This window comes from Manis pentadactyla, chromosome 9 (assembly GCF_030020395.1).
Source record: "Manis pentadactyla isolate mManPen7 chromosome 9, mManPen7.hap1, whole genome shotgun sequence".
Lineage (NCBI taxonomy): Eukaryota > Metazoa > Chordata > Mammalia > Pholidota > Manidae > Manis > Manis pentadactyla.
The window spans coordinates 74163274-74307452 of record NC_080027.1 but is presented as its reverse complement, the minus strand read 5'-3'; the positions used below and the strand labels follow the sequence as shown (position 1 = coordinate 74307452).

Sequence of the window (144179 nt, the reverse complement as noted above, 5' to 3'; positions counted from 1 at the left end):
CTGCCTGAGAATAAAGCCATCCCAGAGGAAAGCAGAAAAAGAGGTAGAGAAAAAAAAGGTGAAACTTAGTTTTCCACTTAGGCTGACAAGCTAGTGGTTAAGGGCTCAAGATTTGGAGTTGTACCACCCTGAGTTCTAATCCTGGTTCTTTCGCTTATTAGCCATGTGACTTTGGAAAAGTATCTCCAAGCCTTAGATCCTTTGCCTGGAAAATGTGGATAATAGCACTACCTGCTGTGGATAAAATGAGAGTTCCTGTGGCCAGGATTGTCACCTGGCCCTGGTTGACTAGCTCACTGCACACCTGTGGGCAATTGGACTCTATATAAAGAGCTCTGCCCAGTGCTCTGGGTGTGACACAGTGGCAGGGCTGCAAGGCTGCAGGAGAGCAGAGCAGAGACTGGAGTGGTGGCAGCGCCAAGGATAGAGGCCGGCTATGTGGGAACACTGTGCGGGACAACTGTGCAGAAGGGCCCAGAGGACAGCTGTGTGGACAGAGGGGCCCAGAGGCAGAGACCGGCTTGCTGCAGGCAGACTCTAGTGACTCACCTGCCACCTGGAAACAAAGTTGGGTATAACCCTTTGTCTTGCCAATGGGTTTCAGCCCATTGGATGCAGTGTGACCAAAGGAATCAACAGCAAAACGTTCATGGGGTAAAGAGTTTATTACCCGGCTTGTTCTCCCAGCGGTAGGTCGAGCACTAGCGTCTCTGTCTCCGCCCAGAGCACTGGACTGAGCTGTCTATATAGCGCAATAATAGCTTATTGCCTACAGGTGTGGAAGCAGCAGCCTACCAATAGGCCAGTTACATCATCAGGTAGTTTAAGTTCAGTTAGGATCCTGGGCATAGGAACCCCAACTTCCCCACACCCTTTCACCCCAAGAATGTTTTGCTGTCAATTTCTTTGGTCACACTGAATCCATAGCTAACTTGCCCAGGGCTGAAACCCATTGGCAAGACACCTGCCTTCATAGGATTCTTGTGAGAATTAGCTATGGTAACTTTTGTGATGGACTTAGCAAGGTGCTGGGTGCAGCATAAACATAATGACTGTTGCATAGGTTGAGATGTACTTGGAACCTCTCCTCCACAGAGATTCTCCCTCCTGTGTTGGAAGCTTGAAGGTCCAAGTGAGGATCCAATCCAAGTGAGATTTAATATTTAGCAGAAGATCTTCTCTGTCAGAAGCTTTGTGATTTACACATTCATTTCCTCTTTAAGCATATGAAGCCAAAAGTAATGAATACCTGGCTTTAATTTTGGGAAAAAGAAAGAACACTTGGTAAGTCTTATGCTGTTCTTAGGACATATAAGTCCTACACCAGACAGTTGTGATGGACGAAGAATCGCACAACCATTACCACATTAAAAGAGCAGCTCCATTGGAACCTGTCACATTTCATTAATTCCCATAGGCTGAACTCAAATTGTACACAGTTGCTTCTTAGAGGGTGGAGAGGTCTGGGTTTCAGTTCAGTTTTGATAAACCAAAGGTCACTTATGTGATATGAAATACTTTTATCTGCTATGCATGATATTTATATCGGTTTCTTGCATCTCTGCCATTTCATAAAGTCCTTTACTAGACTCGTAGTCTGGTTTTGTGTCTGGTGGATTGGTCTGTGGATCTCAGGGGTTAACATCACATCATTCTCTCTCTGTGTGTGTCTCTCTCCCTCTCTTTATTGTGGTAAAATCCATATAACATAAATTTACCTCTAGTGACATTTAGTACATTCATAATGTTGTGCAACCACCATAACTAGTCCCAGAATAACATTTCCTTTTAGTTCTTTTTTTTTAGACCAACTTCCTCTGGTGGTTTATGGACCTGGCTGGAGCGGGAACTAGAAGAGGTTACTTGGAGCTATGTGCTCTGGTCAGACTGGTTTCACAGCCTGGAGAGTGTGTTGTGGCCACCATCAGCAGAGGACTGGGGCTCTGCGGCCTGGAAACATTGCAGCATGTGTTGTTTGCAAAGGGACTGGCCCCAGGAAACGTGGACTGCCCTTTGTTAATTGGGTAATTAGTAATTACCTCTCCTGATATTACTGTAGATTAAGAAAAAGGTTTACATCTGGTGAAATGCATTGTTGCTTTTAGATGCCTGACAGGATTTGTAGAACCATGATTTAATTACAACTTTTTTTTTTTAAGTATGTGGGGAAGTTGGGGTTCCTATGCCCAGGATTCTCACTGAACTTAAAACACCTGATGATGTAACTGGCCTGTTGTTAGGCTACCGCTTCCACACCTTTAGGCAATAAGCTATTATTGCGCTGTATAGAGAGCTCGGCCCAGTGCTCTGGGTGGAGGCAGAGACGCTAGTGCTCGACCTACCCCCGGGAGAACAAGCCGGGTAATAAACCTTTTCACTCCAAAGAACGTTTTTGCTGTCAGATTCTTTGGTCACATTGAATCCATAGTGAACTTGCCTGGGGCTGAAACCCATTGGGTAGACAACAGAAAATGGTTAATACTCATTAAAGATTTCACGTACCATGTACTGAAGGCTCAGAGAAGTTAAACAACTTTTCCAAGAGCACACATCTAGTTAGTTGTGGAGCCAGGATTCAAACTTTCTGTCCCCAGAGCTCATGTTCTTAACTAATGGTGAATACAACCATTTTTTACTCCACAGCACAAAGCCAAATGTAACTGGCAGGTGAGAGACTCAGCCTGAGTCTCAAGAACAAGCAGCGTCATCAAAGAAGCTGCCTGAACAAGTGAAGCCAGTCCTACAAAACTGCAAGCTAACTATCTAATAGAAATAGCTGCACTCCCCATCTGTTCCATTCTTGGCAAAGAGCTGACCTACCGACCAGGCCTGCTGTGGGTTTCGGCCTTCATCTCCAGAACTCGTTCGTGCCATTTCGTTCTGTGCCTGGCTACATTCTTGTGCCCTCATTTTCATCCTCTTGATACATTTTCCCTCCTATTGGTTCCCTTTCCTAGCTCCTGATTCTGGCTCTCCACACTTTGGACTATGTCTGTTTCAACATGCCATTTGAGCACTAGCCAGCATTCTCTCTTGGAAATCATCTCAACACTGACCTTGTAGGAGCTGCAGGTGAGAGAGACTCAGGCGTGGCTCCCCAGGCTCTGCCTCCGCTCAAGAGACATCTTCTGTTAGCGCAGCGGAAGAGGACGCCACGCACATTCTCATAAAGCATTGTTTTTTACAGAACATTTGAAAAATACCCTGTAATATTTATAGAAGACAGCAAGTACTATTTTCCCTATTTTTTAAATGTCACAAACCTTTCTAGCATAAGAAAGAAATACACAGAATAATACAGAGACATCTATAAACACACTGCCCAGATTTGACACACTGACATGTATTTTTCCTTAAAGAAACAGAATGTTACAGATATGATTGAATACCCATTTCCCCTTTGCTCCCCAGAGAACCAACTATATTTAAATTAATTTAAATCATCCCATCCAGGTTTTAAAATTACCTATGTCTAATTATTTATACATCTATTGGAATCCACAATGGACACTATTATTTTGTATGTTCTTAAAGCTTTTATGTTTCCTTCAGCAACTTGGTTTTACAAAATTATATTTTTAAGGCTTACCTTTGTTGAATAATTTATCTAAGTTCATTAATTTCACCTATAGATAGTGTCTCTATATATGTGTGTACATATATTACTGGTCTCTTAATGATAGAAACTTACATAATTTTCCATTTTTGCACCATTTCAAAAAATACTGCAATAACCAGTGTAGTGCATCTGTTCTTGTAGAAATGCACCAGACTTTTCCTAGAATAAATGCCTGGAAGTGGAATTGCTGGGTCATAGGATATGTGCAGATCTACAATTTTAGAAGACACTGCCAATTGCTCTCCTGAGTGGTTGAACCAATTTACATTCCCATCATCTGAGTTTGAGAATACCCATTTCCTTTCATCCTTGACAACCCCTGCCATTATCAGATGTTTTCATTTTTATCAATCTGTCTGCTAAAAAACAGTTTCTCACTGTTTTTTTTTATCATAGATAGATTTTTAAATTAATGATGCAATTTTTTTTTACTATAAAGCTCATTGAAGTTTCCTATTTCTTCTTGACTCAATTTTGGTAATTTATAGTTTTCAAAAAACCTGTTCATCTCCTCTAGATTTCAAATTTAGCAGCATAAAGTTGATGATGGTATTTTTTTATTATTTGTGAGTTTACTGACATTATAGACTCCTTTTGATTCCTGTATTGTTTACTGTATCTTCTTTCTCTTTACATTTTAACAGATTTTGCTAGAGGATTATCTATTATAATAATTACCTATTATATTAATCTTTTCAAAAAAGAAGATTTTGCTGATATTCTTGTTTCCTTATTTTCTGTTTTATTCATTTCTGTGCCAATCTTTAGCCTTTCTTTCCTCTCCCTTTTTTGGGCACACACTCTATGATTCTTTTTCTAATTGCTTTAGTTGCAAGATAAATTAATTTTTAATCTTTCTTTTCTCTAATACATGCATTTAAGGTTATATATTTCCCTTCAAAAACTGCTTTAGCTATTTGATAAGTAGGTTTTTTGTTGTAATTTTATCCTCAAAATTTAAGAATATTTATCATAATTTCTTAATTGATAATGTATTTATTTAGAAAAGTGTTTTAAATTTTCTACCTATATTAGAGTATGATAGGGCATTTGGTTATGTTTTTGTGAAAGGATTTTTAATTTCATTGCATTTTAGACAGCTAATGTAGTTTGAATGATTTAAGTTATTTTGTGTTTGTTGAGACTCCTCTGTGACCTAGTTTGGGGTCCGTTTTTGTAAATGTTCCATGTGTACTTGAAAAGAATGTATAATATTGAATTATTGAGCACAGAATCCTATATGAATCATTTGTTCACATGTTAAGCATTCTCACTACTTTAATAAGATACATATTTTAATAAATATAAAATGGTATGTTGAAATTTCCCACTCATGATTGGGAATTACCAATTTCTTTTCATAGTTCTGTCCATTTTTGCTATAATATTTTAAGGCCATGTTAGTAGGTATATACAAATCTGGAAGTGTTTATACCCATCTGGTAAATTACTCATTTTATTATTTCATAATGACCCTCTTTCTTGCTAGTGATGCTTTTAATTTTTAAAATCTATTTTGTGTGAGAATAATGTAGCAACATCATATGTCTTTTAGTTAGCTTCTGTCTGAGAGGCAGGTAGTTTCCGTCTATTTAGTTAGGTGGTTTTCATCCTTTTAAAATACTATCTCTTACTCCAAGAAGGAACTAGTGGTTACCAAAGGGGAGGAGTGGGGGAAAGTGGGTGGGGAGGGAGGGAGAAGGGGACTGAGGGGTATTATGATTAGTACACATGATGTGTGTGTGGGGGGGGAGCGGTCACAGGGAGGACAGTGTAGCACAGTAGTAGTGACTCTGTGGCATCTTACTACACTGATGAACAGTGACTTCAATGGGGTATGGGGGGGACTTGATAATATGAGTGAATGTAGTAACCACATTGTTTTTCATGTGAAACCTACATAAAAGTGTATATCAATGATACCTTAATAAATAAAATAAAATAAAAATACTATCTCTTATAAACATCAAATAAATTTTTTTCTTTAAAATCTAATAATCTCTGTCTTCCAAATGAAAAATGTAATCCTTTTCCATTTATTATTAATGATGCATATTGGGTTATTTCTACTATTTTATTTTGGCTTTTTACCAGGCTTTATTTCTTTTTACTCAGGTCCTATCTTCCACTGACTTGACTGAATTTTCAGTATTCCCCTACTTTTCTCTTCTACTCATTCATAAGTTACATATTCTATTTTCATTCTCATATTGGTTACTCAATAAAAGGTGTAACTATTGTAACAAAGTTATGTTAGTTGATAGCTTTATCTTCCTTCCAAATAATATAAGGATGTTAAAACATTTTAACTGAAATCACCTATCTTTTAAGTATTTATTGTTTAATATTATAGTTCTACTTTTTTTTGGTCAACTACCCTCTCCCTTTAATTATTATTTTTTCCTAATCTATAGATGAGAAAACTGAGGTTCAAAGAGGTTAAGCAACTCGAGGTCATGCATCTAGTATCAAAACCCCTCTAGAAACCACCATCATTTGGGAATGCCACATCTGTAGACTTGAATTCACTGGGATATGCTGACCACTTCACTGGATGGGTAGCTTTTCTATGACCAGCTTAAGGCACAAAGAGTGCTCTTGGGTATCTCCAAATACATCTTAATAGCAAAACAGATAAAAAGGGTATTGTGCCCTTCATTTTGGCCCTACATTGAAACTGACTCGTTATGCACCTTGTATTCCCAGTGTACTTACAGAATCTCATTATTACTTTAAAGGGATGACAAATGACAGGTGATGTACTGAGAATAGATTAATGATGTGACATAGAGGAAAGTACTCCCTCCTTTGCCCATGAGATGGTTAGCATACAAAGAGCACTGTCCTTGTGATTTCTTGTTTGAAATTTCTGTCTGTATGTCCACCCATTCATCCTTTGATAGGTGACAGTTTTATGGCCAAGGCTGGAATTGTAATTGCACAAATTTCCAGCCTCCTGTTTCAGTCCTCCAATCATGTTTCTTACAAATAAGGCTGAGATCCCAAGTGAAACAGTTTGTGGATAGCTCACAACCTATTGTTATTGTAAGAAAATGAACACAGCCCACTGAAGGTGAGAAGTGTGACAGTGTCATCTCTGTTAATGAAAGACAGCCCAATTTTCAGTTGGGGAACAAAGAGTATATTTGAGGGTAGAAGGCTGGTGAAATAGCTTGGCTGAGAAAATGCTCCTGTAGCAATGATTATTGCCTCATCACTCAAAGGTGGAAGAACTGGAAAAAAAAAAGGCACAGATTGTATCCACCAGGTAACAGATGAGAGAAAGAAGACGAATACAGTTCTAAAGCTAGCAAGGACCCACATGATATTCTGCAGACCCTGGAAGAGTACATCTGTACTAATTTTGGATTTTGTGATCATGTTAGGCACTCACACTCCATTTAAAAAATAAATCATGGTAAGATTTCATGCAGTTTAGGTGGATTTAGAGAAACATTTGAGAAACTATTTTTCTCTGTCTAACCTGTGCAGTCCTACAGGCCACCTCCTCCCTCCAGCACAAAGTCATCACCATTTAGAAATAGGACTTGAGTCCCCTCTCACCAAGTCTCAGTCTTGAACTTCTTGTCCTGACCTACTTCAAGAGCTGCACACTGATCTGAATTTCAGCTCCCCCTTCAGCATTCCATCCCTCCACCTCCCTTTGTGTTTCTATCCTTATTGCTTTTCTCCAGTTTCTTACCCTCTTCCCTCCTCTTGACAGCCTGCAAGCCAGGCACAACTTTCCTGGCTGAGGACATGATTTCCATCTCCTCTTTCCTGGCTCTCTTGCCAGTGCCCCTTGGGCCACTTTGGCTCAAGTCCCTTCCTGGGCTTCCACTCACTCCCACGTCTATCTAGTACAGTCTCCTACCCTCCGCCCTTAACCTTCTGACATTCATGAGTGGAAATGCACTGAGCAGCTCCTATGTGCTAGGCACCGATGCAAGCACCCGGGGTGCAAATATGCTCAAGGAGATCATGGTGTCGTGATAGAGACAAACTAATAAACAGAGACTTGAAACCATCCAATAAGTGTTCTAATACAGGTGTGCATGGGATGTCCGTGCCATGGTAATGCCATCTCTCTGAGGCTGAAGTAAGGATTGGAGGAGTCTTCACAGATAGAGGGAGACTTACCTGAATCTAGAAGAATGAGTAGGAGTTTCCATAATTTCCCACCAGTGGGGTTGCTATAGTTATAGCTCTAGTAGGCGACTGAACTTTAAAGAGTAAGGGTAGAAGGATAGGTAAGAGCAAAGGGAGGGCACTTCAGGACTTTCATAGCCTCTACTCAATCCTTTAAGGTTGTGGGAAAATTATATTCCCAACTAGAGCTTCATTCTTCCACTAGTAGGCAGAAATTCCTTCTCTTCTGTCCATTGTGTGAAAATAAAATCGTGGTGGTGACTGGGGAGATTAAGTAATTGCCTTTCCCATAATAAAAACTACCATTTAAAAGGTAGTTACTGTGTGTTAGAGGCTGGAGGGTTCCTCTTACTGGGGACAATGCTGTCCCTTCCTGGATCGCATTGCTTGAGGCCCCACCTGCTGGTAAGAACTGGAGATTCAGAAGTCCCATCAGTCTGTCCCCAGGTCTCCACCCCCATTTCCTTTAGGCATCCAGGTGTCCTGACTTGTGCCTAGCAGCAAGAAGTTCAGACAGGTTTGGTCCTATTCCAGGGGACTGGCTGCAGTGAATAACCCTGAGTGCTGCCAACGCTGATTTTGGTGGGCAGTGGCCACAGAGCGGGAGTTAGGTCCAGCTCTCTGCTCCTGTAGGAACCCCAGTTGCTAGAGTGGAATCTCTGCAGGGGGAGAGGAGGGGCCTCTATGAAAATGGGCTGTAAGTGTCCCCAGGCTACACTCCTTACCCTCTACCAGGGTCCTCACTTTCCTCAGCATCATCCTGGAGCCATGAGCAAGGCTACTCCGGGGTGGTGGAGATGTGACCCAGCTTCTCAACAGTTTCCCAAGATGGCAGCAGCTGAGCTGACACGTGAACCAATGCTTGCATGAGAGGCTGCAGAGGCAGGGCCTCAGCTCACCAACCCGGTTCCTCATTAGCAGTTTTTCAAGGGAACAGGGGATGCCTCTGGGTTAGGTCATTCCTAATGGGAGCTGAACCTCTAGGGCTATTGTTCTTAAAATATACTGGCCTTGAGGGATAAGCAGACCCAATCATACTATCAAGCACTTAAAGGACCAAAACCCCATTTTGCAATCTTTTCTGGGGTATTGATAGGCTGTCTCACATCTGGTGACTCAGTTGGGCCTATTGCCTTTTCCTATTTCTGGATCCTTTTCTGGGTTGCCCACATTCTTCTGTGTAGATCTCCCTAACTGCATCTCACAGGGAGAAGACTGGGAACAGAGAAAGGAACTAGTCTTTTCCCTCCCAGAAGACGCCTGCACTCACTCTACAAACTGGCCCCTTACTGTCCCCAGGTCCTGCATACAAGGAGGGGCGCCTTCTCTCAGTTAAAGATCAGGCTCACTAGAAGTTTCCTCAGGTAAGGAAGACTCTAAAGACCTCTTCAAAGCTAATCTGTACAGACTGTCGGCAGTTTCTTTTGCCGAATAAGAAAGAAAAAATCTGCTACACTTCGTTTACTTCATTTATGCTTTACAATAATCCTAGACATTATTGTTACTCTCATTTTATAGGAAAGAATGCTAAGACCCAGTGACACAAAGTAACTTGCCCAGTTCCCAGTTGCAGTAACAGAGCAGAGGTTCAAAACCAGCTCTGTTGGATTTGAAAGCCTCTCACACAGGCGGTCTCCCTGCCATGGAAATGCTCACTCACCCTCAATGGGTAATGAACATCTAAGAATAAAGGATATAATTGCAATGAATGTTGAAATCAGAAGGGGTTGCAGCTGGACCCACCAACACGTGCTATTTCTGTTTGCTTTTATCCCCTGCGTCTGTTATGGGCTGAATTATGTCCCCCCACTGCCAAATTCATATGTTGATATCTTAACCCTCAGTACTTCAGAATGTGACTATATTTGGAGATAAGGCCTATAAAGAGCTGATTAAAGTAAAATCAGGTCATATGGATGATTTTTAATCCAATCTGACTTGTGCCTTTATAAGAAGAAATTGGGACACACATTCACAGGAGGAAGGTGATGTGAAGAAAATGGCAGATGACGACCCTTTATGAGCCATGGAGAGAGGCCTCAGAAGAAACCAGTCCCACCGACACCTTGATCTTGGATTTTCTGCCCTCCAGAACAGTGAGAAAATAAATTTCTGTTGTTTAAGCCCCCCATTCTGGGGTACTATTTGCAACAGCCCTAATTAGCAAACCAATACAGTATTTATAGCTCTTGTTACCGATAGTATTTTCTCATGGTGTCAGCAAAGAAAATTCCCATAAAGAATAAGCAAGTCCAGTATTTCCTTAATAGAATTGCTTTCTCCAAGAGTGTTTTCCTCTCCAAGAGCTGGAAAGCGGGAAAGGTTATTAATATGAGGAAAGAGACATCCTGCATGTTTTGTTTCCATAGCGGTCTTATGCTCAGCCACAATCTGCTTCCTCATTCCCTGGGGATGCCAAAGGCAAATGTCCAGTCACATGATATACAGTAACTGTCTTAGTCTGACCAGAGGCCCATAGGTCTTGCACAACTATTGCCCACAAAGGGGCCAGTGACCAGCCAGCCAGCTGGCATGGTACCAAGGCGGTAGCCACTGGGTCAAGTCCCAATAGGCGGCCCAGCTGTCAGTGCAGACAGCTCTGTGGGAAGGCTCCTGGGTGATCATGAGCCATACCGTCCACAACTCAGCCCATTGACTGCTCCTCCCCTCTCCATCCTCCATCCATATTGTCTCAGTCTTAGACTGGAAAGTCACAGCCCTCCATTTCGGGGACTGCCCATGGCTGGAGCCATCTGTACACCAAGCATCTTTAGGTATAGGGGCTTTTCCCTCCTGATAAGGACTCTTGGCTACCAATGGAGCAAAAGCAAGTTCTTGCTACTTCCCACTGGTATAGGTCACTGGCCCCAATAAGCTTTGGAGTTCTCCATTAGGGGCTAGTAGAGAGGGTGCTACACTGCTGTAAATATGCACCCCATTTGGTCAGTGTAGGCGTCTGTGCCATGCCACTCCATGGCCTTTGGGTCCAGTCTCACACCTATCCCACGATGGGATAGGTGATTATTACCTTGGTCAGAACTGTTCTGGTGATGGACTCCTTAGCTAGCAAGGCATGGTACCCAGCAGCCAGTTGCTTCGCTATCAAGGTGTACCGGACCTCTACTCCTTTCCATAGTTGTGACCAGAATCCAGTAGGTTGGTGGGTCCGTTCAAGCCACTGCCAAACGCCCCATCCATAACTGTCTTCAGTTACATGAACATCTAGCTCACAGGAACTTGTTAAGTCCATTGCACTCAAGGCCTTTACTGTCTTGACTGCCCGCTTAGCAGCAGTAAAAGCAGCTGCACATGTTCCATCCCAGTCCAACCTGATGCCCTTTCATACCAACTGGTATAAGGGCTTCAGAATTTGTACAAAGTGCAGGATAAACACTCTCCAGTAGCCCCAAAGACACAAAAATCTTGTAATTCTGCCACAGTGGTAGGGGTAGGGAAAGCAGTCTATGACTGATTCTTGGATAACTTTAGTTCTACCTGACGAGACAACCCCCAAGAACTTTACAGACAAACCAGGTCCCTGAACCTTGGTGCTGTTCACAGCCCATCCTTTCTCCTGTAGATGTTGCAGCAGTCTAGGAACTGCCCTTTCTAAATCTGCAAAAGAATCATATGTGAGCATAATATCATCAATATAGTGATATAGCTGCACCGTTTGAGGTTTCTTCCATATGGCCAAGTCCTGGACTACAAGTCTGTGACAAATGGTGGGACTGTGGAGGTATCCCATGGATGGACAGTGAATGTCCACTGCTGGCCTTCCCACATGAAGGCAAACTGTTCCTGACTTCCCTGTGCTATGTCAATAGAGAAGAAAGCATTAGCAAGGTCTACTACATAATGATACATCCCTTGTTCATTACTGAGTGTGTCCATAAGAGCTGCTATAGAGGGGACAGCAGCCCTTCTATGGGGTGTGCTTTATTCAGTTTCCTGTAATCTATGGTCATACACCAGGAGCCATCTGGCTTTTTCACTGGCCGCATCAGGGAATTAAAAGGACTATGAGTGGGCTTTATCATGCCCACCTTCTCCAACTCCTGTAGAGTTTCTCCAATTTCCTTGTGTCCCCCAGGCAATTTATACTGCTTAATACTTGTCACCAGCTGAGGCATAGGCAGAGGTACAGGTGGGTGCTTAACATGTTTGCTCAGAACTGCCTTTACCACACATACCCTCAGTCTGAACTCACCTGCAGTGGTCTGCAACCATAGACCCTGCAGGATATCTACCCCCAAAATATATTCAGATATGTGAGAAAGTACACAGTATACTTCTTTGGGGGTAAACATCCTATCCCCAATGGGATTTGGGCTCTCTTCACTCTAATTGCCTTACCCCCATAGCCATCTATCACAGCAGGGGTCCCAGGAAAATGCTCAGGGTTGCCATAAATCAGAGAACATTCAGCTCCTGTGTCCACAAGCGCCAGGACACGTTGTACATTCATGGGGGACCCATAATTAATTGCTAATTATACCTGTGGCCTCCAATCTCCACCATGTCACTCAAGATGGAGGCCTTGACCCCCCCTCAGTCAGACCTCAATGCCAAATCATTGTCCTGTGCGGGGTGAGGGCCCAAGCAGAGCCTGAGTACTGTCCCTCAGGAAGTCTTGCTGGGACACAGGCCAGACATGGGGCTTTGCCTCTGGCTTCTGTGTCCTGGACCTCAGTGGCTGGAATTGCTGCTCTGGCTTTAATTGATGCCGCAATTCCAACATGATCCTACTGGGCTGTCCATCAAGTTTTTCTTTTACTACCCCAGCCTTCATCAAATCAACCAAGATCTGGGTCCTTGAGACCTTCACAGGGCCCTTTGCACTTCTCCTTTCAGTCATAGCCTGTACTTCCTTTCGTACTCTTATTATTTCAACCTCCCCCACATTTCCTGAAGTATGAGTAGCCTTACTCATGAGTTGCCCTATGTGGGGGACAAGAATAGTCATTAGGGACCCAAAAAGATATGGGGGAGCTGTAAGGAGCATGAGATTTCTCATTCCTACAGTGAACAACTCCTCATCGGGGCCCTGGGGGTCCATATTATAGATGATGTCTTTCATGCCCAACTCCTGTAACACCTGCTGGAGCTCTGCATACATTTTCCAGCTAGTGGGTAAGTATGATAAATCACCCTGATTAGACAAAACTGCTGTTATGGCTGTCAGCCAATCCAGAAGCATCTGATTCCCTGAGGTGTGACAGGCACTTTGCAACTGCTGCTGGAGGGAAGGGTGAATCATCAGGGAGATCAGTCTACCCATTTGGGAACTGAACATAACAATGTTTCCCACCCCCATATTCCAAAGACGCAAAAGCCATGTACGCAGAGGTTCCAAAGGCTTCTGCCAAAACTGGATGCCCATGTCCACCAGCTCATCCTGGGTATAGGGACAGACTATGGAGTGCTCCACAACCTGAGGAGGGAGCTGCTCCTCCTCCTGAGGACCCCACAGTTGTTGTATTTTAATTTTCTTAATTACACCTGGGCTGGCCTTTAATAGGAGAGAGGCTGGTGCCTCAGGTGGTGGCCTTGGCAACAGTTTGGCCCTCATTCCCACCCCCTCATCCCCTCCTATTTCCGGAGCTGAAGGCACTGCTCCTTCCCCCCTTCCCCCACAGACTCCTGCAACGCAGATTCTCTGGCTGCCTCCTCCCTCGCTGCTAACTTATCTTCCAGGAGCATGACCTGTCTTCTCAATAATGGTGTCTCTTTCTTAAGGGCATCCCAGAGGTCATCATCCAGGTCCTCCAAGTGATGCCAAAGTGTGTCTCTCTCTTCGATAACCCTTTCCACTATCTCAAGAAACAAACATCCCACAATCCCGGCTGCCACAAAACCATGCAGGGCCTCTTAGTAGACTTCTATCTCATGGAGGCTAGTTCCACAGCTTCCAGTGTCTCCACCCTTCCTCCATTCTGGGGAAGGGCCCACCCATCTAGGAGGTGCTTTACCCTAGGCCAATTCCCCATTAGGAGCTCCCCAGGTGGAAGTCCTATGGATGGGGGGTTACTAGGTGAAACTGCACCATCCACTGCTGCCTGAGGGAAAGGTGAGTCATCACCCCACCACCACCACAGCTGCCACTGGGGCCTCCCCTCTATCCATAGGGGAGATTCCTGGCATTTCCCCACCATCTCTAGGGGCAGCCTGCCCAAGTGTCCCACCCATGGAGATAGATTTCAGGTTCAGTGGTCCTGTCGACTACCTCCAGGTATAATTCCAGGGGGATAATATATTCCCAGCCTGGGGCAGATAACCTTTGAAGCCGAAATCATTCAAAGAAAGTAATAGAGTGGGAGAAACCCACTTATTGCTTATAAGCAATCATCAAATTCTGCTCGCCCCTGTCTCTTGCAACTTGGCTGTAAAAGGACCCCACCAAACCTCTTGGTCCAGATATGCGTTTTCTATCTGCCCACTTTGTAATCATATATTGATATGGAGATGGACTACTTCTCTCCATCCCTTGGAAACACCTATTAATATGGAGATGCACTAAGACCAGGTGCAAAATTCTGAGAATATTTCGATTTTACCCACAGCCACCATTTAAAGCCTTAAGACAGTTACCTTTATTGAATGAATGCTTTGAATGTGAGATGCTTCACACACATTTAATGATAACTGCCCTCTGAGGTGATTGTTATATATAATTTGCACTTTGCAGATGGGAAAACTGAGCCATAAGGAGGATAAGGAATTTGTGAAATTTTACAGAGTAAGTGGTAGTAAAGACCCATGTTTTTAACTACTATGATTTGCTGTCCTGTTTTCTACTGTGTCTTGATCTTAGTTAAGAACTACAAACTGTGGAATAGATTGAAATGTTTGGTCTTGCCACTCATAGCATGAACTTGGACCAACAGCAGGCTTTATCTGGGAGCTTGTCAGAATGGCAGAACCTCAGCCTTACCCCAGACATACTAAATCAGGATGTGTATTTTAACAAGATCCTCAGGCAGGACCAGTTAGATGATTTGCAGGGTCCAGTGCGTAATGCAAATACCAAGCCCCTAGTTTAAAAATTAGTAAGAATTTCAAGACGGTGGCAGCAGAGCATTAAACCAAGTATGGGTGGGACTACCTAGGTCCCACACTGATGAGCTGGCCCTGCCCATAGGTGATACACATGCACACTGAAGCATGAGAAGCACCACCCAAGAGGATTTAGTGATGCAGCCCTTCTCCGGAGAGATTTTATTTCATCTTTTTGCATTTTATGCAAAGAGTTTGCCTTACACTACTTAATATACTGATTGTCTTACCTAAAATCACATTTCCCCACCAAAACCCAGAAGGAATATTTATACTCTTGGATGACACACCATGTTTACCTATAGCATTGACAGCCTGTGGCACTCTGCCCATTCCAGGAGGTACACAAATCCCAGCATGAAAAGCCTGGGGTTAGCCCATCCCAGGTGCAAACTGCAGAACCCTTGATTAAATGTTTTCCACAGAATCACTCCAGAAAGGTTTCCTGCCCCTTTCTTGCAAGAAGCTGAGCATTCATGTAGTATCACTCTGGGCCAGTTATTTAAGCTCCCTGAACCTCAGTCTTCTCATTTATAAAATGGGGAGAAGAATAGTTCCTACTTCAGAGGAATGAGATAATACATAAAAATAAAACCCAGAAAACCTTTCCTGGCATATGTTACCTTGTCATTACATCCTGGAGATAAAGTTCTTGTTTCACTTTGAAGAAGGCGGAAAATGAGACAGAGAGGGTGTCACAAGGGGAATTTGCCCAGCTTCCAGACAAAACCCCATGGGATATTACTTACTCTGATGAGTTCATCTTGTCCTGGGGTCTGGTCTTCATTCTACTAGTGCAGAAACCTGATCTTGTCAGTACCCAGAGAATGTAGCTATAACTGGGGGGCTGTACTTAACAATACTGGACACTGATCGGGTGTTTGTGTGCTTGTGTGTGTGTAACTGCATGTGCACATGAAAAAAAAGAGAAAGAAAAGTGAGAGGTAAGGAGAAGAAGAGGGAGAAAGATGGGGAGATGGATTGAGAGAGGCAGAGCAAATTGAAGTTTAGCATCTGGTGAGGATGATCTTTATATTTTTCAGTGAGAGAAACTATTTCTACAGAGAGCTTGAAAGTTGCTGGGGCAGCACCAGCAGTGACAAGACGGTCTCAAGGAACTATCCAGGTTTCAGCTCTGACGCCAAGTCCCCTTTGTGAGTTGCATCTTCTGAAACAACCAGAGCTGGGTAGCACTGTAGAGTCTTTAAGCCTCAAGAGGGTGCTCTAACCTTCAGCCCCAGGAACTAGGCAAGAGCATCTATTCAGGTTTTGTCTTTTAGACCTAAGCAAACACATCGGAGTTTTGGAAAGAAAAAGGTGGGTAAGTGGTGGGCTTAGGAGTGACTGGATTCGTCTGGGCACATGAGAGCTTGAGAGGTGCATTTGGGGACAATGCTAGGGAACTGCTTTTTACTCTCACATTCTATAACTGAATATGATAATATGTGTGTGTATACATACATATATATGTATGCATATATATACATATATATTTCCTATTATAAATATTAAACATACCTATCACAAACATTTCAAATATTAGAGAAAGTAGAGCTTTGAAAGTGAAGTCCCCTCTTTCCCACTCCCACCCCTGAAAAAAAGCACTGTTAAGAATTTGGTATGTTTGCTATGACCATATTCACTAACTACGAGCAAAATAACTAACCCTATGTATACAGGAACACATGTATGCATATTTCTACATGAATATGAGCACTGACATTTAAATTCACAATGATAACTTAAGCTGTAAAGCTGACTGTAAAGTTGTGTCGTGTGGCCCACTGCATGTTCTTTCCACAAGCAAGTAGCATAGGAAGGCAAATTATCAGAAATCTATGAGCTGAGGATACAGCTTTGTGGAAACAAAACAAGAGGTGTGAGTTAATCTTCTGAAATGTCTGTCAACTAAGACAGTGCCACCCCTTCCCAATAACACATTAGGGAACTAATATCTCAGAGACAACATTTTGGAGAATGTTGACCTTCTCTGCTAATGTCATTTTGAGATCTCCATAAAGCAGAAATTATTACTGGGTTATATTGTTCCTTTTAAATTCTTTGCATTTGGGTGAAATTTAATTATTTCATTTAACCTACCCATGGGTTATTTGAAGATATTTTATGACCTATTTAAGATGATGAAAACCATCATATCAATTTTTTTACTCATATTTCAAAAGGGAGTGGGGGAAAGTTACATTTCTAGTAGTAGTTACTTAAAATAGATCAACAGGGCAAAGACCTATTAATGCTAATACATCTAAAAGTAAACTCTGACATCAGGAATGATTTACATATATATTGTGTTTCCTTAAAAATAATTATTATTTTTATATCCTTCATGTAAACCCAAAACTGTGAGTTATGATTAGTTTTAAGCATATAATACACAGATGACAAATGGCACCTCTGTCACCAAACTGTTTTTCATCTCATCCACTAGAGGGTACCTGAGGGTCATTCAGCAAAAGCACTCAGGAAATCAAATAAAAAATCTGAAGTAGACATCACAGACCTAAAGTACTATGTATATTTTTTTTAACTAAATTCAGTTTGCCAAAAGATAGCCACATGTTTTTTTCCTCTAAATTATAGAATTTTGACACTTTTATTTGTGGGCTGATACTCTCTTTTGAAAAAACTTTTGGTTCTTGCCTAGATAGGATATTGCATATTTCACAATATATTAAACACAAGTACTTTTCTAGTGCAAATTGTGGTATTGGGGTTTACTAGAAAAAACTGGTGATTTTATTATCATAATCCCAGAATTATTTCTCAATTTTGTGTAATTAGCATATTACTTAATTGGATTTGCCCTGAATAGTCTCATGAAAGATGCAGAATGTTATTTATCCTTTACTGAGTTAATCTTTCACTTCCCACTCCCATGCCATGTTCCAGTAAAAGCAAGTTACTGTACTGCACATTAAAATTAAAAATTGGAAATAGTCCAAATGGACAATAGTAGGGAACAGGAAAGCCAACAGTGGTGTGTTATGGCAGTGGATATTTATATTAATCTACTAATTATAGTACATATAAATTATAATCACTAATGCAATAGTATTAAGAATGCATTTACAAAAACATGCTGCCCACCCTCTAAGGCTCAGTTCCAGTCCCTGTGGGTGATGAACAAGATATAAACCCTAGCTAGCTCTTGAGGAGTATATAATTTGATGTGGGGTGGTGGTGGTGGTGGTGGTGGTGTGTGTGTGTGTGTGTGTCTGTCTGTCTGTCTTTCTGTCTGTGAAGAGACCCATAGTTGAATACTTAGAGGGTAAGGATTGTGAGCATGAGCTCTGGGGTCAGGAAATCAGGCTCTCCCACTCATTTGTTATATGACCTTGAGCAGATTATTTTACCTGTTTCTGAGCCTTGATTTTTCTCATCTGTTAAAAAGGGATAACCACCTTCCTTAATTTTATTGTGAAAATTCAGTGGGATCATGACAGAAAGTACCTGCCCCTTGAGATGATTGTGGAGTTCAGTAATGTTAGCAGCAGTAGGGGTTTTATTGCTGTTGCAGGGAACCGGTGTGTGATCCCATGTGTGATAGCCTGTCTCAGCTGGTCTCCACTAGGAGGAGATGGAAGCACTGCTCCAGGGCCAGAGAATTTCTCTGGTCAGGCAAGCTTCAGTCGCACCTGACACTCCAGTTTTCTGGAGAGCCCAGTGGTGTTTGGCATACAGAAAATTGCTAAGAAGAGATCTCCCTCGGACTGGTCTGTTTCTGGTTTTGGCTTTATCTGCTTCATGGTCCAGTGGTCAAGGTGGGCCTCTCCTCTCCCTGAAGGACTCCTTCAAGGTCCTGTAGTCCAGGTGAAGCCTTCCTGTAGTCCTGAGAGCAGGGTAGACTGTTGCTCCCACATGGGCTAGCAGACAGCACTCTCTTCACTAAGAAATGGGCTTGGGACCAAGGGAAGCTGAGGAAGTGTTTCTTAAGCAAAGCTCTGAGTGATGCTGAAATCCAAGGACTCTGCCAAACCACAAGTCAACTGGAGTCGAAAGAGTCAAATGAGCAGAGGTCAGAAAAACCAGACAATGACATCCAGATGCGTTGCCAAGCCACCGTGGGAAGAAGCTGGGCAGAAATCCTAGGTATAGGGCAGGGATTGGAAACCAGGGGATAATGGGCAGGATAGTGAGTGCCCACTGTTCACCAGTTACTGTTGCTGCTTCTGGAAGCTTACCTTCCAATAAGCTAATTTCCAGTGCTGGCAAATACTATACAGAAAGTCAGTATGGGAAGAGTGTACTAGAGGGTTCCAGGGGAGGCCAGTTTAGATAAGGTGGTGTTCTAGGCAGGTAGAACAGCAAGCGTAAATGCCCTGAGGCAGGAATGAGAAGGTGATTATACCTGGAATGCAGTGAATAGAGGGAGAGGTGGAAGAAACTGAATTCAGAGAGGTAGGCAGCAACGATATCATGCAGGGTTTTGTAAGCCATAATAGAGAGTTTGGATTTATCAGTGCAATGGGAAGCTGTTTGAAGTTTTAAATAGGGCAAGGGAATTGATATGATCTCATTTACACTTTAGAAAGACCACTCTGGCTGCTGTGTGAAGGATAAATTACAGTAAGACAAGAATCTTACACAGGAAAAGTCTTGGATAAGGAGAAAGTAGGGACTGTGGGGGTTGAATCAGACACAAATCCCCCTGAATAGGGCCAATGGGAAAATCTGTGTCAAACATCTATCTGTCCTCTCCAACCCTGAGGTTGTACCTGTACTTAAACCAGGTGGTAGGTGGGCCTCACCTCTTGACTTCTTTGCCAGGAGCACCTTGGGCCTGATGATTTGTTTATTCAGATTTCCAAATATGTACAGATTGATCTAAAATTTTGAGGGAACACAGCTTAAGGTTGCTAAGGTGGGCTTCTGCTACACATACATTGTGTTTTAATACAAATGGGGTGAAAAAACTGTAGTGGGGGGATGGAAAGACAGGTTGACTAAATTAGCATTTCAATGAGATGAATTGGGTTATTTAAAATTATAACTTAAAAGTACGTTTAATAAAAGAAATACAATAGCTACAACTTACTGAGTGCCTACCATGGGCTAGAGGATTTATCAGTGAAACAAAACTACAGTTATTGATAACGGACATGATTTCTGCTGTACATTTAAAAAGATTCTGGTTATGGGACTGGCCCATGTGGGTTTTTAGAATGCAATACGGTTACAAAAGTATTTCTTTACTTACATCTCTGCAAGTTAAGCATTAGTGTCCCCACATTTTGCAGATCAGAAAACTAAAGTTTTAAGAGGTTGTTTACCTGGTCCAATTGAAATAAAGTCAGAATTTGAGTCCAGGGCTATCCAACTGCAAACCTCATGCTGGAGCACTCTACATGAATCATACAGGTATGGTGTAGAGATTAAGGGTGTGAACCATGGTGTCAGGGGTTCTTGGATTTAAATCCTGCTCCCCCATTTGCTAGCTGTATCATCTTGGGCTGGTACTTAACGTCTAGGAGCCTGTCTGTTCTTCATGTGTACAATAGGAGTAACAATAATCCCCTCTTCAAAGGTTGCTGTGAAAGCTATGAGATATGTAGCATGGACTTGGCAAATGAAGGGGACCCAATAAATGTTAGTCATTATTATAGTATAGAATGCTGGCTTCTGAGAGGGGTACTTTGGCATCTGTCTGAGCTGGTTTCACTGCCAGTATCAGAAAACTGTATCCTGCCTTGGAAATGTCTCATATAATAGTGTTCGCATAACTCACTCTGCACTGTGCTTCAAACACCAGGCATCTAAGAAGTGGTCTGGATGATACTATTACTCAACTGCATGAGTGGGTTTGATAGCTTTCCTAAAGGGCGGGTATTCCAGTTGTACAACTGAAACTGCTTCACAGCAATAGAAAAGATTTTTTTTTTTTTTGGACCCCAATCAACCCTTAGTCCTATTTCTCCAACTCCAGCTACATCACAACATGTCCAAGTTATGCAGTATTAACAACGGGTCAGAGGTGCTAGTGGCATTTTGCAGAACCCATATTGTCCAAGATTGCTTTGTGAAGCCTTCCGCGCCAAGCCGTGCTTTCCCTTTAAGGCCCAGTTAAAAGGGAAAATTCATCTGCTAGCTCACCTGGAAGGCAATGGGAGGACAAAAACGGATCTGTTCAACTTTGCAGGCTGTGAGGGAACGGGTCTGGTTGCCATATCCCCCCAGATCCAAGTTGAACAAAGGAAAAGATCCCCCATAATCAAAACAATTACAACTTAATAGAGTAACTTTTGAATGAGGATGATTGCTTCTCAAAAAGAGGACCCAGGAGTGGGGTTGTGGAGCAAAGGAAAAGGAGGGGTTTTCTTTCAGAGGGCTACTGTTGTCAGTGAGGTAAGCAGTTGAATAAATAATTTCTAACTAGTTTGTAGGACCAGATTCTTGACCTGAATGTGAAGAACTGTGTGCTTGCTTTAATCTCTCATCAGTTTGTTCTCACTTGCGCTGAAGAAACCGAGTCAGCCTGACATATTTTTCATAGTGTAAGAGGTACAACTTCAGGGGAGTTTCTGCGTCCTGCAGCTCAGAGTGGGCCTGTTTTCCTCTAAATCTTGGTGACGCGTGTTGTTGGACAGGCCTGGTTCGCAGTGGTCCAACCTCATACCTGCATTGGTGTCTCAGGCAAGTTACCTGACCTCAGTTTCCTCACCTGGAAAATGGAATTAACAAAAGAACTTACTTCACTAGTTTATGTGTAATGAAAAATAAGACCAGTATTTTAAACCCAAACTGACTATAGACACTTTTGCCTTTTTAAAAAAATTTTTTTATTAAGGTATGATTGATATACACTCTTATGAAGGTTTCACATGAAAAAACAATGTGGTTACCACATTTACCCATATTATCAAGTTCCCACCCAAACCCCAATGCAGTCACTGTCCATCAGTGCAGCAAGTTGCTAGAGATCCACTATGTCCCTTCTCTGTGATACACTGTTCTCCCCATGATCCCCCACACCATGTGTACTAAACATAATACCCCTAGTCCCCTTCTCCCTCCCTCCCCACCTGCCCTCCCACACCCCTCCCCTTTGATAACCACTAGTTCATTCTTGGAGCCTGTGAGTCTGCTGCCATTTTGTTCCTTCAGTTTTGCTTCATTGTTATGCTCCACAAATGAGGGAAATCATTTGGCATTTGTCTTTCTCCGCCTGGCTTATTTCACTGAGCATAATGTCCTCCAGCTCCTTCCATGTTGTTGCAAATGGTAGGATTTGTTTCTTTCTTATGGCTGAATAGTATTCCATTGTATATATGTACCACATCTTCTTTATCCATCTACAGTTGGACACTTAGGTTGCTTCCATATCTTCGCTATTGTAAAAAGTGCTGTGATAAACATAGGGGTGCATATGTCTTTTTGAATCTGAGAAGTTGTATTCTTTGGGTATATTCCAAGGAGTGGGATTCTGGGGTCAAATGGTATTTCTATTTTTAGTTTTTTGAGGAACCTCCATACTGCTTTCCACAATGGCTGAACTAGCTTACATACCCACCAGCAGTGTAGGAGAATTCCCCTTTCTCCACATCCTCGCCAGCATTTGTTGTTTTTAGTTTTGTCATGCTGGACATCCTTATTGGTGTGAGGTGATATCTCATTGGGGTTTTAATTTGCATTTCCCTGATGATTAGAATGTGGAGCATCTTCTCATGTGTTTGTTGGCCATCTGAATTTCTTCTTTAGAGAACTGTCTCTTCATATCCTCTGCCCATTTGTTTATTGGGTTATTTGCTTTTTGGGTGTTGAGGTGTGTAAGTTGTTTATATATTTTGGATGTTAATCCCTTTTTGGATATGTCATTTACAAATATATTCTCCCATACTGTAGGATGCCTTTTTTGTTTTGTTGATGATGTCCTTTGCTGTACAAAAAATTTTAGTTTGATGTAGTCCCATGAGTTCATTTTTGCTTTTGTTTCCCTTTCTTGAGAAGATGGGTTCAGGGAGAAGTTGCTCATGTTAATATTCAGGAGATGTTTGCCTATGTTGTCTTCTAAGAGTTTTATGGTTTCATGACTTACATTCAAGTCTTTAATCCATTTCGAGTCTACTTTTGTGTGTGGGGTTAAACAATAATCCAGTTTCATTCTCTTGCATGTAACTTAAACACTTTTGCCTTTAAAGGGAGGCAGGCATGCTTCACATCAGTGAGGAAATACATTTTCCCCTTTGAGCCCTTCTCCAGAGAGGGAAGAGAGTGTGAGAGAGCAAGAGAGGAGATTGAGTGAGCACTAGCATGTGACTGGGCAGGAGTTCTGCTGTTTAACAGGGCACGTTGATGGTGTGCAGATATCCCACGGTGGAACTGGAGATGGCTATAGAGGCTGACGAGGCTGAATTAGTCTAGCCAAAAAAACAGTTTTACAGGGTTAAATAGTTTGCAGGATTTCTAGTGGCCAGTGAGAGAGGGAAAGGAGAGAGATGGCCCAGGCAATACTGCTGAGGCTAGGAGAGACCAGCTGCTATTCAGCTATGTTTATATATATCAAAGCACTTAGAATAATTCTTGGCACCAGTGAGCACTTAATAAATGGCAGCTAGTGGCCATGAAGCAAAGCTTCTCCCTTGTTGCCTTCTAATGGTGTTCTCTCTCCCTGGAGGAATAGCATCATCTCTCTCTTTCATGGTGTGTGTGTATGTGTATGGAGGGGGAGGGAGCAGACAGTAAAGAGGGATGTAATGGGTTCAAATTCTGATTCCACAGGGTTTCTTTCTCTGTTTAATTTTCCATCTTTAAATTAGGACCCCAAATGGTATTTCATCTCATATGATTTATGTTAGGTTTCAAAGAGATAATCTAGATAATTCGTGCACCAGGCACCACTTCACCTTCAGTAAATGTTAGTTCTTACTTGTATTCTGTAATAACTGTCTTATGAAGACGGTATACCATCTTAGAACATGTGCTTTCTGGTTTCTTATTCTAAAATTTACATGTAATTCATGCAAAAAAAAACCTTGAAAAACATATAAAAAACACAGGAAAACAACCACTCTGCCAAAAAGATCACCAGGGTTAACATTGTGGTTAATGTCTTTTTGTTTTTTTTCCTCCCAAGTGTATGTACATCTTTGTTCTCTCTTTTTCAACATGGGATACTGTTCTATAGTCTGCTTTTTCTTTTTCTTTTTTTTTTCAACCTAGCAATAGATAGTGAACTTTTCCTCCATGGATGAGCTTTTTCTTAAAATAGATGTTTCAGTGGAAGCAGCCATACCCTGGACCAACAGATGCATTACTATTCTTTCGTAAAAAAGAGGCAGGGGGATGCCTTATGGCCATCCAACTCTGGGAAGCACTGCACATTACATCTCCTTCTTAGAGAAACTAACAGCACATACTAGCCTCTTAGAGGCTCTCAGAAGCCTTTCCATACAGAAGCTGCTGGACTTGGATTCAATCTGTGTTTTCCAAACTGATTTAACACAGCAGAGACATTTATTCTCATAACTCCTTTTAATGTCTTAAGAATCATTTGGGGAAACACTGCTGCAGGCTGAAGATTCCTGAAGAGTAAGGAGCAGGCCTTGTTCATCATTGTTTCCACACTGTTTTACAATTGGTTTTTTAGGAAATTAAAAAAAATGGGATTGGATTGATGAATCCCTTTTCCAACCAACATCCATCCACACACGTGTGAACTGGGGGCCAAGTTTAGAGGTTGGGGCTGTGCTTGAGTGTCTCTCTACGTAAAGCTAATTGGCCCCTTTGGTGATGAACCTGTGAACTTGGCCTCATTAGCGCCAGTACAGAACAGCTGAGTGAGTTTATCGGGTGCCAAGAAATTGTTTTCTTACTCAGGTTCTCACGCTGTCCTCCAGGTGGCGATGCTGGTTTGTCAACCTCTGCGAGCCTGCCGCGAGGGCCAGCAAAGCTTGACACTGAGGGGAAGCCCAGAGGAGGAGGAAGTGAGTTGGGTGAGGAGTGGTTACTGAAAAACTAGAAGATAGTGGTGGGGTTTGCAGTTGATGAAGCTGAGGCGCAGCTCATATGTTGGGTGTGGGACACAAGGTTTTAAAGAATCTACTAATTGAAGACTCCTTCAGCAAATACTTAGGACATTTTTCTCTGTGTGAAGTCTTTGCTCAGCTGCAGAGCATGATTCAGTGCAAAGGATGACTTAGGCCAGTCATCAAGGGGGAATGTGTCATCCAGGTTGGGAAGACAAGGTGGAGCTAACCTCCCGGGGTCAAAACCCAACTCTGCCGATTACTTCACTTCTTTGTGCCTCAGTTTCCTTAGCTGCAAAATGAGGGTAAAGTAGGGATTATTTTGACAATTCAATGAATGGATAGTTGGCATATATTGACCACTCAAATGTTAATTATTGTCATGGTACATACACTGCAGCAGGGGTTGCAGATGAGTTAATTAGGTGATGGACATCCTGAAGGGTACGTCTGGACTGAAATATGTGAGCTCCTGGACAAGCTGATAATTGAAATCCCATCAAACAATGTGCTCTAAGTCTTTATTCAGCTTTCATTAGAAGAGAGGCTGAGCACTTTGTGAGGCCTGATTGCAGCTCACCATCAGGGGTCCTGGTGACGGTACCTGCCTTCCCACCTGGAGTTGTCTAGTACAGGAAGGCAGAGATGCTGGGACCCAGTCAGGAGAGAAGGGCAGAGAAAGGAGGCCTGCTGGTGTCAACACTCAGCCCTGTACCGGAAGTCCTGAGCACTTCCCCTCTGACCCCAAACCTGCCGGCCCTGCTAGACCAAACAGCCACTCTCATGTAAACAGACAGGCCACCCTTTAATGCTTATGTAGTGCTTCTCAGGCATGTCCCTTGGGGGATGTTACCCCCAACCTTAGGGACTTAATCAGAATATTCTTTCCAATCACATAGTGTACTACCTGAGGGGATTCTGGGAGAGTTTTTCAGATCTCATTACATTTTGTATGATGTTTATTCCCCTTTGTAGATTCCTGCTCCAGGTGGCTGATCAGCGGGTGCCCTCAGTCCCACTATGCTGATGTGGGCTGTGCAGAGTGCCATGAGGCTGCCTCTGAGGGAACCAAGCCACAACTTGGAGGGCTACAGAGGACTGAAGGATGTGTAGGAGTTAGCTGTATGCAAAGAAGTGGCAGGGATGGCTGTTCCAGACAGAAGGAACAGCACAGGAAAGGCCTGAGGTCAGCAAGAGCATGCTGCATTTAGGGGACTGAAAATAGGCTGGCACATAGGGGATAGGGTATGTGATGTGGGGAAGGGGAGTAGGGAAGAGACTGGAGAGGGACACAGAGTCAAGATAGTGAAAGGCCTTGAAGGTTATGCTATGGAGCTTAAACTTGAACCTGAGCCAAATGGGGAATCCCTGAAGGGTTTTAAGGAAAGTGATTAAATGAGCAGATTTGCATTTTAGAAAGAGCACCCTAGCTATGGAAAGGAATTAGAAGGGACAGGTGCATGTGCAAGTCTGTGCACACTCTCACACAAATTGCTGGGCCGGGATGGTGTGCTGGGTGGGACCAGATGCAGGGAGAGCAGTTAGGAGTGTGTTGAAATACCTCCAGCAATATATGAGGGGCACTGAACCAAGGAAGTGACAGCACGGTGAACTGAGAGAGTTGTGAGCCAATTTGAGAAGAATTAACATCCTCTGTCTGGGAGCTCAGGGTGATATTTCCTAGGTTCTATGGTTCTTAAAGACAAGATGTACAAGGTATTAGGCCCAAACCAGGTGGCAAAAATGCTCTATACAGAAGGCCTGACCCTTCCCTCTTCCCCCACCTCACATTACCCCCACAATTTCATTCTCTCCTTCTTTATTTATTTTATTTGGATTTCATTTTATTTTGGTATCATTAATGTGCAATTACATGACAACATTATGGTTACTAGGCTCCCCCCTTTATGAAGTCCCCACCACATACCCCATTACAGTCATGGCCCATCAGCATAGTAAGATGCTATAGAATCACCACTTGTCTTCTCTGTGTTGTACTGTCTTCCCCGTGGCCTCCCCCCTACATTATGTGTACTAATTGTAATGCCCCCTTTTCCCCCTTATCCCTCCCTTCCCACCCATCCTCCCCAGTCCCTTTCCCTTTGGTAACTATTAGTCCATTCTTGGTTTCTGTGAGTCTGCTGCTATTTTGTTCCTTCAGTTTTTGCTTTGTTCTTATACTCCACAGATGAGTGAAATCATTTGATGCTAGTCTTTCTGCACTGGGCTTACTTCACTGAGAATAATACCCTCTAGCTCCATCCATGTTGTTGCAAATGGTAGGATTTGTTTTCTTCTTATGGCTGAATAATATTCCATTGTGTATATGTACCACATCTTCTTTATCCATTCATCTACTGATGAACACTTAGATTGCTTCCATTTCTTGGCTATTGTAAATAGTGTTGCGATAAACATAGGGGTGCATATGTCTTTTTCAAACTGGGCTCCTGCATTCTTAGGGTGAATTCCTATGAGTGGAATTTGTGGGTCAAATGTATTTCTATTTTGAGTTTTTTGAAACCTCCATATTGCTTTCCACAGTGGTTTAACTAATTTACATTCCCACTGGCAATGTAGGAGGGTTCCCCTTTCTCCACATCCTCACCAGCATTTGTTGTTTGTCTTTTGGATGGTGCCATCCTAACTGGTGTGAGGTGATATCTCATTGTGGTTTTAATTTGCATTTCTCTGATGATTAGTGATGTGGAGCATCTTTTCATGTGCCTGTTGGCCATCTGAATTTCTTCTTTGGAGAAGTGTCTGTTCAGATCCTCTGCCTATTTTTTTACTTGGCTTATTTGCTTTTTGTTTGTTGAGGTGTGTGAGCTCTTTATATATTTTGGATGTCAACCCTTTATTGGATCTGTCATTTATGAATATATTCTCCCATACTATAGGATGCCTTTTTGTTCTATTGATGGTGTCCTTTGCCATACAGAAGCTTTTTAGTTTGATATAGTCCCACTTGTTCATTTTTGCTTTTGTTTCCCTTGCCTGGAGAGATATGTTCATGAAGAAGTTGCTTATGTTTGTGTCCAAGAGATTTTTGCCTATGTTTTTTTCTAAAAGTTTTATGGTTTCATGACTTACATTCAGGTCTTTGATCCATTTCGAGTTTACTTTTGTGTATGGGGTTAGACAATGGTCCAGTTTCATTCTCTTACATGTAGCTGTCCAGTTTTGCCAATACCAGCTGTTGAAGAGGCTATCATTTCCTCATTGTATATCCATGGCTCATTTATCATATATTAATTGATCATATATTTTGGGTTAATAATCTGGACTCTCTATTCTGTTCCACTGGTCTATGGTTCTGTTCTTGGGCCAGTACCAAATTGTCTTAGTTACTGTGGCTTTGTAGTAGAGCTTGAAGTTGGGAAGCAAGATCCCCCCTGCTTTATTCTTTCTTCTCAGGATTGCTTTGGCTATTTGGGGTCTTTTGTAGTTCATATGAATTTTGAACTATTTGTTCCAGTTTGTTGAAGAATGCTGTTGGTATTTTGATAGGGATTGCACAGAATCTGTAGATTGCTTTAGGCAGGGTGGCCATTTTGACAATATAATTCTTCCTACCCAAGTGCATGGGATGAATTTCCATTTGTTGGTGTCCTCTTTAATTTCTTTTGAGTGTCTTGTAGTTTTCAGGGTATAGGTCTTTCACTTCCTTGGTTAGGTTTATTCCTAGGTATTTCATTTTTTTTGATGCAATTGTGAATGTAATTGTTTTCCTGATTTCTCTTTCTGCTATTTCATTGTTAGTGTACAGGAATGCCACAGATTTCTGTGTATTTAATTTTGTATCCTGCAACTTTGCTGAATTCAGATATTAGTTCTAGTAGTTTTGGAGTGGGGTCTTTAGGGTTTTTTATGTACAATATCATGTCATCTGCAAATAGTGACAGTTTGACTTTTTCCTTACCAATCTGGATGCCTTTTACTTCTTTGTGTTGTCTGATTGCCATGGCTAGGACCTCCAGTACTATGTTTTGAATAATAGTCAGGAGAGTGGGCATCCCTGTCTTGTTCCTGGTCTCCCTCTTTATTTTTTAAAATCTTTCCTTAAGTAATGCAGTGAAGAGCATGGGTGTCAGAGTCAGGCTGATGTTAATCACAGCACTAATGATTATTAGGATATTTATTTTAACTTCTTTGAGCCTCATTTATTTAATTACAAATGGGGATAATTGTACCTACCGCACAGGGCTAGGATTATGATCCAGTGAAGGTTTTCCCTTTTGGACCCAAACCCAGTTCTCTCTCTCTGATGGAGGATGCTAAATGGCACCACCCTACAACCCCTTTACCCAACCAAAATCCACAGTTCCCCTTTCCTCTACCTCCGCCCCTATGGAACTCACTGTTGCCTGTTGCTTTGACGTCTACAATAGTGTCTTAATTGGTCACTCGGCTGGCTTTCACTCCCTGCCTTCAAGGATCCTTTCTCTCTTTCCTCCATAGAGCAGCTGGGCTGATCTTTATTTTTGTTGGTGGTTGTTTGTTTTTTATAAGTCATATGCCATAAAATTGACCCATTTCAAGTGTACAGTTCTGTGGGCTTCACTGTATCCACAGAGTTGTGCAACCATCATCACTCTCATTTTAGAGTATTTCAATCATCCCAAAAAGAAACCGGACACCCATTAGCAGTCACTTCCTATTCAATCGTTCAACCTCTGGCAACCACTTATCTACCTCTTATCTCTATATACATCCCTCTTCCAGGCTTTGTGTATTAATGGAATCAAACAACAGGTGATCTTTTGTTCCTGGCTTCTTTCACTTAGCATAGTTTTCAAGGTTCATCCATGTTATAGCCTGTGTCAATATTTTATTCCTTTTCATGGTAGAATATAGTACATTGTAAGGACATGTCACATTTTGTTTACCCATTCATTAGCTAATGAACATTTGAGTGATTTCTACTTTCTGGTTATCATGAATAATGGTTCTATGAACATTTGTGTATAAGTTTTTGTGTGGACTTTTGTTTTCAATACTTCTGGGAGTGTACCTAGGGCTGGAATTGCTGAGTCACTTGACATTTAACATTTTTGAGGAGCTGCCAAACTGTTTTCCAAAGTGGCTGCACCATTTTATAATCCCACCAGCAAATGTATGAGGGTGCCATTTCTCCACATCCTTGGCAACATTTGCTATTGTCTGTTTTTTTTTAAATACAGTCATCTTGATGGGTATGAACTGGCACTTCATTGCAGTTTTGATTTGAATTTCCCTAAGGACCAGTACTGTTGAGCATCTTTTCATGTTATCTATTGGCCATTTATATATCTTCTTTGGAGAAATATGTATTCAAATCCTTTGGCCATCTACCCTTCTAACTTTCTTTATTGTGATAAAATGTGTATAGCATAAAGGTACCATTTTAACTATTATAGTTCAGTGGCATTAAGTAATTCACATTATTGTGCAGCCATCACCACCATCCATCTCCAGAACTTTTTCATTAACCAAACTGAAACTTTACCCCCATTACCTCCTCCTCCCAGTCCCTGGTGACAACTATTCTTTCTGTTTGGGGGCTTTTTTTATTGTTGTTCTTGTTTTTGGTTTTGTTTTTAATAATAGCCATCCTAATGGGTATGAAGTGGCATGTCATTGTGGTTTTGATTTTCGTTTCCCTAATGATCAGTGATGTAGAGCTTGTTTTCATGTGCTTATTGGCCACTTGCATATCTTTTTTGGTGAAATGTCTAATCATGTCCTTTGCCCATTTTGTAATTGAACTGTCTTTTTATTATTGAATTATAAGAATTCTTTATATATTCTAGATACAAGTACCTTATCAAATATGTGATTTGAAAATATTATCTCCCATTCTGTGGGTTGTATTTTCACTTTCTTCATGTATCTTCACTTTTTAAAACACAAAAGTTTTTAAATTTGAGGACTCCAACTTATCTGTTTCTTCTTTTGTTGCCTGTGCTTGGGAGTCATAGCCAAGAAACCATTCACTGCCTAAAGCAAGGTCAGAAATATTCACTCCTATGCTTTCTTCTAAATGTTTTATCATTTTAGCTCTTACATTTAGGTGCATGATCCATTTTGAGTTAATTATTGTATATGGTGTGAACCATAGCCAAGAGGGTCCTTTAAAAACACAAACCAGATTCTGTGACTCCCCTGCTTAAAATTCTTCACTGGCTTCCCACTGCTTTTGGATCACAATCCAAGTTCCTCACCACAAGGCCTTCATTCTCATCTCATCTTCCCACCCCCTCCACCCCAAGCTGCAGCCCCGGCCACCTTCTAATACTTCTTAATCATGTAAACTCCTTCCTTTCTCATTGGTTTTGCACTGCTGTTTACTACATCTATAACACAGAATTTCTGGTGGCTACTCTTCTTCTTTAGGTCTCAGTTTAAAAATACCTTCGTCAGTAAGAACCTATGGTTCTCCCCACTGCCCCTTCATTTGTTTCCTTCACAGTAGTTAACAAAGGCTATATTTACTTTGTATATTTATTTGCTTACTTGTTTATTGTCCTTCCTTCACATTTAAGGTCCATGGGGACCAGGACCATGTCTGTCTTATACACCTTTGTCTCCAGCACCTAGTACAGTGCCTGGCACATAATAGGTGCTCAGTAAATATTTGTTTTAAGAAATAAAGGTGAGAGTATGAGCATTATAAATGTTTCTTCTGTTCCCAGAAAGCTTTCTCACTTTTGCCAACCTCCATCTTTCATCAACCTTTTACCTGGATTATCTTCCATTTCCTGTCTCATGGAAAATGGTATAATGGAACAGAATGTCCATTTTTGCTTTTTTTTTCTTTTCTTACTGCTCTTAGTATATAAGAATCAGTGTCAAGATTCAGCTTTCTATCCCATAACAAAAACAAAATGTTTTTTCTTGTCTGAAACTTTCTCAGTAGAAACTCAACATTGAGCTCTCTTGGTCTTGTGTTTTCATATGAATAAAACTTTTCTCCTCCATGGAGATGTACGCTCTGTAAGAACATAATTACTTTCCTGAGAGGGGTTAGCTGAGTTTGGGGGAAGTAAATCTCAATAAACACTAACAAGTTAATCAACAACACTTAAAAAAACCCAATAAGACTAGATTGTGCTATACTTAAAGTGTCAAAAAATTCCAAATTAGTGAGTTATGAAACTGTCACAACCCTACAACACACAAAATATAATTAACCAAGTACCTTTTGTGTGGCAATTCTGTTAGAAGTAATATCATAATATGCGTTGTCAAAAACCCTCCAAAATAATATTTTGGAGATGACTCCGTATTTAAATGGAGGAACTAGAGCCCTTTGGTGACACATCGCTTCACACATTGCTGCTTTATGTCAGTTCAGCAAGATTATAATCATAGGAAAAGAACACACCTTCATCTAATTGTTAAGCTCTGCTCTCCCTGCTGATAGAAATTCTTTTGATGAAGACTGTAGGCAGAAACATGGTTAAACACCATTTCACCTGAAAGCCTCACATTTCAGATTTTTTTCTTCTTAGTTTGTCACCTTGCTTATCAGTTACAGATATCCAAATACCTAAGAAGTAAGCTCTAAAGATGATTGAAATTTTTGATCCAATAAATAACTCATGTGTTTTGCTTTGCTCTCATCTTCAGAGCTGTGTATCATACTGACAAGTCCCAGATTTTTAAAAAACAGATTTTCCTTTGGACTTTCCCCCTCCCTTACATTGTGGTAATATTTTCTCCTATCTTTCATCTTCAAAAAAAAGTAGGTGTAACAGTCTAATCAGCCTTTACCAACTTTTCTGCAAGAACAAGGCAGAAAATATGAAGATATAAATCAAGAATTGTTATTATTGTTTATGTGGTAGTGATATATGGTTCCACTGGGGTTTGTGTTTTACATGGCCACTTTGAAAACACAGAATGCTGCTCAGGCACAAGAGATTTGTTTCTGAGCCCTGTGCTTAGATATTTCTAATAAATACTATTCTGCCTCTGATTTTATGATATCAACAAGATACCCAATAAAATATTTTCAGATTCTTGACATTAAGTCTGCATTGTCAAACAAAGATAATGTCACTAAAATTCAAGAAAGATAAGTAGAGAAAACATTAGGCATAAAATAACTAAATATTTGTAAATCATCATAATAAGAATGATAGTTTTATGCATGGGACGATGTCTGGAGGGATATATATCAACTTATTAAGCCATGCTATTTCTGGATAGAGAAATCAAAGGTGATTTTAATTTTGTTTTACTTTTTTGCCTATCTGTATAAATTTTTTCTGTAAACATGTATTACTTTTGTAATAAAAAAAGATTCCTTTCAAAGAATACTATATAGGAAGAGTTAATAAAACTAAGCAGAAAAATAGAATGAGTAACATTCATTAATGGAAAATAAGGAGCATAGTTTCTAAGAAAGTGAAAATCCGATTTACCTTCTATTAACTTCTGAGTTCATACTGTGCACATTTTCTTGAGCTTTGATGAAAACACTGGCTACCTGTTAGCCACCCTCATCCCTGTGTCAAGTCAGGCCATTATGTCTACTTGCCACATGTGAGGAGAAGCAAGTAGTAGACCCTTCTATTTTCCAGTGGGAAAATAGGCGTCTCATTTGATTCCCAGCTGGCTGTCACTCCCATCCTATTTCTGCCTGACTCCTTATTTCTGCCTTTTTCTTCCGTCTAAAGTCATGTTGATTCCCTCAGGATGCTCTATAAAGACTTGGCTGGAACTCAGCCTTCCAGCTCTGAAAACTGGTGTCTTCCTTCAGCCCACAAACCCATCTGATAGCCCTGACCCTCCAGCCCCACCTTAGCCCCTCCCCACACTCCCTGTCCCAAGATGGTCAAGGAAGACAAGATTGAAAGCCCTCTCTTTATTATAACAACCCCACCATCTCACCTCTTCAAGCCTCATCTTGCCATCCCACACAGGGATGAGGGTGGCTAACAGGTAGCCAGTGTTTTCATCAAAGCTCAAGAAAATGTGCACAGTATGAACTCAGAAGTTAATAGAAGGTAAATCGGATTTTCACTTTCTTAGAAACTATGCTCCTTATTTTCCATTAATGAATGTTACTCATTCTATTTTTCTGCTTAGTTTTATTAACTCTTCCTATATAGTATTCTTTGAAAGGAATCTTTTTTTATTACAAAAGTAATATATGTTTACAGAAAAAATTAATACAGATAGGCAAAAAAGTAAAACAAAATTAAAATCGCCTTTGATTTCTCTATCCAGAAATAGCATGGCTTAATATGCTGATATATATCCCTCCAGACATCGTCCCATACATAAAATTATCATTCTTATTATGATGATTTACAAATATTAAGTTATTTGGAAACAAAGAATTTATGTGGAATGGCAAAGAAGGCTGGGCCAAAACATATAATGTAGTGGTGCTTAGATTAGTGGCCTCAGGTCAAACATCTTGGAGATATTCAGCTGTGTGAACCAGAATGACCACATCCATCTACTGTTTATGGCTAGTGTCTGTCCTGACTGGTCAATACCCATATGCCTAATCAGTTGTTAACTATTTTGCTATCATTCTCAGAGTGAAGTTGTGGTGTTGTAACTGACAGTCCTGACAGGAAGCCTGAACTTGAGTATGATTTAGGGCCAGCGATTTACCCTAAGCCTTGGTTTACATATTGGGAAAATGGTGATACTAATACGGCCTTACCCACTTCAAAGTGTTACTGTGATGATCAAATTGTCATAGTGGATGCAGAAGCACTCTGTAAATCGTGAGAGACTGTGCACAGGCAAGGAATGATGATAAAAATCATTGGTAATGATGGTAACATTGGTGATGAAGGTCAAGGTGATGATAAAAAAGAATGAAAAGAAGACAAACTTGGGAACACCAAGGACTATTCTTTTCTAGTTTAGTGTGCTACAGACATTGCTCTCTGGCTCACAATTTGCAGTAGCAGTCAGACAAAAGCATATAAACTGGCAACATCAACCCTCTCTGGTTTATGCCATTGTAGCTCCCAGGTTGTTTCCTGGCCTAGTGCTGATAGGCACTTGCCTTTGTCTGTGGGCATTCATTCCATGATTTATTTCACATCCTAGCTGGGAAACCCTTTTATTGTGTAATTCCCAACACCAGGACAACTGTTGATATCCATTTAATGAATGATCTGCTAAGACCTGGAGCCAGCAAAATGGAAATGTGGAATTATCCCAGGGGATTTCTGCATCCCTATACAGCATAGTCTGAGCTGGATTCTTACGCGTCCCCTTCTGATACATGTCCGGAGATCCCCAAACCCAATTCTGTAGTGTCTTAGGTGAGCTGTTCGTTGTGGCCAGGTGGAGTTAGTGATCAGTGGCTTCCCCCCATCTGTTCCCTTCTTGTTCTTACCTGCTGCCCCGGCCCCCCTTTATGAAGACTCTGGGTCTGTACTGAGTCATATAAGATGCTTCTGGCTAACCTTGACAAGAGCCCCCACCCTGCCCTCGGGAAGGGTGCAGAAGAGCTCCACGGATTCAATTCCCTCAGGTAGCACATGCTCACAGAATAATTGGCTCTTGTAATTCACTCAGAGCAAGGCTGGGTGGGAGGGAGGTTTAAATACTGTGACACTGAGGAGAAAACATACTCTAGAAAGGTTTCTCTTTGCCTTTGTTAATTGTGAAATAAAGATATTCCCTGCAGAGGTGGCCCCCTTTGGTGAGGGCTTTACTGTCCCTTCACACAGTAAATGGCCTCTGGGACCCTCTCCTCATTTTCCCCTTTGGGATCAGGTACTTAACAGTTACTCAGTGTGTAAGGTAGTGGAGGGAGGATGAGGAGCCAAGCCATAAACACTCCTAAAGCCTCTCCTTTACAGAAAGAAAGCAGGGCCTGGGGGTGGGGTTGGGGGGCAGTAAAGGAGAAGAGGTCATTTTGCAATGGCCCTGGAGTGACAAAAAGCCTTTTCAATTCTACTTCATATGTTTAATCTAAATAAGATTTGGCATACAGTCACAAAAATACACTGATAGAAGTCAACCATTAAAACCGTAATTTCCACCTGACCCAGTTTGGCATTTCTTAATAAACAAAGAGCCTCTCTTGAGCTCTGAGAGACCCTGGTTATGACCAGGAAGCAACCACACGGACTGTCAGGAAGAGCTAGTTTGGGCTTCTCTCTGCTGAAGGAATTTTTCTACCTGATTGCTATATTTGACTATCCTGTGTAGCTGGTACTATTATCAGCCCCATTTCACAGATGGGGAAACTGGGGATTTTTTTAAAGGTCACAGCTAAAAAGTCATGGAGCTGGGGTACAAACCCAGGCTGGTCTAATCCTGAAGCATCTTTCCATCCTTCTATCACTCATGACAACACCACCCCTCATTTTACAGCTAATCCTGTACTTATTCACTGGCCTTAGGCACCTGACTGGGATCATCTCCCCAGTGGTGTCACTTCTTCCCTGGACCCTCCCAGGGACAGTCCCGCAGGAACTGTCGGGTGGGCTTAGGTTTATGCCAGGGCTAAAATCCTCCAAAATTCCCTTCTGAGAGAGTCAAAGGCATCTGATGCCTTGATTGCCCTGAGTGACATCATGTTTAAGTTAGTCTGACCTCCCCAAGCTCATTCCTTTGTCCCAGTCACCTCTGCTTCCATTAAAAATAACAGGTGGCAGATAAACTGGCTCTTAGCTCCCCATCTCAGATGGTGGACTCTGAATCTGTGTTCAGAGCAGGCCTCTCAAGTTCAAAAAAGCTCTCATGCTCTGTATTTTGACAGGCTGAGAAATCCAATCCATTTATTTTGAAAACCCATTAAGCCTGGCCAATATGGGATATTTAGAAAGGCCAGAATTTTGCTTCTGGTCAGAAGGTCAGTGCTGTCATAAAGTAACGGCTAAAGGAAGTGAAACAAAACATATTTTATTGTAAAGCCATAATTCTCAAACATTCTTTAAAATTGAACTTTCTGTTAAAATAAGACAAGCAAAAACAGCACATTGAATTGCCGGAAATGGCTACCGCTATAAACTGAGTTGTTGTTCAATTTTGCATGCCCAGTTCTCAGACCAGTGACAGACACATAGTAAATGCTCAATAACTGTTCAATGAATGAGCTTCAGAATGGTTTACTTTGCAATTTAACATTCTTTTCTAAGTATTAGTTTCTCTTGTCCCCATGGCTGTTAAATCACCTTCAAGAAAAGAACATCAAATTTTAATTCCCTGGCGAGTTTCAGAATAAGTAACTTTGACTCTTCTTGGCATCTTGAATGATATTATTGAAATGATATATGAAAAAGATAACAGGGTCCTATGGTCAGATTCTCCAGAGATAACTCATTTGATCTGTGAACGAGGTATGGGAGATTTTACTTTTGTGTTACCCCTAGGAAGGGTGTTTAAGTGCAGACCATTACTTGAAGAAAAATAACCTATTAGGTGATCCTGAACACAAATGATGTGCAGGAGATTGTGTAAAACATTCTTGTATTTCCCCACCGAATCACCTTCCCATCCATATGGGTCCTCCTCTGATGGGTATCTGGATGACCCTCTTCTCAATCTCCCCTCCCTCTTCTCTTACCTCCCACAACCCGCTTGATCTTCTCTACCCCATCTCTCAGACTGCTGTCCTGGACAATCACCAGAAGACCCTTAATGGTCTAAGCATGGCCCTTGCCTTTGCCCTGGGGGACTACTGCAGGCCCTAGTCCTACATCCAAAGATTTGGTTTGTAGAGGGGGGGAGCAAACGTGTGACCTGGGACCAGAGCTGACTCTGAGAGTCCTGCAGCAGACCCAACAAAGAGGACACTTTTTCTCTGCCTGAGCTAGAAACCTATTGAGCAATAAGACCAAGAGAAGCTGACAGAGGCACTGTATCACCTTAATAAGAAAGTCGGTATTGGAGAATATGACTTAATTGTGGTAGACAAAGAGGGTTGCTAGTACCAAATCCCAGAGTTGGAGACTTACCCGTGCTGGGCTGGGGTAGGGTGTCTTTCATCAGGGCAGAACCCTGTAGCTCCCAAGGGAAAGAAAGAGGAAGGTGCTGGGTTAGGAACACCCCGTTCCTTTTTCCAAACCATGGAACAGGTAAGCTACTTTTCAGCAGCAGGGGAGGAATGAGTGAGGTGTGGGCAGGGGCCAGGTGTAACTCTTGCAGCTGTCTCGACTCATGGGGAATCATTAAGATGGGAAGTATTTCCCCTTAACATAGCATGGCGTATTGACCCACACACTATTTTCAAAAGGTTGACATAGTAGGTAATGTTTAAAAATAAGGAGATTTTGCATGCAAATCAGAATTTGACTTTTCTTGAAAAGCAGAATGATTTATCAGCACTGAACCTGTGTTTGCACATGACAATAGCTCTGAGCTGCAGAGCACCTGCCTCTCTAGGCTGGTCTCTCCTTTGGCTCATTAAGGACCTGCAGCCCCTATGGTACAGATACTGCTCTCTCTGATTCTGGTTATTTGTATCACCTTCTTGGTCCTTCTGGGCATTTTAGTTTGTGGCTTCTGCTTTACCTGTGTCTGGAGCAGAGTATCGGCAGGACGAGAAAAGCTGTCTCTTGCTAATATTGCCCACCTGTAACTCCAAGGGGGAAATTTCGGGGCAAAATACCTTTGAAACCAAAATCAGTAAAAGAGAGAAATAAAGTGGGAGAAACCTGTTTATTTCTTACAAGCAGTCCACTTCTGCTCTCCCGTGTCTCTGGCGACCTGGCTGCAGAAGAAGGGCCCCACCCAACCTTTCCAGTCCAGATATGCCCTTGCTGGCCCTTGTAATTACCTATTGATATGGAGATGGCTACTCCTCTCCACCCCTTGGAAACACCTCTTGAGATGGAGATGCACTAAGGTTAGGCAAGAGATTCTGGAAATACTGCAATTTTACCCACACCACCTCTACTGGTCATTGTCTCATTTTGATAAGCTATTAGCTTAACAAAATCTCAGCCTCTTTATTCTTAATAGAGACCTCTCTTCTACCAGAGGCTTTGTGTTGGAGAAGATAAAGGAGGTGGGGGAAAAGGAAAAGCCTGTCCTCTTGAACAGAAGAGGCCAAGCCCTGGAGGTCAAGGTATTCGCCAAGGTGTACTGCAGAAGGAAGACACCCATGTGGTCCTTTGACATCCACTCTACTGCCCCACAGCTGCGGTCATTTCTGCTTTACTGGGCGCCACCAATCCAGATGAGCAACAGATTGCACACCTTAGTATGAGTTTCTGCAAATCCCCTGCCTGACTGGATTCACACCTGGTTTTCCTGGGCCAGTGATGGGTGAAGAGGAACAGAGACAAGGAGAAGGTAGTCAGAAGCCCGTTTTTATAGCTGCCTGAAACGTTACTGTCTCTTCCAGAGGAAAAAGGAGTTAATTCAAGGAAAAGCAGGGCAGTTCGAAGCAAGCAGATCTCATTCACACATTCCCTCTCTTACCCCACCTATCTGTAGGATATGCCTATTGCTTCCTTAAAGACTTGTCATAAACCAGGCAGAGAGATGGTTGCTATGAAAGATGGATGCATGGTTAGATGGATGGGTGGGTGGGCCAATGGATTTGTGATTCATTACAGGGAGTTTTGCAAGTCTCTTCCACGTGTTGGCAGCACAAAACATTTTGATTTGTTTTTAGACTCCTACCTTTAACACCTCAGGGTCAAATATCAGGGCTGAAAAAGCAGAGATACTCTGTCTCCAATAAGACCGATAGAGATTGAGAGCAGGGGTGTGGGTGTGTCACTTGCTCCTTATAAACATTTCTAACCCTTAGTTTCTTCTTGTATAAAATTATAATAACAGTACCATTCTCAAAGATGGTTGCTATTAGAATTAAATTTTGGAAAGTACCAATAACTCAGTGCCTGGCAGATAGGAAGCACTTGGCATATGATAACCTTAATTCACTTGAGAGAATTCTGTTTTGTACTGAGCATTTATTCCATGCATAGCTCTATCACAGGAATTAGGTGTGTGTCTGTGGGTACTAACAAAATTTGTGGAGGAGGAGCATCTTCAGAGTATGGTGGTGGGGTCAAGTAAAAGGACGTAGTGATATAACTGTAACTGGGCATCCTCAGCTGCATTCGGGTGGGTGTTTGGAAGGGGAGAATGCTCCTCTGGTGGGAGCTGTTGACAATGGGATGAGCAGGTAGAAGAAAAAGGAGTTGGGGAGGAATTCAGGGAAGGGAAGCCACACCCAGACAGAGCAAAGCAGTTGTGATTGTGCAGTTTGCTGGCCACAGTGAGGAAAGAGAGCCTAGAACTGTAGCTGCCAGTCCATTTCCTTTTAACCTAGATCCTGGGAGCTTTTCCTGAGAAGCAGATTATAGACTAAGTAATTTCAACTGAGTCCAGTCACTTACTGGTTATGTTACCTGGCCTTGATCCCTTCAACCATTCTGAGCCTTAGTTTTTCATCTATAAAACAGGAAGCATTCTGTTCATCTCTTTTAGTATTGGGATGCTAACGAGAGTGCCAAGGAGGGCCTTTGCAAATGGAAAAGCACTATACAAATGTAAGAGCTGAATATTGATGGCTTTTTTCACCACAGAGGACTGTTCAAAACACCAAGCAAATCATTTCCTTGCTGAAAACTCCCCCAGTATTTCCCTATTGCACTGAAAATCCAAGCCTCTTACCATGGCCCACTGGACTTGATACAGCCTGGCCCCGGGCATCCACTCTCCTTTGAGCCACCAAAGGCAAAGCCATTCCTACCTCAGTGCCTTTGCACTTTCTGTTATGTCTGCCAGAAACACTTAGCTGGCTCCCAGTTTTCATTCAGGTCTCATCTCAGAAGCTACCTGCTCAGGGGCCACCCTAGGCTGACCAAATCCAAGGTATTGTCTACCCCGCACCCCCTCCACTCTCCAGCCACTCTTCTTTTTCATCTCTCATGTTGTTTAATCACTGTTTACATATACTTGATCATTTACTGTTACTTGTTTGCTGGCTGTCCCCTCTCCACGCATGTTTCTTTTGAAAGGATTTGGCGCGTCTGTGCACAGCTCTGCCAGTGCCTTGAGTAGTGGCTGACACTGAGAGGTGTTCAATAAAAATTTATTGGCCAAATTTCACTACAGTCCTGCAAACCCCTCAATACTTTTTGACAAGAGCCAAACAAGTTCCATTCATGGGAAAATATTCATAATTCACCACAGACTTCTAAACTAGGAGAATTTTGAATCATATTCACTTAACTCCTACTAACTCCATGATTTAAGAAGCATGAATACTGAGTCAGAATATTACCGAGAAGAAGACAAAGCAGTAAGTTTGATCTGTTGTCTCTGACACCAGTCAAGGCAAAATACATCAAGCTCACAGCTTTGTGGTCAGACCCAGGACAGGAGCAATGGGCATTTAAGAGGAAGCTGGTGGGTGGCTAATGGGACTTTTAGAGCAGCAAAGCCAAAGGGGGCCAAAAAGGCCTTTGCTGAAATTGGCAGCAGTAGCCGGTTAGTGAGGTAATTTGTGCTTGGCTGGCCCTGCCCACGGAGATGTCTGTCGAAGGGAGGTGTTGGAAGATATGTAATGCCCCATAGTGTTCTGTGAACTGCTGCTGTTGCTTAATGAGCTGGTCAGCCATTAAATGCCTCCCACACAATGACAGCATTTGCAGTATGAGCAGCTGAAGGAACATACTGGAAAGCAGAGGAGTTGAGTCTTGACCAAGTCCTCCATATCCTGCACACTCTACCCTATCTCTTTGACCTTAGCTCCTAACACTCTGCCCTTGTTCGCTTGGCTGCAGACTCCTTGCCTTTCCTCCAACCCATCACATCCATGCCTACCCCAGGACCTTTGCACTGGCTGTTCCCGCTGCCTAGAACTCTCTTCCGTCAGACCTTTGCCTGGCTAACTCCCTGACTTAATGCATGTCTCTGCTTTCACGTGGCCTTCTCAGAGAGGCCTCCTCTAGCCACCCTATCTGAAAAGAGCACCTACCCTCCGGACACACTCAAGATCTTTGTCCTCGCTTATTTTTCTTCAAATGAAGCTGGAAGTTTGTTATTGTCTATGTGTTTGTTTGTTTACTGGCTGTCTGCACTCCACTGGCTACCCTTCTGCCCTCAACAGGCTAGTGTAAATTTCTGGAGAGCAAGGACCATATTTGTCTTGCTTAGTGCTGTATCCCCTTTAGAACCATGCCTAACTTAGAAAATTGGTGATAATTGATTTAATTGAATAAACATGACTCAGTTGAATTTGTTGAATGAATGAATGAAATAAGGTTTCAGGATGGACTGGGTAGGGAGGGCACTGAATACCAGAGGAGAGTAGAAAAGAGCAGGGGGTCCAGGGTGGGGAGGGCTGACTGTAGGTATTGATTGAAGCAGGAAAGTCTTGAGATAAAGAGGATCATTTTAAGAGCTTTATAGTGTCCAGGCATATCCATCCCACCTAAACATATTTTTGTTGTAGAAGCAGCAGACAAGATTTGGATAATTGTCACTTATGAAATTGTTTGGTTACAAATACATTTGTTAAATCAAACAAAGGGGCCATTCAACTGTGTTCTAATGCGTTAGCAGCCTAATAAACAAACCCAAACCCAAGCCTATAAATGCCTCAAGGTCACAGAATTGAAACTTAAGGACAGCCAATCAAGACAGCCAACTAGGCCTTCCCAAAAAAGGCAACTGCTTAAGCTATGGCCAATCAAATAATTTCCTTGCTTTACTTCTGTGTCCTCCCTATAAAAGCCTTTCCCCTAGCTCTTGGTGGTGGTGTGTTCCTAGCCACTTTTGGTGCTTTCTAAGTTGAATTGAGTTTTGCTCAAATAAACTAGAAATTTTTAATAAATCTCATTTTATCTTTTAACAACTTTATTTTACAATTGGCTGTGATGATTCAGCAATCACTACACATACTCAGAAACTGCTTGCAAAGTGATCAAAGAACTAACCTAAAATTTTTTTCATTTGAGGTGGAATGTTTATAGATACAAAGTTCAACAAATTAATTTTCTGAACATTTATTAACTTCCCTTCTTTTCATATTCTATTATCTCTTAAAACATATTTTTTAGGTTTAAAACATTATCCTGAGAACCCCAAAAAGCCTATAGGCCCTGGGCCTCAGGCTTAAAACCACTGATGACTAAAGGGATCTGGGAGGAAGGAGAGCTAAATTTTGCGGAAGATCTTGAGTGCATGAGATCAGGTGGCCCTGCAGCTATGGAAACCCCTCAGGCCATATCACCCTCACCCAGATGGAAGAGGTGGAGGATCTGGAAGTGGGTATCAGCAGCAGGAATGAAGAGAGGGAGGTGGATCTGGGCAGAGTTCAAAGACAGGGACTCTTCAGATCCAAGAGATAAAGGAGATCCAGGGAGGACAAAAGGATGCTTGCTTTCAGAATCCAGAGGTGTGGGATTAGGAGGAAAGATGATGGGCTGGGTTTGGGAAGTATGAATCCGAAGGGCTTGGGTATGACTTTTCTTATCTGTAAGGGATGTCTTAGTCAGGGGTCTACCTGGTACATTTCCTCCCTGTGATATAAACTGAGTTTTATCAGATCTCTCATCCATCAAATGGAGAATAATATACCCATTTTTTCCCACTGCTCAAGGGTGTTTGAGGATCAAAAAATTATGCATAGGAAAACATTATATAAATTCTAGATCAACTACACAATATAACTCCATTCAGTCTATTACTTTAATCAAAGGCAACATGGCCAGCTCATACATATATTCCTGCATCCACAAAATATTTATTAAGCACCTACTATGTGCTGAGCACTGTACTAAGTCCCTGGGAAACATTGGGTGTGGTGAGTAAACAAGGCACACACTGTCTCCTGGCGGACTTGCTCAGTAAGGCCTTGTCTGATTCACAGTCCCAGGTGAGATCCTTTGTGAATAAATCCTTCAGAACTTTGCTTCTTTTCTTTATACTATTTCAACTGGTTTGTTATTCTGTGAACATTTTAATAATTATATAATTAATATCTATCACTTAGATCTTAAACTCTGTCAGGGAGGAATCTGCCTGGTTTTGCTGTTGTGGCCTCATGCCTATCACAGGGCTGGCACACAACTGGAACTGAGAAACAAGCTGTCAGATGAATAGATGGGTGGGTGGATGATGAATGAACAAATGAATGAATGCTTTTTAAGTGTCCAGGATGCATGTGAAATAAGAGAAACTATATATCCTAGTCTCTGCCCCTAATTCCTGATACAGGGCTCCTAAAACCCTTGCAATTTCCTAAGTGATAAGAGCACTAGGAGCATTTTTTTGTTCTCATATTTGTTCTTTGATCTCAGTTCCTGACACAGAGCTCCTAAATCCCTAAGAATTTTCAGGGTGATAAGAATGTCTTTTGTTCTAATAAGGCAATTCTTGATGGGCTCCTGGATGGGGGCTAGTCACCAGAAAGACCAGGCCCTGGGGAGAAGCGTGGCACTTGCAGCCCCATCTATTGTCCTCCAGGAAGGGGAGAGGGGCTGGAGACTGAGCTGATAATCAAGTATGTCTATGTCATGAAGTCTCCATAATAATCCCAAAAGTACAGGGTTCAAAGAGCTTTCAGTGTGACGAACACATCCACGTGCAGGAGGGTGGTGCACCCCAACTCCATGGGGACAGGAGCCCCTGTGCTCAGGACCCTTCCAGACCTCACCCTATGTATCTCTGTATCTGGCTGTTCCTCTGTATCCTTATCATATTCTTTATTACATAATGAACCAGTAAACATGTTTCCCTAAGTTCTGTGATCTGTTCTCACAAATTCTCAAACCCAAGGAGGGAGTCTGGGAACCCCAAGTTATAGCACATCAGTTATAAGCACCAGAGACAACCTGAGACTTGAGATTGGCATCTGAAGTTGGGACAGTCTCCTAGAACTGAGTCTGAGTCCTCAATTTATGGGATTTGACACTGACTCCAGGCAGATGGTGTCAGAATAGAATTAAATTGTAGGATACCTGGCTGGTGTCTGAGAATTGGCTGGTGTGGGAATAAACCCTCACATATGGTGTCAGAGTGTTTTGAGTGTAGTACAAGCATGACAGTAAAGGAAAACAGTGAGTTTTTCCTAGACAATGCAACGTATTGCACAAAGTAACTTAAAGCTCAAATGTGTGTGATAGTAATGATTGCTCAGTATGCAGCTGGACCAAGGCATTTGGATTGAAATCCTCATTAGGTAATAATAGTAACTAAAAGTCAAAATCAGTCATCCCTTTTGACATAGGTGGTGACAGACTTGAGACGGAACATTATCTTCTAAAGCAGCTAACTGTTGTGTGCAGAGGAGGGGGTGGGAGGCACCCTGGGCTCAAATCAAGTGCATCAAAGCCTGTAGTGCCCCTTCCTCAGATCATAGATCGACACAACTGGTCCTAGAGATTAGTGTTTGCTTTCCTCTGGCTCCTTGCTGCCACTCTCCGGTTGTTATCTGGCCCAAACTGCTGCCTGGCCTTGGGGAGGCTGAGCCACAGCCCCACTTCTGAGAGGCCCTGTCACCTTTCCATTAAACCTACCTCCAGTAGTTCTGGTGAAGGAGATGCTCCACCGGCTGTAGGATGTTGGGGTGCACTTGGTATCTAGAACCACATCAATCAGCCACCTGATCTGGGCCCACAGGTGTGGAGATTCGCTTTCATAACAAAACATGTGGAACTTTCCTGCTAACTCAATGAGTCCTCTGGTGGCTTCAATCTCATCATTCCACTAGGGAGAAAGTGATATTCGAGGGGCAGGTTCTAACAGAGAGGCCAGCCTTGTGGAAGACACTCAAGCGTTCGTGGTGGAGACATCTCAAATGAGTTGTACCAACTCCCTTCAAATATTTGAAGAATTTCCACATAGAATAAAGATCAGACTTAAATTTCCTATGCTTCTGGAGAGTACAGCAAGAACCAAGTGCTGGCCCCAGAGAGACAGCCTCTGACTCAATGAAATGAAGAAATGCTCATCAACCAAAACTTTCTGAAGATGAAATGGGCTGCCCAGTCGGGTGGTCCTCTGTCACTGGAGATGTTCAGGACTGGCCTAGGTGTGGGTCATACAGTCCATTCTACCATGTAATGAAGGATGTTTCATAGGTCTACTGGTTTTGAGAAAGATCTGGATGCTGGGAGTAGGGGGGAGGGATAATCTAGTATGACCAGAAAAAAAATGAAAAGCCATTAGTAGCTGAATATGTGGACACTGACCACTTCCATGCACCAAGGACTGAGCTATTTGTGTGCATGGTCATTTAATCCACACAGCAATCTTGGACATTGAGTCCTCCGATTATTGCCCTGTTAGAGACAAGGACACTGAGACTGTGAAACTGTGAGTAACTTTCCCAAGGCTGTAGAGCTAGGAAGTGCAGAACTGGGACTCAAATCAACAGCCAAACTATTTTCCATTCTACTATCATACCATCTTCCTCTCTGCCTCCTTTCTACCTCTCCACTCCCTCCTGTCACAGCATAAAAACTATTAGAGCATAAAGAAGAAATTTCTCCCAAGAAAGTTAAGCAGAATGGGCCCGACACAGAAGAGCAACTCAAACAAAACAAAACACCCAAATCAGGGGAAATGACTATATTTGAGTACAATTTGCAAATCACCTTGGGAGGGAATCTTCCCATAAAGTGAGAGTCAGTTTTAAAATACCCACATCCTCTGGCTTAAGGGTCCACAGCAGTCAAATTAATTAGTCAGCTTTCTCCCCAGAGAATGTAGACACTTCCCAAGAAAATAAGCGGTGCCCCACCCACTGACAAGACGTGAGGGCACTGGTCTCCAAAAAGAAAACAGAACACTGGGCAGATCAGTGGGGTTTTTTTGTTTGTTTGTTTGTTTCTAAAAATTGAGATATAATTGACATATTGTACTCGTTTCAGAGTCAATATTTATGTGTATTGTGAAATGACCACAATGTCTATTTCACATCCATCACTATACACAGTTACAATTTTTTTCTTGTGGTAAGAACTTTTAAGATCTATTCTCTCAGTAACTTCCAAATATACAATACAGTATTATTAATTATATTCCCCATGCTGTACCTTACATCCCCAGGACTTATTTATTTTACAACTGGAAGTTTGTACTTTTTGACCCCCTTCACCCATTTCACCCACCCTCACCTTGCCCCAGCCAACCACCAATCTGTTTTCTGTATCAGTGAGTTCAGTTTTGTTTGTTTCTCAATTCCACATATAAGTGAGATCATCAAGTATTTGTCTTTCTCTGTCTGACTGATTTCACTTAACATAATGCCCATCATGTTGCAAATGGCAAGATTTCCTTCTTTTTTTTATGGTTGAATGATATCCCATTACGTGCGTGCGTGCGTGCGTGCGTGTGTGTGTGTGTGTGTGTGTGTGTAAAACCTCATTTTCTTTATCCATTCAGCTGTTGGTGAGCACTTAGGTTGCTTCCATGTCTTGGAATGAAGGGGGTGGGAAGGTTCATTTATCTTTTCAAGTTAGGGTTTTCGTGTGCTTCAGATGCATACCCAGAAGTGGAATTGCTCAATCATATGGTAGTTCTGTTTTTAATTTTTTGAACAACCTCCATACTGTTTTCCATAGTGGCTGCACCGTTTCACAGCCCCAGTGTTTTTATGTGCTTCCACCCCACTGGACTCAGAGCTCTGGGGGCAGAGTCAGGCCAGGCCTCAGGACTGCCGTCATTTGTCAAACCACTTTCGCCAGAGAGTCAGGGAAGCCGTGGGACTGTGAAATGTTGCCTCCCAACTGTATCCAGAGAACCACAAAGAATTTATGTAGGGCTAGGTCATTTTCTAAAGTGTTTCTCTATGCCCTGCAAAGCAGTTATATAAGGATCTGAGGCTCTTAAAACCCCAGCGCCCTGGTATGATTTAGAGGTCATACCATAATAACTTTCCTTTCTCTAATTTCTTCTTCCCTTGAACCACCTCATGAAGTTCCTACTTGTCTGTGGGTCTCTTTTTTAGGCTGCAGGGGTCCTGCCTGATTCCAAATCATCAGTTCTGCCCCAGGGTCCTGGGGGGGCCTGGATAGTCATGACTTCTTTTTATTAGGAGAATGAAGATAATTGTCATCTCCATGAAATGTCAAAACCAGGCAGAATGTGCTGGCTCTCCTGGGCCTCCTGGGGATCCCAGGCCATTGTGCCCCCTGCTTCCAGGGAGGAAAAGAGAATGACTTTGCAGCACGGAGGGCTGCTCTTCATTAGAACAACAAGGCCGGGAGCAGCGCTGCTCTGGCCTTATCAAGCCGGAGGCCTAGCTGGATTCTATTAATTGCTGAATGCTGTTGGGTTTGGCAGATACAGGAAGCAGTTTACATGGCTACACAGTGCCCCGGCTCACAGTCTCTCTGAAATGGTATTATTGTAGCGGGATAATTGTGATTAGGGACGGTTCCCCGAGGAAGACCAGGCCTTTGATGATTGAGTCACTTCCTCCACACTCCACTTGAGTGCGATAGTGCAGCTCCCCCCACCGACACACACCCTTTGCTGGCCAGGGAGTCCAGCTCCCCCACAGCAAGATACCCAAGCAGGGGCAGCAGAGCCTCATCAGAGCCAGGATCATCAGAGAAATGGGAACAGGACAGAGACCTCCCCGCCTCACCATCCCTTTCTTTTTTAGGTAATGCAGGCAGGCAGTCTCGTTAATGATCTCAGTTGCACATGTGTCCCCTACTCCTGTGGCAGTGTGTGCTTTGAAGCAAGGGAGACCAGGCTCTATGTCTACTGGCTGTAACCTTGAGAAGTCTCTCTTTGAGCCTCAGTTTCTCCATTTGTAAGGTGATGGTAAGAGAATCTACTCCGAATGATTGTTGTGAGGATTAAATGGAATTCTTTTAATGTTTGTAAGCATTTAATAAATAGTAACTATTGTTATTACTGTGGCCCTTGTTGCTGTTGTTAATGACGCACACACCCTCTCCCCGTGCCCTCCCCAAGCAACATTCTGTTGACTGGATCAAGTTGCCTTCACTTGGTGGAAATTCTGCCACCTGAGAGGGAAGGGCTGGGGTGGCTGAGGCTGGCTGGGTGTGAAGGCCCAGAGTGCCGGTGGCTGCCTCGGACGCCACCTCTGGGCCCAGAGCACCCTGAGAGCTCTCACTCCATGCTCTCTCTCGCCCTGCTCCTGGCGTGCAGTCTCCAATCCCACTGAGTGCTGCCCCAGCCCACCCACTCTGCCAAGGGTTTTTATCCAGAACAGCACCTCATGAGCCATCCTGAATCATGCTTACGTCAGACTTTGTCAGGCCTCTGTCTGAAAAAAACCCCTCGGTGCACATGGCTGGGAACAGTATTTGCCCAGAGGACTCCACCCTCTTACCAAAACCCTGAGTAGGCCTTGCAACTGCCTCCAGATGCGAGTCGGGGTGGGGAGAGGCGTGGGAGCAGCATGCCTGGTACGTGGCCATGCCAAGGACCGAACGGAAGTTGAGGGCCTGACAGCGTGGGTGGGTTTTAGAGTCAGATGTCTTGGGTTCACACCTGCTACTTACTAGTTGTGGGCTCTTAGGAAAGTCACTTTTCCTTAGAGCCTCAGTTTCTTCATCTGGTAAATGGGGATAAAAATACCTCTCAGCTGCGCTGTGGTCAGGATGAAATTAGGTATGTATGCAAAACACTTAGCATAGTCCCTAACACATAGAACATACTTAATAAATGGTAGCCAAAGGAGGTCAGCCAGATAGGCGCAGGAAAGCACTGAGCACCACCAACAGGCTCAGGGCCCCAGAAAGGGCAGGGCTCCTACTGCCCAGAAATGCTTCTGGGGCCTAATGTGCTTTAGGAACTGCAGCCAAGCCCAGAGTCCTCACACATTGACAATGTCCTACAAGCTCTTAAGTGCAGAGACCATGTTTGTTGTACTTACTCCTTTATACTCAGTACTGGTATATTCATTTCCCATGGCTGCTGTAACAAATTACCACAAACTTAATGGCTTAAAACAACACCAATTTATTATCTTACCATTCTGGAGGTCAGAAGCCTGAAATAGGTCTCATGGGGCTAAAATCAAACTGTTAGAGGCTGCATTCCTTCTGGAGGCTCTGGGAGAGAATCTAGAGGTTCCCTGAATTCACTGGCTCATGATTCTCTTCCTCCATCTCATAGCTGGCAGTGCAGCATCTTCAAATTTGACTCTGACTCTCATTTATGAGGATCTGTGATTATAGTTGGCCAAAATGGATAATAGAGGATACTCTCCCTATCTCAAGGTCAGCTGATGAGCAACTTAATTCCATCTGTTAAACTTAATGCCTGCCCTTGATGTATCAAAATGTATTCACAGGTTCTGGGGATTAGAATACGGACATTTTGAAGGAGCCATTATTTTGCCTGCCACACCTAGTATGGGGGAAAGGCATAAAGCAACAGATAATGGCACTGACTGGGTACCTATTTTGCACTAAGCCTCCCCCTAATGAAGTCCAGAGGATTTTACAGTTCAACCCAGGACACAAAATATTCACTTCTGAGAATAGACATGAGCACATTACAAGTGATTACAGCCTAGAGAATGGTAGCAGGGCACGAAAGCCCTTAGGAAATGAAGAGCCTCTGGTCAGTGCCCAACAAATCATTATATTTATTCAGCGAATATTTTAAGCATCAATTAGGTGCTAAGTGCCAAGGAGGCAGCGATCAACGAGATTACTATTGCTATCCGCCAGGAACCTGTAGGATCATGAAAACCTCCTGGAAAAAGTAAGGATGGAGCCAGGGTGAGACACAGGAGAAGGCCAAGAATTTGGGAAGATGGTATTGGTTTTGAGACAGTTTGCATGGTGGTTGCAAGCATGGATTCTCCAGCCGAGACTGCCTTGGTTCAGAGTCTGGCTCTATTGTGTACCAGCTGTGTGACCTTTGGAAAGTTTCTTAATTCCTCTGTGCTCTAGTTGTCTCATTTAAAAATGGGAATAATAATTGTACCTATGTCACAGGGTCATTGGTGAATTATACAACTAAAGTATGTGTAAAGAGCTTAGAGCAGTGTCTGGCACACGGCAAGTGCTATGTAAGTGTTAACTGAAATCATTACCCCCCTTATTCTTCTCTCAGTCTTAGACTAGCAAGCAAGGAGTTAAGGCTCTTCCAGCAGATACTGGAAAGGGGACAGTTAAGACAATTCATGGTCTCTGTTAGGAATGTTCATTTATGGGTAGAATTTTTAGTTTTCAAATTCTCCCAAGGTGGGATAAAAAACAGTTTTTACTGATGGCCTTTGGGGGATGATTTGTCTTCAGGCAGATTTCCTCACAATTCCCTAATGTAAACAGACTAAGGGGCATTGAGTGTGACCTGAGCATCTTGTACTTATCTTGAGTTGATCAGATCTTGGCTTTGTTCTTCACAGGCCGCTGATACCTGGCCCCAGATGCCAAGAGGTGGGGAGCAAGAAAGCTCCAGGTTCAGCCTGGCAGAGGGGGGCCCAGATTCTCTGGGAAAAGGCCCCCTTTCCCTTTGGCCACTGCAGTCTTTGACTAAACAGATCTGGAAACATCATTCTGGTTACTGTGCATCCTAAGTGCCCACTCTTCCTTAAACTCAGAGCTAATGGTTGATTAGTGAGCAAACATCTCCATTATCATGGAGAGCTAAAACTGGATTTGTTTAAAGGGTTGTATCTTTGGAGGTGCAGTAATTGCTCTCCGATCAGACAGGAAGCCCTATTGCTCGAAAGGAGCCAGTGTTATCAAGAGAAAACACATCAGTGCCCGTCCTCTCAGGAAGGGAATTGTGAGTAATCAACAAGGCTCCTCTCCAGCTGGCCGCGGGGCCTTTGTTCAGACAGTGGACAGGTCAGGGAAAGTTTGAGCAGGCAATGCTTTTAAGGGGCGGGTGCAATTCCAATCCTTTCTCTTTATATTTTCCTCTCCAGGGGACAGGTTTTCCCCAGGGAAGGGAGCTAACTTGGGTAAATTGCTCTGAAGCCATCAGACAAGTCTGATTACATCACTTGCCTACTTGAAACCCATCAAGGACACCCCAGTTGCTCCCAGGATCAAGCCCAATTCCTTAATCCGGTTTACAAGGCCCTTCGTCACCTCACCTCGCCAGCCCACCTCTTCCTCCTGCTTTTTCTATCATCACTCCCAGCCAGCATTCTTCTTTTCAGTTCTACCAGTGCCTGCAATGTACCCCATCATGCCAGGAATACCATTTCGACACATTGTGGTATGCTGGGTCTAAGGCATTGCCCTTGAGCTTAGGAGAAGAGATACACAGACATGAGAGGGAAGTCCTGCAAAAGTCATGCAGTGAATGAGACAGCCCTGGTTGTGATAGACTTCCCCAAGCCAGCCCCACAACCTAGCAACTAATCTCAGTGTGGCTGTCTATATGTCTTGTTACGGTCTGTATGCTTCTTGTCCAAAATTGAAAAATTTTGGAGACCTTAGTGTCTCTCATTAGAATAATATTGAAGACAATAATGATGATACTGGTAAGTGTTTGGTGACACCACCAAAAAAATATCATTTATCGAGCACATATTGTGTGCCACGCTGTACTAAAGACTTTTTGTGCTTTGTCTTATTTATCCTCAGAATGACCCTAAGACCTTTTATAAAGGAGAGTGTCAAGGCTCACCAAGGTGGTCATTTGCCCAAGGTTACACAGCTGGGACGTCATGGAAAAGAAAATCAAATCCAGGTTTTTCTGAGCCTGGACATTCCAGAACTCAAAGGCATACAGCTTCATACATGTGGACGTGTGGACGTGTGGACGTGTGCACAAAGGGTCCAGGGCTCAGGGAGCTACAGGAGAGGCAGGACAGACGTAATCAGGGTAGGGCATCTTTTGTCTGACTTTACTTCAGACAAAGACGACAGCAGGGAAACTGAAGCCCCCCACTTCCCTTGTCTGAACAGCAAAGCAAGGCCAAAAATAGGAGAGACAGGAAGCATTTGATCCCAACGTGTCAAATGACCACAAACATCTCGCCAACTTTGCCATCAGGGGGAGCCCGAGAGCAGTTGCCGCACACAGGCTGACGTGGGCCTGGGTCTACTGGCATACCTCCAAGGTTCTTAAGAGCACTGGACATCAGAGCATGCAGGGTGCTTAGAGAGCACTGTGGCCAAAAGAATGCCCACTACGGGAGGCCCCAGTGGCTTGCTCTGAAATCCATCACTCTGCTTACTCACTTCCCACTGGCTGCTCCCAGATGACAAAGTACAGCAAAGGTCCAAGGCAGAACTATTCATGGGAAACACGCAACTCCTCTGACAGCCATCTCAGCTTAAGGACCCCTCGAGTCCTTGCTGAACCTTCCTCAGGTGTAGGGCGGTCTGGCATGCTTCCACTTGACCTTCCTTCTGTCTCGTCTCGGCTCAGTGTCAGACCTGCATCGTGGACTGAAGGCTCTCCTGGCCTTTCTCAGCTTCCTCCTCATTTCTTCTTACAGGCATTTCTCCTTGAAACATCATAGCATCTACTTCTTGGAGGACCTGAACTAACTCAGACCACATCTAGTAATTGCTTCCTTTTATAGTTGAGAAAATCAAAGCTCAGAGAGGCAAAGGGATTTTTCTGAGTTCACACAGTAGACTCATATAGAGCAGGAAATGGATCTCCCAGCTTACAGGCCATCTCCATTTCCTTTACATGGTGTGTATTTGGAAAGGAAGGGGGGAAATGATGACATTTGTGTGAGAGTTTCTTCAAAATAAGGCCCCTCACACATTCACTCATAGCTCCCTCTAGCTCAAGACCCCAGAGGGAAAGACAGTGTCTGTCTTATTCACCCATTTGTTCCGGACACTCCAGTCCCCAACACTTGGCCTTAAATACTCTGCCTGCCTAACATAATGAATGTGAGAGCACCATTCAAATGAGAGGGGTCAATATTGCTTTTGCAATTTGAGAGGTAAGTTGGATAGACTTCTACCAGCAAATGTGTGTAGAAAGCAGATCAAAAGATAACTAGAAAGGATGCGGATCTTGCCAACTGGAGAAAAGGGAGCATCAGCATTTGCTCAGGGCCATCTCAGTGCTGGGGTCTAAACTGACCTGTCAGTTAAGAGGCGTCCTGCTGATTTCTTCTGCACCTGGCCGGGAGCTAGGGCTGCTTCACAGCTTCCATCATGCTAATTGCCACTGTCTCCCCAGTGACACTGAGCTCAGTTCCTGATAAGGTGCTTCCTTAATAGTCTCCCATTTCCCTACTGACACCAGAAAATAGGCCTGACTTGGCGGTACATCACTGCACTGAGTGAGGCAGAGCTGTCACACCCAGCCTCACAGCCTGAACCATTAGTGGGCCTAGAATCAATAGTGTTCAAGCAACCCTGGTTTCCCTGAAAGCATTCATTTGGCACGCTTGCTGTTTGTCAGGCAGTTTCTTTCTCTAATGTCCCATGGTCTGTGGCCCTGGCGCCTGAGTTTCTCTTCCTTCTACAAAGTGCTGAGCAAGTTTACAAGTCCCAGACGGCATCAGCTTGTTGTCTGTGGAACAAGGAAATTGTAAGACTATACAGGTTGTAATTAATGATAATTTTGGTTACAGTTCCTTGGTTGTAAGCAACAGAAATAAACTTAATGGTGAACCTAATGGGAAGCCACTTCAGAACTTAGCAGTGAGGCTAGATGAGCACCAGCTGAACTTCTTGAGGTTCAGGTTCAAGGGCAAAAATGTCAGTTTGGTCTAGTGTGAGTCACTAGGTTTTGGCCAAAGGAGGGAGGGGCAACTAGAGGTACTTTGTCTGCACCTAACAAAGGTGAATGATGATACCAGAAGAGAACAGAAGGATGTGCAGTAGGCAAAAATAAGAGAAGTTCTTTAGGTAGACAGACATCTGGGGGATGCAGGCCCAAAGGAGGTGCTAATGATCCCAGGTATGGTACTCAGCCCCCTGGCCTTCCTAGCTCTCTACCAGGCCTGCGAAAAATGCCTGGCATGGGACATATGTTTAGTAAGTGATAGGTAGTACCATTAGTGCTCAATTTATTGCTTTTGGGGCATGATTTTAAGCACTGAGCAAAATTAAGGCACCTGGTGAAATGCAGGAGGCATGACCTAATTATTATCTTGAAATACATGAAGAATCCTGCTAATGTTGTGACCGGCTCTTTTAAAAAGATGGTTGCTAAGTCGAACAGGAACAACCTGAGATTTTTGAAGATGTAGGTGAACCATAAAACACTTGCAGCCCCTGGAAAGGGCTATAGAAGAGCATCGTGGGCCCCCCTTCTCAAGAGATATTGTACCACAGAACAGAATTCATCCCTCTGGATACCTCAAACTTCTCCCAGCACTGGCAGTGTACGGGATTTGTCTTGTCCTTGCTTGTTTGTTCACCTGGGTCCCCTTCTAGGTTGCCAGCTCCTTGAAGAAGGAGGACAGAGGCTGGGAGCGGTTCATTGCTGTCCTTGGGGCCCAGCATAGGTCAAGGCACACAGTATGAATTCAGAAAATATTTGTTGATTAAATGAATGACAGGGGGCTGATGACCTCTCAAGGTCACTGGACAGCTAACTGCCAAGGGTTATAGCTGCTGTACCATGTCTACTTGTAGAACCAGAATAAAGTGTCTTAGAGCTGATATCATAAAATGTTCTTATCTGAAACCTTGTAATGCTTACTGAATGGGGAGGAGAAAGAAAATAGAAGGGCTAATGGAGAAACTCATGATTCAGAGGTGAGGCCTAGAGGAGAGGAAATGGAAGGCAGAGGGTGGGGGTGTTGACAGGAAATCCCTGTGGGGACCCAGGGTGGCTCCATTGCCAGGAACTTCATTTAGTTCTGACCTGGAAACTGCTGACCAGAGGTCCCCTCCTGACTCCAATGCCCACAGGCGGAAGGAAGGAGGCCATCCGTATGCTATGCTTTCTCCCCAAAGAGAAAATGTTCCGGCAGCACAGGACATGTCAAAGGTGATTCTTGGCTAAAGGCCATGTGCAGGTTGAGGGAATAAATGTCATAGATGCCTGGGAGACCACCATGGTCAGATGTGGACAGAGACAGCTTCATGGGTAAGAAGGGGACTTCAGGTTAGCTTCATATGATGGGAAAGACCTAGATACATGGAGAAAAAGAAGCAGAGGCAGGGGGCAGAGTCTGAAGGAAGCACAAAAGTCGAAAAGTACATTGTGTGCTTCTGAGGAAAGAAGGTCCTGGAAAACTCAGGAAAATAACTAGTCAGAGAAAAGGTGAGACAGACTGGGGTCAAGCCTAGGAGAGCTCTTGATATCAATATACATTACTATTTTTGATTCATATGTATATTTCATAAATACTATGTACATATGAAGTAAAGAATGTGAAAATAAACAGAGCATGGACAAGAAGGAAGGAGATGGCTCTTCAGCTGTTTGAATGCCCCTTTTCAATCCAGTGAGGGCAAAAGGTGTTAAGGAAGCACCTCCCAGGCGAGGTGCACACCTGGATGTGCAGGGCTGGGAGGCTGCCTGGGAGCAGCATCCAGAACTCTGGCAGAGGAAGAGGCCAGGCGAAGATAGACTGTGCTGGAGCTTCTGGGGCAACTCCTGCAGCTCAGTGCACATCCCCAGAGAGCTTCTCTCTCCCGTCAGCCAATAGAGGTGTTCAGCCAAGTGGGTTAACCTAGTAAGTTAAGTAAAATAGGGTATTTCCCTTGGGTGAAATTTTAGGAAAGGTGAAAAGTTTCCCTGCCTCTAAACTGCCCATGTCATCCCTTAACTTGGTTGAATAATGCCTTAAATTCCATAATCAAAGTGTCATCTCTTAGAAGCTGTGGTCACTACCCTTTAAAGCTGTTATCAGTCTGTTACACCTTACTGTAAAAGAAGGTTCTGAAAGCAGGGTTTGACAGGGAGGCTGGGGAGAGAAAGATGTGACCCGAGCACTTGAGATGGGAGATGGTCATTAGACACAGGCAGAAAGTGCTGGAGAGAGCCCAGCGGAGGAGCTGGTGTCGTGACGAACTGCCGAGGGCAATTTTGCTGAGTTTTAGCAACTAATCCTGACACCAGCCAGACTGTCCAGTTATTAACAAAAATATTGTATACACTCAGTCTGATTATGGCATCAGCCAGATGATTTAAATGACAGCATTAGGCAGCTTAACCCATAGTCACCGGCCCTCCTAACACATCGGGGAGCTTTAGCTAATCTTAACATTAGTGGGTTGCAGGGCCTCATCAACAATTGCCTGCTATGGAGGGTGAGTGATGCTGTTCTCAAGATCCCAAGGAGGCCCAGTGAGTTCAGGAGGGTGGAAGTGCTCATTCTTATTATAAAATCCCCTGAGAACAGCAGGCTGTTTAAAGGATCAGTGTATAGGCCATTTTTCTTCTGAGGAACTTGCCTTACAGTCTCATGCTGCATATTTCCTGGTCATAATGCTTTGGAGAAAAATATTGCTAAATGGCTGCATAAACAATTTTAATTGGCCTGGGCTCCCAAAATGTGCTATTTTTGTTCTGCTGCCAAGCTTGCTTTTTTACTAGCTAATTATGCCCAGCATTTAACTTTCGGCAAAAAACAGGAAACAGGGCATTCATTACTCCGAGTGACAACTTTTCAACAAACCCACATTTCAACATCCATTGTGTAATTTCCTCTCCCTCTCTTACAGTTAGTTGTTCCATCAGGCCTTTGGAAACAAACAGCTCCTTCAGTAGGACTGGGGGGGCTTTGTTCAGCTTGCATGCTTTGCCTATGTCCAGAGCAGGCAGAGGGAGGGTCTCCCAGGAAGCGCCCTGCCCACAGCGGGGTAGCCCACCTTGTTGGGGCTCCTCTAAGATATTCCCCATCTGGGGTTTCTGTGCGCCTGAGTCTGCTGCTGTACTGGGCTCTCCCATCAGGAGCTGGGCTTTGCCTGTTGTTTATGCATCATCCCAAGCCTCCTGGGAATTCAGGCCACTCTCAGAGGGACGCCCTCTTGCGCCCTAAGGAATCACAAAGGACGGTCCAACTCAGTTTGTTAGGCAGTAACTCCTAGAAAGTGCCATAAAGCCATGTCTTGTATGAGCCATTTTAAATTCTTTCTATTAAAAAATTTTATTGCAAAGTGCATCACATATACATAAAAAGTGCACCAATTATTAAGCTTAACAAATTATATAGCTCAAAGAGTTTCATAAAGCACATAGCACAGGACAACCATCCTTGTCAAGAACAGATTTTACCAGCACCCCAGAAGTTCCCCTCATGCTCTTTCCCAATCACTACCCCCTACATCCTCCCCAAAGGCAACCATTATCCTGACTTCTAAGGCTATAGTTCAGTTTTAGGGATTTAAACTTTATATAAATGGAACTATATAAATGTGTGTTTATGAGAGGGGCCATGTGTGTATATTTTTATATCTGGCTTATTTTGTTCTGCTTTGTTCTATTGTTTGCAGTTGTGCTATAGAGTATTTCATTTTCATTACTATAGAGTATTCCGCTGGATGAATATGCCACAGGTGGTCAATTTTACTACAAACGGACATTTGGGTTCTTTCTAGCCTGTGGCCATTCTGAAAAATGCTGCTGGGAACATTCCTGTGTGTCTTTTAGTGCATTTGCACACTCGTTTCTGTTGAGTGTCAACTAGGAGTAGACTGCTAGGTCATACACATAGTTGGTGTGTATATTTGATTTTTTAGAGCTTCAGACAAACTGTTTGCAAAGTGTTGTATGTAAATTGCCACTGCACCAATTCCTAATCAACACTCTGAAATGTCTGTCTTTTTTATTTTAGCCATTTTGGTAGATAGGTAGTGGTATCTCAGTGTAGTTTTGATTTGTAGTCCTGGACTGTTCATGAGGTTGTGCACTTTTTCATATGTTTATTCACGACTGGATTTAGAATAAGATAGAGAATAAAGAACCAAATGGTTGAAATCCAGAAAAATTATACTCTAATGGGAAAGGGGCTGCCAAAACTTCTACCTCCTGAATCAACAAGGGATCAACTAGGATTATTGAATCACCACAGTGGACCTACAGTTAGTGCCCTGCTTTTCTCTTTACGCAATATATCGTCTTTCTGTATCATTAAATTATCTTTGTTTTTAATGATTACATTGTATTTCATTATATAAAGGTATAATTTATTTAGTCCATCTCCTGTGATTTCTGATCTTCACTATTATCAGCAAGAATGAACTTGTGACTGAATTTTGGGGCACACCTGAGATTATTTACTAATACCAGCACACTTCAAAACTATGGAATTTTGGAGGCAAATTGGAGTGCACATAGGGACAATTAATTAATTAATTAATATGAGTGCTGATTCTTCATTTTTCTTTTTTCCTTTTTTTTGAGTTTGCCTTCCACCTTTATCAAACCCCAGCGGCCTTCCTGAGGGTGAGCTACATGGAGTGAGAGTAGCAATGGTGTGCGGGTAGATCCAGGCCTTCTGCCTCCTGCTTTGGCTCCTTAATATGAAATTAATAATAACTATTATTTACTGAGCATTTATTATATGGCAAGCACTGTGTTAGGCACTTCATAATAGATGTTACCATTTAATCTTCATAATCTTATGGTGTGGATAGCTATTATTTGCCCACTTTTTAGGGGAGGAAACTGCGACCTAGAAAGGTTAAGAACCTTGCCCAAGGTTACATAGTAAGTAGTAGAGTAGGAATTGGAATCCAGCTGTCTGACCCTAGAGCCACAATTCTAAACCATTATACCATTAATTTAAGCCTGAGTACTTTGACATTTCGGTGTACTGCACATCTTTCCCAGGCACATTGCTCAATTTTACATATAAAATGTACTTTGCTTCTGAGTGGCAAATGTAACGTGGTAAATTGATTTCAGAAATGGCTCTAATTCTTCCTAATCCATGCCATTTGCAATTTGCCTTTGCAGCTGCTCCCATTGAGAAGTGAAGATATTTTTCCACTCCTTGGACGTCTTATGACTTGCTTTGGCCAATAGGATGTGATAGAAGTCATGTGTGCTACCCCAGCCCAGGCCTCCAGAGATGTTGCTCTGCCTCTGGCTCCTCTGCCTTTCGTCCGGGAACAAGCCTGGGCTGGCCTGATAGGCAATGAGACATGGGGAGTAAGGCCAGCTTGAGGCCCTAGATACCTGAAAAAGCCCATCCCCGCCGAGACCAGCCAATCTGCTGTTGAGTATAGATGTATGAATGATCCCTCCTAAGCCCAGTGAAACCACCCAGCTGATCCACAGAATCGTGAGCACAATGTTGATTGCTGTATGACACTGAAGTTTTGTGGTTATTGGTTTTGCATCATGATTGTGACGAGAGATAATACATGCTATAGTGGCTGAGTCTAATGGGTGGTATATTGCTAGTAGGTCATGAAATGCTTGATAGACTCAGGTACAACTACAACTTGTGTCTATTTACTGAGACATGTGAGAATTATGCTCCAGGAGGATATGAGAAGGTGGTTAGGACAGCAAACCACTTCCTTCTGACAGTGTCCTTACACCGCTGGACCACTCAAGGATAGTGTAATGCTATCAGTCTTTGTTGAATACAGTTCAGAGAGAGTAAGAGAAATTAAGTTGCATTTTGATCACAAGCTACATGTTATGTTGTTCATGTACTAGTTATACTACTAGTTGTACTAAATAATTTGGATTTTTGACCTTTGCAATGCGTAGAGGCCAGTTTCTGAGGACGGGAGCATTAAAAAAACTACAGTGGCTCCCCTCCTAGCTGGTGCTCGTAGTCCTTCTGCAACTGACAAGTGGCTGAAAAGAAAAATGGAATCTATGAAGCACATTCAAAGGTTAGGCTGGTTGTTCCCTGCGTCAGCTTCCTCTCCTTACCTCCTCCCACAGCTGGCCCAGGCATAGGCCAAAGGAGGCAATGTTTATTTGCAAAAAAGCCTTTGCCAGCATCTGTCCCTGCCCCAAGGTTCCCAGCCTCCTGTATCTTCAAATTGTTACTGGCATTCCACAGTCCCCCTCTGTACACACTAGTTTAACAGTGCTCCATACTCTTGGCCGTTTTCTCATTCTTTTATATACTTCTCTTTCAGTTATATATTGCTGTGTAACAACTATCCCAAATTTAATGACATAAAACAACCAACATTTTTTTTCCCACTCATGACCTCTGCAGGTCAGAATTTAGAGAAGGCATGGTGGGATGGCTTGTCACTGCTCGGGGATGTCTGGGCCTTAAGTTGGGAAGATCTGAGTGGCAGGAGCTGGAAATATCTAGAAGTTTCCTCATTCACATATGCCTGCTGCCTGGGCCAGACTGAGCTTAGCAGCACTGTTGACACTAACATGTAACCTGTCTGTGCTAAGATGGCTTCATGGCAGTCATGTTTTATGTGGTAGCTCAGTGCTCCAAGAATAAGGTAAGAGCTGCACACTCTAGCCTTTTAGGACTTGGAACTCTATGTATACATACTTTCGCAACTCATATAAGTTATGACTTATCCTTAGAACTCTATGTATATATACCTTCACATATCTCACAGGCATTTGGTTCACACAGTCACAAGCCTGCCCAAATTTAAGGGGAGGAGATGCAGACTTCATTTATTGATGGGACAATTGTCAAAGAATTTGCAGCCATGTTTTAAACCTGCCTTAAATTGATCTATCCATTGTTCCACTTGCTAAGATGTTTTATTTTGTGTAAGGGTCTTTTGGCTGTAAGAAAAAAAATAATTCAAGCTGGTTTAGGAAAAAAAGACATGGATAATTTATAATAAGGATGCAATGGCATCTCACAAAACACCCCCAGGATGTCACTGTAGTCCTGTTGTGAGCTCAGGGCCAGTGAGTGCTAAGGGGCTAATGAGGCACCCTTACGCCTGCTGATGTGTGTCTGTTCCTGGGCTGTGGCATCCTGGCCCTGAAGGCACTCAGGGAGTGCTGCTAAAGGGACAGACTGGAGCACTGTGGCAGGCCTGTCACATAGAACAGAGAAGAGGCCAACGTATGGGCTGATTGTATAGCCTTAGGTGGAAGCCAGAACACTGGGGATCTAGGAGGGCTGCGTAGAGCAATATTCTTCCATTCCTAGCATTCCTTTATTCCAAAGGGTCATCTTAGATCTTTCTGCCCCCTCTTTAACCCTAAAGTTGACTCTGGCTATTCCCAGCCTAGCAGATTCAGTAATTCATTAATTCAACAAACATTTATTGAGTGTCTTGGATGTGCCTGGCACTGTGGCAGTGAACAAGACATTCAGGAGACTGATGAAATGAAAAAATTCTCTGACCTGGGACCCAGAAGCCCCAATTCTGCCAGTTACTCTCTAAGTACCTTTGGACATGTACTCAGTCTTCCTTGGATGTCAGTTTCCCCATCACTCAAATCAGGGCCTGGACCTTGAAGATCACTAAGCTCCCTTCAGAACCCCTAAAAGAAAGATGATTCTGGCATACCAGGCACTCCTAAAATTTCAATCCTCAACCCCAAGTTTATTTTATGTCTTTTGCCTTTACTGCTGGCTGGCTTGCTCCTGCTGTAATTTATTTAACTGAGCCGTGTTGAGCAGTTTGGAACTGAGTTTGCATGAATCACTGTCCATAAAATCAAGTTAAGTGGATTTCATTCCACACAGCACACCTGTGTATATACTTGGGGAGAAGAAGCTGGATTTTCTTGGCTCTTCCAGACCACTGTTAGAATTGCTTCTTTACAGATATAGCATTCACCCTGTATTTATAGTCCATTGTTACAAGAGCCTCCTTCAGAGACCGGAAAGTAAAGTGTTGGATGCAATTTTTCCTTCAGATCATTTTATATAGCTATCCTATTTCTCTATCTAGCTAGAAAAGCTGACATTGATTTCCTCTATTTTATCAAGTTGGCAACTATCAGATTTAACTTCAGTCATTCAACAAATATTTGAGTGTTACGTGAAGTCAAACTGAGCTAGGTGTAGGGGCCGGGGGGTAAGGGGACTTGTCATGCTGCTCAAAGACCCTACCTACTATGTGAAGTGTTAAGTAACATCAATGCAAGAGGATGCTGCCAGGCAGAAAATGAGAAATTCGGTGTGTTGGGTATAAGAAGAAACCAATGAAGGTGAGTGATCTGGGGAGGATTATGGAGAGTCTGGGGAAGACACTGAGCTTGAGGGGGATTTCTATTTGGGCCACTGCTTACATTTCCCTCCTCCCCATCTGAACATAATCAGCATCAGGCATTTCAATTCACCATTTTGCAAAAGGATAAGATCAGGAAAACACAAAAAACAAAAACAGAGGTTTCGAGAAGAGGTGAACATTCATAGGAAGAAATGCCCCAAAGGGTCTGCTCTGGTGCTTGTGAAAATACTTTTTTGGAGCCAAGGTGAGGGTTTATAAAGGGATTTATTTCATTTTGTAACACAGCCAAAAGCACAGACAGACTGTAACTAAAATGGTGGAGTGAGGCACTGGCTATCTGGATCTTTGTTCTTATTTTCTATCTTGACAGAAAATGTGCAATTTTTACTCTGTCACAGAATAAATATTTCACAGTTTTCCTGGCCAATTTCTAGTGATTTTGAAAATTCTATTCCATCTATCCTCTGGGATTCTGGGAGGTATACTGGGATGCTGGGGAAGGGCATGGTGGGGCCTCCCCATCTGCAGTGACACCTTGCTTGTGGTTATACAGCCCTTTTGAGAAAATGGAGCTGCTTAAAATGACTTTAAGCTTTGGAGGCACCTCCAAAGTGTTTGTATCGAGGCCACAAGCAAAATTTGCTTTGCAAAATGGGTTTTCTTTGTTGTGTGCTTGGGATAAGACACACCCATATTTCTCCAGCAACCTTTGGGGATTTGAATGCCCGGATGGTGCTTTAGGCTGGGTGGTCTCTGCCAAGACATCCTGGACAGCACTACTTCTGCCCTGGAGAACAATACAGTGACCTTCAGATCAGTGCTTTCCAAGCAAAGCCTCATGTGAGCCACATATGTAATTTAAACATTTCTAGTAGCCACATAAAAAGGTAAAAAAGATAAACAGATAAGATTGATCAAATATATTTATTTGATCCAATATACCCAAGGTATTATCATTTTGACATAGAATCAATATGAAAATGATAAATGAGATATTATGCATTCTTTTTTTCATATTAAATCTTCAAAATCTGGAGCAGTTTTTACACTATATCACATATCGATTCAGACTAGCCACATTTCAACTGCTCAATAGCTACATGTGCCTAGTGACTACCATATTGGCCAGCATAAATAAAGTTCTCTACTGATGCTTCCACAGACTCCTTGGAGTCCTGAAGGGTCTTTTATAGACAATGAAGAGCCTATCCATTGGCTTTGAATAGGAATAGCTCCTTAGTTTACATTCCAATGGTTAAGATTGTCTGTTACTCCCAGAGACAGAGTCTGGTAAATTTCGGGACCGTCCATACGGTACTTACCAACCCCCATCCCTATTTATGCCACATTCATACTTTGTATGTGTTTCATGCTCTGCCCATTTCTGTACTTCATCCTTCGAAACCTTTCCTTCCCTGGATCCCTTTTCCCTCAGGGCCCTACTCAGGGCTTGGAGAATCATGGTAATAAGCGCTATTGAGCAAAATAAACTGTGGTAGTCTTATGAGTACTAACATGCATCAATTCACTTCAAAATTACAATTGTCCTGCAGATAATAAGCGGTAATGGAACAGGATGGCAGAGCACTGAAACTGGAGAGAATTGAGAGAACTAGACTGGTGTTAGTTTTTTTAAAAAATGTAGGTAGAATTTACATAGCATAAAATCAACCATTTTAAGTGTACAATTCAAAGGCATTTAATATGTTCACAACATTGTGCAATTATCACTGCTATTTAGTTCTAAAACATTTTCATCACTGCAAAAGAAACCTTCCTCCCATTAAGCAGTCACTCCCCACTCCCTCACTTCCCTTAGCTCCTAGTAACCACTAATTTGCTTTTCTAAAAAAAAATAATTTATATTGAGGTACATACAATAAAATGCACAAATCTTAGTGTACACTTTGATGAATTCTGACATATTTATACACTCATGTAACCATCGCCCAGGTCAAATATATCAAACATCCTCATGAACTTATTTTCCCCTTCACCTATCCCCAGCCCCTTGCTGTAAGACAACCACCAGTCTGTTCTCTGTTTATGAATCTATTTCAATTTTGTTTGTTTGTTGTTTGCATTTAAGAATCCACATATAAGTGAAGTTATGTGGTATTTGTTTTTCTTTGTCTGACTTATTTCAGTCAGCATAATGCCTTCTAGATCCATTCGTGTTGTCACAAATGGCAAGATTTCAATTTTTTATGGCTGAGTAATATTCCATTGTGTATATGTACCACATCTTTTTTATCCATCACCTGTCATTGAACATTTAGGTTGTTTGAACATATAATAAATATAAATATGTTGTATATTATTCAACAAATAATAAAACTGCTGTAAACATAGGAATGCATATATCTTTTAAATTAGTGATTTTGTTTTCTTCAGGTAAATTCCCAGAAGAGGAATTGCTGGGTCATATAATATTTTTGTTTTTCTGAGAACCCTCTGTACTGCTTTCCACATGGCTGAACCAATTTGTAATCCCATCACCAGTGTACAAGGACTGTCATTTCTCCACATTCCTGCCAACATTTGTTATTTCTTGTTTTGTTGATACTAGCCACTCTGACTTGTATGAAATTATATATTATTGTGGTTTGATTTGCATTTCCCTGATAGTTAGTGATGTTGAGCATCTTTTCATGTGTCCCTTGGCTATCTGCATGTCTTATTTGGAAAAACTTCTATTCAGATCCTCTGCCCATTTTTTAATCAGGTTATTATTATTATTATTTTGGTGTTGACTTATATGAGTTCTTTATATAATTTGGATATTAGCCCCTTATTAGATATATCATTTGCAAATATATTCTCCCATAGAGTAGGCTGATTTTCATTTTGCTGAGCAGAGGTTTTTGGTTTGATGTCATCCCATTTGTTTATTTTTGCTGGTGTACAAATTTTTGTTTGAATCTTACTTTCAATTATTTTACGTATATACCTAGGAGTAAAATAGCTGGGTTATATGGCAATTCTATTTTTAACTTTTTGGGGAATGGTCGATCTATTTTTCAATATGGCTGAACCATTTCACATTTCCGCCAGCAAAGCACAGAGGTTCCAACCAATTTTTCCATATTCTTGCTAACTTTGCTATTTTCCATTTGTTTTCCTTTGTCTTTTTAAGTGATAGCCACTAGTGGGTGTGAAGTATCTCATTGTTTTTTTTTTTAAGTTTTAAAATTAATAAACTTAATTTTTAGAGCAGTTTTAGGTTCATAGTAAAACTGAGCGGAAAGTCCAGAGATTTCTCATATCCCTTCTGTCCCCACAGAAGCACAACCTTCTCCACTATCAACCTCCCCTGCCACAGGGGTACATTCCTTACAGTCCATGAACCTGCAATGGCAGATCATTATCACCCAAAGTTCATAGTTTCCATTAGAGTTCAGTCTTTGCGTTGTATATTCTATGCTTTTGGATGAATGTATAATGATATATCATAGTATTGTACTACCGTACAGGTAGTTTCCCTGCACTTAACATCCTTTCTGTTCTGCCCCATTGTGGTTTTGATTTACATTTACCTAATGACTAATATGCTCAGCATCAATCTAGTAGCCTTTAAGCAGTGACTTGAGAAGGATCACCTTGGTGAGGAAGGGGAGAAGACCCTCAGTTAATGAGGGTCTCAGGATTCCCATGCCCTCTTCTACCACTATCACTCTGCCTTTGCCTATTGAGCAGGTTTGACTTCTCATTACATATTCCATTTGAGCAATGGGTTCTGAGGCTAACAAATTTGACATTTACCTGGTCTTAGATGTTTCACATCTTTCTTTTGGAGATGACACAGCCCTGATATCATAAGTAGCAAAAAATGCTAGGCTGGTGTCTTGAGATCAGTAACTTCCAAACCAATAAGGAGCCTATTTCCAACTCCTGGTCCCATTCTTTTTCAACACCACCACCCTGTCAACAGTAACAATTAATAATGATGATTACCACATATTAAATGCTTACCATGTGGTAGGCGCTGTGATAAGTTCTGTCACGTAATCCTCTTATAATAACTATGAGATTCATGCCATCCTGAGGCACACCTCAGACTTAGAAGTCTTCACCATGGCCTGCAAGACTACTCCCCAAACTAATACCTGCCCTTCTTCCACTTTGACTTTGCTCCAGCCCATGAAATTTCTGCTGTTCTGCATTAAGGCCAGTGTGTTCCACCCTCAAGGTCTTTTCATTGCTCTGCATTCTTGTCCCACTACATGTTAAACTCTTAACAGAGGCTTAAATAAAAGAAACATTTATTACTTTGTTACATAAAGAAGGTCTGGAGGGTAAACAGGCCTCTGACTCTAGGGTCATCAGAGATCCAGGCTGCTTCTATCCTGCTCTATCACCTTAGAGTATGGCTTCCATTTTAATGGTTCACGATGGTACTAGACCACAAGCCACTCTACATGCATAACAGACAGTAGGAAGGAGCAAGGGGAGGAGGACTCCCCAGCTCAGTAGTCAGTTTCCTCTAACCAGCCTTCCCAGAGGACCCACTTACATTTCTACTTATATTTCAATGGCTGACACATGTTCACTTGCCTCAGCTAATTGCAAGAGAGTTGGATAGTGAAATTTTTATCTTTGGTCACACCTAATAAAATTGGGGTTCTATTTCCAAAGAATAAGAAGAAAATGGATATTTGGAGACACCTAGAGTCTACAACAGATATTTACTGGAATCACTTTTTAATAGTAAAAATTTGGAAATAGTTTAAGTTCCTAAAAACACAATTGCCTCTATAAGTTGATTCATTAATACCATGCATGCTTAAACATTGCACTTAAAAAAATTTAACAAGGTAGAATGTTTATGATACTACATTGAATGAGAAAATAATTACTACTGTCCTAAAGAAACAATTAAAATATTATATAAGAACCCTGAAAGAGAAACCGCTACTTGATGATATGAAAGAATTATGGTACTGCAGTTATTTTGTTTCTTTTCATTAAACTGTAGTTGATGTACCATTTTATTGGTTTCAAGTATACAACACAGTGGTTCAAAAGTTACCCATATTATTAAATCCTCACCCCCACTAGTGCAGTTACTATCTGTCAACACAGAAAGATGTTACAGAAACATTGGCTATATTCTCCATGCTGTACCACCATCCCTGTGAACAACCCTGTGCCATATTTCACTTACACCAGTTAGGATGGCCAATACCCAAAGACAAAAAACCAAAAAAGTTGCATGAGTTCTTTATATATTTTGGATGTTAACCTCTTATTGGATAAATCATTTATGAATACATTATGATTGAGAATTTTGGGGGGGAATTTTATCCCCCTCCTCCTACCCATACACCCACCCCAACCCCTCCCCCATGGTAACCACCAGTCACTTCTCAGTGTCTATGGGTTTACTGCTATTTTGTTCATTTTGCTTTGTTTTGTTTTTATATTTCACAAATAAGTGAAATCATATGGTATTTGTCTTTCTCTGCCATATTTCACTTAGCATAATACCCTCTAGGTTCCGTTCATGTTTTGGCAAATGCCAGGATTTCTTTCTTTTTTATGGCTGAATAATATTTCATTGTGTATATGTAGCACATCTTTAGCCATTCATCTATTGATGGATACTTTGGTTGCTTCCATATCTTGGCTATTGTAAATGATGTGGCAATAAACATACAGGTGTATATATCATTCTAAGTAAGGGATTTTATTTCCTCTGGGTAAAGTCCTAGAAGTGGAATTACCAGGTTGTATGCTATTTCTATTTTTAGTTTTTTGAGAACCTCCGTATTGCTTTCCACAGTGGCTGCACCAATTTACATTCCCGTCAACAGTGTAGGAGGGCTGCCTTTTCTCTGCATCCTTGCCAACACTTGTTATTTCTTGTCTTTTGGATGGTGGCCATTCTAACTGGGGTGAAGTGATATCTCATTGTGGTTTGGATTTGCATTTCCCAGATGATTAGCAATGTGGAGCATCTTTTCATGTGCTTGTTGGTCATTTGTATTTCCTCTTTGGATAAATGTTCAGGTCCTCTGCCCATATTTTAACTGAATTATTTGTGTATTTGGTGTTGAGTTGTCACCTTACACCAGTTAGGATGGCCAATACCCAAAGACAAAAAACCAAAAAAGTTGTATGAGTTCTTTATATATTTTGGATGTTAACCTCTTATTGGATAAATCATTTATGAATATATTCTCCCATACTGTAGGTTGGTTCTGTTGATGGTGTCCTTTGTTGTACAGAATATTTTAGTTTGATATAGTCCCACTTGTTCAATTTTACTTTGTTTCCCTTCACTAAGGAGATATGTCATAAGGAAAAAATTGCTCAAAAATTGTTCAAGATGTATTTTTTAAAATTTTGCTATCATTAATGTACAAGTACATAAGCAACATTATGGTTACTAGACTCCCCATATTATCAAGTCCCCACCACATGCCCCATTACAGTCACTGTCCATCAGGGTAGTAAGGTGCTACAGAATCACTACTTGTCTTCTCTGTGTTATACTACCTTCCCTGTCCCAACCCCCTAAATTATGTGTGCTAATTGTAATGCCCCATTTTCCCCCTTATCCCTCCCTTCCCACCCTTCCTCCCATGTCACTTTCTCTTTGGTAACTATTAGTCCATTCTTGGGTTCTGTGAGTCTGCTGCTGTTTTGTCCCTTCAGTTTTTGCTTTGTTCTTATACTTCACAGATTAGTGAAATCATTTGATACTTGTCTTTCTCTGCTTGGCTTATTTCACTGAGCATAATACCCTCTAGCTCCATCCATGTTGTTGCAAATGGTAGGATTTGTTTTCTTCTTATGGCTGAATAATATTCGGTTGTGTATATGTACCACATCTTCTTTATCTATTCATCTACTGATGGACCCTTAGGTTGCTTCCATTTCTTGGCTATTGTAAATAGTGCTGTGGTAAACATGTCTTTTTCAAACATATGTCTTTTTGAAACTGGGCTCCTGCATTCTTAGGGTAAATTCCTAGGAGTGGAATTCCTGGGTCAAATGGTATTTCTATTTTTAGTTTTTTGAGGAACCTCCATACTGCTTTTCACAATGGTTGGACTAATTTACATTCCTACCAGCAGTGTAGGAGGGTTCCCCTTTCTCCACATCCTTGTCAACATTTGTTGTTGTCTGTCTTTTGGATGGTGCCATCCTAACTGGTGTGAGGTGATATCTCATTGTGGTTTTAATTTGCATTTCTCTGATGATTAGCGATGTGAAGGATCTTTTCATGTGTCTGTTTGCCATCTGAATTTCTTCTTTGGAGAACTGTCTGTTTAGATCCTCTGCCCATTTTTTACTTGGCTTATTTGCTTTTTGTTTGTTGAGGTGTGTGAGCACTTTATATAATTTGGATGTCAACCGTTTATCACATATGTCATTTATGAATATATTCTCCCATACTGTAGGATGCCTTTTTGTTCTACTGATGGTGTTCTTTGCTGTACAGAAGCTTTTTAGTTTGATATAGTCCCACTTGTTCACTTTTGCTTTGGTTTCCCTTGCCCAGGGAGATATGTTCAAGGAGAAGTTGCTCATGTTTATGTCCAAGAGATTTTTGCCCATGTTCTTTTCTAAGAGTTGTATGGTTTCATGACTTAGATTCAGGTCTTTGATCCATTTTGAATTTACTTTTTTGTATGGGTTAGACAATAATCCAGTTTCATTCTCTTACATGTAGCTGTCCAGTTTTGCAAACCCCAGCTGTTGAAGAGGCTGTCATTTTCCCATTATATATCCATGGCTCCTTTATTGTATGTTGTTTGACCATATATGTTTGGGTTAATATCTGGACTCTCTATTTTGTTCCACTGGTCTATGGGTCTGTTCTTGTGCCAGTACCAAATTGTCTTGATTACTGTGGCTTTGTAGTAGAACTTGAAGTTGGAAAGCAAGAACCCCCCTGCTTTATTCTTCCTTCTCAGGATTGCTTTGGCTATTCTGGGTCTTTGTGGTTCCATTTGAGTTTTAGAACTATTTGCTCTGTTCATTGAAGAATGTTGTTGGTATTTTGATAGGGATTGCATTGAATCTGTAGATTGCTTTAGGCAGGATGGCCATTTTGACAGTATTAATTCTTCCTAGCCAAGCATCGCATGGGATGAATTTCCATTTGTTAGTGTCCTCTTGAATTTCTCTTATGAGTGTCTTGTAGTTTTCAGGGTATAGGTCTTTCACTTCTTTGTTTAGGTTTATTCCTAGGTATTTTATTCTTTTAGATGCCATTGTGAATGGAATTGTTTTCCTGATTTCTCTTTCTTCTAGTTCACCCTTAGTGTATTGGAATGCAACAGATTTCTGTGTATTAATTTTGTATCCTGCAACTTTGCTGAATTCTGATATTAGATCTAGTAGTTTTGGAGTGGATTCTGTAGGGTTTTTATGTACAATATCATGTCATCTGCAAACAGTGACAGTTTGACCTCTTCCTTACCAATCTGGATGCCCTTAATTTCTTTGTGTTGTCTAACTGCCATGACTAGGACCTCTAGTACTATGTTGAATAGAAGTGAGGAGAGTGGGCATCCTTGTCTTGTTCCCAATCTCAAAGGAAAAGCTATCAGCTTCTTGCTGTTAAGTATAATGTTGGCTGTGGGTTTGTCATATATGGCCTTTATTATGTTGACGTACTTGCCCTCTATACCCATTTTGTTGAGAGTTTTTATCATGAATGGATGTTGAATTTTGTTGAATGCTTTTTCAGCATCTATGAAGATAATCATGAGGTTTTTGTCCTTCTTTTTGTTGATGTGGATGATGTTGATGGATTTTCAAATGTTGTACCATCCTTGTATCCCTGTAATAAATCCTACTTGATCATAATGGATGATCTTTTTGATGTATTTTTGAATTTGGTTTGCTAATATTTTGTTGTGTATTTTTGCATTTATGTTCATCAGGGATATTGGTCTGTAGTTTTCTTTTTTTTGTGGTGTCTTTGCCTGGTTTTGGTACTAGAGTGATGCTGGCTTCATAGAATGAGTTTGGAATATTCCTTCCTCTTCTATTTTTTGGACAACTTTAAGGAGAATGGGTATAATGTTTTCTCTAAATGTCTGATAAAATTCAGCAGTGAAGCCATCTGGTCCTGGCGTTTTGTTAGTAGGTAGTTTTTTGATTACTGATTCAATTTCTTTGCTGGTAATTGATCTGTTTAGATTTTCTGTTTCTTCCTTGGTCAGTCTTGGAAGGTTGTATTTTTCTAGAAAGTTGTCATTTCTTCTAGGTTATCCATTTCATTAGCATATAGATTATCATAGTATTCTCTAATAATTCTTTGTATTTCTGTGGTGTCTGTCATGATTTTTACTTTCTCATTTCTTATTCTGTTTATGTGTGTAGATTCTCTTTTTCTCTTAATAAGTCTGGCTAGGGGTTTATCTATTTTGTTTATTTTCTAAAAGAAACAGCTCTTGGTTTCATTAATTTTTTCTATTGTTTTATTCTTCTCAATTTTATTTCTTTGTTCTCTGATCTTTATTATGTCCCTCCTTCTGCTGACTTTGGGCCTCATTTGTTCTTCTTTCTCCAGTTTCAATAATTGTGAATTTAGACTATTCATTTGGGATTGTTCTTCCTTCTTTAAATAGGCCTGGATTGCTATATACTTTCCTCTTAGAACTGCCTTTGCTGTGTCCCACAGAGGTTGGGGTGTTGTGCTGTTGTTGTCATTTGTCTCCATATATTGCTTGATCTCTGTTTTAATTTGGTCATTGATCTGTTGATTGTTTAGGAGCATGTTGTTAGGCCTCCATGTATTTGTGAGCCTTTTTGTTTTCTTTGTATAATTTATTTCTACTTTTATACCTTTGTGATCTGAGAAGGTGGTTGGTAGAATTTCAGTCTTTTTGAATTTACTGAGGCTCTTTTTGTGACCTAGTATGTGGTCTATTCCGGAAAATGTTCCATGTGCTGTTCAAGTTATTTTTGCCTATGTTTTCTTCTTAGAGTTTTATGATTTCATGTCTTACATTTAGGTATTTTACCCATTTTGAATTTACTTTTGTGTATGGAGTTAGACAATGATCCAGTTTCATCTCCTTGCATGTAACTCTACAGTTTTGCCAATACCAGTTACTGAAGAGACTGTATTTTCCCCATTGTATATTTTTGGTTCCTTTATCATATGTGTATTGACCATATATGTGTAGATTTATATGTGGCTTTCTATTCTGTTCCACTGGGTCTGTTCTTGTGCCAGTACCATACTGTTCTGATTAACATAGCTTTGTAGTATAGTTTGAAGTCAAGGAGCATAATATGCCTGGCTTTGCTCTTCTTTCTCAGGATTGTTTTTGCTATTTAGGGGTCTTTTGTGGTTCCATATGAATTTTAGGGTTATTTACTATAGTTCATTGAAAAATGCTATTGATATTTTGATAGGGATTGCATTGAATCTATAAATTGCTTTGGGTAGCATGGCCCTTTTGACAATATTAATTTTCCTCTCCAGGAGCATGGGATAGATTTTCACTTATTTGTGTCTTCTTTAATTTCTCTCATGAGTGTCTTATAGTTTTCAGAGTACAGGGCTTTCACCTCCTTGGTTAAATTTATTCCTAGGTATTTTATTCATTTTTATATATTGTAAATGGGATTGTTTTCCTGATTTCTTTTTCTGCTTGTTCATTGTTAGTATATAAGAATGCAACAGATTTCTGTGTATTAATTTTGTATCCTGCAACTTTGCTGAATCCAGTTATTAGTTCTAATAATTTTTTGGCAGAGTCTTTAGCGTTTGCTTTATATAATAATATGTCATCTGCAAATACTGACAGTTTTACTTCTTTCTTACCAATATGGATGCCTTTATCTTTTATCTTGCTTGATTGCTGTGGTTAGGACCTCCAGTACTATATTGAATAAAAATTGTAAGAGTGGACATCTTTGTCTTGCTCCTGATCTTGGAGGAAAAGCTTTCAGCTTTCTGCCATTGAGTATGATGTTAGCTATGGGTTTGTCATATATAGCCTTTATTATGTTGAGGTACATACCCTCTGTATCTATTTTGTTGAGAGTTTTTATCATGAATGGATGTTGAATTTTGTCAAGTGCTTTTTCAGCATTTATTCAGATGATCATGTCATTTTATCCTTCTTTTTCTTAATGTGGTGTGTCACATTGATTGATTTGAAAATATTGGACCATCCTTGCATCCCTGAAATAAATTCCACTTGGTCATGATGGATATGTTGATGTATTTTTGAATTTGGTTTGATAACATTTTGTTGAGGATTTTTGCATCTATGTTCATCAGAGGCTAAAATTTTCTTGTTTTTGTAGTATCTTTGTCTGGTTTTGGTATTAGAGTGATGCTGCCTCATAGAGTGAGTTTTGAAGTATTTCTTCCTCATCTACTTTTTGGAATACTTTAAGAAAGATGGGTATTAGCTCCTCTTTAAGTTCATGGAAGAATTCAGCTGTGAAGCCACCTGGTCCTGGAATTTTGTTCCTTGAGAATGTTTTGATTACCAAATCAATTTTATTACTGGTAATTTGTCTGTTCAGATTTTCTGTTTCTTCCTGGGTCTATCTTGGAAGGCTGTACTCTTCTAGAAATTTGTCCATTTCTTCTAGGTTGTCGAATTTATTGGCATGTAATTTTTCATAGAATTCTCTAATAATTATTCATATTTATCTGGTATCCATTGTGACTATTCTTTTTTTGGTTCTTGTTTTGTTTATTTGTGTACTCTGTCTATTTTTCTTGTTAAGTCTGGCTAAATTTGTCTATTTTGCTTATCTTCTCAAAGAACCAGCTCTTGGTTTCATTTATTTTTTTCTATTGTTTTATTCTTCTCTATTTTACTTATTTCTGCTCTGAACTTTACTATGTCGCTCCTTCTACTAACTTTGTTTTCATTCATTATTCTTTTTCTATGTCTTTAATTGTAAGTTTAGACTGTTTATTTAGGACTGTTCTTGTTTCTTGAGGCAGGCATGTATTGCTATGTACTTCCTTCTGAGAACAGCCTTTGTGGCACCCTGTTGTATTTTTGTTTTCATTTGTCTCCATGTATTGCTTTATTTCTGTTTTGATTGGCCATTGATCCACAGATTATTTAGGAGCATGTTGTTTAGCCTCTGTTTGTTTGTAGGCTTTTTTTTCTTTGTGTAATGTATTTCTAGTTTCATTCCATTGTGGTCTAAGATGTTGCTTGATACAATTTCAATCTTTTTTAATTTATTGAGGCTCTGTTTGTGGCCCAGTATGTGATCTATTCTGGAGAACATTCCATGTACAATTGAGAAAAATGTGTATCCAGCTCCTTTTGGGTATAGAGTTCTGTAGATGTCTGTTAAGTCCATCTGTTCTAGTGTGTTTTTCAGTGCCTCTGTGTTCTTACTTATTTTCTGTCTGGTGGATCTGTCCTTTGGAGTGAATGGTGTGTTGAAGTCTCCTAGAACGAATGCATTGCATTCTATTTCCTCCTTTAATTCTGTCAGTATTTGTTTCACATATGTTGGTGCCCCTGTATTGGGTACATATATATATTTATAATGGTTATATCCTCTTGTTGGGCTAACCCCTTTATCATTATGTAATGTCCTTCTTTACCTCTTGTTACTTTCTTTGTTTTGAAGTCTATTTTGTCTGATAGTAGTACTGCTACACCTGCTTTTTTTCCCCTATTGTTTGCATGAAATATCTTTTTCCCTTGACTTTTAGTCTGTGTATGTCTTTGGGTTTGAGGTGAGTCTCTTATAAGCAGCATATAGTTGGGTCTTGCTTTTTTATCCATTCTGTTACTCTGTGTCTTTTGATTGGTGCATTCAGTCCGTTTACATTTAGGGTGATTATTGAAAGATATGTACTTATTGCCATTGCAGGCTTTAGATTTGTGGTTACCAAAGGTTCAAGGTTAGCTTCTTTACTATCTAACTGTCTAAATTAACTCACTTATTAAGTTATTATAACCACAGTCTGATGATTCTTTATCTCTCTCCCTTCTTATTCCTCCTCCTCCATTCTTTATATGTTAGGTGTTTTATTCTGTGTTCTTTTGTGTTTCCTTTGACTGCTTTTGTGAGTAGTTGATTTTATTTTTTGCCTTTAGTTAGTATTTGGTTGGTCTGCTTTCTTTGCTGTGATTTTGTTTTCTCTGGTGACATCTATTTAACCTTAGGAGTGCTTCCATCTAGAGAAGTCCCTCTAAAATACCCTGTAGAGGTGGTTTGTGGGAGGCAAATTCCCTCAACATTTGCTTGTCTTGGAATTGTTTAATCCCTCCTTCATATTTAAATGATAATCATGCTGGATACCATATTCTTGGTTCAAGGCCCTTCTGTTTCATTGCATTAAATATATCATGCCATTCTCTTCAGGCCTGTAAGGTTTCTGTTGAGAAGTCTGATGATAGTCTAATGGGTTTTCCTTTGTAGGTGACCTTTTTTCTCTCTCTGGCTGCCTTTAATACTCTGTCCTTATCCTTGATCTTTGCCATTTTAATTATTATATGTGTTGGTGTTGTCCTCCTTGGGTCCCTTGTGTTGGGGGTTCTGTGGGCCTCCATGGTCTGAGAGACTATTTCCTCCCCCAGTTTGGGGAAGTTTTCAGCAATTATTTCTTCAAAGACACTTTCTATCCCTTTTTCACTCTCTTCTTCTCCTGGTACCCCTGTAATGCAAATATTGTTCCATTTGGATTGGTCACACAGTTCTCTTAATATTCTTTCATTCCTGGAGATCCTTTTATCTCTCTCTGCCTCAGCTTCTCTGTGTTCCTGTTCTCTGATTTCTCTTCCATTAATGGCATCTTGCACCTCATCCAGTCTGCTCTTAAGTCCTTCCAGAGATTGTTTTATTTCTGTATTCTCCCTCCCAACTTTATCCTTTAACTCTTGCATATTTCTCTGCAGATCCATCAGCATGGTTATGGCCTTTATTTTGAATTCTTTTTCAGGGAGATTGGTTAAATCTATCTCCCAGGCCCTCTCTTGGGGTTTGTCTGGGTAATTCTGGACTGGACAAAATTCTTCTGCCTTTTCATGGTGATAAAGGTAGCTGTAGGCAGGTAGCGTATGTGTCATCTGGGAGAACAAAGTTTTTTCCTGCTTGCTGGTCGCCTTGCCCTTTTCTGCTGCCTGTGTTGGTTACCCGCACTCCTGGAGCAGCCTCTGGGTTAATCCCCTAAGCTGCTGTGGGTGGGGTCTCTGTCAGGGTAGTGCAGAGCCCTGCAGGGAGTGGCAGGTGCACCGGGTGTGCTCTCCTATGAGAGCAGCACCCCCACCAAGCAGCTGTGTGCTGGCAGCAGTCTTTGGATCTGGCCCAGGCGGCTGTGTGCCAGAAGGAGATTCTGGGCGGCTGCTGGGGATGCTGCCTCTCCTGGTCTGCTTGGCTGGCACCACCATGGGCTTGCACAGGCCACTCCCAGGCCACTCAGGTGCCGCCACCACCGCATGCGTGGGCCGCTCCCCACTGCAGGTGCATGTGGTTGCTCTCCCGCTACTGGGCCGGTGTGTCAGGGTCCACACTAGCTGGGGGAACAACTGGCAGGCTGCTTATCACCGTGAGGGGCTTCAGAGCTGTGCTGCCACCCAAGGGGTTAGGTCACCTAGAGTTCCCCGGGATTCCTAGCTGCTGGGCTGAGTGTGCCGGGACAACTGTGAGAGCCCTGTCCCTTTAAAACTTTCAAAAAGCACTCACTTTTCTTTTGTCCCAGGGGAGCCGGTTGTGGGGACCCACTTGCAGGTTTTGTTTTTCCATTTCTCTAATATCCAGCACACCATGCACCATGTGTCTGCGCTTCCGGTGCAGATTACTAGAGCTGGTTGTTTAGCAGTCCTGGGCTTTTATTCCCTCCCCACTCCAACTCCTTTCTTCCCCCTGGGGAGCTGGGGTGGGGGGCACGGTGCTCAGGTACTGCCAGGCCGCGGCTTGTATCTTACCCTATTCAAGTGATGCTGAGTTCTCGCAGATGTAGATGTAGCCTGGCTGTTATACTGTATCCACTGGTCCCTCTTTTAGGAATAGTTGTATTTGTTGTATTTTCAAAAATATATGTTTTTGGGAGGAGGTTTCTGCTGAACTACTCATGCTGCCATCTTGGCTCCTCCCCAGCCTATGTCTTTTGATTGGTGCATTCAGTGTCCTTTTCATTTGGAGATGTATTTATGGATGAAATGATAAAATGTCTGGAATTCACTTTATAGTGAAAGAGGAAATATAGTGTAATGGGGAACATAGATAAAATATGAATGGCCATATACTAACAATTGTTGAAACTTGAATAGACAAATGGAGGTTTGTGATCCATTTTCTTTTTCTTTTATGCATGTTTGAAATTTTCCATAATAAAAAAAATTTTTTTTTAATTTTACAAGTCACTTGACCCCTGTTTCACTCTTAAATGAACTAATAATGACAATTGTTTGACAGGGTGGAGTGGAGATTACATGAAATGATAGAGTATATAAAAATACTTAGAGATAAATAAAGGCAATCAGAAATGCCAGTTACTCTGGTGCTGGCATAACACCAAATGAGGGATAAAAGCCAGGTTCTCTGATTCTTCATCCTTGGGATATTTTACTTTCCACTTCACCTTCCCCACTACACCCAGCAGGGGTAGCAGGAGGTTCTGGGATGGCTAGGTGCAAATCACAGCCAATGGTGAGGCAGTTTCTATTATCAGGTCTCTCAGGTCTCTAACATCCCTCCTGTAGGTATCTGCCTTCTTGGTATGTGCATGGGGTCAACGTGACTGCTATGCACAAATGTCATCAATTCAACTGCCATAGGCTAGGTCCCAGCCACAGCACTCCACCAACTGTCTGTACAGCCTTGGGCAAATGACTCCTCTCCCAGGGCCTCATTGTCCCTTTTGTCTGAGGAAGGAATTAAACACATTGGTTTCCAAGGATTCTCTGCTCTTGATGTTTTCAGAAGATAAATGTTAATAATATAATAACATAAGCCAGCATTTGTTGAGTGCCAACTATGAACCAGGCATAATGCTAAGCCTTATAAGCTTTAATGAATATACTTCTTTACATACTCATATATAACCTTTATGAGGCAGAATCTATTATTATCTCCTTTTTACAAATGAAAAGGTAGGCTCAGAGAGGACAAATCATTTGCTCAGGGTCACAGAGCAGGTGAGTAGTAGAGCTTGGTTTTAAACTCAGGCCATCTGGTCTCAGATGGGCAGGAGAAAGCAGCAGACTGCAGGCCATTTAATTGCAGCTCTGTTATGAAAGCTGCATCCATAGTACAGTTGTCACACTAAATTTTGGAGTTCTTGACAAAGCTGTGGGTCTGTGAAACTCAGGAAAGAGGACTCCAGTACTTCTCCCAAGGAACAAGGAGCTGTTCTAGGCATCCACTGTGGAGAATAGAAGACCAGGCTTTCAACGCCCCATCTAGGTTAAGAAGACACCAGACTGATGGTCAGCCAGCACAGACCAGTTTGGTCTCATGGATTCTTTACTGCTATGATAGTTTTGATTAGACTGTGTCCATGGTATACCAGTTATCAAATATTTAACAGAGAGGAGACTGTCTTTGTGAGGATTTAGAAGTTTGTCAGTCTTCTCAGAGGAGCCTGGGGAGGTTCTCAGAAAATGACAGACAGCTCTCTGGCTTGGGTAGATAACCAGGCCATGTACCTGATGGCCCTTCAAAGTCCTACACAGGCCCTAGCGTCTCATAAATACTGCTAGACTGGCTGCTCTTGTTTGGAGAAGATAATAAGTCAAAACCACCAGGGAAGTTCGATAGTGGAAACATGTTTTTGCCAGCCCAATTTTGCCATTCCCTCCTTCCATTACTCTATAGCAGCATTTCTTCGGGAAACAAGTCCTCCTCCCCACTTACTGTCCTTGAGGAACTGTCTATCAGGGTGCCCCATCCTCCCAGGCCAAGGGAGGGCCCAGGACCTAGTGAGGCTGCTCAGATGCTCTCTTGGAATGTGAATCCTGAACCAAAATACATGAAGACAGAAAACAGCACAGATGAATCCCCAAACAGCACCTTCAAGTCTTCTAATATTTCTGAGACCCAGCTATTCAGCCTTTTTCTTCAATTACACCTCTGCCTGTGACAATACATTTATTTTTTGAAGTTATCTAGAGTCTGTTTCTATTGCTATAGCCAAACAATCCCTCATTCATATTGGGTTCAACATCAAATGTCAGTGCTTTTTTCTTGGAAGCTTTTAATCGTAAAAGATAGTCCCTTCCTTGTTGGTCTGACCTCCCCCAAGCCCCGAACCTCAGTCCTTCCTCTTCCGTTACCTTCCAGAGCTTCCTGGGCCTGGGTGGAAAAGGGCTCTTGTCAATGTGCTAAGCTTTGCCTTGAAGGATGAGAGAGGGCACCCTTTAAATTACCTATAAAATCCTTTGATTCACTCAGCAGAGGTTGCCACGGGCAATTTGCTAAGCTTATTGATTATTTTCTGTTTAAATTAAAGTTTGATGTCCTGGAACAGGCTGTGCAGTGCATGGAGTTAATGGAAAAGGTTGAGATCCAGGGGAGAGACACTCGCTGGGGAAATGGAGGGTATTCAAGGGGAAAACAGGGAGTCTATGAAGAGGAGATTGTCAGCACCAAGTTGTAGTAAATATGATGGTGATAAAAAAGGTAGAGAATGGAATTCTTTTATGGAGAAGGGCAGCTTCCTGGACATTTAAAGCTTCAGGGAGACAGTGGGTAAAATGTATTCATTCCACAAATATTGGTTGTGTGCCTTTTATACACCAGGCATTGTGCTGAGCACCAGGAGAAAATAGCATAGAAGGCACAATCCTTGCCTCTGTGCTTTAAATCAGTGGTTTCTCAAAGTGAGGTTCCTAGCACAACACCACCCCCTTCGCCTGGGAGTATTTAGACATGCAGATTGTCAGGTCCCTACTGAACAGAAACTCTGGAAGTGGAGCCCAGTGCCTTCCAGGTGAATCTGATGCATGCTACAGTTTGCAAACCACTACTCTCGATCCTTAGGCCCCTGAGGAGCAGGCTTCAGGGTTCCACCAGCCAGGAGCTCAGTTTGTGTGGGTGTTCTTATTGCCAGTATTGCCAATACTTTGTTGAGTATTTATCATTGCCAGGTATTATGTGCAGCATGACCTATGTGTTATCTCATTTCATCCTAAAGACACAATTTCTATAGAAGATGAATTGGAGATACACTGGATGTAAGTGTGGTAGGTAGGATTCAAATGCAAGAGCCTAACCATTCTGCTTTACTGTCTCCCAGACACCAAACTCCCACAAGCTCTATGACTCATTCCATCCTGGTCAAAGCTGATTTTCAGATAGAGACAGAACTGTGGTTTCCCACAGATGAGCTATATTGTGCAGCTGGGTTTTAGATGCTTGAGGAAGAAGAGGAAGTAGAAGAAGGGCAGAAGTGTGGAATGGACTGGGAAAGAGGTAGAGGCATGGTGGGCTGTGAGGAGAAGCCGGGTCAACGGCCTCACATGCAATTATCCTCATGGGAGGCTAGAATTCAAAATCACCAGGTACTGATCAGATATGGGGAAATCTTGTCAAGTCACTCAAAAAGAGGCTTCATGTCATGATGATGAAAATCAAGCCCTTTCATTCTTCCACTTATAGTGTCTATTAGTTTCCTATTGCAGCTCTAACAAAATCAGTATTAGTTTTGTATTTCTGCTGTAACAAATTACCACAAACTGTGGCTTAAAACAACACGAATTTATTCTCACAGTTCCGGAGGTCAGGATGTCTAAGAACAAGGTGCCGGCAAGGCTGTATTTCTTTTGGAAGCTTCAAGGGAGAATCCATTTCTTGCCTTTTCTAGCTTCTGGAGGGCACTTGAATTCTTTGGCTTGTGGCCCTTCCCTCCAGCTTCAAAGCCAGCAACGTGACATCTTTCCTTCTGTCTGACTTCTGTGGCTGTTCGTCCATCTTTTCTTTCTAAATCTGAGCGTCCTGCCTCCCTGTTATAAGGACTTTTGTGATAATATTCGGCCCACCCGGAAAATCCAGGATAATCCTTTCATCTCTATATCCTAGCTTAATCACATCAGCAAAGTCATTTTGCCATGTAAGGTCACATATTTATAGCTTCTGGGAATTAGGCTGTGAATACTTCAGGAGCCTGGGAGCAGGTGGGTATTATTCTGTCTACCATACTTTGTGACCTTAGGAAAGTCATTTTTCTTTCTCAAAGTCTCCAGTCCTCCCCCAAATGGGGATTATAATAATTCTTGGTCCTATAGGGCTATGACTGAAATAAGTGCAAATGTCATTTCAATCACATATGTAAATATCATTGCCTCAGTTTTCTCATCTGACAAATGGAGATGAGTGATGTTTCTTCATCATTCAGCTAAAAATATGTATTTCTAACTTATCTGGAGACATCTTGGATTTTGTTGCATTAGAAAGGACTTGACACAATCTGCTATTAAAATGTAGTTGCAATGCCTGTGCCTGTGTGGGTTTTAGTGCCTTAAAAATGTGTCAGCAACAGAGAGAGATGAGGCCATTTCCCATGAGGCGCCAACCATCTGATGACTCATATAGTCATGCAATGTTTGGAAGAGGCAATAAGCTCAGGTCCCAAGATGCTCCAGTGATCATGAACTTCAGTCTGTCCACTGAGCTAACTGAGGGTGAAAATGAGCCTTGGCACCCCCAACTCCTGCCCCCTGTGTCATAGGTGACAAGGTGAGGGCCGCGTATGCCCACAAAGGAGGCTATTATTGCCACTCCCCTGGATTTGCGTCTGTTGGTGATCAGGGGAACAAAAAGCAGCAGCCAGGTCCACCAGAAGAGAGACATTATAGTTGATTAAGTGAGTGGGCCAATTAGCGTCTGGCTTCATGCAGTGTGGAGTTAATTAGCCTCTACAAAACAACAACAGCTGCTTTAATGGTTGGGCAGGAGGCCCAGGAGAGAGGGGCCATGGGAAGAGAAGTGATAGGGCTCATGCTTAATAACTTGGCTGCAGTGGGCCCTGCCCCACTAAAAATGTAGAACAAAGCTCTGGGCAAACTTCCCTGCATGCTTCCAGACAGTACATGGGGAGGAGGACCAGACCCTCATCGCATCTTGCTCTTTGGTAGAGGCCAAACTTAGACCTCAGACATGAGTTTCTTTTTGAGACCATTTAGCACAACTTAATTTGCATTCTAGCCAAAATCACCACCCCCTACACATTTCTTCTCCATCTTCAATTTCACAATTCATATTGTTTCATAGTGATATTTTTTCCCTTTCATAAAAGTAATACAAATTATGGGGGGAACATTTGGAAAGTACAATAAAATACAAAGGGAAAAAATAGTCCCTCTACACTGAAGTCAATTCTTTCATTCACTATTTATTGTTTGCCTGCTAAATGCCAGTGCTGTTCACGGTGTTCAGACAAAGTATACATCAGTTTTGTTTTTTTCTATGTGCAAATATATATGCTGTTTCATACAAACTGGATTTACTGTGCATGATTTTTAATAACTTACTGTTTTTAGCAATATGTCATGAAAATTTTCCCCATCTCATTAAAATATATTTTTAAACTACTCAGCCTCTATGGTTCCACTAATTATGCTGTGTTTTAGTTGTCTGTTTATTTATGCCTCCTGCTTCCTTTTCTAACAAAGTTCTTGAGGGTAGAGACTTTTTTTTTTTTGCCACTATATCCCCAGTGCCTAGATCAGCGCCAGGTACTCATTAAAAAGTGATGAGTGAGTAAGAAAATGAGTGAATGAATTTAACCAGTCCCTTCCTGTGGACCACTGAGGTTGCTTCCACTTCTTTGTTAGTATACAAAATGCTTATTGTGTCAGTTAAGATTGGGCTCAACTCTAAGTGACAGAAAATCCTCCAAAGCAGTGGCTTAAACAAGATAGAAGTTTATTTCTCTTTTGCAAAAGTCCAGGAAATTAGTACAGGGCTGGACCAGTGCTTTGCTATCCATTGACATGGACTCTGTTTCAAGTCACTTCATTGCTCAAAATGGCTGCTAAAGCTCCAGTTATATTCCAACCAAAAGCAAGGAAAGGAAGGGAAGAGAAGGACATGTACCTTTTCTTTAAGGACCCCCTTTCTGTACCACTTCTGCTTGCATTCTCATTAGTTGGAATTTAGTCACATGACCACAACTGCAAGGGGTTCTGGGAAATGTGGTCTTAATTATGCAGCTAATATTCAGGGCTACTGTTCATAAGGAAGCAGGAGAAGAAAACTGGGGGCCATTAACAGGGATGGCTCTTGGACTTCTGAATTTACCCCAGCCTTTCAAACTAGCTCTTCCCTAATGTGACCTTTAGTTTTTCCAAATGAGAATCTGGATGTCAGTCAGGTCAGCCTGGCTTCTGAGACTCAGACCTGGGACCAGTGAACTAGACAGGTTTCAGGGCCTTCACATCCCCACTCTAAACTTCATCTTAGTTGACATAGTCATTGCCAAAGATTGACTCAGTAAAGACGGCCCATTTCCCAAAGGATATTTTTCCAATTAGTTCAAGGAGGAAGTTCCAGCTGTGAGGACAGGAGCTGGGGCTTCTGAAAGGCAATGATTATTAGTAACAATCAATCAAATGGCCTCATAGGATAATGGAGAGAAAGCCAGCTCTAAAGAATGCTATGTGGGACAAGGATGACTGGCTGCCTATAGCAAGAGGCAGTATGGCTCAACCGCAATGCGGCCAAGTCCCTGAGACAGTGAGGGACTTTGTAAGAAGGTTTTACTGCCTGCAGTAAAAATCCTGCCAAAATGCATTCAGGAACGTGTGGGGAGACATGTATTCATTATTATGCCCCTAGCAGCTATCACAGGAAACCATCTGGGCTCCACTGGCCTATAAATTTGCAACCTGCAGTTGGGTGGGCTACAGGGAATGCGCCAAGGGGGAAGTCGAGGTGTGAAGTGGATCTGGCAGGTTCCACACACAGGGCTAGCTCAGAAAGTCGTCATTCCTGGCAGTTATTTTTCTTTTTAATTTTTTATTGTGCAATATATCACACATACAGAAAAGTGCCTTAAACAAAACATATACTTTAACAAATGATCATAAAGTGAATACATATGTAACAATCACCCAGGTCAAGAAATAATACATTGCCAGCCCCCCAGAAGCCTCTCATGAGTCCTTCCTAAGCACAATACCCTCTTCCTCCCCACAGAGCATGATCCTGACTTAAATGAGTATAATTTCCTTGCCTCACTTTACTGTTTTGTTGCTAAACTATTCACCCCAAAATGTTATAATTTTGTCTATTTTTTAGCCTTATATTGTTGTACAGAATTATAGAGTCCATATTCTTTTGCATCTGGATTTGTGTGTGTGTGTGCATGCTCAATGTCATTTTTTTACTATTTATTCATTTTGTGTAAGACTCTAGCTTGTTCATTTTCTACTTATCTATTTTACTGCTTTTGGACATTTTATGGTTCCTGGACATTTGGGTTGTTTTCAGGTTGGAGTTATTACAGATAATGCTGCTATGAACATTCTTGTACATATATCCTTGTGCATATACGTATGAGTTTCTCCACAACTGTGATTCTCAGGCTTTAGTGTGCCTGAAAATAGCTGGGAGCTTGTTAAAATGCAGATTCCTTGTTTTTTCTCCCTCAAGATTCTGATTCAGTAAGTCTAAGGTAGTGCCCATACATTTTCTTTTCCAACAAATAGTTAGGCAATAATGAGGTTGTTGATCCCTGGACCGCAGGGATGGGCAAAATATGGCCCAGGATCAAACCTGGCCTGCCACCTGCTTTTGTATGATCCATGAGCTAAGAATGATTTCTACATTTTTGAATGATTGAAAACAATCCAAAGAAGAATAATATTTCATGACACATGAAAGTCATAGAAATTCAAATTTCAGTGTCCATAAATAAAGTTATATTGGTACACAGCCATGCCAACTTCATGTATTGTCTGTGGCTGCTTTAGTGCTCAGTAGGGTTGAGAGGTTGTGATGGAAACCATTTTACCTGTTGGTCTTTTACAGAAAAAGTGTGCTGGTGTCTGATCTGGAATGTATGCTTTTCAGTGCAATCACTGTGTTATAGAGGACACGCGTGTAACACTTTTACTAGATAATGCTAGTTTTCTAAGGTGGTTGTGCCACTTTACATTCCCAACAGCAGTGGATGAAAATTCCTATTGCTCCACATTCTTACCAATGCTTTTGTTTTGTCAGATTTAAAATTTTAACCAATCTATTGGTTGTGCAGTTGTATCCCATTGTGTTTTTAATTTGAAATTTCCTGATTACTAATAGATGTTAAGCACATTTTCAAGTGTTTATTGGCTATTTGGGTTTCTATTGTAGGAAATGCTGTTCAAATCTTTTGCCCCTTTGGGGTTATCTGTTCTTTTCTCTATGTATTCCGGATTCAATCCTTTCGTCATTGATAATGTGTTGCAAATATCTTCTCTCACTCTGGGACTTGCCTTTTCTCTTTGTGATGGTGTTTTTGAATGAACAGAAGTTTTAACTTGTAACATAGTCAAACTTACCAAACTATTGTGTGTGCTGTTTGAGAAACCTGTCCCTACCTTGAGATCATGAAGATAATGTTCTATATTGTCTTTTTTTAAAAATAATCACCTTTCACATTTAGGTCTCAGTTTACCTGGGATTGGGTTTTTGTGAAGGGTGTGAGGTAGGGATCTAATTCCATTTTTGGATACGTAACTGGATCCATCTTTCGATACTTAATTTTTCCAACACCACTTATTGAAAGACTACTCTTTTCCTTATATTCTTTGTGGCTACTTTTGGCATAAAGCAAACATCTTTTGGCATAAAGCAATATATATGTGGATATGGGTTTTTCTGGGCTCTCTGTTCTGTTTTACTGTTCTATTTGTCTATCCTTGTACTAATACCACATATACTTAATTACTATAGTTTTATAGTATTGAAATGTGGTAAAGAAAGTCTCACCATCTTGTTCTTTTCTTCCTCAGCAGTGTTTCAGCTATTTTTAGCCCTGGAAATCTTTCTCTTTAATTTGTTCACAAAAAGCATAAAGCTGATGGACAGTGAAAAAATCACTGCTGACTGGTAGCAGGGTCGAATCATACAACCTCTTTGGAAAGCAATTTGGTAATGCTTCGAATTTTGAATCTTTTCCCTACCCCTGCCACCCCAAAAGGACATATACTTTAACCCACTAATTCCAGTTGTGGAAATCTATCCTAAAGAACAATCCAAAACCAAAATTCAAAACAGTAAATGTTTTTGACTCAACAAACTGACTTGTGTCAGATCTACATGCTGGAGGTATGATGATGAGGAAATCTACCTCTATGTTCCAGAAGTCTTCTTTTTTTTTTTTTAGATAATTATTTTTTATTGAAGGGTAGTTGACACACAGTATTACATTAGTTTCAGGTGTACAACACAGTGATTCATCATTTATATACATGATAATTCTAGGTACCAGCTATCACCATACCAAGTTGTTACAATATTTTGACTATATTCCTTATGCTATACATTACATCCCGGTTACTTATTTATTTTACAATTGGAAGTGTGTACTTTTTTTTTTTTTTTTTTGTGAGGGCATCTCTCATATTTATTGATCAAATGGTTGTTAACAACAATAAAATTCTGTATAGGGGAGTCAGTGTTCAATGCACAATCATTAATCCACCCCAAGCCTAATTTTCGTCAGTCTCCAATCTTCTGAAGCATAATGAACAAGCTCTTACATGGAGAACAAATTCTTACATAGTGAATAAGTTACATGGTGAACAGTACAAGGGCAGTCATCACAGAAACTTTTGGTTTTGCTCATGCATTATGAACTATAAACAGTCAGTTCAAATATGAATACTCATTTGATTTTTAAACTTGATTTATATGTGGATGCCACATTTCTCTCTTTATTATTATTATTTTTAATAAAATGCTGAAGTGGTAGGTAGATACAAGATAAAGGTAGAAAACATAGTTTAGTGTTGTAAGAGAGCAAATGTAGATGATCAGGTGTGTGCCTGTAGACTATGTGTTAATCCAAGCTAGACAAGGGCAATAAAACATCCACATATGCAGAAGATTTCTCTCAGAACAGGGGGGGTGAGGTTCTAAGCCTCACCTCTGTTGATCCCCAATTTCTCACCTGATGGCCCCCCTGCGACTGTGCCTGTCTTAGGTTGTTCCTCCCTTGAGGAATCTTACCCGTCTCTGGCTAACCAGTCATCTCCAGAAGTCTTCTTAAGGTAGCTGGCTTTTTAAGTAGGTCATTGCAATCCAATGTAGTAAATGTTCAGATAGAAGTATATACAAACTTTATGTGCACAGAAATATTCATCCCAGCTTTAACTTTAATGGGGAAGGTAAAAAACTCACATGCCAGGCAATGGAGGCACAGATAAGTAAATTATGCACATCTATATGACGGAATATTGTATAGTTATTAAAATAAAGACTGTAGCAACACAAATAGCTGATTTTAATATAATGTTAAGTGAAAAAGAATAGGACACAATGCTATAAAGATAAAATGATCACATCTGGGGTGAAAAAAATAGATTTTCTGGAAAATGTAATGAAAGAAATATATCATAATGATAACAGTAGTTATGAATATGGGTGATTTTTTTCATTTTTCTGTTTTGCAAACCTTTGGTAGTGTGCTTATATAAACTTACAGTAAAAATATAAGTTAATAAGCCACTTCCAATGACCAACTCCTTTTTTTCAGTACCTGCCCTTTATCAGACAATATGCTAAATGCTTTATAGTCCTCAGGGCCCTTACAGGATGGGTGCTTTTAGGTTAATATCTCCTCATGAATTAGAGGAGAAAGAAACTTAAGAGAGGTGAAGGAACTTCCCCTAAGTCCTGCAGTTAGCATGGACACATACCTGCCAGTCTGTGGTCTTCCCCACTGCACAGGCTTTTACTTCTTACAGAATTATGGCATCTTTCAGAGGGAAACCTCTGATGATGGTTGAAGTGCCATTCTGCCTGGAAGAAAGTAGGCCACTAGCCTCTAGACCCCTGCAGCCTGGCGATTCTGAGCCTCTACCCCATCTCACATTAACTGGCTACGTGATCTCAGACAGCGACCCAGTCCTGCTGAGTCCCAGCTTATTCTCCTGTCAGTGCAATAACAGAGCTCTCATAGGTTGTTGCATTGATTAATGAGAGAATATGTATCCCGTGTCCTACAAAAGGGAGGCACTTGTTAATTTATTTCCCTCCAACCAAGGACACAGGAAACTTTAAAAAGCCCCAGCCTTTTCCTGTCACTTGGCCTCTGGTTATTGTCCTGGGTGTAATGGAGTGGAAAACTCTATACATGGCTCCCTCTGACAGTGAATTTCTAATCTCAGAAAACTTAATGGTTTTTGTCAACCTGATTGTCCAGTGAGAGCGGATTAGGAGAATGACTTCCTTGTCACTGCAAAGTTGACTTGCCTCACAGCATTTTCCCCTGGTAGCAGAGGGAGGCATGATCGATACAACACAGACCTAAACACTTACTTGTGGTTTGGGGGCTGAGGACAAAGGTTGGGCATTCCATTTAAGTGCCTTCAGCCATTTCCAAGTAGATCTAGGCGTGATGTACCTTAAGCGTTTCAGGCTGGTGACCCGGAGTTTTGTAGGCTGAGGGACAAACCAGAAATCGAGCAATTGCTTTCTCCTGACCAGTGAAGCAGAGGCTTTGCTGGCTCAGGCTGGATTTGTCTCTTTGGCTCTGGATTTCCCGTCTGGGAAAGGAAGGCCCATTAGTTACTGTCTGCACTATAAGGGAAGGCTAGCCTTGCTTTTTTCTGTATCAGGACTTCCCAGATGCAGTGCGCTGGAGCACAAATGGATGGTTGCTACTAATGGAAATGTTTCTAAATCCCTACCCACGGCCATTTCTTGTACCGGGCTTCACTCTACAACAGATGGAACTGAGAAACCCCAGCCAGAATCATAATCCAGAATTTAGATACTAGGGAAATGCCTGCCTTGTCCAGGGAAGCTCTCTCAATACTGAAGGGCAAAATAAAGCCCTATTCTTTTGAGGCACTTAAAACCATGTCACTTCCTCAGGGATGTCATCTCTGACCCTTTAGACTAGGCAGATCACCTGTATTTTTCCTTTTATGATACTTATTCTGATTTGAAATAAATAAATCTATGTCAATTAGAATGTAAGCTCTGGAAAGGCACTCATTCACCTGCTTTGTTCATGGCTGATTTGCAATGCTTAGAAAAATTGTTGGCACATAGTAGGTGCTCAATAAATATTTGTTGAAAACATTAATTAATATCTATATAATTACTTATTTATGACCTCTCTCCCCTATTTGAGTAGAACTGCTCCACCCCATGAGAGAAGAAACTGTTTTTGTCTTATTCACCCTGTATTCTTAGCATCCAGAACAGAACTTAGCACACAGTAGGTGCTCAATAAACACTGATGGAATGATAAATACTTAAAATTTTTTTATGTTAATTAATATGAATTTTAAGTACTAAAACTTCAACATGGTTGTTTTAGAAAAACAGTAAAATAAGACACATCTCCCATAAATATCACCACTCTTATAGTTACTTTAAATATTTTTATGTCTTTCCCTTCAACTTTTTCACTCATGTATTTTACACATAATTTCAATCGGGCTATTTTAAGCACATACACACATCAACTACTGTCCAGGTGGCAGGGAGTTTTGTGAATTTAAGAGCAGGAAGGGAGGCCTGGATGAATAACGTCTTTCTTATTGTTATAATTAATTGTTGGTCTTACAATGGGATTGATAGCATCATGGGAACTGCTAGAGAGAAGCATTTCTCTCTAAAGGTTCACCCCTGGGGTCAAGGCAAATCTGGCTATGGAAAAAATTTGCAGGTTAGAAATAACCCACAGGAAAATGCTTTATTTTTATGCTCACAAATCAGGGAAACTTGCCATGGCTGCTGCTAAACATAAACCTGTTATATACACTGCAGTGGGCTTAGCAGCTCAGGGCTCCTTTCTCAGCCTTTTTATTTGGATCATTATGTGGAAATCAACCCAGTTTCTCTCCTTAAGCTCCTAGTGATACTGTGCCAATAAGGAACTTGGTAATTATAGAAGCGAGGAAACCACTGCATACTTTAAAAAACAAAACAAATCAAAACCCTGTTATGTTATATTCAAAATACATTTCTAAGCATTTACAGAGGAAAGGTTCTGTTCCCTGAAAGAAACAGCCTGTGATATAGGAAGCTTCTTAGTTTACAGTGAGGAAAATTCATGCAAATTCCTTATTGATAAATAAGGTAGATGGGAAGTTGAGTGAACAAATACCTATTGCTGGGGGACCACTTATGGGCTTGGATACAGACTGTGTTGCCTGGAGGAAAAGAGGTATATCTTGATCTTGATCTTTTGTCTTTTTTTCTGTTTCTTATCTACAATAGAAAATAGGAGTAAGAGGTGTGTAGAGGGGAGTTATCTGAGATTAATAAAACAGCAGTCTTTCCGGAGATGTTTAGTGGAAAGGCAGAGGAATTGGGTGGCAGTTCTAGCTCTGCTCTCACCTTAGTGTGAGACTCCCCAGCCCCATCCCATCACCTCTTTGGGAGCTAAGGATGAGGATGTCCTCACCACCCGCACAGAGTTTGGGGAGGATCAAATAAAACCTTGGCTGTAGAAACACTTTAAAGAGCATATAGTCAAAGGTTTTTAAAATGAACAGTAGGTCTCAATATTGCAGGAGGCACCATACCATTGAAAAGCCCTGGTGAGGAATTTCAGCATCCAAGCCCCAGCAGCTAGAGAGGATGCAAGCTGAGAACAGGCTGAGAAACCAGGACTTTTGCATACTGGAGACACTCCTCATGGGCTGGGCTTCCATCATCGATCTCGGGGAATTCAGGATCTGCCAGTGGCTGGTTTCCATGAAAATCATCTTGAAAAAACTCTCAACTCTCATGAAAAAGGCAAAAAATTGTTTCTTATTTGGGAACTAATGAAAACACCTTTAAAGACAATGATAACAGCTGATATTTATTAAGCTTTTTTTTACATCCCAGGCACTGTTAGAGGCCCTTTACATAACTCATTGCATTGAATCCTTACCTCTTAAAATGGGTCTTACATCCCTACATTTTATAGGTAAGAGAATGGGGGCACGGAAAGGTAAAATAATGTATCCATGGCTACACAGCTAGGAGGTGGTGACAAGAACTAGGGTTCAAACACACCTAATCTGACACTGGGGGCTGTGCTCTTCACCTCTGTGTTATTGCACTTAGTTTTAGAAGTGGCTCTGGTCATATAAAGGGCTTAAACAGGGCTGGGAGATAGTCCCAGGTGGAAAATGCCAAACAAAAGCTGAAGCATCACCACCTAGGCGATAGTGGTCAGACTGATCCTAAGCAGAGATCAGGCTTAGCCAAAGTCACATGCAGGGAACAAGTCAGGTTAGGAACACCCAGGGCTCAGAATCAGGTTGCCGAGGTCAGAATAACAAGTGCGGGAAGCCTGAAGTGGGGTGGGCAGGGCGGGAGAGAAAGGTGATCTGCTGGGAGGCAACTGACCTCGCTCCTTTTGTGCAGGTGTTTCCCACCTCCTGTGTATCTTAGCTCACAGTTCAACCCCTTTGTATTCACCGAATCTGGACCTCAAAGCATTAAGCAGAGAAGTTTAGAGTGATTGGAAAGGGAGGCAGAGGCAGTCAGCTGGAGCTCAGAGAGTACACATCAAAGTATTTTCTGTGCTGAGTGTCCCCTGTGGGGCCACACAATGCCTGGGCCACTCACAGGGAGATTGAAGGTATGTGCAGAAGAGAGAAATGGTAAGCAAGAAAATGAGAATTAGAAGCAGAAGAAAGGCAAGGGTAGAAAAAGAGAAAACAGGGGGTGGTGGTGGGAGGTCAGAGACTTGCACTTTGACAATTACTACCCCTCAGTGCTGCCCCCCAGAAAGCTGTGTGGTGGCAGGGGTGGTGGAGGGGGTCAGGCTGTAGCAGACAACCTAGGCTTCCTTCCCCCAGTTTGTCCACTCTTTTTAATGGGTTTTGAGAACAAAATATCTCTCCCTAGGAAGGAGCTTCAGAATAAGATGCCCAGAGTTAGTTATGACACTCAAGCCTCTTGCAGAGGAAATATATATTTTAATGTCACCATGAAACTGCCCAGCCCGCCAAGGCCTGCTGTGGAAATGGTGGCTCTGAGGACAGACAGGAGATGAGTGCATCTGACCTGCAGTGGAGGCAAAGGCAAAATCGGAGATCCGTGTTCTCTCCCAGCCAGAGGGGCACCCTGGCCTTTCTGCTGTGCCTGAGTTAGCAGGAAGCCACACACAGCAGTTAGGGAGTGTGGATAAATTGAGAGTTCCTGTGGCCAGGATTCTCACCTGGCCCTGATTGACTAGCTCACTGCACACCTGTGGGCAATACATGGCTGTTGACTCTATATAAAGAGCTCCGCCCAGTACTCTGGGCACGACATGGTGGCAGAGCTGTAAGGCTACAGGAGAGCAGAGCAGAGGACAGAGGCCCAAAGGACAGCTGTGTGGGACAGCTGTACAGGCAGAGAAGTCTAGAGGACAGCTGTGCAGACCGATGGGCCCAGAGGCAGAGACCAGCTTGTTGCATGCAGACTCACTCTGAGTGGGCGGGATTTTGGTGACTGACCTGCCACCTGGAAGTAAAGTTGGGTGTAGCCCTTTTACCCCAGGAATGTTTTGCTGTCAATTTCTTTGGTCACATTGAATCCATAGCAAACTTGCCCAGGGCTGAAACCCATTGGCAAGATGGGGAGGAAAAGGAGGGGACAAATAGGGGTCCCAGGCCTGGTCCAGACCTGACCAAAGGAATGAAGCCCGTAAAAGCCTCCCAGGAACAAGTCTTCCCCTGGGGCAGGAAGGTGTAGGTGAGCAGGGACATGTGTCCATGTGCAGCCAACCCGAACCCTTTGATTCGTTGGAGTCCCTCACTTTAGCTCCTGCCTAACTTCTACCAGGCCATGTCCACAGACCATTCCCTCACGTGAGAGGTATCCCAGTGTTTGGCCACTGGAGGCAGGAAGACCTCTGTCCAACTGTCACTCTGCCATTTCTAGCTAAGCCATCTTGGATGACTGACCATCTCTGAGCCTCTGTTCCCTCTTCCAGGAGCTGAGGAAAATAGTGCCCATCTAACAGTGCTCTGAGGCTCCAAGAAGGTGAATGCCAGGCACCACTGCAAAGTTCAAAGTATCATGTCTAAAAATATTATTATACAATTGTCCCACCCAGCGCCTTAGTGATAATGTTCAAGAAGCTTCCTTTCAGAGATGCAACTTTGCAGGTCTTTCCCACACACGCCCTGGAGACATAGAGAGGATAAGGCAGGAGCCGGCCCTCAGGAGCACCCAGAGCACAGGGGAAACAAGACAGGCAAACACCTGATTAGAATCAGTGCCGAAGATGCTATGAGATGAGGGTGTAGCTCTGGAAACTCTAAAGAGAAATAGCGTCCACTTAGGGGATATAGGTTGTCGGCCTATGATCTAGGCCTTGAAGGGTGAGCAGGATCTTATTGGCTAGGCAGTTATTGGGACAGGAAGGACATTTTAGGAAGGAGAAGCCACATGAACAGAAAATCTGGTGATTGGATATGACCCAGAATATTGGGAACATAATGAATGGTCTGAAGTGCTGGAGAATATGGTCCATGATGGGGAGTGGCAAGAGGGAGGTGAGAAAGGTGAGCTGGTCTAGACTCAGAAGCAGCTAATGGAACTGATCCCATAGAACATGCTACCCAAGAAGACTTTCTGTGATGGAAATGTTCTATCTTGGCACTGTCCAATGTGGTAACCACTGGCCACATGTGGCTATTGAGCACCTAACATGACTTGTATGACCAAGGGATGAAACTTCTAGTTTTATTTAATTTTAATGTAAATTTAAAGAGCTATAGATGTTCCGTGGCTTCCAAATTGGACAACACAGCCACTGAACTTATGATGATAACTTTGAGTGTGTAGAGGGAGCCCTTAAGGCCCTCACCTTAAGTCCTATCCTTAGCCCATGAAATGGGAGCTCCCACACAGGCCACTGTTGTGGTTGTGCAAACGCATGGATGAATTGGGCTGAAATATAACTTGTTTCCTGCCCGCCAAGATGTGCACCCTGATGTGGCTATGTCTGCTCAGGGGAAAGGGCAGTTTCTTCCAGTTCTTACAAAGGCATCATGTAGGCCAGCAGCAGCTCTGCTTCCACCTCTGTCCTCCGTGACCTCTCTGCAAGTAGAGTCGGGCTTCCCTCTGCTCCTGCCTCTGGGAGCTTCTGGGCCACATAAGCACACCTGGGGGCATTCTGGGTGTTGACCATCACTCAGAAATGCCCCCACAAGGCACTGACCTTAGAATCGATTGCAGCTTCCTTATACATGTTACTGTTTTCAGTACATAATCTTTATAGATTAATATTAGTGAATCTTGACAAAATACTAGTATCTATGTCAGTTTAAATATGTTCTTTTATAAACTGATGTGAGATTGCTCTGATTTGGAGAAGTAATGAATCAGAGCATTGGTGTTGTATTTTTCTGGATGTACTTCGTAGTCTTACAAAATATTAACATTTTTATGGCTTCAAAATAAAAACTAAACAAATCTTAACTTCACTGGGAAGGAAATCAGAAAAAAAACTGGCTGCCTGGGCCCAACGCCAAAGCAAGTGAAACTGGCGCTTCGGGCACCGTCTTCTGAAGCCACCAGTGCCATCTTTGTTCACAGCCAAGCAGCTGGCCCCAGTGCCTTGTGTCTTGCTGTCTCATGGATATTTCAGTGAAAAGCCTTCAATTCCATTTCCACATCTTTTCTTTTTATAGCTCTTTTGTTCTAGGACTCCACTGAGGGCCCTAGAGCTGTCCTCAGAAATACTCTCCCTCCATCTGCTGTTACCTATTGTCCTTGAATGAGACAAATGCCCCTCAGCTTTGCCTTTTCTTGTACTTGGTCCTGTAGGTAATTAGATCCTGGGGTACAGAGGGGGCCCCCATGGCCCTCCAGACTGGTTCTGATGTATCAGGACCCAGTTTAAGCCACCTTGTCTGTTATACCAAGATGGTAACATATTGGAAAGAAAATGAGACAAGTGCTTTGAGCTTTGCTGCTTCCTGGTAAAGCAGTGTGGGGTCCTTGTTAGCATTTGCTAGGCTCCACTTGACAGAAGGACATCACTGGTCTTGGTCACTGTCCTGAAATGGGCTCTGCCACTTGGCTAGCCTTTGCCAGTCAAAAGTTTTTTCTGCATACATATCAACAGACTGGAGAGAACTCTGCACAATGAAAACCCCTTTTTAATACTTAAAAATTAAGTCTCAGAATGTATTTGGGACAGAGGTGCAATAAATTATGATTTACTATGTGCCAAAAATTATGCCAATTGTATACCTTATTAAATTCTCTGGAGTTGATTATAAAACCCTGGAGAAGGTTTTATAATCAACATTTATGGATGAAAAGTGGAGGTGGAGAGAGTAAGTGACTTGCCTAAGTGAGGGGTTGAGCCAGAATTCAAATCCAGGTTTTTCTGACTACAAAGCTAATAGTGTTTTCTGAGTGTTGTCCCTCCAGAGGGATTGTTTTTTTTCTTTAAAGTATCCCAAATCACACAATATAGCTGGCCTTCTTTGGGTGTTACCACTGGGATCTCATAGAACCCCATATTCCCACCATAGTCTGAGACTGCAAAGTGCACATACAACTAACCCGGAAAACATACTGTTTGAGCCACACTGGTAGAGAAAACACCCAGAACCCCAAAACAATAGGCAGCCCATGGCAAATGCTATCTAATTGCCCAGCTCAAGGCTCAGCCTACAACTTCTGCAGGGCGTCACTCTAAAGATAACCCAAAAGGTCTCAGAGCTTCCTGGTTGTTAGAACAACAACTACAGTAGCAGGAATTGAGACCTAAAGACCAGCGGGGTATAAAAGAGGAAGGAAATGGCATGTTAAATGATTCTTTTCCCCCAACTTGCCCCGTTCTTTCTAGATATAGCCCCAGCACTTGCCTAGTTATAGTGGGAAAATTTGATTGATCAAATGCTAAAAGTTTTCTATCAGTTTCAAGTCTGTTCAAATCTCAGTGTGCTTTGAAGTATAGGGTGCACCAGCATTCCTAGGAGATTCAAGCTTCTAACTCTGCTAGGCTGATCTGACACAGACGCTCCCTCAGAAGGCCTTTCCCACACTGCTGGATGAACCGTCCTAGGCCAGCAGTAGGCAACAGGCGTCGCTGTCATTCTCTGCCCTTTTGAAGGCTGCTTCTTCATCCCCTCCTTTCCTTGCTGCCCCTTGCTGGTTTCATCACGTTTGCTGCCCCTTTGGTTCTCTCTGTCTCCCTCCCCACTTTTCTATTTCAGATCAAAGGACTTCCCCAGTTCCCCACTTCTGGATTTGCTCCCTGGAGGGCAATACAAGGGTAACAACTCCCCACTTCCTTTTCCAGGCACACAGGGTGCCCCTTAGCCCAAGTGACAATCTCTACCACCCACCCCCCCGAAAGCTCTGGTGATTTCATTTCCGGCTCACAAGTTGTAGCAGGAGAAGAGGTTTAGTTTGATGTGGTTAACTCAGTCATTATTGTGTCTTCATACTCTCAGCCCCAAACCGCTCCCTGGCTCATCACCCTCACTTTCCACTTCTCTGGATTATCTTTCATCTGTTCGCCACTCAGCCTCACAGCCTCCACCCAGGCTGGAGCAGGGACCAGAAAGGGCAGTGCAGTTCCGTCTGGTTACAGGAAGCAAGAGAAAGAGAAAGCAAGGGCGCCTGGGACTGCAAAGACTGTTGTTAAATGGTTTCCCTTAAGCCCCAGAAATAGAAAGGCAGACTTCCGACATGCAGAGCCCCTGTGCAAACCACCAGACCACACGGCCAGATAAGAAAAATGTTAGATTGTGTCATACTTCCTTCGTCAGCTCCCGTTTCTGAAAATGGCCCTGAATTTTACAGAGCTTCACCATGATCCTAAGGTTTCGAGAAGATGGAAGAGGGAGGACAAAGGGATCAGGCATTTATCTGTTCTGATATAAATTTATTTTCAACCACAGATTATGAAATATTAGTTCTGACCTAACTTTCTTACTTGCATGTACAAGAGAAAGAAACGAAGTGGACATTAACAGGCAGTGAGAAAGGGGGCTCACTAGCCTTGTCAATTCACGGGTGACCTTTTCTTGAGCACCTACTGCGTACCAAGCACTGTGCTGGTGCTGCACATTCGAAGAGGATGAGACCTTGCAGAATGAGATGGTGGAAAGATTCAGACTCACCTAGATTCCAATTCCTGTGCTCAGAACCATCTTCACTATGGAAAAAATTTTGCTTTGCTCTCCCAGAGCAGGCTCGGCGGGCGACTGTTTGTCAGCCACTGCAGGAAGAGTGATGGTCGGGGTGTTGACAAGCTCCTAATTGGAAGGTAGGAGGTGCCACCAGGGATCAGCTGTAAAAGATATCTTTGCACCAGGGTGGGCTGCTAATGCTTGGAAGAGACTTGGAGGGGAGGCCCAGTGAGCTGTCACCCCGGGATGGAGCCTGGCTCAGCAGACAGACGATGCAGGCAGGGGGGCAACTGACAGACAAGCCTTACAGAGAAGCCGCATTTCAGGGGATGGAAGCAACAGCCCAGAGACCAGGACTTTAGGAGTCAGTGGGCTCCTAGGGAGTGGAGCACAAGGAAAGGAGAGCCTGGAGTGGCCCCAAAGCCCAGGATCAAAGAGGCAGGTCTGGGAGAGCAGCTGGTAAGGGCCTTGTGGTAAAGACAAGGTAAAGGAAAGACAAAGTCTCCTTTATTCAGCTAATAAAGACCCAACTACTTTTGAGTGGCTTCCACATGTCAATAGCTGTTTCAGGCCTTAAGGGGTTCAAAGGAAGAATCAAGTAAGAATTTAACATCTAATTAAGAGGTGATCAAATCTGCACACTGGAATTATCACTGGATAAGCCTATCCTGCATGGGTAATGCAATATTGGCACTTGTGCTTGCAAGCTCTTTCCTTGTATTATCTCATTTAATCTACACAAAACTCTGCAAAGTGGGTACAGTTGTTCTGTTTTAGAAATGAGGGTGCCAAGGTTCTGAAAGGCTGTGTAGCTTACCTAAGTTAGTCTGGCCAGGAAGTAGCTGAGCCAGGAATCAAATCCAGGTTGTGTGACCCTCCAAACTTTCTGGTACAGCCTGCAGCATCTCGTTACAGGACTAAGGAATACAGTGCTGCACTGGGCAAGAGGGAAAGTAAATACTTACAGGCTGGTGGTGCAGGGGAGAGACTTGAAGGGAGGAGTCTGGGAAGGAAGGAGAGCTGTGCATGAACAGGGTTAAAGATGGCTTCTTGGAATCGGAGGGTCAGTTGGAGCTGGCTTAAAGCTGTGGTTCATGAGTCCTCTCTACTTTCTAAGCCACAAGATGAGGGTCTGGATTAGGATATGGGCCGTCATATGCTTGCTGCCTGGCACAGCATAGATGACCTCCCTCGAAGACCTCGGGATTCCACACACAGCACATCTCTCTTGAGAACTCACTGCAAGGGCGAAGGCTCTACCCTATCAGATGAGACAGGCCACTGACAGGCCCGGCCCTCTGAATCCTGGGTTTGCAACACCCTCAAATAACAGCAACTGGCCCTCAGCAAAAGTGAAAAGGAAACACCCCCCTCGGCCCTAGGCTGTGGCAAGCTTTGCTGTCCGCAAGGGCATGCGGGGCATCCTGGCAAAGAGAGGAGGTGGCATAGGCATCAGGTGCTAGGGTTCCAGGGCCTCCTGAGAAGGAACAGGTGCGGAGCAGAGCAATTAGCTGAGAAGGCATCAGTGGGGCAGGCAGCCTAGGTCTGATCAGGGAAGCCACCAAGATTACATCATCAGCTGGTGAGTAGGCTTGATTAACTCTCTAATGAACAGAGTATTGCAAGGGAACTTTTTTATTCTTCTTCAAAGAACCAGCAGTGGTAATTAAATTTGTATTTTAAAATGAAACCATTTTGAAAGGGGTACAAGCCTTCAAGCATCCCCCGTGGTGTTCTGGGCAGCCTGGCTTCTCTGTCTGAGGGAGGAAGAACGTCTATTCACAGGCCATGACTTAGAGAGGCCCCGTGGTGAGTCAGGCACTCCCTGAGTGAGCTGGGGGGGTTGCTAATGGCTCCAGGAACTGCTAATTTACCCATCTAATTTGTTCCTCTACACCAGCCACTAAGGGAGACTATTCAGTTATTTTGATCCAAAAGAGAAGCTGGTGTTTACCATGATCTCCCCAGCAACTCTGTGTGTATGTGTTTGTGAATATGTGTGTGTGTGTGTTTGCACAATGACCTTATACAATGAAGAGGTGGGGGCACTGCCCTTGCTAGCATTTTCAAACACACGCCAATTCTGAATTGAGGGCAAGGATCATAATGGAGTGCCTTAGAGAGGTCTTGGCCTCCAAGGAGGATATAACTTGAAGGGTGTCTTTAAAAACACCAATGCACAGGGAAAGTGACCACACAGTCCTACAACCCTGGGGAACCAGTGAAGGGGGGCAGACATTTGAAAGTACTGTGCTAGCATTTTACATACCATATCTTGTTAACTTCTCACAACTACTCTTTGTAGAAGGGGGTATTACACTTTCATGGTTCCAGGCCCTTGCCCCAGTGTTTCTGCTTAGAGAAAGCCTACACTGCATTAGATCCCACCTGAAAAATTCAATCTCCCTAAAGCCTTTCCTGACTTTATCAGTGAAGTTAATCATCTCTCCTTGTGCTCCCAGAAAGTCATAGACCCTGGGGAGATGGTAGTCTCAGTTTGCTCATCTGTAACATAGGGTTAACCATAGCTTACTGTGAGGAGTGAATGAAATAAACCATGGAAGTGTTTTGACAGTGGCTGGCACTTAGCCCTTGTTAGTCATCATTGTTATTGTTAATAATAATAATAATACCACTTATAATTGCTCGCAACTAGTTGTAAGTCCCTTGAGTGTAGGGATAGTACATACTTTGTTCCTTGTTTTATATCCAGTGTCTACAAGTGTTTGGCACATGGTGGCCACTTGTTCTCTAGCTGAGGAATGAATGAATAAGAGGGAGACATTTGCCGCCTCTTCACTTCTGTGAGCTCCTGAGGATAGGCCTTTGCCTGACCCATTTCTGTATCTTTAATATCACCACTTTGTCTGGTGCAACCTAAGTGTTCAGTGACTATGTTGAGCAAATGAACAGGACAGTGAGACCTTGCTACCGGCCAGTGCCTGGCTCAGAGAGTCTGGCTGCATGCCCACCTCCAAGCTCTCATTAGGCTGGTGGTTGGCTCCTGTTCCATGAAATCAGGCCTTGGGCCTGCGATAGGTGGTGGGCTCCTCAATGTGGGAACTGTGTCTTACTTTTAAATCCTTCGTGTCCAGCACAGCCTCTGGCACACAGAAAATACTCAAATGGCTGCCCCTGGGCCCTTACATCCAACTGGACTAAGGGGAGAGCAGGGTCCAAAATGGATTGATCATCTCTCCCCTATCACCACCCAGACTTTGTCCTTCTCCAGAAGTTCCCCCTTTCTGTTTATGAAAGACCCATTTTCATAGTTAAAAAGGTCCAAAACTTCTTGGGAGTATTTTACCCTGATGGAAAAGAGCAGGCTTTGTGGTCAGACTTCTCTGGGCTTGAATACTAGCTTTTGCAACTTCTGCCTGTCCTGCCTGGACAAGCTGCTTACCCCTTAGGAGCCCCAGTTTCCCCTTTCACCAAATCAGGATAATAATACACACTATTCACCCATTTAGTAAGTATTTTTGGGGCACCTAATACATGAGGAACTGCTCTACACCCTGGAGATACAGAGATGTGAACAAAACAAACATTATTCCTGCCTGAATGGCACCTAAAAACTGGAGGGGGATTATAGACACTAAACAAAGAAGCCAGTAAACATTTACTGTGTCAGACAGTGGCATGTTTTGTGGAAAAAAATAACGGAGAGTTGGGGGAAACGTGGGCTGGTTGGGGTTGTGAAGGTCTTATCCAGGTGACAAAGGAAGGCCTTTTAATAAGGAGACATCTTCCCCAACATCTGGGGAAGAATGTTCTAGGGAGAGGGAAGAGCAAAGGCCCTAAAGCTAGAGTTTGGTGAACAACAAAGAGGCCAGTGTGGCTGAAGCCGAGAGAGGGACAGTGTGTGGCAGAAAGGGCACATGGATGGTGAGCGCCGGACATGGAGGGCCTTGCAGGGCTTTGGCTTTTAGTCCGGGCAGGAAGGAAAACTCTGGAGGCTCCAGGCACGGGAGTGAGATGATCTGATGGAGGCTGTAAGAGGCTCTGCCTGGCAGCTGCATGTAGAATGGCCTGTGTGAATGTGCAGAAGCAGGAGGCCAGTCATTCATGCCCCACAGGCTTACTGTGAGGAGTGAATAAGGCATTAACCCTGGGCAGGTCTGGCATGGAGTAAACGCTCAATCCAGGTGGGCTGCTGTCAACGATTCTGCCAAGGCAGCTCCTCCCTTGTCTCCTGAGGACAAGTCTTACCCAGTCATGCAGGGACCCTCCTGCCCTTGCCCTCCCAGGCATCCCCTCTGCCCAACACCTGCTTGCTTCAACCCTTCATGATGCAGAACCTCCTCAAATAGTCACCCATCTCCTGCCTCTCCCACACCAGTCCAAGCCAAACGCAACCCCAGCCACATCCTTTCCCTGCTCAGCAGGCTGCAAAGGACTGATGGCTCATTCTCGGAGGCTGACATTCAAGGATCTCCCTACTGTGGCGCTGCATTTACCTTTCCTGCCCATAGCCTACGGCCTTCGCAGGAATACGGAATACCTGTGGAGAAAGAGTTGGGTGCAATTTGTCATCCCCAGCAGAATGACTGAGGAGCCTAAGCTCACTCCCAGTGACAAACTGATTACAATGCACCCTCACCCCAGGTTTCCTTGGCCACCTGACATGCTCCAACCCTGGTGGGCACATATATGTGGATATTACTGGCTTACCCCTCCCACAATGCCAGCATGGACTCCATGATAAAGGAATCTCTTAAAGCTATAAAATGGCATGTGGGTTCTCAAATCAGTTTCCTTTTTTGCTCTAATCTCCCCTGATACTGCTCCCATGGGCCCCTCACCCAGAACAAAATGCCCTCATTTTGCCTTTAGTCGTTCTGATAGGAGATCCAGGTCCCGAGGCATGGAGTGCCATGCCCAGCAATCCGTCACAAGCTCCCCCAATCCTCAATTCCTCTAGCCTTTTTCAATCTGAGCTCAATCCACAGAGGATTGGTGCCTGGACTAAGGGTAGATAATAAGTAGATAAAAGAACAGCAAAATCCCTGATATTACTGCTCTACCAGCCTGAAAATCAGGCATCACCATATCCTAAAACATCCCCTATGATGGGACCTAAGAAGGATTTGAGGCTGGCTATTTTGGGCCCTTCTCACAGGGAAGTATTAGCACCCAGGTTGACATCTACCACCATGTGGATCTAGGAAAGATGCCAAAGAGACCCTGGTTTCCATCATGAACATTCTAAAATAGCCTGCCTGAGGGTACTCCCCATCAGGATGTCAAAGCAAGAACAGCCACTCACAACTGTGGCAAACAGATGCCCCCTACCATTTTAAACAGTCAGTTTCAGGTGCTAATGTTCAGCTTAAAAACCTGAAAATGTTATTGTGGACCCTTTCAGTTATCACCAGCAGGCTGAACCTGAGATGGCTGATGGCCTCAGTCTGGGACATGGTTTCCTTCCCAATGGCAGGACACCTGGGCAGTACGGCACCCACAGTGTCACCCTATCTGTTCAGAGTGTCTAACTCTCCCTCCACCAACACCAGAGGCCAGGCATATTACATTTATCCCAAGCAGTCACTAGGAAAGACAAAAAAGGATGTGGCCTCCACTCTTGGTGCCCCACCCCCACCCCAAACTACCTTTACCATAGTTACCATGACCAGTTGGCTGCCCAGCACATAGGTGAAGGTACCCTTAAGCACACCTACTTCAACATCTTTGTGAGAGCCTTCCTTACTCCAGTCCATGCCTTCATGACCTGGGTGTGGCTCAAGAGCTGCTTTGGCTCAGGGAGCCAAACACTGCCCTGCAGGTGATGACCCCAGGCCAGTCAGCTGCTGCATCTCACCTGGTTAGAGGATAACTAACCGGGTGCCACATCATCTACCAAGGTGCCCCTTTCCGGAACACAGACATCTTCCCCTTGGGGGTCCCCCACCCAGCATGTGCCACACACTGGACAGGGGTGAACACCAGACAGACCCCCAAAATTATAACTCTCTCCTCCCCAAACTTCCACATTGGGACAATAAACTCCATTCCCATACTGGTTAAAACTTCCCCTCCTGCACCTCCCAAGCAAGCCTACCAGTTGAGGCTAACTCCAGGCTAATCTGTAGGTATAAATGGTCAAGGCCACGTCCCAACAGCTGGACCTCAACAGTCAGGAATGCTCTGCCCCCATGAGCAAGCCACCCCCTTGTTTACACCATGCTAGATGACCCTCAGCTCATGAAATGGCCCATGAAACCATCAATACCAATGGTTTTGGTCTTGGCCCCTAGGTCTTGCCCTGTCCTATCCAGGTGCAGATGAACAAGACAATGATTGATGTTATCAAGTCTGGTCCCCAGCCCATGAGTCCGGATTATGCATGTGTCTATGTCTGTGTCTTCCTAGACTCATAGTATGCAGGACACCTAGCCTTCTGCTGGCCCAGATATTAAAGGAACATGAGTGATTCAGAGCCCCAAAGGGAACCTGGTTCACCTGTCCCACTCCCCTAGGTAACTCCCTCCTGATGTCCACACTCTCCTGCACAGTGTATGAACTCTGACAGCCTCTTCACCATTCATCTGACGGCCCCATGGTTGAACCTTGCAGGTCACAGTCCCCATTTGGAGGCGATGAGCCATTTCCTGCCCATTACCCTAGATCTAAGAGTGACATTTGGGGGGTGGAGAAGTGGGGCTAAGGGTCCACCATATCATGGCACATGGAAGAGAGCAGATGCAGCAGAGGGAATGTCCATGCCTCTGTCAGCCCACATACCATCAACAGCAGCTGCACTTGAGACTCTCAATGAAGGACAAACAGGTCGCCAAGTTGGACTGTAACAATATTCCGGCAAAAGTTTACCTGAACCTGTCATTAGTTCCTTACTACCCCAGAACTACACCTCCAACTCTTGACCCCACACCCAGACTCTACTTTAGGCTGTTTCCTACCAGCCACACCTGCTCTGCTTACTGGGTTGGTTAGGAGAGCCGATTTTGAAAATCACTAGCTGCTAATCCCTACTCAATCCTTAGTAGTTCTATGACCTAGAGCAAGTCCTTAGCCTTTCTGTGACTCAGTTTCCTCATATATAAAGTTATGATTGCATTATGTATTTCAGTGGCATGTTGTAAGAGGGGAAAAAATACCCACCTTAGTTAAAGCTCATAGTACAAGTCTGGCACAAAGAAAATTCCCAGGTGTTCACTCATCAAGAGGCAACTCAAGTTCTACTTCCTCCAGAAAACCTCTTGTGCCCGTTCCCCCTCTAATTTCTCCTTAGTCCAATCTGACTGCAGTGTTGGTCAGCACCTCACTGTTGATCATATATTTTTTCTCCATTATATATGTACTCATTTAGATTTTCCAAGTAAGACATAAAGGTCCTTGAAAGAAGGGACTACTTTATGCCTGGCTCTCCTACTGACTTGCTGTGTCGTCTTGCGCTTAATTTTCTTGGGATTGAGCTTCTGTCTCTGGGATGGCAAGTACACGGCATGTGTGCCAATGTTTCCTCATCCCACAGCCTTGGGAGACACTAGGATTCAATGATGATTCTTCTCCTCCAGAACCTCAGTCCAGATTCAGAATCCTTCTTAACACAGGGCTTTGGACAATGTCTACTAATTTACTCAATAAATATGCACTGAGTACTTACTAGGTACTATTCCCTATTTAGTAGTTGGGAGATCAAACTTTGGGTGCCTTGCCCAGGCACTTAGGGAATTTGTCACTTAGTGGGAAAGAAAGACAATAAGAAAATAAGTAAATGAAAAAATACCAGGAAGTAATAAGTACAATGAAATGAAGTAGTGGTGTGTTAGTGCCTGGGGAGGAGATTGCTTCAGGCTGGTGTCCAGGGAATGGTCCCTGGAAACTTTGATCCAGTAGATTTGTTGTGGGCCTAAGAATACGTGTGGTTAACAAGTAAAGGCAGGAAATTGGGAGACACTGATATGGGGAGTTAGAGTGAGGGTATGGAGTCAGGAGGCCTCGGTTCAAATCCCTATTCCTAGAATGATGTAGTTGGGTGACCCTCAACAACTTATCAAACTTCTCTGACCCTCAGCTTCCTTATCGGCAAAACTGGACTACTACTACTACTACTACTACAGATCTCAGAAGGTCGTTATTAGGATTAAAAAGATAAAACATATAAAATGCCTGGTACACATAGTACATGCTCAATAAAAGGTGGCTATTATTTATAGCAACAGGCTCATCTATTCCTAACTATTATCTTTTGTCTGAATTACTCAAAAGACAAATCCAGCAAATGCCAGGTAATTAATATGGCCTCTGAGTTGATTTTTGCCTACTGAAACTCTTCCTCTTGAAAAATAAATTTTCAAAAGACCTTCTTGTGAACAGGAACGCCAGTGTTCAATGAATAAATGTCCTATGGCTGTCTAATTTAGTCAGGTTTTAGATTTAAAAAGGCTTTGGCCTAATTACCTCCACTATTAAATGAGAGCCTGGCTACTTGCCCTTTTTAATCTGGGGGGGATTTCTGAGACCCAAAGGGATGTGAGATTTGTAAAGTGTGAGACACAAACAGAGCACTCTCCTACTCAGACTGGTGGGAGCCGCCAGCTGAAAGGCTACAGCAGCAGTGATCGGGACAGCTCCAGAAACACCGGCCCCCACACATTTGGAGAAGCAGGCCACTTTTTCACATTTAAAAGCTGAGCTGGTACATAACGAACTAAAAAAAAAGTTGGGCAGGAAGCAGCCTTTTCAACCAGTGAAGAAACCGTTAGAATCCATCCCTTTGCCCTGATGCCAAAGCTCCGCCTGCCCCACCCAGCCATGCTATCAAGGACACTCAGGCTATCAGAGAGCCCTGGGGGTATTTGTCCCTAGTTTATCAAGGACCTGTGGAAACATTTCTCTAACTGAAGATAAAGAATTCTTTCCTCTCTTTCCATTCTACTTCTAGCTACCTACCAGAAAGTTCCTCTAATTTTCTTTCAGTAACTGCAGTTCTGAAAAGAAGATATTTTTCAACCTGGACTTGAAGTAACTGGTGGAGAGGCAGGTAAGATGAGTTTTATTCACTCATTTGTTCATTCATTCATTTCTTCAATAAATATTTTTCAGGGTACTTATTACTTACTAACTAGATCCTGGGCTAAGCTTTTGGATTCAGTTCTGAGCAGAAGGAGCTTGCAGTCTCTGGGGAAATCAAACAGTCCTTAGCAATCACCAAATATCAAATTACAATATGAGAACAATCACTAACTGTGACTTAACCTGGGAGTGAGATCCTATAGTTGTGCATCCTGATCTAGTCACTGGGGGCTCAGTTGGGAGGGTTCCCTAAAGAAGTAACATTTGAGCTGAGAAAGAATGTGTATAATAGTCTTCTAGATTTCACTCTTGCTTTCCAAGTGGGTATTTTCAGGGTTAAAAAGATGCCTCAGGGCAAGAAAGACTAGCTGCCATTCCATGCCAGTCCTGTTTCTGATACCAAGTCACGATTACTTGACCCTCATGAAGGTTAGGATGGAAATGACTTATTGGAATGATAGAGAAGCCAGCATAAACCTGCCAGGACTTCCTTTAAGATTCAGTTCATTTTGCAAAAGTTGCCAGATAAAAGATATTTCCAGATGAAGGGCCATGCAGGAAATACAAATGGAATATTATTCAACAGCTCTTCCTTGCAAGATATGACCCAAGGCGTCCTTCTGCAATATGATGGGAAGCACTGTAGCCTGAAAGCTTGATGGGAACTGAGCTGGCCTACAGCAGCCCTGGGGCCTTTGAAAAGGGCTGTGGCCTGAAGGGGCATTAAAGATGCTCTACTCATATGATCCCACCCTGCCACCACCACCCAAACTGGAGCCTGTGCCTGCTCCATAGTAACTCTGGGATTCTCAGAGGAGAGGGCAGATAGAGATCTGTAAGAGCACTGAGTTGCTTTAAGAATGTGATCTTGCATAATAGCAAATTGCACCCTTTTCCCCTGTCCTTAGAGCCAAGCGGGCCCCTGCAAAGGTAGTCATCTGGAAGTTGGGGAACAGCACTGCTGACAGAGGCCTAGGTGGGCAGGAATTACCACTGTGGGATCTGAAGAATGTCTCCGAGTTCATGGGACTGGCTCCACCATAACATTGGGTTGTTAAATGGGTCCACAGATGACCCAAGAAGACTGCAAGCTCCTGAAATAACAGGCAAAATTCTACATGTTGGCAGACATGCACCTAGATGGTCTTGAATTTTCAACAGTTTTGTGTGTGTTTGTATGGTAAAATATACATAACATAAAATTTACCATTTTGACTATGCCCAAGTGCACAGTTCAGTGTCATTAAGCACATTCACACTGCTATGCAGCCATCACCACCATCCATCTACAGCACTTCTTTGTTCTTCCCAAGCTGAAGCACTGTAACCATTCAACAGTAACTCTCCCCACTCCCCCAGTTCCTGGCCACCACTATTCTACTTTCTGTCTCTATAAATCTGACTACTCTAGCACCACATATGAATGGAATCATATAGTTTTTGTCCTTTTGTGATTGGCTTACTTCCCTTTGCATGGTATCTTTAAGACTCATGCATGTTGTAGTATACGTATCAGAATTTCCTTCCTTTATTAAGGTGGAGTTATATTCTATTGTGGGCATATACCACTTTTTTTTAATCCATTCATCTATAGACACTTGGGTTGCTCCCATTTTTTGGCTATATGAATGTGGGTGCACAAATATCTGTTTGAGTCCTCCTGCTTTCAGTTCTTTGGGGCATATACCCAAAAGTGGAATTGCTAGATCATATAGTGATTTTACTTTTAATTTTTGAGGGACTTACAGGTTGTGCTTCCTAGTAGCTGCACTACTTTACATTTCCACCAGCAGGGCACAAGTGTTCCTGTTCCTCCACATCTTTACCAACACTTGTTATTTTCTGCTTTTTTTTGATAAAAGCCATCCTAATGGGTGTGAAGTATCTCATTGTGATTTTGATCTGCATTTTTCTAATAATTAGTGATGCTGAACATTTTTCCATCTGCTTAGCTAGCAGCCATTTGTATATCTTCTTTGGAGAAATGTGTATTTGCACATTTCAAAATTGGGTTGTTTATTTTCTTGTTGTTGAATGATAGGAGATCTTTATATAGTCTGGATAGTAGCCTCTTATCAGATATATGGTTTGCAAATATTTTTTCCCATTTCATGGCTTGCCTTTTCACTCTGTTGATGCCCTTTGATAGTTATTGACTTTGATGTAGTCAACTTTACCTTTTTAAATTTTCTTGTCTGTGCTTTTAGTGACATATTTTAAAAAACCATTAACAAATCCAATGTTGTGTAGGTTTTTCCCTGTTTTCTTCTGAGAATTTTATAGCTTTAGTTACCAGGTTTTTAAGAAGTATGTGACTGACAATGCATGGGCCAGCTTTAATTCTGATTCTGGGGTGACCTTCCTCATAAATGCAAAAACTCTCAGGTCTTGGTGAATGTCAATGTAAATCTAGGACTTGGGAAACTGATAACATAGATGGGATTCTTTTAATTCAAAAGGAATTATTGCATGTCTCTTTAATGTCAGTAACCTGGGAGCTGGTGAAATAAAAACCATGGCCTCTGTTCTCCAAGAACGTAAGGCAATTTTGAGGTGGTAAGATGCTGCACACAAGTTATATCATTGCCCTTCAACGCAGGGTCTAATGAACACCTAGCCAGGCCCTAGTGCCAAGAGTTATGAGAACTCAGGAAGGGATCAACCACCATGAGCTTTAGGGGACAGAGAAACCTTCAGAGTAAAGGTATAGCTTGAACTGGGTCCAGGTTGGGAGAGGCAGAAAGGACTGAGGAGCATTTTTTACTAACAGCTGTAACGATGCCATTTACTGAGCACTTACAATGTGCCAGCCACTGTGCTCTGTCTGCTGCATATATTACCTCAGTTATTCCTCCTGACTCTGTGTTTATCATTGTCTCTGTTTTATCATTGTGAGCACTGAAGCTCAGAGATTTTCCTAAGATTAATTACCTGGATAGTAAGTTGTGAAGCAGAGACTCAAAACCAGATTTATTTATCCTCAAAGCATCTATTCTTAACCACTCTACTATTCTAGCACCAAAGTTTTGAAACACAGACAAAGCAGACATTCCAGATAGAAAGAACAGGATAAGACAATGCATAAAAATGGGCACAAGCAGGGTAATTAAAGTCAAGGAGGCTCAGCCTGTCTGGGTGGGACACTCAGGCTCTAGGGGTATGAGATATAAAGTTGAATTGATGGAGTGGGCAGGGTTACCCTTAATGGAAGTATGTAGAGTCTTGATCTGCTAGAAGAACAGAAGCACACATATAGCTGCAGCTCTAACCTTCCAGTCTGCCTCTTCTCTCTATACAAATGAGAACATTGAGGTCCCAAAAGGTTAAGCAATATGCTGATGGTCATAGGCCATAGGGAACTATTGCAAATTCTTGAGCAGGGTGGTGACAATGACAAAAACAGTATTCCAGACAGGTTAGTTTGGCAGTCAGATACATGAGGGGCAGCTGAAGGGAAGCAGAGAAAACTGGCAGAAAGAAGCAAGCAGCTCTTTCCCTGGTTCCCACTGAAGGATACCTCCCTCAGCAATGGGTATTTCTGGGAGGTATCACAGACAAGTCTCCTTCCATTGAGGCTTGAAGCTTAGGAAGGCAAGTGTTATCAGGAAAGTGAGTACTGCCTTCCTCTGTCAGGCTCAGCGCCTTCAGCTTAATATGAGTGCCAGAAAACACAGCTTCCCCAGAAGCAGCCTGGACCCTTCTTTCAGTGGAAGGCCTGTCTGAAATGCAAGATCTCAGACCAGAGACCCCCACCAGTGAAAAGCCATGGCCAGGGCAGACTCATGGTGTCATCTTTCTGTCTCCTGAGCCTGAGGCTGGGCCAAGTCTTTGTAAGCCTAACCCACGTGTTCCATGGGGTCCTTAGAGCAGGTGCAATAAGGCAAGAGGCCCCAGGCAAGGGGCTGACCCACCCTGCTTAGGCTGGACGCTCTTTGTGGCAGAACTCCAGTTTATCCACCTATGTTCTTCCAAGAAAGTCCTGCCCTGGTTGACTATCTTCCTCTGATAGTTTCTCTTTGCTTAATTAATTCTAATAATAGCTGCCACCCATTGAGCACTGTGCTAAGCATTTGACATGCATGATCTCATTTTACTCCTAAACCCTGTGATAAGATGTAATTATCCCCATTTTATACATGATGGAACTGAGGCTCAGAGCTGTCAAATAATTTAACCAAAAGCATGTAGCTAAAGGAGCCACAACTAAAACATAAGCCGGTCTATCTCAAAGTCTGGATCTTTACACATACAATTGCATTCTACACATTGGTTCACTGTAGCCATGTCTTCTTGTGGGCTTGGGGGCTCTGCAGTGGAGAATCAAGCTTCAAATAGGTGCCTTGTTGCTTCTGGGCACCACCTGTATCTGAGTGTTCTCATGAGCCAAGACACTGATCTCTCCCAAACCAAGCCCTTGAGCCTGAATCTGAATGGTATCTGGGCCCTTCTCCCAAAAGTGATGCTGAAGGCTGACAAGGGATCTTCAAGTTCCTCTCAACTTTAACCCAGAGAGATGGTGTGAGAAAGCTTTGGTCATTCATTCAGTGAATATCTATTAGGAGCCTACTCTGTGCTAGGCACATTCTAGGTGTTAAAGACACAACTGGGAGCAAGTCAAAGAATTTCTGTCCTCATGGAGTTTCCATTCTAACTGGGAATAAGTGGCAAAACAAAACACACAAAAAACTACAAATCCATACATAGTATAGTACATAAGTAATGGTGATACAAGAAAGAAAAATAGAGCAGGATAAGGGAACTGAGAATGATGAGAAGTGGGGTTTTAAAAGGCTCTTCTGAGGATAAAACATCTGAACAGACCTGGATGAAGTACATGGGGGCCATGGGATGATCTAGAGGAAGATCATCTCAGGCAGAGGAAATAGCAAGTACAAAAGCCTCCATAGAAGTCATCTTAGTTTGTTTTAAGGAATAGAAAAGCAGTCAGTGTAGTTCGAGCAGAGAGAGTGGTGGGACTGTGCTAGAGAGGTCAGAGGTGTGGTAGGGACCAGATGGTATAAGGCATGGGAAGGAGTTTGGGTTTCGAATGTGGTGAGTCTCAGACACTGTGGTTTGTCACTCAAGTGGGGCTGCTTTGTGTAGCTGGAGAGAGGAGATGGACAGCATGAATGAAGAGCACAAGGACAGCTCAGTGGGTCAGTTCACCCAGCTCTGACACCCCCTTTGAACTCAGGGCAGCAAATCAGATCAAGGTCAGGTACAGAAGAGAGAAGGTGGGCAAGGGTTTAATGATTGCAGAAGTGGAAGAAAGAGCTGTTGACTCTGTCTCTCATTTGCCTTGCTCATCAAAGGGTCTGAATTATCAATGCGTGCCCAAATATTTTAAAGCTGGGATCTCTATAGAAACAAAATCTTCTGCAGAAATTTTCTATGTGCCAGTCTCCTGTCCAAACACCTTAAGCATTTCATTTTACAGAATCCTTATAACAGCTCCATGAGAGAGGTACTCTGAATATGCTCACTTCACAAATGTAAAAGCTAAAGTCCAGAGAGTTTGAGTAACATGTCCAAAAGTGAACAAATACGGCACTGCTGTGGTTGGAGCAGGGGCACAAAGCCTCCTAGGGAGGTGTTTTACAGCCTGTTACTCCAAGGAGCCAGCAGAGAAATCACATTTCTGAGGCCCCTTCCACTAGCACATGCCATGAGTTTAACTATGCAAAGAACTTGCTGTGGATCTGTGACATTTGGGTTAGTTACTTTAGTATTTGATTTTGCCTCTTTGTTGTAGAAGGTGATTTAGGAGTTGTTGGAAGGGGAAAATCAGATGAATAAAATCAGGGATGTGGGTGAAACAGGCAATGAAGCAGGAAAGCAATGAAGCTGTCAGCAGCCTACCTGGGACCTGCATGGGCGCAATCCTACATTTCTGGCCAAAAAATGTGGCCTCCCCAAGCCTGAGGCCAGCTGATGTCTTACACACAGTTCAGCCCTTTCTATGGCATCACAGCCTTTGCACCTTTAACAGACATCCTGACTAGCTAAAAGATTGTTGCTTCCTGGAACAGCAATGATTATTTCCGAAAGATGGAGTAATAACAACAGCTATCATTTCTGAGCACTTACTATGCAACCATCACTGTGCAAAGCGTTTTCACACACATTATGCTCCTGAATCCTCTCAAAAATCCTGCTAGGAATCCCAGTGGCCTCACCCTTGTCCTAACCCTGCTAAGCATTTGTATTGCCTCCACTTGACTGACATAGAAACTAAGGTTCAGAGAGGTGAGGTAACTTTCCCCCAAATCACACAGCTAGTAAACAGCTGAGCTATAGCTGTCTCACACCTAAGCTCATTCTTCTGAGACTCAATTGATATGAATTTGGGGGTGGGGGAGTGGAAAGGGGACTCTTTTCTACTGTACAGGAAACATGATTTATTTATCACTAAGGTTACTAATAGGTAGGTCTGACATTTTGTAAGAACATATCCATCAGTTGGCCTGGAAATGCCCTGAAATGTGCTTGGGAGTCAAATGCCTGTGACAATTGACTAATTTAAATAATTTTGCACGGGAACTGAAGCCATATTAAGACAAATCTTTATTTCCATCCCTATATGAATGTCACAATTAACAGACATATGACACAACTTAGCGGCTAATGGATGGAACAAAATAAGAAGTAAATTGTCATTCTTGGCATTTTCCCAATGACATTTGCATTTTCATTTCTATTAGAAGTCCATTTTAGCAAAGAAATGTCGCATTAGTCACTTGAAACTGCTCTTCGCTAGAAAACAATTGTAAATGTAATAAGCAAAAAGAATAGAAAATGCCAACAGAAAAAAAGAAATCCACCTGGGGTCAGATTCATCATTTGTGGAATGATTTAGCCTTCCTCTGACGTTCATACTCCAGGAAGGAAAACGTGGAAAATTTTAGGGTACTCAAGATTTGCAAAGAGTAAAGGAAGGGGGAAAAGGAATTAAATTGCAGTCCCACTAGGTAGGGATCAAGTACAGATTCCCCCAACTCTCAAGAATCATTTTACATGTTCAAATTGCCTCATAGTTACTGAGTCCCTCTTCTGCAGAAGGCATAGAGTTGCTATGAAAGGATACAATAAGGTCATGATTGCTTTAAAATTATTCATAATAAAAACACATTTTGAGACTTGATTCTAAATGTTAAACCTAAATTTGAGCAATTTAATTGCCCGTTGAATAGAAATGAAATCCCACTGGTAGGCAGTTATTTCTTACAACCAGTGTGTGTGAAATTGAAATCTTAAGATACCATTTCAAATATTCACTTTCTCTAAGGAAGTTCTCCCCAAAGAGTTGTGAAAGATAAGAAACTGACCTGAAGTCATAGGCAGTAACCTCTCTTTCTTTACACACTGGGTCAAAACAGAAATATATTATTAGAAGCAAACTTTATGCCCAAAAGTTGGCGGTTCAGAGATTACTCAAGGATATATTTATTTTAACAACTAACGTGAGCCCTACGCAAAGCTGCAGCAAGGAAGATAGCAACTTACCAGATTTAATAAAAGCAACCAGATGCAAATATATCTTCTAGTTACCAAGATAGTGAACATTAAAATGGAAAATGCTTATATGTTTTGTATAGGAGCAATAAGAGGTGAGGCAAAACGTCCCTGCTGTTTGCTTTTTAAAAACAGGGAATAATTTTTTAATTTGGGTGGGAAATTATTATTTTAAACCCCCATTTCACCCTTATATTTAATTTTCAGGATCTTTTCATTTATTTTCAATTTTTTTATTTCTTTTTTTATTGCGGTATAATTGACATATAACATTATATTATTGTCATAATATGATAGGTGTGTAATATGATTTGATACTTGTATATATTGTGACATGATCACCACAGTGAGTCTTGTTAACACTTATCATCATACATAGTTCCTCCAATTTTTTTTCTTGTAATGGGGACTTTTAAGATTTACTCTTTTAGCAACTTTCAAATATGCAATACAATATTATTAACTATGGTCACCATTTTGTACATTATAGCCCCAGGAATTACTATTTTGTAACTGGAATTTTGTGCCTTTTGATTCTCTTCACCCATTTCACCCACCCTCACCTCCCACTTCTGACAAGCATCAGTCTGTTCTCTGTCTATGATCTTGGTTTTTGTTTTTGTTTTTTAGATTCCACATGTAGGTGAGGTCATACGGAATTTGTTTTTCTCTATCTGACTTATTTCACTTAGCATAATGTCCTCAAGTTCCATCCATGTCATTGCAAAATAGCAAGATTTCATTAGTTTTATGGCTAAATAATATTCCATTGGTTATATATGGCACATTTTCTTTATTCATCTATTGATGGACACTAAGGTTGTTCCCCTATCTTGGCTATTGCAAATAAGGCTACATTGAACATGGGGGTGTATATATCTTTTCGATTTAGAGTTTAAGTTTTCTGAATTGGAAGAAAGTGAAATTGTTGGATTCAATGGAATGCAGTGAAATTGCTGATTCAAGCTCTTTTAAAATTATCCCAATGATGTCTTTTGCTATAACATAGCAGTTGTGTGCTTAGTATCTGCCCAATGCTTTCCATGCATTTCATCTCATCTATTATTACCCTCACCCCACTACAGGTTTATGTGTCACACTTTGCATGCATTCACTCATTTAAACCTGGCAACAACCAATGCAATAGGTTCTGTCATCCCCATTTTACTAGGAGTTTAAATTCCTGCTGTTAGCTCAGGTTCACAAAGGTGGGAAATAGTGACTTGGAAGGCAGGCCGCCTGACTCCAAGCTGCTACCCCAAAACTGACTCCTCAGATTAAGTAACTTTCCTTGGCCATGCTAACTGATAAAAGCCTAAATGAAACCCAAGCAGTCCAATTCTACAGTCCCAGCATTTAACCACCACATTGACTGGTTCAGTACGTAAACTGCTAATCACAACCTATATGTTTATTTTCATTTCTGACTGTAGAGTGGTAGGTTACATATTTATTACATAATTTCGGCTTGTCTAAAATTTCAAAGAGTTTCTTTAATTAAAAACAAGGGTCTGATCAAGAGAATGTCTTTTATATACTGAAGGCCTTGACTGGGGCCCAAAGCTGCTGTTAAAGCTTCTTTTGCCTCACATACTCACACACACACACACACACACATAGTCATACACACGAATTTTAATTATATCTGTTAGGGACTCAGGCCTTGGACATGGAGATAAGAAAATGACAAGAGCATGCAGACAATAGTAAATTCTGGTTATACTTGTGAAAAGTCAGTGAGGGTTGGCTCTGCACAGGGGAAATGAGGCATCCAGGGATTCACTTCTGACTTCAACCACCACCTCTCAAGAGTATAAACTCAGGCCCTTCAGTGTCATCTTTAAAATGCGAATAAATGTCTATGGCCATGATCCAGACCGTTTATATAAAACTGAATTCTGAAACTATTGGGTAGTTTCCTCTTTACAAGACTTGTGGCTGGTGTTATGCACATGTAGGCCTTTAATGGTAATTTCTGAATGCAATCATTTTCAAGGAACTCTGAGGGCCAAAGGACCCAAAGTTTTTCTCTACAGAAAGGCAGCCTCTTTGCCTCCTCCTCGCCGCCCCCCGCCCCCCTGAGGTCCTGCCTCTTCCTAGAATTTGCCCTCTAGGGCTGGAGATTGGAGGGGGAACCTGAACTCCAAAATCAAGTCTGGCTTTTTTCCCTTGCCCTGACCCAGGGCAAAATAGTCTCCCGTGTATTGCTCTTGATCATTGGAAAGGCATTTCTCTGAGCAGGGTATTACCGGCACTTTGCAGGGGGGGTGCAGTTTAACCACAGGGGTCCGATTTTTGAAAGATGCTGAGGGAGGGAATTCTGCCGCCAGCAGATGGAGAGGAGACTCAGATCAGCGTGGTCCCTCCCAACCACCCCACCTCTGGGATTAGCTGCCCCTGGCGCTGCTCCGGCGTACCCAGCCCGTGAGGTCCCTGCTCGCACAGCACCAGTCGCCTCCGCAGCGCGGACACAGTCGCACGGCCGCAGCCAGCAGAGCCGCGCTGTGCGGGGCATCGCTGCGCACCGCGTCCGCGGACCACCCCGAACGGGCGCCAGAGCTACTCGCAACGCTTCATTTCTGTAGGTGCTTATTTCACATTCTTTTCTTTCTTCTTTGAGTGGTCCGCTGGTTACTTTCAGTCTTAGTTAACCAAAAGGGAAACGCCGAAGAGGGGAAACCCTGAAGAATGATTTAGAGGCAACCCAGCGGCATCTCCAGGGAGAGGTGTTCACTGAGCGACTCCCCGATGCTGGCCCCTTTAAGAGAGCAAGTCAGTCCTGATGCTGCGGCTGTTTGTATTGCTAATCCCCAGGAGCCCCGTTTAAAAAAAAAAAAAAAGGGAAGAAAAAAGGGGGGCGGGGACCGGGCAGCTGTCTCTTTAAATGTGATTTCCTTCTATTGTATTTGAATCGTGATCAGGAAAAAGGAAATGAAACCAGAGACAGAGGGAAGCTGAGCGAAAATAGAGCTTCCCGAGAGAGGAGGGAGCCGGGGAGAGAGGCACGGTCCCCTCCCCGCCCGCAGGCCGCCGCCCCCTCCCGGCCCTCGGCGGCGAGCTGCGCACCGCGCCGCGACCCGGGCCGAAGGTGCGAGGGGTTCGGTCGGCCGGGCGGGCGCGCACTATCCCCGCGGGCGGCGCGGAGCCGGCGACAGCGCGCGAGCCGAGCCGGACCGGGCGGCAGCAGCGGCGGCGGCGGCGGCGGCGGGACCGGGATGGAAGGTTAAGTCCTGAGCAGCAGCTGCTGCAGCCGCCCGGGGCCAGGCTGCGCGCCCCGGTCCCCGCCTCGGCCGCGGCGCGCCCGCAGCCCGGTGATTCGCTCTCTCTCTTTGGCGTTTGAAGGGAGCGCGGTGACTGTCCTTGAGCGCGGAGGGGCGAGCTCGCCGCCGGAGCGCCGGAGCAAGAGGAGGCGCAGGAGCGGCGGCGGCGGCGGCGCCCGAGCACCCGAGGGGGTCCGAGCCCCAGCAGCCTGCCAGCCCCGCGCCACAAAGGGAGCGCCCCCGACACCCGGCACACCACCTCCCTCCCCAATGTCCTCGGCCATCGAGAGGAAGAGCCTGGACCCCTCGGAGTAAGTGTGGCACCTCTGCCCCTGTCACCCATGGTCCACGGCCCGGGGAGGCGGGAGGCGCGGGAGGCCGGCGAGAGGGCTCCAGGTGCGCGCCCGCAGCGTGCCCTTGGCTCCCTCGGCCTTGCGCGGGGCTCCCCCTTCCTCACGGGTGGCCCCTGGGGCACTGGGTGAGGGGCCGGGCGACAGGCGGCAGGAAGAGAGGGTCGTTCAGGAGACTGCGGGCCCCTCCCGGCTACCTGGGGCGCTCCCAAAGCCAGCGTTGGCCAGAAAGTTTACACGGAGCAGGCACAGGGGGAGCTCGGAGGCGCGCAGGTGCAGTCCCGAGAGCGTTCAGGGCTTGATTCTGCCCCCTACTCCCCTCTGGCTCCTCCTCGGTCCCCATTCTCTTTGTCCAGTTGGCCCTTGAAAGAGGGACATTCCTAGTGGAGGCCTCCCGAGGCCCCGACGGCCCCCTTCGCGGTGCGCAGGTAGAGCGGCTGCCAGCAGCGCCAGGGGCGCGCCAAAGAGTGGGTGGGAGCGTCCACCTGGGACCTCTCTGGCCTCCAGAGACTGTAGAGCCGCTGAATTCTGAGTTAATCTGGGTACGTGTCCATCCTCCCCTCAGAGTCCACCGATGGGAGCCTATGAACCTCGAAAGTTAGTGCCCCTTTTTTATGTATAGGTGATTTCTGAGGATCGGTGTCTCATAAAGCGTTGATCACCGTCACAAAAGGGTTTGAGGTCAGGGAGCCAGAGCTCTAATGAGCGTTTGCCACATTGTTTTCTGAGCCTCTTCCTGGTTTGGAATGTTCCCCTATTCCCAACCTATACCTCCAACCCTTTCTTTAGTGTTCACTAGGGGTGAGAGGGTTGTTTAAGATGTCATTTTCCCCTCAGCACAAATGCCCTTTTTAAGATTCATTAGCTGTCTGGTATTGAGAATTTTTATTCCTTTGAAGTCTCCATCTAATCCTTTGAAGGGATTTGTTACACAGACCAAAGGAACTGGCTAATGACTTGTCCATTTGTGCTTTTAAGAGGCATTTGTTTTGTTTTGTTTTCCTGCTTTAAAGGAATTGTGCTTTCCTGACTGAAGTCCCCACCGCCCCCAATTTCAGTCTTCTATGGTGTTTATATACCTGGGTTTTACCCTCAGTTCCCAGCATAAACGCTCAGCATGTTCTCATAAAACACAGGAAGTACCATGGTCCAATGAGAATATAAACATCACTATTCAGTCTTGAAGGTTCAAACACAGTTCTATAAGGAGCTACATTTGGTCTAACAAAAACCCAGCTTTTCAAACAAATTGCCAGGAGAAAAATAACATTCCTTTTTAAAGGACTCCATCTATGCACACACTGGGTTTATTGGATGGGTTGCTCACTTTTTTACAATTTAGCCCTGAATTTTCAGAGCCAGGGCAAAACCATAGGAATACAATAAGAGTGAATTGGTGCCTAATGCCTTTTTGATCAGCAGAACTTTGTCACTAATCCTTTTATTAGAAAATAAATCTGGAGGTTTCAGTTCCCTGAAGGAAGTTTGCTCTTTTCAAAGTTTGTGCTTTTTCACTGAGATTAGAAAATTGAACCATCCTAACCTCATAACACAGCAGACACCTACCGAAGGATATTCACCTACTCCATCCTTCACTTCACTATTTGCCCAGTGAAGACAAGGCTCTAATTGAAGATGGTCAAGCTAGTTGAGAAATTGCTGCAGCCCATTTTCCTCCCCTCTCTCCTTGGAAATTGTTTAGAAAAGGTTATCCCAGAAATCCAAGCTGAGGTGATATTCAGGTGTAATATTCAGGATAGGCTCTAGGAAAATACAAAATTCAATTTGAGGGTGAATCCCACTCATTCTTTAGCTTGGGACACCCACTAAAGATAGTGTGACATTATCATTAATTATAGAAAGATAGAGCCAGTATCTTATCCTGTCCTTTCCTATCTCATCTCAGGCCATCACAGTAACTCTTTTCTTTCTACTGTGGACAGCTATCCTACTAGATACTACATCGTGAGATTACTTACAACACCAGTTTGGGCTGTAACAGCATCTCCAAATTACAGACAGAAACTTGCTTAAGCATATGCAAATGAAACATTTAGATGAAAGACAGCCAGAATTCATGAAGGTAGCCATTTCCTCTAGCATGCAATGGGTGGCCCCTCCCACTTCCCTGTAACAAGAGCAAGTCATTTTCATTCCTGGCAGTTTTGCACCAGCTATGTGTGAATTCTCCTCTTTCACGGTTGGCAACATCAGCATCAGGGCATCCAGCATAATCAAGTTTCCATGAGTGTTTTTGAAAGCTGGAAGTAAGTAAGTGTTTCGAAAGTGGAAAGAGAAGAGATGCAGTTCTGAGTTAATGCACATGAAAATACTGGGGATATTATTTTTCAGAAGGGAGATTGGAAGTCCTTATGTGGAAACAAGGAAAAGCAAGTCAGGCTTCAATGAATTCTTAAAACCATTTAAAGTCTTGAGTTTTTAAAGGAAAACTGCCTTGGATTTCACATCTCCTTGTTCTAGAAAGAGATATCTTTGAGGACGCCTGTACTTAATTTACACAATGTGAATGTGGTTTTAATATGCCTAAGTATTCACGGGTGTGTGTGCACATTACAGACAGTCACCTGAAGCTGTCAGAATGTGTTACCAACACTGATTATGTGAGTCCCAAAGTGTAAGGGGCGCTGAGCATTGTGGGCACAGGCCAATCAGGACACAAGGTCACCTCATAATCAGTGTCAGCTAGAAATAGGAGACAGATTTATACCCTGAAGGTACTGAGGAAGAAACTCTGAGGGTTTCACAGTTAGAAGCAGGTCCATTTTGAAAAACATAGTAGAATTAAAAAAAAACAGTTGTATTTGAGTAAGGGTCAAAAGAGCACTTGATAATTGTTATTGATCAACAGGTGTTGGGTGTTTCCTGTGCCCCATTTGGTGCTAGAACCATTTCGTCCACTCCCTTTATTTTCTTTTGACAAATAATTTTCAAATGTAAGGCAAAACTTTTCAGATTCCAGTTAAGCAGGGTGACCTGGAGATGCTATATGACTGTTTAAAGAAAGATAGTATCACAGGCTTAATTAACAATTGCCTGGATGGAGATTTCAGTCTATTTAGTTTCCTTCCACCCTCTTGAAAATAATCAGTCTCCTCCTCACTTTCTTCCTAAATCAACTTTATCCAAATTAGTTCTGCTTTTGTAAAATTTTCACATGCAAAAAGATCTGTTTGATGTCCTTTAGAAGTTTAACAATGGCCTTAACACCTGCAATTTTTCACAGGGATTCCTTTGGTAGGAAGGATGGGGTGTGGAATTTCTGTAAAAAATAAAATAATGAGAATTCCTATTACACCCTGATGAAATTTTTATTTCAGAAAAGGAAAACAACCTGAAATAATTTTTGGTCACTTTCCTTTGCTTCCTTGTTTCTGCTTCTGTGCAGTTGGGAAGAGCTGGAGATAGGATGGCACATAGATTCAATAGGGAAGTTGCAGACTTTCAGTCCTGTGGGTAGTCGGCTGTCCCTGCAGCTAGCAAGTCTTAGTCTGAGTGCCTCCTCTGGGGCTTGGCAGTACCCTTGAGTCCTGGGCACTGGAGGAGGGAAAGAAGAAGAATGTGAAGATAGACAAGGAGGTAGGAAGGGAAAGTAGAGAGAAGAAAAAGGGAGACCACAGGTGCCGAGGCTGGTGTGGGCTGCGGTGGGGGTGCAGTCCCACCTACAGGTGCCCTGGGTGCGTCCTGGTGCCCTGCACTTACTTCTTAGAGGAGCTGCAGGGAAGGCCCTGCTCTCTCCTGTCGGAAGTCAAGGCTAGAAGGGCCTCTCTGCAGTCTGGCCTAGGCATATGTAGTCCTGTCCTTTCTCCTTATGTCACTGACAGGCAACTGAGTGAGGTTCCCGGTTGGGCCCAGTGTGATTCCTGTCTCCCTGCTGCTTGTCTCACCATGATGACCTTGTCCCTCACGCTTGGTTTTCTTTCTAGGGAGCCAGTGGATGAGGTGCTGCAGATCCCCCCATCCCTGCTGACATGCGGTGGCTGCCAGCAGAACATCGGGGACCGCTACTTCCTGAAAGCCATCGACCAGTACTGGCACGAGGACTGCCTCAGCTGTGACCTCTGTGGGTGCCGACTGGGAGAGGTGGGGCGGCGCCTCTACTACAAGCTGGGCCGGAAGCTCTGCCGGAGAGACTATCTCAGGTATCCTGCCCTCCAGCCTCTGGGGCCCTCAGCAGGGAGGTGGGGCCACTGCAGACCTCAGAGTCTGGGTCTGCCCCCCTGCTCCAGCTACCTGCCTGGAATGAGGTCAGGCAGCCCAGGCTGAGTCCCAGCTGCCCCATGCAGAGAAGCAGTTGGCATTTCTTCCTGTTTGAGAAGGATGTTCTCTGGCATACATTCCTAGGTGGTGAAATACTAATATTTTAAAAGCAAGAGAATGGTAAACACAAAATTCAGAATAGTGGTTCCTTCTAGGAAACAGATAAGGGGGAGAGGGTTGTGGAGAAACACTCAGGGAATCCTAAAGGAACCGGTTTTGAGGGTGGGTTCTTGGGTGTTCATTTAATGCTTCAAAGCATACATATGGGTTATAAATATTCTTTTGTATGACTCTAGTATTATATGATGAGAAATTTGAAAATAGAAAGCATGTTGCTCCAAGCATATGACTGTCACGGGGTAAAGGCCCTGAAGGCAATGGTAGGTTTGAGTCCCAGCACCATGGCATTCTAGCTCTGTGACCTTGGACAAGTTACTTAACCGTCTTCAGCCTCAATTTACTCATCTGTAAACAGGGATAAGAGTAGCACCTACGTCCAAGGAGGAGGTGAGGATCAGATGGGGCAATACATCCAAGCTCTTGGCTTGGTGCATGGGTATCAAATAGATGGTGGCCTCTCTTGTAACTAACCCCATGACTTTATCATAAAGTATTTTCCTATCTAAAGAACAAAGAGATGGAAGAATGGAAGGGCAAAATAGGAACTCTGCATCACCTGGTGAGACAAGCTAAGGATGTCTCTGATCCTCTGGGTCATGCTGTTGGCTGTGTGAATTTTCCAGCACTCAATGAGTGCCTTTGCTTGGAATGTTCTAGCATTTCTAGTTTAATATTAGCTGCTGTGGAGGTAACTCTGTGCCCTCTACTGTCAGGTCTGCTCAACTGTATAGCTGTCACTTTTTTGCCATCTTCCTGGAGCAGAGAGTCTGTGGAGCATGCAGCCCTGATACATTAGGACCGCCCAACCCAGGGAAGCTTGTTTAGACTCTAGTGCCCTTGGCTGGCAGGCCTGCTCTTCCTCCCAAACCTGCCCTCAGAGCATTTTATGTTGAGGGGGGAAAAACCTGCAGGCACTTCCATGGTGAAGGAGGCTTATCTGTTTGCCCAGAGACTGATCGAATAAGCTTCTTTTTTTTTTTTCTAAATTCTCTGATAAAGTCCTTGCAAATTTGGTGGTTCAGAGAAAATAAGTAGGGCTTTCAGTGATCATGATTATAATTTTGGTCAATTTTTTATTGAGTTACAAGAAAACAGAAATGGGATAAACAGAGACTTGAATTTGTTCACTGCCAGTTTGCCAAGACAGTGCAGAAAACAGATGGGTAAATGATTCCCATTGGGCCCCTGACTACATCCCTGTCAAATCATTTGAATCTTATTAAGTGAAGTGCAGATAGAGTAAGGTCAAAAGAGCCAGGGCTTCTCCCTATCTCTACGATTTTATATAGCCTTCATGGATAAGCCCAGTGCTGCCTAGCCTTGTTAATCTTTTGCATTTTTAAAAAGAAGAGAAAAAATAGTCTGGGAGAACCCAATGTTAATTAACTTGTGTCTTGGTGGCATGAAATAATTCTTCTCCTTGCTACATTCCTAGGCAACATGTTAATTAACTCTGTGTTAGTGCAGGCGTTTCCAGCCATCCTTTAATATTTATATTATTGTTATTAAATTAAAATGGGCAGGAGAAAGCTTAAGTCCTCACACCTCTTGACAGAGGAGAAAAATCTTTTTATTTTGCTTCAGGGATGGTCCTTTAGCCATGGGCTTATTTACTTGCATTCTTAACATATCTGGCAGTGTCTTTTAAAAAGGCAAGTTGGGAGAGTGACTAAATGGGTTCTGTGATGGGTTCAGTCCTTCTTCCCCATAGGAAGACTTCTCCTGAGGATTTCCAATGGCTGATTTGCCTGTTACAGCCCTTTTCAAACATTTAGCCTCAAATAATTCTTGAGACCCCCCCACAGAACCTAAACCCTACCACTGTTGCATTGTACTACTGGGAACCTAATAGTAGCTGTTAACATCAGTGCCCGGCACCCTGCACTGCCCAGTGGTTTCACTTTGAACATCCAGCACCCACATCTGTTAGTGCCAGAAATATGCCTACTTCCTCCAGGCCCCAGCCCTGGTGCTACAGGAGCAGCAAAGCCCTGCAGCCTTGCCCGGAGCCAGAGAGACTTGGGGACAAAACTTACACCCCAGAGTCCCTGTGCCATCAGGCCAAAACTCCCAAATGAGGGTCTCTGCCCGTTGTTCGCCTGCTTCCTCTTCTATCCAGCCTCCTTTGCTGCCTTAGCAGCTTCCCCCGAAGCACATCCTCAGTAACCCTTGTCTCAGGGCCTGCTTCTGGGTATGCTGCCTGAGGCACCAGTTTGGGGCCAAAGGGGATGCTCGAGTTAGATGGCACATCCTGATTCATTTTTACCAATAGTAGAACCTAAGAACCTCAGAATACCAGAGCTGGAAGGGCCTGCAAGGGCCTGTCCTCCGGTTCCCTGGCTTTACAGCTAAAGACAGAGAAGCCAGGATAGGGGGTGTCATTAGCTCCAGGGCACCTGGCCAGTTAGAGATGATGCTGGGACCTGAACTTTTAGTCCTTCGTCCTTCCCTTCATTAGCTGCCTGATGTGTATTGTAATTTACCCCCAACTTCCCTTTAATAAACGCTCTCCTTGCTTAAGGGTCACCCCCGAGGCAGTTGGCTTCATTCCACACACACTGTGTTGTGAGTTGTTTATCCCTGCTCAGGCCCAAACCCAACTTACTGGTCAGGACACCAGAACTGTCTCATCACTCTGTGACCTCCAAGGTGGCAGTTCCCTGCAGCTCCACCATCTGCTATGCTGGGATAAATTGTTCTCCCCCAGTAATGAGTTTGCTCCCAGGTGGTGCCTCGAACAAACTCAGAGATCTTCAAATAGGAAGCAGAATTCAGAGGAAATCAGCTGGCCCCAGCTCTAACAACAAACTCTCCACCCACAAACCATGTCCTCATTACTTTTGCCCAAATGTTTCAAAATTTGTCAGCTCCCTTATCTGTCCTCCAGCCTCTCAGAATGTACCATTTGATTCTCTGCTATCCTGCAATTATTAAGAACTTCCAGTAAGGACATTTACCTTAAGCTGTCTTGAAGGTTTTATGTGGAAAGGACCTGCTTACATGCCATGTTACCAGGCATGTGTGAAGGTGACGTCCTGTAGCAAGACTGGTTCAGTTGGGATACACCGAGATGTGTTCAGACATCATCAGCTCTGGCCTAGCCCTTGACTATTGGTGCCTTGACATGCTCCTTTGGATCTTTCCAGCAGCCGATGAGATGGATGCTGTGGTCGCTGCCACTTCACAAGCTCAGAGGTGTCACCACGGTCAGTCAGGTACTCTGAGCTAGTGCTAGATGGAATCCAGGTCTTCTGATTCCCCTGATTGTGTTATTCCACTCTTACGGGCTGATTCTCAAACTTCAGCCTGAATCAGAATCACCTGGAAGTGCTCATTAGCATAGACTGCTGGGCCTCACCCCAGAGCATCTCAGTCAGGGAGGCCCGAGAATATGCATTTCTAACAAGTGCCAAGGTGATGCAAATGCTGCTGGTCCCAGGACTGCACTTTGAGAACCACTGCACCAAGCTCTGTCAGGTGCTCCTCCCACCTCAGGACTGAATATTGCTTGAAATAAGTGATTGATCATCTGGGCTTTAGGAGAGTCTTGATTTAAATGTCAGAAGAGAGGGTTCTCCAGGGATTCATGCCAGTGGAGCAGCAAGGATCTTGAATTAATATCTTCCACTCAGTATGGAGAGTTGCTGTTTGCCCTCCCAATCTCTGAGGCATGAGTTCCTACTCCACGACGTGATTTCCACCGAATCCCTTTGTCTCCTAGAAGCTGGGACCACAAGGAACAATCATATGATGATGGTCTTTGGAGCTAAAGGGAGGAATTCAAGACCAACCCTCTCCGTGGTTGAAATTAGTGGCTGCTGACATGATAGAATTTGGGGGCCTTAGAAAGATGCCTATTTCATTGCATTCCTAGTCAAATCCCTCTCAAAGAGGCCCACGGGTTTCCTCCAGCTCCTCTTCCAAAATTAAAGTTCCCTTGGGAAGGGACTCACCATACATGCATAAGCTCTTAAATTATTTGAGCCAGTCTTTTCTACAGAGGAGGAGCCGGCAGCATCCTAGAGGCATGGAGAGCGGTTGCTACAGGCAGGAAAAGGGCTCAGAAAATAAATGGGTTATGCCAAACACAAATGCCATAGATTTCAGTTTCATCCCAGAGCACCCTTTTACTTCCAGGGAAAACTATATAAGTCAACCATCTATCTGGACCCAAGTCTTTCTTGCTTCCTGACATCTTGGAAATTCAGCCTATTTTATGGAACCCATCCTCAAGCCCTCTTTTCCAGGACTGTCTCCTTAGCTTTTCTTTCTTCTTTCCCCAGGCTTTTTGGCCAAGATGGTCTCTGTGCATCCTGTGACAAGCGGATCCGGGCCTATGAGATGACAATGCGGGTGAAAGACAAAGTGTATCACCTGGAATGTTTCAAATGTGCCGCCTGTCAGAAGCACTTCTGTGTGGGCGACAGGTACCTCCTCATCAACTCTGACATAGTGTGCGAACAGGACATCTACGAGTGGACTAAGATCAATGGAATGATCTAGGCCAGAGTCCCCCAGTGTCTTTGGGGAGGTGTTTTGCTGAAGTCATTGTCTCCATAGGGTCTTCACTCTTAATCACTTTGGGGGTTTGAGGGTGGGATGAGGCATTTCTTAGGGGATGGTAGACCCTCACTGGGCACCAAAACACAGCATCCAGGTGACATAATGCAAGGGGCAAGACTTACTGTGGACTTGAGTTCAGACTTTAGGAGAACTTACAATGGCCACAGCCTGTCTGTAACAGCTGACTCAGTTAGTGAAGGAAAGGGCCTCTAGGGGGGTAGGCAGGTGCTGTGCCATCCTGACAGAACTTCACATTTACTGAGAGGGAGTTGTCTCATGACTTGTTAGGACTTTGGCCCTTGAAAACTAGAGATGTGCAATTGATTTCTTTTCTTTCTGGCTTCTATGACAACCCTGTTCCAATCGCTGTCCACATTAGGGAAGGACAGAGCAAAGAATGGCCATCCTTTCTTTCTTGGCCACCTTCCCAAGGCCTTACGCTTTGGATCCAAGGGAAACTGCATGGAGACACCTTTCAGTTGGGACTGGAAACTACAACTTTCAACCAAACAATAATTTAAAGCAATGCTGATGAATCACTGTTTTTAGACACCTTCGTTTGGAGGTGACAAGTTCCACAGATTGTTTCTATACAAATGTAAATCTTAAAAAAAGTTGTTCAACTATTTTATTATCTTAGATTATATCAAAGTATTTGCTGTGTGTAGTTAAAGAAAACTCTGAGGACAATAAAAATAACAGATGAAAATGCAGTGTTGTTTATTTGATAATGACTTATAATTTGAGATGGCAGGAAAATGGCTTTTCATATTGTAAAGGAGAAGTAAATAAGCAATTTACTTTTAGGTCAAATAAAAACTTAGGTTTATTGCTAGGGTTTATACGAGGCAGGCACATTTCTATATTACTAGCAATTATGTAACAGGTCATCATGTAGCTCAGAGGGATAGAGAATAATTAAGTAGTTATTGTAAAACGTACATTTCACTTCACATTGTATAGAATGAGCGGAAGGCAAGATCATTGCCTTTGGGAAACCTGTAACCTAGAAAGGACACAAATACATAAAACAGATTTCCTTTGGGAGAGAAGGTAATTACCTAGTTTGAAATGTGGCAAAGATGCTGAGCTTGACACTTCGATTTTCCAAGATGTGTGTCTCAGGGTATTTTATGACAAGTGGTTAAGAGGATCTTACTTTGAGGATTTAAAGCAGGCACCCCAGTGTGTGTGTGTGTGTGTGTGTCTTTCACCCTATGCAGGCCATTGTGAACTAAGTCAGAGTGCCACCTGCTGGTCATCATCCCTCAGCCCCATAGTTCAAGACTCCAAAGGAAGACAAACCTTGATGGATATACTTTTCAATTATGTCATAAAAATATTGGGAAGCATCTGGAAGCTTTAATGTGTTTAATTATCATGACAGCAGAAACACGCATCTAATGCTACCGTTAATTAACTGTGATACTCCTTTAAAAATCTCCATCGTTAGGGTTTGTTTGTTTTCTTCTAGAGGAGAAATCATCACGTGCTGGCTCTCTTGGTCTGCAAATGCTAAAAGTGGTTGGGAAATGTGACTGCTTAAGGTGGCCTATTCAAAACAAATCTAATAGTACTGCATTACAATCAGATGGTGGTAAGGTGCTGCCAGGGAGAGATGTTCTAAATCCATGAAGGGAATGTAGTTCTCCAGTGATGGTCCCTGAACCAATAGTATTAGCACCACTTGAGAACTTAACTAAAACTGAAGATTCATGTGCTCTACCCCAGACAGAGTGAATCAGAAACTCTGGGAAAGGTTCATCAATCTTTGTTTTAACAACCCCTGAAGTTGATTCTGACTCATGCTCAAGTTTGAGAATTGCTATTCTCAAACAGCCTCCAGTTAGGCAGATCATGCCCTCTAACTTGTTTATAGTTAATGTTTGATACAAAAGTTAATCACTGAGTAGCATTTCCACAAGTAGAAAAGCACTGTTGACCGATGATTCCCAAACTAAAAACTTTTACATAATTTTGTCACTCAGCTAACAGTGGTCATCTACCAGACCATTCACAAGTCAAGCCACAATTTTTAACCATATTAACATTAATTACAATAATAACAATAATAAAATATTTTAGCTATACAACTGTATTATGAGAAATATTAAAATAAAAATGATTCTTGCTTTGGAAATGTAAACGTAAACTTCATTCTTAATCCCCATGGTAGTGCAACACACGTAAGATTCAAGAACTTAGCTAAGACCTTTACCATCCCCAGTAAAGCAACAACTAACATTTTCCACTTGTCAGTGGTGCCATCTTGCGGAACTGTGAATGCGCAGTCACTCTCTGTGGCAACTCACTCCAGGGGCCAAATGTCTAACCCACAACTGACTGACTTGAGAGGAATAACCTGTAAAGAGACTTCATGAGGGACCAGCTCCTGGAATCTACCCTGGTGGTCCCTACCTGAGTGTGAAACCCAGAGTCAGGAGAAGCAGGCACCTGCTGCCTTCCCGGCTCCGTGCCTTAATTCAAGTTTGCTGTAACATTTTGCTCCCTCTCACCTAATTCATGTCTTACATACAGAACCAGCTTCTTTCTTTTGCTCTCCCTAGTAGAACCATGGCTTCTCAGGGAATCTTGGAAACCTAGGAAGTTACAATAGAGCAGTGGTAAGGAACTTTATCATCTGAAGACTTGGATTTGAACTGCAAGGATGTGACTTAGCACTTATCATGTGCCAGGCACTATTCTAGGTGCTTTACAAATATTAACTCCTTTAATCCACATAACAGCCCTGTGTGGCAGTTTCTATCTATTTCCATCTGCACTTCCCTACTGGGGAAATTGAAGCACAGACAGGGTTAGTAATTCACCCAAAGTCCTACAGCTTGATAAATGACAGAAGTAGGCTGTAACCAAGGGCCTTCACCCTGCGGTCTGCTACCTCTCTTAGGCTCACCTCCCTGAACCTACAGTTTCTCATCTTCAAAACAGGGAAAAATTAGTACCTTTCTCCCCAGGTTATTTGAAAATATTTGAGTTCAGTCTAGCCAGAAATGTAACCAAAGCACAATAATACAAGATTACCATCATAATTAAGATACGCAAAAAGTGCTGTGGAAACACAGATAAGGGAACAATTAAATCAGCCCAGGGTGGCTGTCTGGGGTAAAGAGGAAATAACACTTGAAATGACCCTGAACGGGAAGGAGGTGTCCTAGGCAAGAGCAAAGACTAAGAGACCTTGACTTTGCAGAGCAAGTGGGTGAACCCAGAGTTTTCACGGGGATGGTAGTGGTGGTGGTGGTGGGCTTCGGCCGGAGGAGGCTGAGGTTGGTGAGTAAATAAATAGGGAGATAAGGTTTTCTGCAATTTTGAGCCTGAATGACAAATAAAAATAAAAACCCAGGAATCTCTGAGGGGGAGAGGGAGGAAACAAGGGAGGTCCAAGATGAGCCTGGGACATCTTATGCCAGAAAGTAAGGAAGTGTTCAAAAAATATAAGCAGGTCACAAGGACAAAAAAGCCAGCTTATAAAGGTATGAATAGGCAAATCTGGTACAATTGGACCACCAAAATAATCAAGGACATCAATGAGTTATAAACCACTGAGGGAAAAAGAAGAATTTGTGAGTTCATACCAATAATAAATAAATGGAGAGAAGGAAGGATTCTTGCTTACAGCAGAATCTTGAGAGTCAGTATGAAGAGGGTATGGAAGTTGGAAAATCATTTTGCAACTATCATACTAAGATGATAGAATCAAGCAAGAATCATTAACAGTTACTAAATTTCAACAAAGAAACAGCAGAATACTTGAATGTTCTTAAAGTGCCTTTCCATATATTGCTTAAGTTACAAGGGGGAAAATCAGTAATTACCCAGTGGAGAAACTGGGTAACACCTTGACCAGGTGATCAATGAGGGGCAGATGGACACTGTGTGCTCCAGATGTGATGCTCTGTAAGGGACATAACATCACTCATTTTAGTATTCCCACTGAGAATGCATAACCTGAATCTAATTAAGAAACAAATTAACAGACGGACTCAAAATGATGAACAATGTATTAAAAGTGGGGGAGATGGACTCTATCTTCAAAGATGTCAATGTCATAAAAGACAAAGAAAAGCTGTGGAATGTTCCAAATTAAAGAAGGCTAAGGAGACCTAACAACTAAATCCAATAACTGGCCCTTTACTGGATCCAGCACTGGTGGGGGAAAAAAATGCTATAAAGGACAAAATGGGTCAATTGATAAAATTGGAACATGAATGGGTAACTTAGTTCAAAATATTGCACAAATGTTAAATTTACTGAGATTAATAACTGTACTGTGATTATGTAAGTAAATATCCTTATTAAAAATATACACTGAAACATTTAGGATTAAGGGTCATGATGTATATGGCTTGTTCTCACATGATTAAGGAAAAATTGTGTGTGTGTGTGTGTGTGTGTGTGAGAGAGAGAGAGAGAGAGAGAATAGTAAAGCAAAGGAGGTAAAAATGTGAACAAGCTAATCTAGGTGAAGGATACAAAGTGTACTATTTGTATTCTTGCAACTTCTCTCTAGCTTTGATATATTTACAAATAAAAAATATTTTTAAGAATTCAGGAATCTTGACTTTTTTTATTGTGTGGGACTTTGGGTTTGATTAAAAGAACAGGAGAGATAAGAGGAAGAAAATAATAGTTTGGAAGTCAGTGATATATTACTATTCATTTGTCACAATTTTAATCTACTTTTGACCTTAAAAGTAAAGTTCATGTATCTCAAGTAAGCAGTTTCCTCCCTACACACACATAATACAAATGATGAGTTTTGGAAGATTCACTTAGTGCCAATTTCTGAAGCAGGTTATCTCTCAACCTTATAAAATTAACTTACTACAAATTCTGCAAGTCCTTTATAATTAGGATCAAGATTTAATCATCTAGCTCTGAAATGTGTGTATTATAGGACCAGGACCTAAGCTATAATGTATATCTAAGAATTAAGTTTCAAAGCACTAAAGCCACTTCTGTTCTCCACCAGGAGCTGTGTATTAATTCTCCCAGAAAAATAATCATTTCTCTGACTTAATAGAATCTTTGAAGCTAAATCAAGTCAATTTCCATTGTTATGTTGTAAAGCTTTTGAACTGGGCTCACTGAATTATGCTATCTGATGGCCACCTGGAAGATGGCTTTGTGGTGATCCTAAGAAAACCCACAGCCACAGTTTCTGTGTGTCACAGCCTTTCCACCCCACCCCATTTATTCTCATTACTTAATGAGCAGCTCAAGGCAAGTGCCTCCCAACCCCAGTATGTAGTAGGTAAGCTAGATATGAAGGCAATGTAATGTGATAGAAAGAACACTAAAATAGAAATTAGAAACCTGATTTTGCCTCTAATTAAGAATTGGCTCATGCAATTGGGGAGACTTGACAAGAACAAAATCTTCAGGGTAGGCTGGCAGCCTGGAGACCCAGAGAAGAGTTGTAGTTTGAGTCCAAAGGTAGTTTGTTGGCCAAATTCCCTCTGGCTCAGGGGAGGTCAGTCTTTGTTCTGCTGAGGACTTCAGCTGATTGGATGAGGCCTGCACACATAATAAACTAATCTGCTTCATTCAAAGTCCACTGATTTCAATGTTAATCTCCAAAAACACCTTCAAAGAAACATCCACAGTAATGTTTTACCAAATATCTGGGCACTATGGTCCAGCCAAATTGATACATAAAATTAACCATCACACAGCTAGTCCCTAAGTGAATATATAACATAAATCCAAATGAACATGCATTGTAGTGAAACTGCAGAATGCCAAATATGTAGAAAATCTACAGAGCCAGAGAGGAAAAAATAGACTGTAAAAAGGGATAACAGTAGACTTCACGAAAGCAATGATAGAAACCAGAAAACAATAGAACAATATCTTCATATTGCTAAAAGATAGAAAAATCTTTTACCCAGCTAAACTACTATTCAAGTTTGATAGCACAATAAAGGTATTTTCAGACAAGCAAGAATAAGAGAGTTTACCACTGTGGTTTCTCATGGAGGGAACATCTTAAAGGGAGAAGGAAAGGAAGGAATGGGAGAAGCAAGAAGCAACAGCCTTTGAAGAAACTGATATATGTATGTTGGCAAATCTAAATAAGTATTGATCTTATAAAACAAAAAAAAATGGAAAGCTTCATAATTATAAAAACAAGAAGGAACTAGATTACTAACCCTTAATAACATGTGAGGTAAGAAGGGCTGATGATAGTTAAAGAATGATGTGGTCTGCATACTACTCAAAAGAAGAATAGAGATGTCGAAGAACCCTAGATTCCTTTAAAAATTTAAGAATTAACACTAGAAGAACATAAATAGCATCTATAACTTCCAAACAGCAGAGGACACTCAAAGAAATAAAACTTAACCCAATAGTAGGCAGGTTAGAAATTTTAAATTGTCCATCAAGATATTGAAATTTCTAAACTGCTTCAGGTTAAATGGAACCATGATTAATATTTCATGATTTGCATAAGTGATTACAAATATTGGCTATAGTTCTACTTGATCTTTGGCTGTTACAAAAATATCTTATTCTTTAAGAAGTTAGGGGAAGGATGGTTAGAGCGTAGTCCCTCCAAAACCACTATTGTCTTTTCAATGTTTGACTTATGTTTAGAAAGTATAGAAAAGGAAAGAAAACTAGATGTGTTGAAAAGATTGATAAAAGTGATAAAACTCTAGCTAAAATGATGAAGAAAATAGAGAGAAGACATTAACTATAAATATCAGGAATGAAAGAAGCAACATAACTAGAAATCTGAAAGACATTAAAAAGACAATGGAACCTTATGAATAACTTTATGTCAACAATAAGACAAATTAGATTAAATTTCTTGGAAATCACAAACCAAAGCTCAATTAAGAAACAAGAGATAACCTAAATACTACTATTTCTAAAAAGAAAATTGAATTCATAGTATAAAACCTTCTCAGAAAGAAAACAGTAAACCCAGATGGTTTCTCTGGTAAATTCTTCCAAATATTTATGGAAGGAGTAATACCAATTCTACACAAATACTTCCAGAAAACAAAAAAGGGAAGAAACACTTCTTACTCATTTTATGGGGCCAGCATTAGCCTGATATCAAAACCAATCAGAGACATTACAAAGAAATACTACCACATAACAAAGACTACTACAGTCTGTTACAAACTTTTGCTGTAACCCAGGTTTAGTAAATCTAATCCTGTTATATATAAAAGGCCAACTAGGGTTCATCCCAGGAATGCAAAGTTGGATCAACATTTGAATAAAAAGCAATGTAATTTTCCATATTAACAGACCACAAGATCAATTAATAAATTGGAAAAGTTTTAAACAAAATCTATCACTGTATTGATGATAAAATTTTCAGCCAACTAGGAATGAAAAGGAACTTCCTTAACCTGATGAACAGCATCTTTGAGAAACTCACAACTAAAATCATATACAATGTGAAAGACTGAATACTTTCAATTTGAGTTTGGGAACAAGGCAAGGATACCTACTCTTATAACTTCTATTCAACATTGTACTAGAGATTCTAACCACTGTAGTAAGGCAAGAAAAAAGAACCCACAAAGTATATGGGTCAGAAAGAAGTAAAATTGTCTTTTCATAAGCAGAAGGATTGTGTAAAAATTTTGAAGCATTCTCAAAAAAAAGCTATATCTCTATAACTAATAAGTGAGTTTAACAAGGCAACAGAACACAAAAATCAATTGTATTTATATATACTAGCTATGAACAGTAAGAAACTGAAAAAAATGTAAATATCATTGAAAATAACACAAGAATATTAAATACTTAGGGATAGATTTAACAAAATGTCCCAAACCTATACACTGAAAACTGGCAAACATTGCTGAGAATAATTAAAGAGGACCTAGATTAATGAAGTGATACCATGTTCATGGATCCAAAGATATAACATTAATATGTCATTCTCCTTAAATTGAACTATAGATCCAATACAACCCTAATCAAGATCCAAGGAAGTTTGTAGGGGGTAGAAATCAATAATCTAATTTTTGCATAATTTTTAATTATGCAAATTATAATAATATAAATTAATAATCTAAATTTTGCATTCTTTTTGAAAAAGAATGAAATTGTAATATTCACCTACTACCTAATCAAGACAGTGTGATGTTGGTATAAGAATAAACAATGGAGCAAAGTAGATAGTTCAGAAACAGACACACTTGTATGGTCAACTGATTTTCTTTTATTAAGGTATCATTGATATACATTCTTATGAAGGTTCCATATGAAAAACACCGTGGTTACTACATTCACCCACATTATCGAGGCCCCTCATACACCAGTGAAGTCTTTCCATCAGCAGAGTCACTACTTCTCTTCTCTGTGCTACACGGTCTTCCCCGTGACCCCACACACACCATGTGAACCAATCATGACATCTCATAATCCCCTTCTCCTCCCCCCACCTCCCTCCCCCAACCCATTTGGTAACCCCTAGTCCCTACTTAGAGTCTGTGAGTCTGCTGCTATTTAGTTCCTTCAGTTTTTTTTTAAATTTTATTTTGGTATCATTAATCTACAACTACATGAAGGACATTATGTTTACTAGGCTCCCCCCTTCACCAAGTCCCCCCCACATACCCATTCATAGTCACTGTCCATCAACATAGTAAGATGCTGTAAAATCACAATTTGTCTTCTCTGTGTTGCACAGCCCTCCCCATGCCCCCCCCACTATACATGTTAATCGTAATGCCCCCTTTCTTTTTTCCCCACCCTTATCCCTCCCTTCCCACCCGTCCTCCTCAGTCCCTTTCCCTTTGGTAACTGTTAGTCCATTCTTGGGTTCTATGCTTCTGCTGCTGTTTTGTTCCTTCAGTTTTCTTTTGTTCTTATACTCCACATATGAGTGAAATCATTTGGTACTTGTCTTTCTCCGCCTGGCTTATTTCACTGAGCATAATACCCTCTAGCTCCATCCAAGTTGTTGCAAATGGTAGGATTTGTTTTCTTCTCTTGGCTGAATAGTATTCCATTGTGTATATGTACCACATCTTCTTTATCCATTCATCTACTGATGGATACTTAGGTTGCTTCCATATCTTGGCTATTGTAAATAGTGCTGCAATAAATACAGGGGTACATATGTCTTTTTGAATCTGAGATCTTGCTTTCTTTGGGTAAATTACTAGGAGTGGAATTCCTGGATCAATTGGTATTTCTATTTTTAGTTTTTTGAGGAACCTCCATATTGCTTTCCACAATGGTTGAACTAATTTACATTCCCACCAGCACTGTAGGAGGGTTCCCCTTATCTGCATCCTCTCCAGCATTTGTTGTTTCTAGTCTTTTCGATGGTGGCCATCCTAACTGGTGTGAGGTGCTATCTCATTGTGGTTTTTTAATTTCCCTGATGATTAGTGATGTGGAGCACCTTTTCATGTGCCTGTTGGTCATCTGAATTCTTCTTTGGAGAAATGTCTGTTCATATTCTCTGCCCATTTTTTAATTGGCTTATTTTCTTTTTGGGTGTTGAAGCATGTGAGTTCTTTATATATTTTGGATGTTATGTCTGATATGTCATTTACAAATATATGCCCCCATACTGTAAGATGACTTTTGGTTCTACTGATGGTGTCCTTTTCTGTACAGATGGTTTTTAGTTTGGTGCAGTCCCATTTGTTCAGTTTTTATTTTGTTTCCCTTGCCCAAGGAGATGCATGTGTTCAGGAAAAATTTGTTCATGTTTATATCCAAGAGATTTTTGCCTATGTTTTTCTTCTATGAGTTTTATAGTTTCATGACTTACATTCAGGTGTTTGATCCATTTCGAGTTTACTTTTGTGTACAGAGTTAGACAATAATCCACTTTAATTCTCTTGCATGTAGCCATCCAGTTTTTCTAACAGCAGCTGTTGAAGAGGCTGTCATTTCCCCATTGTATATCCATGGCTCCTTTATCATATATTAATTGACCATATATGCTTGGGTTTATATCTGGGCTCTCTATTCTGTTCCACTAATTTGTGGGTCTGTTCCTGGGCCAGTACCAAATTGTCTTGATTACTGTAGCTTTGTAGTAGAGCTTGAAGTCAGGGAGCATAAGTCCCTAGCTTTATTCTTCCTTCTCAGGATTACTTTGGCTATTCTGGGTCTTTTGTGGTTCTATATGAATTTTAGAACTATTGGCTCTAGTTTGTTGAAGAATGCTGTTGGTATTTTGATAGGGATTACACTGAATCTGTAGTTTGCTCCATGCAGAATGGCCATTTTGACAATATTAATTCTTCCTATCCATGAGCATGGGCTGTATTTCCATTTGTTGGTATCTTCTTTTATTTCTCTAGTGAGTGTCTTGTAGTTTTCAGGTATAGGTCTTTTGCTTCCTTGGTTATGTTTATTCCTAGGTATTTTATTCTTTTTGATGCAATTGTGAATGGAATTGTTTTCCTGAATACTCTTTCTGCTAGTTCATTGTTACTATATAGGAATGCCACAGATCTCTCTCTGTGTATTAATTTTGTATCCTGAAACTTTGCTGAATTCAGATATTAGTTTTAGTAGTTTTGGGGTAGATTCTTTAGGGTTTTTATGTAAAATATCATGTCATCTGCGCACAGTGACAGTTTAACTTCTTCCTTACCAATCTGGATGCTTTATATTTCTTTGTGTTGTCTAATTGTTATGGTGAGAACCTCCAGAACTATTCTGAATAAAAGTGGAGAGAGTGGGCATCCTTGTCTTGTTCCCAATCTTAAAGGAGAAGCTTTCAGCTTCTTGTTGTTAAGTATAATGTTGGCTGTGCGCTTGTCATATATGGCCTTTATTATGTTTAGGTACTTGCTCTCTATACCCATTTTGTTGAGGGTTTTTATCATGAATGGATGTTGAATTTTGTTGAATGATTTTCAGCATCTATGGAGATGATCATGTGGTTTTTGTCCTTATTGTTGATGTGGTGTATGATGTTGATGGATTTTTGAATATTGTACCATCCATCCTTGCATCTCTGGAATAAATCCTACTTGATCATGATGGATGATCTTTTTGATGTTTTTTAAAAATTCAATTTACTAATATTTTGTTGAGTATTTTTACATTTATGTTCATCAGGGATATTGGTCTGTAATTTTCATTTTTGTGGTGTCTTCATCTGATTTTGATATTAGAGTAATGCTGGCCTCATATAATGAGTTTAGAAGTATTCCCTCCTCTTCTACTTTTTGGAAAACTTTAAGGAAGATGGGTATTAGGACTTCACTAAATATTTGATAAACTTCAGCGGTGAAGCCATCTGGTCCAGGAATTTGTTCTTAGGTAGTTTTTTGATTACCAATTCAATTTCTTTGCTGGTAATTTGTTCAGATTTTCTGTTTCTTTCTGGGTCAGCCTTGGAAAGTTGTATTTTTCTCAAAAGTTGTCCATTTCTCCTAGGTTATACAGTTTATTAGCATATAATTTTTCATAGTATTCTCTAATAATTCTTTGTATTGTATGGTCAATTGATTTTTGACAAAATGCCAAGGTAATTCAATAGGGGATTCAAATAGTATTTGAATAACTGGAAATATATATATGTTAAAAAAAATAGATAAATCTGAATCCTTTAAGCAATACAAAAAAATTAACTCAAAATAAATCATAGACCTAAATGCATCCCATAACACTATAAAACTTCTATAAGAAAATCTTGCAGTCTTGGGGTAGTTAATGATTTCTTAGATGCAAGGTTAGCAGAATAAGTCATAAAATAAAAAAATTGATAAAATGAATTTCATAAGAACTTTAAAATTTTGCACTTCCAAACACACTATTAAGAAAATGGGAAGATAAGAACAGATGGGAAGGAAATACATACAAAATACATATCTAATAACAGACTGTATCCTGACAATATAAAGAATTCTTACAACTCAATAATAGTAGACAACTAAAATAGGCAAAATATTTGAACACACACTGCTAAAGGAGATGTACAAATGGAAGACTACTCAGAGGTAAAAAGGAAAAATTAAAACCTACTGATATATATAACATGAATGAATCTCAAAATCATTGCACTGAGAGAAGCCAGACACAAAAACTACATATTGCTTGATTCCATTTATATGAAGTTCTAGAAAAGGAAAAACCATAGTGATGTAAAACAATCTGTGGTTGCCAGGAGCTGGGGAGTGTGGGTGGGGGGTATGGATTCTTTTCAGGGAGGCATGAGAGAACTTCTGGGGATGATGTTCTGTATCTGTGGTTACATGACTGTATGCTTGTTAAAACTCATTGAATTTAATACTTAAAATTAGTGAATATGTAAATTATCCCTCAACAAAGCTTATTTTAAAAACATGCATGGTCTCTCACTGGACAGGGCTAGATATATGGGAACAGTTTTTTTCACCCTTTAACCAGATACACAATAGCAGTGTGACATTGGACAATTTAATTAATTTCTCTGGATCTCAGTTTCCTCAGGTGTAATGGGGGGGTGGGTAATAACAGAACACTGCAGATTGTTATGAGGACCAAATTAAATTATATATGTAAAGCACTTTGCCGGGTGCCTGACACAAAATTTAATCAATAGCTCAGGGACACTTTCTAAGCTCCTTGTCTTTGTTCTGAGTCACTCAACATCCTTCCCATCACACATCTGTTTTGGCTTCCCTGGTGATTTCTCTACAGGGAGAGCTGACCCTAAGAGTGTCAAGTTCACTAGATAATTTTATTTCAGAATGTTAAAATTGCATTCTGATTATAATTTAATGTGGCATGAGTTTGGTTAGCGTGAATTGCCTCTGTACCCCATCGTCTCTGGAACACTGAGAAGATCATATGTCTAGACTTGCAAGGCTGAGGACCTGTTTCCCTAGTGTGAACAAAGGAAGCCTAATGGAGTGGACTTCCCTGGCACCATTTCTAGGCCATCACGCTCTAGTGGGAGCTCAAGATGGTGGCAATAATTGCCAGAGGGGAGATAACCTAATCCATAACTTCCAGTCTTTAAAAATATTTGTGGATTCAAGAAATATAGTTTACTTTGCTCAGGAGAGAGGGAGAGACACTAGTGAAATATGATTTCATTTTTTTGGACTAGTCATAACTCTGGATTATTTTGTATGGCTATTCTGTTTTATAAGTGATATTCTCTCCTTTTGTTCCACAAGGAATTCCCGACCTTGAATTGAAATGGACATTTTGGTTGAATTCTCATTGCCAGTAAGATGAAGTAGAAAAGAGAAACTAAACGATCTTCTAAGGGTTCCTACTTATTTCCATATCCTGGCACACATGGAATAGAATGCTGCAGTAATGGGAAGAAGATGCTTGTGGCCCAACAGCCTTTTCAAGGGTATTGATAATATAGACCCAACTGTAACCCTTTCCATGTACACCAGAGTTCCCAGCACACCAGTGACTCTTCTCCAGGAGCAATTGCTTCAAATGAATTAGGAAGGAATAATGGCCTAAATGCTGGCCAGTTGCACTACTAACTTCAGCATCTGATTTATAGGTCAATAAGAACACCTCATTGTGGACCCATGACCACATTCCTGGACAGTTTTCATGAAAGTGACCTGACACCATTGCTGAATTTATCTTTGCTACTTGGACATTGGCTTAATGTCTAAAGATTTGACCCTAAACTCATGAATCCAGAAGAAAGGCTGGATCTGGAGCCATGTTGCTAATCCATTCATTATCCCTTTTTGACTGTCCACCATACTTCTGTAGCAGGAACAAGATATGTTATAAATTATTTTTACAATTGTAGAACTGGAATAATAATTCCTATTTACCTACTTCACAGGGTTGTTGTAAAAATAAAGCATTAGAAAACACTTGTCACATAGTAAATGCTATGTAAGTGATTGTAATTATTATTTACATAGTCACAATATGAGAACTAATTACTAGATTAAAGAAAAGAGTAAAATTGTTAAATTTGCCAAATTCATCTTAAAGGACTGTGTTTTTTGTGGGAAATGAGGAGTCAAGATCCCTGGGAACTTTGTCAATGCTACTATTAGTAATAAATTTTCAGACAAGATAATAGAATCAGGGAATTAGGGACCTGCAGGGGAAAACCAATGCTTTCCTTTTCTGGACAGAGAAAAGCAGATCAGAGAAAACCACAGAGCAAACCTGGAATCAGGACAGCAGCTCACAGTCCTTGTCCAGGGCTCTTCTCCAGAAGGCTATGCATGGACAAAAAGGCTTTTAGCCACAACAGGTAGTGTGAACACCGACACCTTATTTGGACAAATAAAGTCCAAATAAGCTCATCAGTTCCCCTAATGGAAATGACAACCAACACAAGCAAAATGCCTTGTGATTTGGAAGAGAACAGGACCCAGCTCATCACATCTCCTGCTATTACTGACAGAATCCTCCCAGCTCTTCTATCTTGGAAAAATATTAACACATTCAGGCAAGATAGACAAATTTATAAGAAGCAACAGCAAGTGATGCTATATGTTGCAATACCACCAGATATTCAAATGTGCTCTCCTGATCTGTGTCTAATGTCAGCATCATTTTTTTAAAGAGATGTATCAGTTTCAATCAAGGTTTTTATTTCACTCTCCCCATTTTTCAGTGCCAGACTAGGAAAAAAAATAAAAAGAATTACCAGCTGCGTTACTTTTTAACTTAATGCCCTTGAGTAAGGGCAATAGCAACGAGGCATGATAGAGATTTCCGGGAGGACAGCAAAGGGAGAACAGTTGTTAGCACCACATCTTCCATGAATATTGGTTGAAGCAGCTGTCTCTGCCATCCTTCTCTGAAGGTAATGCCTTGCTTCCCATTGTCATTGTATCTCAGAATCAAATTATTTGAATTCCAGACACATCGACAGCACACTGAAGTGCCCCTGCCAATTTTTGCAGCTTGCTTGGAAAAGAGCATCATAAAGCATTACTCATTTATACGACTCCCCGGGTCCTGTTGTAAATTCAGTGTGCAGGACTGCCTCCAGGTGTGGACCTTCAGATTAGCTCTCTAAGCCTGCAACCCTTTACCACCAACTCCTTCCCACAAATATGTGCAAAAAAATCCCTGCCAGGCCTTCTACCTCTTCAAGCTTCTGTTTGCGCAGATGTAGTTCAGGACTCCAGAGCTGACCTTAGGACGGAAGCCAGCTATTTTGCCTCAGTCAGGCATAGGGGTAAAAGTCCCAAAGCACAACACATTGAACTGTCCCCACGGCAACTCCTCCAACATTTTCATACAGATGAAGTCTGGTTAAAATTAACATCTGTCCTGTAATAGTGAGGCCAGCTGATGATAGCCCATCTCTTTTAGGAATGTGAAGGAGCCATTAGCAAGGGTGTTTTTGAAGATTTTTTTAATGATCTTGGGGAAATAAAGTTTCACCACATAATAAAAAAATTTGTATAATTATTTATTTTGTGAATAAAAATTTGTAAATCTTATATATGTTTTATATATGCATGTAGGTATACATACACATACATTATTTAACTTAATATAAAAATTAAATGATTTTTTCTTTATCTTTCTATATTTTCTAAAACAACTAGGTATTACTTTTATATTCAGAAAAATAAATGCTTTTCATAAAGAAAATTTTTATCAAGGGTGTTTTAAACCGTTTTCAGGGACTGTTTTCAAAAGGTTCACTGCACAGCCAGCCCAGGAGTTCACATTCTGAAAGCAAAGGGTTCCTTCCTGCCCACTGCCCACTGCTTCGAACTGCCACAAGGGGGTACTCTAAGCACAAGTCTGGGGCTCCTGTTAAGGAGTTCTCTCCCACAGAACCCCCAGTGATCACGTTAGTCCAGTTGGATTCTCTCCCTTGAATTGACCCACACAGAGAAAGCAGCAAAGGCAGAGAAAGGAAAGAGGAAGGAGGGAGGGAAAGAATGAGTCTCCTGCATGGCTGGAGGCCTGCTGAGGAGGAATAATACAAAATCTTGAAAAAGTCGCTGCCTTAGACCCTGGAGTAGTTTCTAATTCCAAAATTTTATGCCACACAGGTCCACAATTCCTATTTTTCCCATGAGGTCTTGGTGGTTGATCTCCCTGGGTGTCTGGGAAATAGGTCCATGGCCAAGAATCCTGTTTTCCTTAGTAGCACGGGTATCTCTATAACAATCTGTTTGAGAGCCAGATCAGACTTTGATTGTTTGACTCACACGAGATAGGAATTGCAGGCTACCAAAACCTTGAGACAAGGCAAATGAGTTTCAGAAGTCATTTTATACCTTATTAAGAACACTCTCCTAAACAGGGAGATATGCCCATAAAGCATTTTATTTTTATTATTTTATTCATTTGTTAATTTATTTATTATTAAGGTATCATTGATATACACTCTTATGAATGTTTCACAAGAAAAACATTGTGGTTACTGCATTCACCCATATTATCAAGTCCCCACCCATACCCCATTGCAGTCACTGTCCATCAGTGTAGTAAGATGCCACAGATTCACTATTTGCTTTCTCTGTGCTACACTGTCTTCCCGTGACCCCTCACACCATGTGTAGTAAACTAGTACCCCTCAATCCCCTTCTCCCTCCCTCCCCACCTGCCTTCCCACACCCCTCTCCTTTGGTAACTGCTAGTCCCTTCTTGGAGTCTGTGAGTCTGCTGCTGTTTTGTTCCTTCAGTTTTGCTTCACTGTTACACTCCACAAATGAGGGAAGTCATATGGCACTTGTTGTCTTTCTTCACTGAGCATAATGTCCTCCAGCTCCATCCATGTTGTTGCAAATGGTAGGATTTGTTTCCTTCTTATGGCTGAATAATATTCCATTGTGTATATGTACCACATCTTCTTTATCCATTCATCTACTGATGGACACTTAGGTTGCTTCCATATCTTGGCTATTGTAAATAGCACTGCGATAAGCATAGAGGTGCATATGTCTTTTTGAACTGAGAACTTGTATTCTCTGAGTAAACTCCAAGGAGTGGAATTTCTGGGTCAAATGGTATTTCTATTTTTAGTTTTTGAGGAACCTCCATATTGCTTTCCACAATCATTGAACTAGCTTACATTCCCACGAACAGTGTAGGAGGGTTCCCCTTTCTCTGCATCTCGCCAGCATTTGTTGTTCTTAAGTCTTTTCTATTTTGGCCATCCTAACTGGTGTGAGGTGATATCATTGTGGTTTTAATTTGCATTTCCATGATAATTAGTGATGTGGAACATCTTTTTATATGTCTGTTGGCCAT

The 144179-nt window shown here is 42.2% G+C and overlaps 1 protein-coding gene and 1 long non-coding RNA gene across 4 annotated transcripts; one reads left to right on the top strand and one right to left on the bottom strand.

The window, feature by feature from the left end:
* Positions 1-63273: 63273 nt before the first annotated feature.
* LOC130684914 (uncharacterized) lies at positions 63274-99469 on the bottom strand. Its single transcript, XR_008999274.1, has 3 exons — positions 98860-99469; positions 88496-88598; positions 63274-63480 (listed from the first exon to the last, which is right to left on the bottom strand). It is a non-coding gene; the product is annotated as an uncharacterized LOC130684914 (long non-coding RNA).
* On the top strand, positions 97934-127722 carry LMO2 (LIM domain only 2). Of its 3 annotated transcripts, none has more exons than XM_036891785.2 (5): positions 97934-98031; positions 106835-106898; positions 117785-118013; positions 121997-122212; positions 126734-127722. In XM_036891785.2, the coding sequence occupies exons 3-5, from the start codon at positions 117973-117975 to the stop codon at positions 126951-126953; spliced, it is 477 nt and encodes a 158-aa protein (XP_036747680.1). In that variant the 5' UTR covers positions 97934-98031; positions 106835-106898; positions 117785-117972; the 3' UTR covers positions 126954-127722. The 3 variants fall into 3 exon arrangements, with proteins under 3 accessions (XP_036747680.1, XP_036747678.1, XP_036747677.1); XM_036891783.2 differs by lacking the exons at positions 97934-98031; positions 106835-106898 and adding exons at positions 116877-117023; positions 117364-117530; XM_036891782.2 differs by lacking the exons at positions 97934-98031; positions 106835-106898 and adding an exon at positions 117532-117664.
* The last annotated feature ends 16457 nt before the right edge of the window (positions 127723-144179 follow it).

Bases quoted from the DNA above. Each gene is read 5' to 3' on its own strand.
- LMO2 (XM_036891782.2), top strand. The intron at 118,014-121,996 runs GTAAGTGTGGCA...TTTTCTTTCTAG, and splicing joins AAGAGCCTGGACCCCTCGGA to GGAGCCAGTGGATGAGGTGC. The intron at 122,213-126,733 runs GTATCCTGCCCT...TTCTTTCCCCAG, and splicing joins TGCCGGAGAGACTATCTCAG to GCTTTTTGGCCAAGATGGTC.